This window comes from Sorghum bicolor, chromosome 2 (assembly GCF_000003195.3).
Source record: "Sorghum bicolor cultivar BTx623 chromosome 2, Sorghum_bicolor_NCBIv3, whole genome shotgun sequence".
Taxonomy (NCBI): Eukaryota; Viridiplantae; Streptophyta; class Magnoliopsida; order Poales; family Poaceae; genus Sorghum; species Sorghum bicolor.
The window spans coordinates 58,932,648-59,055,686 of record NC_012871.2 but is presented as its reverse complement, the minus strand read 5'-3'; the positions used below and the strand labels follow the sequence as shown (position 1 = coordinate 59,055,686).

The following is a 123,039-nucleotide window of genomic DNA, read 5'->3' as shown; positions in this document are numbered from 1 at the left end:
CCTGAACATCGGATTCAATCAATCCGAATGGACAATGCTGCTGAGTTCTCATCCCGTGCTTTCAATGATTATTGCATGGCATTGGGAATTCAGGTTTAGCACTTTGTACCTTACGTCCATACTCAAAATGGTTTGGCTGAATCGTTGATTAAAAGAATCAAACTTATTGCACGACCATTGCTAATGAATTGCAAATTGCCTACGTCATGTTGGGGTCATGCAATCCTGCACGTTGCAGACCTAATCCAACTACGACCAACTGCATATCACGAAACCTCTCCAATGCAATTAGTATGTGGAAATCCTCCGAGTATTTCCCATTTGCGTAAATTTGGGTGCGCTGTATACGTACCCATCTCACCACCTCAACGAACATCAATGGGCCCTCATAGGAAATTGGGTATCTATATTGGATACTCATCTCCGTCAATTATTAAGTATTTAGAGCCTCTTACAGGGGATTTATTTACTGCCTGGTTCGCTGATAGTATTTTTAATGAGGATCTTTCCCGGCATTAGGGGGAGAATTGTACCAAAAAGAATGCCAGGAAATAGATTGGGATGCTAAAGGCATCTCATTTACTGATCCACATACTATAGAAACTGAACAACAAGTTCAAAGAATCATTGATTTGAAAAATATTGCAAACAATCTGCCAGACGCTTTCATTGATCATAAAGGTGTCACAAAGTCTCTACATCCTGCAAGGAATGTGCCTGAACAAGTGGAGGTACCTAATAAAACCACTCAACCCCAATTTGGTAAAAAGAGGGGGAGAAGCACTTCTAAGAAACAGGATCTAATTATTGACAAGCAAAGACACCCAAAGGACACATATTGTCCATCAACTAACTCAGTTATGCGCATAAACACTGAGGCTGAAACAGCTGAAAACCCTCGATCCATCATCTTGGGAAATCATGATGAACCTTTAAGGGTAGACGAAATTTCTATAAATTTCGCTGAGACTGGAGAGTCTTACAATCGTAAGTCCATAATTGTCGACATTTATTTCTCTGAAGAAATTGCAAATATCATCCAAACTGATACAGATCCCAAGTCCATGGCTGAGTGCAAGAAGCGCTCAGATTGGGATAATTAGAAGATAGCAATTCAAACAGAGATTGCCTCGCTTTATAAAAGGAAAGTGTTTTCGGCTGTCATGCCAACACCCCCTGGTATCTTCCCTGTGGGATACAAATAGGTTTTTGTCCGCAAAAGGAACAAAAACAACGAAGTAGTGAGATATAAATCAAGGCTAGTGGCACAAGGTTTTACGCAAAGACCTGGCGTTGATTTCAACGAAACTTACTCTCCAGTAATAAGCGGAATAACATTCCGATACTTAATAGCATTGGCAGTACAAAATCGTCTATCTATGCAGTTGATGGACGTCGTGACCGCATATTTATATGGGTCATTAGATTCGGATATATACATGAAGGTTCCAGATGGAATCAATATACCGAACCCGAAGGCAAATCGCAATATGTATTGCGTAAAGTTGCAGAAGTCATTATATGGCTTAAAGCAGTCAGACCGAATGTGGTACAATCGGTTAAGTGAATTCCTTAAGCAAAAGGGATACACAAATAATGATGATTGTCCTTGTGTCTTCATTAAGAAGTCATCAACTGGATTCTGTATTATATCAGTTTATGTTGATGACCTCAATATTATCGGCAATGGATCCGATATTGATGAAGCATGTCATCATTTAAAGACGGAGTTTGAGATGAAGGATTTGGGTCAAACCAAATTTTGCTTGGGTTTACAACTTGAGCACTTACCTTTTGGTATATTCATATACCAATCTACCTATGTCCAAAAGATATTGAAAAAATTCAATATGGACAAGTCATATCCAACAAAAACATCGATGGTAGTAAGGTCCTTAGATGTGGAAAAGGATCCATTTAGACCTCGGGAAGAGAATGAAGAGATATTGGGACCACATTTCCCATATCTCAGTGCCATAGGAGCACTAATGTATCTTGCTAACAATACCCGGTCGGATATTGCATTTGCAGTAAATCTGCTGGCAAGACATAGTGCTGCACCTACCAAACGCCATTGGGTAGGAGTCAAAACGGTATTTAGATACCTTAATGGCACAAAAGATCTTGGATTATTCTATAGCAGAAATCAAGATCCAATTTTGTTAGGATATACAGACGCTGGTTATCTATCAGATCCACATCATGGTAGATCCCAGACGGGCTTTGTTTTCTTACAAGGTGGTACAACAATATCTTGGAAGTCTTCAAAGCAGACACTAACGTCCACCTCTACCAATCACTCTGAAATAATTGCTTTATATGAAGCATCACGCGAATGCGTATGGCTTCGCAGAGTAATTCACCACATAACGCAATCATGTGGTATTGGTACAGCTGAGACACCGACGATTATCTTTGAAGATAATTCGGCTTGTGTTACTCAGATGGAGTCAGGATATATTAAGAGTAATATGACTAAGCATATTATTCCCAAATTATTCTACCCTTATGAGCTCCAAAAGAATGGAGAAATAGAGATCTTGCAAACGAAATCTTGTGATAATCTAGCAGATATTTTCACAAAATCTCTACCATACTCCACATTCAAGAAATGTGTTGATGGAATTGGTATGAGAAAGCTTAAAGATTTGCAAAGATCAGGGGGAGAATCTCTCTAAAAGATATTCTACTTCATCATTATATTATACTCTTTTTCCTTTATATGAGTTTTACTATATTAAGAGCTTTCTCACATAAAGTTTTTAATGAGGTAATAGTAACACAAGGTGATTGTCATATTATCTATTTTTCCTCATCGAGGTTTTTCAAGGATAAGATTTGACATTTTGATCTCTGATCAAATTGTTTTAGACTAAGTCTTTAGGTTACCTAAAGGGTCTATTAACATTGATTTCATATATATCATGGGATTTCTCCTTATTTTTCCCACTGGGTTTTAGGGAGTTTTACCTGGTATATCCATATACTTTGGATTTTTCCCACAGGGTTTTTCTAAAGCTTCAAGACATTTACTGATGAACAAGAAACGGTGCCCACAAGAAGATTAATTGATCAAGGGGGAGTGTTAGGATTAATTAGAATAATTAATTAGATGATCAATTAGTATATTCCTGTCATTAGGCACATGCTAATGACCGAATTGTCGCGACATCGTTTTAGGCCCCGTAGGCGCCAAGGCATCGTTTTGTGTCACTGACACAAATAACTGCCTCTTGTATATATATGTAAAATTACTGTTCACTGATATACAATCATTATCATCCATCACTTTTTACATCAAACATATCCAACTAATCGTTGGGCTCTTGCACACCACGAGCTAGGTCAGATCTGTCGCAGTCAATCAATCATGCTCTTTCTATGAACATGTTTGTATCAAATCAAATGGGAATAAGAAACAATGATCATATGGAAAATCAAATGTTCCACTCCTTACAAAGCAACTATTCAAAATAGATTTAATCAAATATTTTCAAAAAAGTAAATAACAAGAATTTACTAGAGATATACTAATATAGAAGAGACAACATATATAACCAACGACAAGACCTCCATAACAACAAAACTCCCACATAAAGGTAAACACCGGCTAGACAACCACTACAACAATGCACAACCGAAAAAACCACAACAACACCAGCAAAACAAAACATGGCCTGCATGCCACAACCAGAAAGAAGGGGTGTGGGGTTTCCTCTAAGGGATGTCTCTAGGGAGGGAACCAACATTTGCAGATATCGACAATGCCAATCAAAAATCTAGGACAAGGTTTTTCAACCTAGAACCTAAAGGGAGAGGGGACTTTACAACAATATCCCCAACAAGGAACATGGCGTCAAGACTTCACCATTGTTGGCCTTAGCAGGGATCTTAGACTATCCACAACACATCGATGCTGATTTTTTTTGCAACTGCCACCTCATAACAATGCCCTGTACTATTGTATCATCACAACATCGGCATCAATGCTTGTCAGAACAGCATAGTGAAGAGCTACGTGCGACAGAAGTGCAGGTGAGGACCAACGGTCGGATAAAAATGTTGTTTAATTTGCCAAGCACCGGGGAAGGAACATGCCTTAGTGCTAGTTTTTTTAACTCAGCATCGCCCATAATGGTATGACTCCATTCTGAAATAAGAGAGAGAGTTTCAACATTGACTTTTTCAATGTTGTGGATAGTCTTTGGAGAGCCTTTGTTTGATAGTCCATCCAACCCTACTCACACAACCCTACCAAACAAAGGGGCACACCTGCCACACCACAACAAACCACCACTAATGGGAGACGTTGCCATAGAGACTAAGCCACATGCAGGCATGACTTGTCACCAATACATCGACCCACAAGAATCATCACCAACCCATTATAAACCGGCCAATGTGGCCTCCACAACCTCTTGATGTAAATGGAACAAAGTTGTTGATGTTGTCGCTGCAACAAGCCAACTGTCGAGCTTTCTAGCAGTGGCCACATGGATCCTTCACCTGAGCTATCGTCCAATAAGAACCGCCTTCTACTAGCCTAGCTCTACACTAGCGAGATGGTGAAAGGTTCTAATATGGCAAGAGGAGGGGTGAATAGCCTATTTAAAAATTCTATAAAGTACAAGAGTAACAAATTAGTATGACAAGAGATGTAATATAAGTTTGCTCTAGCTCTATAAGGGTTGCAAGCCACCTATCTAATAATTCTAGTTGCTATGATCTCTAGTCAAGCAAAAACTATGTCACTACAAGCTCTCGCAGCTAGCTACACTAAAGAGCTCAACTTGGTGAAAGAACTAAACTAGCACAAGCAAGACAAACTCTCAAACTAATTACACTAAAGAGCTTATTACAACTAGTTTGCGGGAATATAAATAGAGAGGATGTGATCTTGATACTGCCGTGTAGTGGATGAAACCAATCACCAAGATATGAACCAATCAATCACCGAGAGAATGTCAATCAATCACAATTGAGACACATAATTTTTCTCCCAAGATTCACGGCTTGTTGAACGCTAGTCCCTATTGTGTCGACTAACACTTGGTGGTTTGGTGGCTAAGAGGTGTTACATGAACCTTGTCCTCACGTAGGACACTGTAAGAACCTACCCACAAGTAAGGTAGTTCAATGACATGAGCAATCCACTAGAGTTGCATTTGGCCCTCCGCTGGGGAAGGCACAAGAACCCCTCACAACCACCAAGAGTAACAAGAACACTGCAGCCACAACGATCTCCAAGTGCCACTAGATGCAATCACTCATACAAATACACTTAGAATCACTCCCAATCTCTCAAAGATAATGAATCTATAAAGGATATTAGTAGGATATATTTGCTTAGACTCACAAGGATATCAAGTATGTCAAAGTGCCAAGAGAATGAGCCCCAAGTCGACCAAACACTATTTATAAGCCCCCAAAGAAATAGAGTCGTTGGCTCTTTGTTCTCACAGAACTTGGGGTGACCGGACGCTCTGGTCTAATCGACCAGACGTAGACCCTAGCGTCCGGTGCTCGGATGTGTTGCCACGTGTCCTCTGCCCTTGAACCTCACACCAGACGCTCTTCACAAGATGACCGAACGCTGGATCCCTAGGGTCTGGTCACTACTCAGAGAGGTTCCAAAATGTGTTTTCACCACCGGATGCATTCGGTGCTTAGTGACCGGACTCGCGCTAGCGTCTGGTCCTCAAGAGCGCTACACCTAGCCTTGCGTTAGCGTACATCAGCACTGACCGGACTCACCTGCCACATGTCTGATCTGCAGCTCTAGCAATCCCAGAAAGTGATTGGATGCGTAGGTCCCTGCGTCCGGTACTAAACCCTGAGAGCAAAGCCTCTATGCTTACCAGACAGAACTGTCCGGACATAGCCACTGCGTCCGGTGCTTCTGGCACCAACATTCACTGAGTGTTTCTCCAATGACTTTCTCAACTCTTCTCTACCTCTCAAACTTCATCTTCTTTGCAAATATACTAACACCACCAAGTGTACCACCTTGTGCATGTGTGTTAGCATATTTTCATAAACATTTTCAAGGGTCATGTTATCACACTAGGTTCTAAATGCATGCACATAAATATAACACCTAGTGGCACTCGATAGACTGCTTATTAGCCAAAGATTTCCCCTCTTTATAGTATGACTCTTGATCCTAAATGTGATCACATCTTCTATGGTGTCTTGATCACCAAAACCAAAACCCTAAGAAATATCTTTGCCTTGATCTTCATAGGGTTTTGTTTTCTCTTTCTTCTTTCCAAGTTGAGCACTTGATCATCTTGTGGTCACCACCACCATCACCATGATCCTCTAGCTCCACCACTTGGCATGGGACTTATCATTTCATGTCTACACACTTAGCATAATGATTAGTTTCTAAGTTTCATCAATTATCAAAACCAAACTAGGGCTTCAAATGGTCATCGTAGGCATGCATGGACACCCATCATCATTTTAGTCCTCCTGAATTGTAGCCAAACTAGTAGTCATCAGCCTATTACGGATCACCATCCATCCACTTGTCAAATAGGTCACCACCAAAACCAACTACAAACAACAAAGTTGATAGAAAACATATCATTGACCATTGAAACTAATGATGGTAATCAAATTAGGACAAATTTTCCAACACGTAACAAAATTAAATGGACCGCTTTGCTCGAGAATAAGGATGACACTTTCATTATCTAATCTCTTTAAGCAAAGAAATTCATAATGACCAAATCAATGTTAGGTTGTATAGGCTATGTAGTGGCAAACTGAGAATGTACCACAAAGGTAGACCAATATATATTTGAGAGTTTTCATGAATAATTGATTTAATCCAATCTAGTAAAACCATCAAAAGCAATGTGTATCTTTATACCAATTGATGGTAATCAAAGAATTATTAATTTGATTTCAGAGTACTTTTTTAAAATAAAATTTTGGGCAAATAAGTCTTCCCTATCCCATCTCATCCTAAGACAGTGAGGGGCTCTAAACTAAAACGATCAAATGAAACTGATTTTTTCTAACCAATCTGCCCTCACACTTCTCTCCAAATAAAGCGACATATAATTCTATAGGAAAATATAGAAACTCCATCTTATACATAATTGTGAGATTTTCTTTGCTACAGTCTAGTCATAAGGAATCATGATGCGCCTGTTTAAGGTAATTTTTTTAATGCTGTATTGATTTCTTAAAAGCGCTTAAAATACTTGTCACTTTGTGCTTTACTTGTGAGAAAATACGAATTACTCCTAAATGATTGTGTAGTTATAGTAAGTTTTACCCTAATATCAAGCCACAAGTGGTTTCTTTGTCACGATCCGTCGGCTTTGCCTTTCGTTTGGGAGTAAGTTTCCCCATCCGCAATTAGGTTTGGTCCTTCAATCCATCTGTCAATTTGTTTCCGGCCTCTGGGCTATGACGATGATATTCAGTTTTGCTTTTGCTCCTCCGCCAACGAGTTCAGTCCATACAGGAATTTCTTTTTCTTTGCTTCTTCCAATTGGGAGTTCTTGTGCTTTCTTGATCTTTGAACCGCTGACCCTTGCCGAATAAAAAAAAAGTTTCCACCACTAAATTGTTGATGTAGTTAAGATTAAAAATAAAAGCTATCTGATTAAAACTTATACCGATCGATGGTCCAACTAATCAAACAGTTGGAGAGTATTAAAATTAAGTTATGATGTATCTACGAGTACATATTTTTGTACTTTACAATAAGAGAATATAATCATATTTTAATTCGATAAAACATTGCCGTACTATTGTTAATATTAATTTAGATTACAGATGTTTTTTTGACCCAAAAGACCGTGGGGGAGTTCCCATGGTAGATTACAGATGTTAGGGTCATTATATGAAATAAATTATAGTTTTTAAATTTTATATAAATGATAAAACATAAGTAGTGACATTCCCATTATTGTTTGTCATCAATAGCTGGTCACTTTTTTTTTCTTCCGTTGCAATGCATGGACATGTTTGATTGTAATGTCTTAAGTAACATAAGCACAGCTTGGAATCATAAAACGATTTGTAGTAGGTTAAATAGATATGTTAACTTTTGTACCCAAAATTCCTTAGCAACTTGGAAGTGAAACACCAAGGCCTTGTTTAGTTCCCAGAAAATTTTGCAAAATTTTTCAGATTCCCCGTCACATCGAATCTTTAGACGCATGTATGGAGTATTAAATATAAACGAAAATAAAAACTAATTGCATAGTTTGGTCGGAATTGATGAGATGAATCTTTTGAGCTTAGTTAGTCCATGATTGGACAATATTTGTCACAAACAAACGAAAATGATACAGTACCTGTTTTGCAAAATTTTTTGGAACTAAACAAGGCCCAAGATTAGGGGAAAAGGTTATGTGCATTACGAGTATTGATGACTAGACCCTGCATCGCTGACTTTATGGCGACCTAAAGGAGGCATGAGTGAACTGCATAGTATCCTTTTCCAAATCCGCACGGATGCACCATAAAAAGAAGCGAATCTCACATCCCACACGCATTTGATGAGGGGGCAATTCATTATTGCGTGACAAGAATCTTCTCTGCTATAAGAAACGGCAAATCATATAATTAATAATAAAATGATCCTCGTTCCTAATGGAAGGTGCCGACACAATCACTCGGCTAGAAAAGGCAACTAATGACGCGATGCTGAAATATCCAGCCTTATATATTAGTAGTAACACCCAGTTATCATTGGAAGTTTTATGGTGTACGTATATAGAAAATTAAGTTCCTTCCACATCTCAAACAAAAATAATCTTCCTTCCATATCTTGGCACCTGAGGTGGATCCCATCGAGACCAATCGTCGTTCGATGGCCACGGAATATAGAAGTCGTCGATGCGCTCCTACCATAATATGCACCGTTCTTTCCCCCTGTGGGCAGAGCACGTCGGTGCGCGGCCGCCGTCCTTTCCACCTGTGGGCTGAGCGCGGCGGAGACGCTCAGCCGCGCACCACCGTCGTCGACGCCGAGTCCATTTCCCTTTCTTGTGCCGTGCAAAGCCACCAAAGTGAACAAGGAAAGCATAAAAAAAAAGAAGAAGAACGCGGGGGGGGGGGGGGGGGGGGGGTTTGGAAAGGGAAGGCGACGCACACGCACGCAGCGACGGGTCGTTTGGGGTTTGGACGGCGCACCGCACCGGCGTGTTCGGGTCAGTCGGCCGGTCAGAGGTTGTTATTTGGCCCAGTCAGCCTCCACCACTTCAACCTAACCCCCCGCGCGACACCTGGTCGCACGCGAAGCAGACGCCCCACCCGCCCCGCCCCGCCCGGGCCTTGGCGTACACGCGCCCGCCGTCCCTCCCGCCGCCGCCCGGAGTCCGGAGGACACCGGCAAGGGCCTCGCCGGCGTCCTGATCGCGAGTCTGCGCTCGGACGGGGCGGGTTCGGCGTGCGCGCACGCCTTTCCGTCTGTGTGTGTGTAGCGGCTCGGCTCGGCGGCCCGGCGCGTCACGTCAATGTGTAGGTGCGCGACCCCTGTAGGCTGTAGCGCGACGCGGTCTCTCTTTTGAAGCCCGGCCCCTGCCGCCTGCCCCGCCCTCGCCGTCGGAGCCCCCATCGAGATCGAGCCAGTCGCTCTCGATCCCCCCGGCCCCTGCTGCTGCCCTCTATCTTTCCTCCACCTCCTCCCCTCCTCTCGTCTCCACTGCCTGCCCCGCTCCATACGGCTGGTGACGCGTTGTTTTCTTCGCCCCTCTTCTTCCGCGGGTGCGGTGTAGAAAGCCAGCCAGCCAGCGAGCGGCGCGCGGTAGTAGGCAAAGGGTCGATCGGTAGCTCGTCCCGTCCCGTCCCGTTGCCCCGCCGCTACGTACCTCGCGGGTACGTGGCTTCCTTCCATGAGGTGTCTGCTGCCTTTGGATGGTGGATTAGCCTAGCCGCCGGGCGTCTCGTTGGGCGTTATGGTCGCGGGTCCAGCCATGGACGCCGGAGGTGGAGGAGGAGGAGGCGGCGGCGGCCGTGCGGGAGTGAGCGCACCCGCCGCGGCGAACGGCTCGTATGGACTCGTCCGCACCGTGGTGGGGTACTCGACGTCGCCGCTCTTCTTCTGGTTCCTCACCGTCTTGCTCGTCGCCGTCATCCACATCGTCTCCGGCTCGTCCAAGCCCTCCTCCAGCTCCAGGTAAAACCCAAAACTTTCTTGAATTCTGATCGATCGTGTCCATCGGCGTGTTCCTTGGCACGACGGGTTTGTTGATGGGCTTTTGTCTCTCTTGCAGGGCCGACGAGGAAAGGGAGAGGGAGAGGGAGAGGAAGGAGAGGGAGAAGGCGCGCCGCGACAGGGAGAGGGAGGCGTCGGGCAGGGGAGATGACCGGGTTCTGGAGATGATGCGTAGTTTCAGCTTCATGCAGGCGACCGAGGAGGATTACATGGAGGGTATGACCGCGTACGACTACAACTACAACGGCGTTGACGCCGGCGGCACCGCGCACGGGCCTGTTGCCCCCGAGCCGTTTGCGCCGTCGCCGGCGTCGACGGCGGCGAGCCTCAGCTTCAAGTTTCAGCACCAGATGCATGAAATTCCAACGGAGCCGGCGGCTGTGGTTTCGAGAGAATTCACGGCAGCGAGAGAAGAGACGGCGGCTGTGGTTTCGAGAGAATTCACAGCAGACAGAGAAGAGGATGAACGAGAACGAGAGGAAGAGAAGGAATCACTGGCTCCGTTGCAATCGGCAGACAAACAAGAACACCAACACGAAGCAGAGGAAACAGAGTTCGTGGTGGAAGAGGAGGTAGAAGAGCAGAGCAGAGAGGTTGTGCAGGAGGAGGCAGCGCCACCGAAGATCGTCGCGACCACGCACAACTATCAGTTCTTGACGGAGCGCGACTTCCGGGGGTTCGTCAGGGAGCCGGAGGCCATGACGGTGCGCGTGCAGGAGTCTTTCGTGCCGCCGTCGCCGCCTCCGTCGCACCACCAGCCCGAGGAGCGACAGGTTGTCGACGTCGTCTCCTCCCGCAGCGGCCGGTTCCTCACGGAGAGGGACTTCCGGCCGGCGGATGAGCCCGACGTGTGCGAGAGCGTGGCGTCGTCCGGGAAGAGGGCGCCGTCGCTGAAGCCGAAGCCTGCGAGCTCCATGTCCGTCGCGTCCATGGGCGGCGGCGGCGCCGTCGCCGCCAGGACGAGCTTCGCGTCGGAGTTCTCCGGTTTCGGCGACTCCGACTCCGAGTCCAGCGCCAGCGACGGCTACTCGGTGAAGGATCTCGTCGTCGACTCCGACAGCGACTGGTTCCTCTCGGAGAAGGACTTCCCGACGTCTGCGCGCGACTCCGGCAACCTCAAAAGTTACAAGGCCAAGGTGCTCAAGGCCATCGAAGCCCTGGAGGCGGCGTCCAAGCTGGAGCCGTCTTACCAGGACTCAGCGACGACGACTGTGTCGCCGGGCTCGGTCCAGCAGGGCTCACCAGACACCATTCCCGATGGTTCTCCCAAGTTCCCTGAGGACATGTGGTCTCGCAGCCCTTCGCCGGACGTCGAGTACAAAGAGGACGAGGAGAAGGTAACAAGAGAAGCTGAAGCACAGTATGACGAGGACATCGAACGGAGAAGCACGGCGGAAGAGGAGGCGGGCATCGACATGAGCGACGATGACGAGCACTCATCGGGCGGCGAGAAGGTAGAATCTGGACCAGCCTATGATCTGGCTCCTGTTGCTGACGACTGTATGGACCATTCGGAGAAGGAAATCATCACTGTACATGATCACTCAGGAGGTGAAGCTGCTTCTGATGCTCAAAGAAGTCCAAAGGCAGTCTCTGAGAGAGAATTAGCTGTCGTGCCATCAGATCAAGATGCTGGCCCAGTCAAGAGAAGTCCGGAGCCATCGGAGCAGGAATTTATTGGTATGGTTGATCATTCACTTGAGCACAGTTCTGACGACCGGAAGGAAACTGCCAGCGAAAGCGATCAGTCATATGAAATAGTATTTGATGACAAAAGGAGGCCGGAGCCTCCAGAGACTGGATTCGTTGGTACGAGAGATCACTCACATGAGCTTATTTCTGATGTTTGGAAAGAGATTGTCAGTAGAAACGATCAGCCACGCCTAGCGGCTCATGCTGATGAGGAAGGCCTGGATACAACTGATCGTTCAAACGGTCTTGTTTCTTATCAGAAGAAAGTGACTTTCAGTACTACAAATGATCAGGCATATGCTGCATTTTCTGATGAGAAGAGCGTCCCAGAGACTCCAGAGCAAGAATTCAGTCTAACCGACCGTCGAAATGGAGTAGTTCCTGACGCCAAGAACATTTCAGAGACCAAAGAAGATGAGGAACAAGACAGTGCAAATGATGATTTGGACAATGCAGCTCGACAGGCCTACATTTCAGTCACGGGGAAGGCAAAGGTATATGACGAAGATGGGGAGGATCCGGAAGCGAAGTGGAAGGATTTGACAGACGAGGAGGAAGACGAGCTGGAGTCACTGTGGGAGCACCAAGACCTGATAGAGCAGCTGAAGCTTGAGCTGAAAAAGGTCCGGTCGATCGGGCTGCCGACGATCCTTGAGGAGTCGGAGACACCGAAGGCTCCAATGGAGGACCTCAAGCCTTGGAGGATCGATGCTAAGTTCCTCCGTGAAGACCCGATGGACGAGCTGAACAAGTTCTACAAGAGTTACAGGGAGAGGATGAGGAAGTTTGACATTTTGTGCTACCAGAAGATGTATGCAATAGGTATGCTTAATTTCTTCAGACGTAAGCTTATGTACCTTTGTTTATCTCTGATTCCAGCAATGTTGGGCACTTATTTAGTTGGGTGCAATCGGAAAGCTTTCTAATTTACCCATTTAACTCTGAGTTTTTTTTTGAAACATTTAACTCAGAGTTAGAATCAAGAACTGCATTAAAAAAAAGTTAAGGTAAAGGATTGTTAAGGTAGACTTACTCTGAAACAATGTGCATTTCTTTATGATAGTTAAATTAGGCTGGAAGTCTAAAATACTAGTCAAGTTTCATTCTGCTAAGAATTCTTGATTAACCGAGCAATTATTTTCTTGAATTATACATGCATGCATCGAGAAAAGAGAGCTTTTATCTAGTCATCTAACCTGTAAGCCTTGTTAAGTACTCCCTCTGTCACAAATTTTCAGGCACATAATTTTGTTTCTTGGTACGCACATAAAAGTCATGTATATATATAAAAAAACAAATGACATATAATTTTGGCTGCAGATTTCCTACAGCTCAGAGGCCCCCAGCAGTCCAGCAACTCTCTAAAGTCCCTGTCGCCAACGGTGGCGTCCATCCTGTCACACAATTTCCGGTCATCTCGTCGGAGATCTCCCGAGGACCCATCGGAGCGGTTCCTCAAGGAGCTCCGCTATGATCTGGAGACGGTGTACGTCGGGCAGATGTGCCTGTCATGGGAGTTCCTCCGGTGGCAGTACGAGCAGGCCCGTGACCTCCCGGAGTCGGACTCTTACCACAGCCACCAGTACAACGTGGTGGCCGGAGAGTTCCAGCAGTTCCAGGTCGTGGTGCAGAGGTTCGTCGAGGACGAATCGTTCAAAGGCCCTAGGCTGCCGAACTACATCAACAACCGATGCGTTCTTCGCAATCTCTTGCAAGTGCCCGTGATTAAAGGTTAGGATCATTTCAGACTTCAGTCAGAGCTGAGATTAGTTTAGCTAGTAGTTCATGTTTGTCCTGCACTTTCAATGAACACACAAACATTGACCCTGATGCATACATTTTGGGTTATACAGAGGACAGCTTGAAGGACAGGATGGAGGATCAGCGCAAGGGGAACTACGTGATAACCAGTGAGGAGCTGGAGGACATCATGGAAGAGGCGATGCACATCATGTGGGAGTTCATCAAGGCTGACAGAGTCGAGGCGACGACGACGACATCGGTGCTCAAGGGCTTGTCGAGCACCCACGTCGAGCTCCAGGACCCCATGGATCATGATCTCATGGCGCACATCCATTCCACCTTACAGAAGGTAAGGTTGCAACAGAGTGCAGGGCTGCAGGCAAAATATATATGATTTGCTACAGTTGCTAGCAGTAAGTGTAGGAGTGCTAGTCGTGTGACGATGTGCGTGAAATCGTTTGCAGAAAGAGAAGAGGCTCAAGGACCTCCTCAGGACGGGCAACTGCATCGTGAAGAAGTTTAAGAAGCCCAAGGAGGACAGATCGAACCAGAACCTCTTCTTCTCGCAGGTGGACATGAAACTGGTGGCGCGGGTGCTGAGGATGCCGAGGATCACCAGCGAGCAGCTGCAGTGGTGCAAGGCGAAGCTCGACAAGATCATACTGGTAGATCATAGGAAGATCCACAGGGAGGCTTCATTTTTGTTGTTTCCCTGTTGAGAGAGTACATATATATGTTTTCTTCTTTTCTTTTGTTCTTCTCTTTTGCTCGATAAAAAAATATATCTTCACCATGTAATCATTCCACGGGTGTAGGAATTTTTTTAACCTTTTGGTAATTCAGTTTCTTATATACGTAGGTTCATAGTTATAATTCATAGTTATAATTGTAACTTTAGAAACAGGCCACAGTTTACAGTGTCCATGGCGCTTCCATGATACCTTCATTACGTAGAAATTACAGTCATCGCAATATACATACTCCATTTCCTCTTTAGTAGAAGGAACCGTCTTTTACCACTGGTCCATCCCAACTGTGCTGCAAGGCTGCAAGACAGTTTTTAACTGCACTGCCATTCCTGGACCTGGATGAGCAGTTCGTATGCCCTTTCTGTTCGCCACATGAGTCATATAATGACCACCTCACATTAGCTAGCTGATCTAACAACCCAAGTACTTGCTGCAAACACTGTACAGTACTGTACCCGGGAACAGGAGCACACATATCATCTCATAACTGAAAGCTGACGAAACTAAATCAAGCCTTTCACTCGAACCTTCTACAATAATAAGCATAGGTTGTCTGACTCGCACAAAATAGACAAAAGACTTACTTCAAGGCTCACTTTTTAGCTAGGTGGACGTTTCTAGCTTCTAATCCTGCTAATGAGCAAATCACCTTAGGCCTTGTTTGGATGTAGTCGTATTCACATCAATCCACATGTGTTGAGATGGATTGGAGTGGAACTTGAACTAAATTCCACTCCAATCCACACCAACACACATGGATTGAAGTAAATACGACAACATCCAAACAAGGCCTTAATGTGCTCCAACTCTTGGCATGGATCCAACTGCCCAGCTAAGTGCGGTGCTTGTTGTACAATATATGGATTGTACCTTCATTGCAGCCTCCTACTGCTGATTTAATAAATTTATTATTTGACAAAAAAAAAGTAGGCTGAGTAGGCTCAACAGTAGACACTAAGAGTGTGTTTGGTTGACCTCTAAATTTGGCTTTTTGCTTGAATGAGCCAGGTTTAGACTGTTTGGTTGTCTCACCAGCCCCTAGAGCCAGGCTTCATCTAGCGTGTCGTACAGCCAGGGCCAGGGCCAAGTAGAAACACCACGTTAGTGTTTCTTCTGAAGCCAGGTTTCGGCTGGCTCCGCGATTTATTCTCGTCACCTCCTAGTCTTCACTCTCGTTCACTTCCGTTGCTAGTCCTCTCCGCCAGTGGTGTTCCCCTGCTCGTCCTCCCCACCGGTGGTGGTCCCCTACTTGTCCTCGCAGGTGCTCCTCCATCCGATAGTGTGACGGGATACGAAGGCTCAAGCAACGGCAGTTCCGCACGCACCAGCAACTGGGCGAGCTCCACACCCTTGCCGGGCCCCATGCTCAAGCTCATCGGCAATTGAGTTCCTCTCACCGCCTCCTTGTCATTCCCCATCCTCCTCCCCCACCGGCGCTCCTTTCTCTGCCCACCGGTGGTCCTCCTCCCCGTTGATTCCAAGAGCTCATAAATCCATGGATGGAGCTCGCTCGCGCCGTGGCTTGGTCCAGTGAGAGCCTGGGCGTGCGCCATGCTCACTCTGCACGTCATGGTAGTCGTTGTCCCGACCTGCCTACCGTGGTGTCCCCCATGACTGTTCGCTCTGCTTGTCATGTCGCCCTGCTCGTTCTGCCCGCCGCGGCTTTATTCTGTCCGTTCGTGTTGCGCTTGACGAGGCATGCGGGGTCGTCGTGCTTGACCACGTCGTGACGTGGTGGAGCATGGTGATGGGCAGGAGACCGACATAGGCATCGGGGGAGGGGGTTGAGGAGGTGCGGTGATGGACGGGAGCCCGACCTGGCGTCGGTGACGGTATTGAGGAGGTGCAAATGGGAGGCCTCGTCGGTGGTGACTAGCCAGCCGTGGTGGTATTCAATGAAATGTGTGAGAGCCGGTAACCATACAAGAATAGAGAGAAGGTAATTCTATGCAAAATAAGGTAGACAACCAAACACACCCAATGCTAGTCAGGCCAGTACAATGCACACAACCAAACAACTATGAATTGGCCTAGTTAGAGCAGGCTAAAGTTAGTCTTGTTTAGTTTTGCTAGCCAACCTTATATAGATAACAAACCAAACACACCTTAAGACTGTCCACAATGTGTGCTTTTGTTGGTGAGCACTAGTGCTCACCATTGTGGCAAGCAGTGCTGAGTTTATTTTTTGATGAGCCATGGTTTCTCTATTCACCGGTGCTTAAATGGATAAAAAATAATTTTCAACCGGCCGTTGGTCTTAGATGAATAAAATATTATTGTTCCAGGTGGCCATTGGTCCCGACCGTGGCTTGCTTGCTAGTTGTTGTCGCCGTTGCCGTTCAACAAGAACACACCAGTGTATATCCAAAAGCAAAAGTTCAAACAACTCTAGGGGTGATGAGAGTAGCCTCATTGCTTCATATTCTCTGACGTTTAGAACCCATTCATCAGAGTTAACCCCTGCTCAGCATGAAGAAGACAGAGTGAGCAACACAAATGACGATGAAAAATAAGGAGGCCGTAAGCTTTGGTGTGAAGAGGAGAACCTACGCCTAGTAAGTGTCTCGCTCAATAATTCTAATGATCCAATTGATGGAAATGGAAAGCCTCGAGATCATTTTTGGAAGGAAAATGCAACTGAATATAACAAGACTGCTCCCAAGCAGAAAGAAGAATAGCAAATCAATGCATAGAACACTAGCACAAGAATATGTCTCTCATTAACGAGTTGTGGGGTGCCAAGAAAGAGATTAGTTTATGGAGCATGCACCTAAGGCTAAGCTTTGACTAGCTATGGGTCACAACCAAGCAGCGTGGATCTCATTGGGAGCTAAGCAGCGGGGCATGCCCGAGCACATGGGCTCCATCAGTCTCTCTTTGCGGTGCAGCTGGTCGCCGGTGGCGCGAGTGATGCGGCCCTCGTGATGTGCCTTGCGGCGGCGGCCTCAGCGTCGCTAGATGTGCTCCCATGGTGTGCTTGGTCGCGACCCTTGCGGCGTGCCTAGAGGGGGGCATGAGCCCCCACACCATGGCTCGAGGCGCCCCCGTCGCACGACTGAGATGCTCGTGAACCTTTTTGCCGAGAAGTGGTGACCAGATCCACCAAGAAGAAGTGCTCTAGATTCATAATTTTGAGGAAGGCCTTGATTTGGGGATAGAAAGATCAATTTGTGTTTGTGCAGACTGATTTAGTGGAGACGGAGAGATCGGTTTGGGTAGATTGGACAGAGACGAAACGAGAAATATCGCTCGCGTCTGAAACAAACGAGAAGGAAGGGGAAGGGGTATGTGGTCTGGGTCCACACATAGGATAGCCTCGGTGTTGATGTTGTAGGAAAAGCTAGAGTTGAGGTATCAGTATAGCTCGCATGCTGAAATTTTTTTGAGCGGTCTTAGGGTGGCAACCTTAACAGACGTGCACGCGGCGGCGGCGTCATCGAGATACACATTGCTAGCGTTCAGGTGTTTGATAATGATCACATGTTGACACATTCTTTTAACAAACTTTGGTAAATGTGTGGCTAACAATTTGTTAGTGGCACCTTAGTTATGGTTTGGTAAAGAAATGGATCAATGACAGGTGTTTATAACCATGACCATTGGCTTGGTGTTTATAACTTTGATGACTAGCTGCAAACTGCCCACATCTTCAGCAACAGCACGACGCACCCGAGAATCGCAAAGTAATGGTGCAGTGCACACGAAACACGCCATAGCATCAAATTATCTTAAGTTGCGTTGTGTGTTTCTGGACATCTGGAAGCAAAGAAGCAGCTCACTCGTTATGGCCGAACAGTTTGTAGTTGTAGCTATTACCAAAAAAAAAAAAAACTCCCTAAACATTTCTTTGTAGCCAGCTCCCAAGGGTGGGAAGCAGCCAGAGGGGGTTTGAACACCCGTACCGCACCTGGCCTTCAGGAAGGCCACGCCAAGGTGGCACTTAAAAAAAAACACAGAAAGTTGATTTGAGAAAGTTTCTATGCTTTTAATACGAAGTGTAGTTTTGTTTCCTCAAAAAAATACGAAGTGTAGTTTTTGAAGCTTTTGCCTTTTGATGAAGCAAATCAGACAAGTATTTTTGATCATATCATATATACTTGATTATATTTAGATCGACATGGTTTAGTACAACCGTGGGTATAAGTTGCATTAAACTAAACAAGCCCGTATGAATACGAGTGTCACTTGACCATGTTAGTGTCTCTTTCTGTCACATGAATAAACAAGAGGATGTAATTTTCACTTTTCAAGGAGTCAAACGATTTGAAATTTAATCAAAGTTATATAAAAAGTACCAACATCAATAATAGAAAATAAGTACCACTTCGTAGTAAATCTAGTTAGAGATATATAAATATCAATACTATTTACTATAAATTTGGTCAAAATTAAATTAGTTTGACTACCATAAATTTTATAGTTGTATTTTTTGGACAGAGAATAATATATAACAAGAGTATCTAGGCCTTGTTTAGTTCCCAAAAAATTCTGCAAAATTTTTCAGATTCCCCGTCACATCGAATCATTAGATGTATGCATGGAGTATTAAATATAGATGAAAATAAAAACTAATTGTACAGTTTGGTCGAAAATTGACGAGACGAATCTTTTGAGCCTAGTTAGTCCATGATTGGACAATATTTGTCAAATACAAACGAAAGTGCTACAATGTCGATTTCCCAAAAAAATTTGGAACTAAACAAGGCCCTACTTGTGTGAGAGTAGTTTGTGTGATGTCTCACTCAGCCTTCTCCATAGTTGGGTTGATGAGTTGATCAACATCAACCAATTATAATAAGAGCATCCCTTAACTGATAGGGCAGAGAGATGCACCGTGGAAGATCAAGCTGGAGAAGGTGGCCCGTAGAGCCTAGTTACTTCGGTCCGGCCCATTATCTCATCAAACAGATCCCAGCCGTCCGATTTAGGTCAGCCCTCGCGACACATCCATTTATACCCCCTTGCCGCCGCCACGCCCTCGCTTCTCGTTCTCCTAGCCTCTCTGCTCCAGCCTCCCATTAGGGTTTATCCACCGGCGGCGCGCGCGACGGCGGCAAGATGGTGCAGCGTCTGACCTACCGCAAGCGGCACAGCTATGCCACAAAGTCCAACCAGACGCGGGTCGTCAAGACCCCTGGTCCGGATCTCCTCCCTCCTCTTCCCATCATTTTCTCTTTTGTTTTCACTCCATTTTTGGTGGTTCCATTGATATCAGCTTTTGGTGTTTTTCTGATGTGTTAGATTGGTTTGTGGCTTGTGGTCGCAGGTGGTAAGCTCGTGTACCAGTACACCAAGAAGAGAGCCAGCGGGCCCAAGTGCCCCGTGACCGGGAAGAAGATCCAGGGGGTGAGTTGCCACTTTTCTTCTCAGCAATCAGCATAACACGATTGTTCGGTTAGTCTTGCGGCCTTGGTAGGGCGATTTGTGTTGGGAGTAGTTACGGTTGTGGGGAAATCGGGGTGTTGAAGTTGGTGGGTAATGTGTTCATAAAATGTAGTGGAGTTAGTTGTTCATCTCGATCTTTATGTCACCTTAGAATGTTTAGCATGAAGTTCATAGAATGGAATCTCTGTATTTTGTTGTGTAATGGAGCATTTCAGTTGGAATGGATTGGTGGCTCACTAGTCACTATATCCGGTCGAAATTTGCTGAAAGCTAGGGTGTGTTCGCTGCAGCTAAAGCAGTGGCTGCAAGCCTCCTCAGTGGTGCAATGTAGCAGCTGTTTGCTGCAGCCGAACAGGCCCTTATTCTATTATTATTGTCAGATGTCCAGCAACAATTTCACATTGTTTTGATAATATTATTTATTTTCTCATTATGATCATACATTCGTACTAGTTTGTACAGTGGTGATTCTTATACAGCAAACCTTCTAGGTAAGTATTTCATATGTGGACTTGGTAGTTTGTACAATGGTAATTTGAATGTTGATTTCTGTATTTAGGCCTTGTTTAGTTCCGAAAAATTTTGGGAAATCGACACTGTAGCACTTTCGTTTGTATTTGATAAATATTATCCAATTATGGACTAACTAGGCTCAAAAGATTCGTCTCGTCAATTTCGACTAAACTGTGCAATTAGTTTTTATTTTCGTTTATATTTAATACTCCATGCATGTGTCTAAAAATTCGATGTGACGGAGAATGTGAAAAATTTTGCAAAATTTTCAGAGAACTAAACAAGGCCTTATCTTATTGGTTGTAATGTGAGATCATACAACTGAAACGTTTGAGGATGCAATATTGGTAGTTTTTCTTGAGTTCAGTTAGTCAAATTATGCACCTCTGGTAAGGTTGGTGACTTGGCATTGTCGTTCTAGTTCCAAATGGAAAAATATGCACTGCAGCAGAAAACAATCAATGTTGACTTTTGTTGCATTAGCATGAAATTTCCTCTTAGGATAATGTTGACTGATTCATATTTTGTTAGAATTTTATATTGTGAATCCCTTAGGGCCCGTTCGTTTCATCCGGATTGGATGCCCTGGAATTATTCCAGGTGGATTGATAGGTTTATTTCTACTAATATAGATTAGCTGGAACAATTCCCACCCTCAAACCCTGTCAAACGAACAAGGCCTTAATGTGTTTCATCATAGGATGTTTTGATGCTATGCTTGATTTGATTCTGGAGAATGTGTTTTCATGTTCTACGATTTGCCTTAATATTTCTGTGTGTTGGCAGTCCATCTTTATTGCTCACACTGTGATGGTTTCCATTTTCAGATTCCCCATCTTAGGCCTGCTGAGTACAAAAGGTCCAGGTTGTCTAGGAACCGCAGAACTGTGAACCGCCCATATGGTGGAGTGCTCTCTGGAACTGCAGTTAGAGAAAGGTTAGCAAATAGTTTTAGTATATTTGGATTTGAGAACCGTAAAGTTGCAAACCTCCTAACTTGTCTATGTAACCCCACGTGCTTGCAGGATCATCCGTGCTTTCCTGGTTGAAGAGCAGAAGATTGTCAAGAAGGTGTTGAAATTACAGAAGACCAAAGACAAAACTTCCTCAAAGTAACTCTGAAACAGAAGTGAACCACTCTTCTGTAAACAAGGGAAGATATTTTTGTCGATGGTGATGATCAATGAAGTAGTCTCTTCTAGCTGTGTTCTAGTATGTCTTGAGCCGACAACTGTTTCTAGGGTACCTTGAAATCTGTCTACCATTGTGGTGTCAAAGATTATGAGATGACATATGATCCCCATGTTGCTTTTGTTCACTTCGCTAAAACTGCAAGTCTGAGTTCATATGAGTTGGGCTTCAGTTGGTATTTATTTCCTGCTTGTTGCAAATAGCTGTTATTCCAATTTGTCTGTGGGATAAGTTTGCAATACTATCGTCCACCTGTCTCAGACGGTGATTGCTAGTCCTTATTCCTTTGTCTTGGCAGTCTCCAGAATACGTTTCATGGTAGGGAGTTTGCGGAGTCAAGTCAACACATGTAGGCACTGTTTAGGACTACTTTATAAACTTGGGCCTTGCTTAGTTCAACCCAAAAATCAAAATCTTTTCAAGATTATCTATCACATCGAATCTTGCGGTACATATATGAAATATTAAATATAGACGAAAACAAAAAATAATTGTACAGTTTATAAGTAAATCATGAGATAAATTTTTTAAGTCTAGTTAGTCTATGATTGGATAATAATTATTAAATAAAAATAAAAGTGCTACAGTATTCTGAACCAAAAAAATTAGGAACAGAACAATACCTTCATTGTGGAATATTTTTACAAAAAAACTTGGAGTTTGTGGAGTATTTTTTTTAAGGTGCTTTCATCACTCTACTATTTTTTCTAAAATAGAGTGTAGAATTGAAACTGTTTGGTTAAAAATTATGCAGTGTTGGTGAAAAATATAAAGAGAACTAGTCCCAATTCCCAAACATCCCTACATGTCAGTATACATCAAGAAGCCAGGTTGTGTGTGTGTGTGTTTGCGAGAGAAAGAGTGCATTCATTCATCAACAGTGTAATTACATTCTAGGCCTTGTTTAGTTTCTGGGCGAAATTTTTTCCGGGACTGTAGCACTTTCGTTTGTTTGTGGTAATTATTGTCCAATTATGGACTAACTAGGCTCAAAAGATTCGTCTCGTAAATTTCGACCAAACTGTGCAATTAGTTTTTATTTTTGTTTATATTTAATACTTCATGCATGTGTCTAAAGATTTGATGTAACGGAGAATTTTAAAAAGTTTTTGGATTTTGGGTGGAAGTAAACAAGGCTAGTTTCAGAAGCTCAAAAAGGAAATTTTTTTTCTCCAGACCGCATAAGGCCACTCACAATGCAGACTCTATCATAGAGTCTAAAGTTATTTATTACCTCGAACAATGTGGACTTGGAGTCTAAATAAGACTTGGAGTCTTATTTTTTCTACCTCTTTCTTCAATAAATATGCTGTCACATCAGCAAAATACCATAAATAATATGTAATTAAATGTCTTGGACTTTGTGATAGAGTCTTGCATTGTGAGTGCTCTAATTAAGCTAATTCATGAGCTACTCTCACTCCTCTAATTTTACTAAGCCCTCGTTTAGTTCTAAAATTTTTTCAAGATTTCCATAATAAAATAGATGACCGTAATAAAATCATTACCAATATAATTTCCAATCCCACATTTGTTAAAAAAACCAACCTATATCAGTGTCTCACCAAACCAAAAAATCATGTTTAGCAGGCTAGCAGCACCTCTTCGTACACGTTTCCACTGTCAGGTTGCTATGGGCTATTTGGTTCGCTCGGCACCGCCTGGAGCGTCCGATTTTAGACGACCGCGAGCTGCGGCTGTGATCGATGCACGCACAACCTGGCCGCCTCGATGCGTCCTCCGCCCCTGCTTCCCGCGCCCACCACCTGCTCGACGTAATGCCGCGCCGCCCCGCCGCGGACCGCATCGCGCACCTCCCCGCCGCGCTCGCAGGCTTCGTCCGTGCGCGCGCTGCGGGGTCTGCCTCCGCGTGGTGCCGATTCTCTTACGGCAACGCGCTGGCCGCCTGTGCCGCCGCCTCCGCGCCGTTGGCCTTCGCGGAGCAGCTCTATTGCGCAGCCTGGAAGGATGGGCTCTCGCGGGACGCCTACATCTGCAGCACCGTGGTGGACCTGCTCGCCAAGAACGGCCGCCTGGGCGACGCGCTGCGGGCGTTCGAGGACGGGGATCGCGGAAGCGTGGTCTGCTGGAACACGGCTATCTCCGGGGCGGCGCGCAACGGTGAACACGCGCTCGGAGTCGAGATGTTCCGCGACATGGTGAGGGGTTCCTCCTGCGAGCCCAACTCGTTCACGTATTCTGGGGCGTTCAGCGCGTGCGCGGCTGGTGCAGAGTTGGGGGTTGGGAGGGCAGTGCATGGGATGGTGCTCCGGCGTGATCCCGAGTACGATGTCTTCGTTGGGACATCCATCGTTAACATGTATGTGAAATGTGGTCAGATGGGTGCTGCCATGAATGAGTTCTGGAGGATGCCAATCCGGAATGTGGTTTCCTGGACAACTGCAATTGCTGGTTTCGTGCAAGAGGAGGACCCAGTAAGTGCTATGCTGCTGCTTACGGAAATGTTGCGGAGTGGTGTGGCAATTAACAAGTACACAGCTACGAGCATATTGCTCGCCTGCTCTCAGATGTCCATGATACGGGAGGCTAACCAGGTGCACGGCATGATTATGAAGACTGAGCTGTACTTGGATCATGTTGTCAAGGAGGCTTTGATTTCGACATATGCAAATGTTGGGGCTGTTCAGCTCTGTGAGAAGGTGTTTCAAGAAGTTGGCACAGTTAGCAACAGAAGCATCTGGTCGGCTTTCATATCTGGGGTTAGCAGGCATAGCCTACAAAGATCAATTCAGCTGTTAAGGAGGATGTTATGTCAGGGCCTAAGACCGAATGACAAATGCCACGCTTCTGTTTTCAGTTCTGTTGACTCATCTGAGCTTGGCAGACAGCTGCATTCATTGGTCATAAGAGATGGGTTTATTCATGCTGTTCTTGTGGCAAGTGCACTCTCAACCATGTACTCCAGATGTAATGATTTGAAGGATAGCTACAAGGTTTTTGAAGAGATGCAGGAACGGGATGAAGTGTCATGGACATCAATGGTTGCTGGTTTTGCTACACATGGCCATTCAGCTGAGGCATTCCAGGTGTTAAGGAATATGATTGATGAAGGTTTTACACCAGATGATGTGTCGTTAAGTGCCATTCTTTCAGCCTGCAATGTACCAGAGTGTTTGCTCAAAGGGAAGGAAGTTCATGGACATGTCCTTCGTGCCTATGGAGGAACCACGTCCATTAACCATTGCCTTGTTTCCATGTATTCCAAATGTAAAGATGTACAAACAGCTCGAAGACTTTTTGATGCAACTCCATGCAAAGACCAGATCATGTTATCTTCAATGATATCTGGATATGCTACAAATGGTTATAGTGAGGAGGCAATCTCATTGTTTCAGCTTATGTTGGCTGCTGGTTTTCATATAGACAGGTTTTTATGCTCATCTATTATTAGCATCTGTGCTGACATGGCAAGACTATTCTATGGTAAACTGTTACATGGGTATGCAGCCAAAGTAGGCATACTGTCTGATCTATCTGTGAGCAGTTCACTTGTGAAGTTATATTCCAAAAGTGGCAACCTGGATGATTCTCGTAAAGTTTTTGATGAAATAGATGTTCCGGATTTAGTTACATGGACCGCGATAGTTGATGGATACGCTCAGCATGGAAGCAGTCAGGATGCTTTGGCGATGTTTGATTTGATGATTAGATGTGGGGTAAAACCAGACACTGTCATACTTGTGAGTGTTTTGTCTGCTTGTGGCCGAAATGGTTTGGTTGAAGAAGGCTTCAAACATTTTAATTCAATGAGAACTGTGTACGGGGTTGAGCCAGTGTTGCACCACTACTGCTGTATGGTTGATTTACTTGGTAGATCTGGGAGGCTTGTAGAGGCAAAAAGTTTTATTGAGAGTATGCCTGTGAAACCTGATTCAATGGTGTGGAGCACACTGCTTGCTGCTTGCAGAGTTCATGATGATGTTGTACTTGGACGTTTTGTAGAAAATAAGATCCGTGAAGAAAGTTGTGATTCGGGGTGTTTTGCTACTATGTCAAACATTCGAGCAAATTCTGGAGACTGGGAAGGTGTAATGGAAATAAGAAAATCAGTTAAGGATGTGAAGAAAGAACCTGGATGGAGTTTGTTGGAAGAATAATATGCTTCAATAGATATCTAGAAAAAGGGTGAATACTACACAGAACTTTGAAACATGTGCGATGCGTTGGCACAAATTGGCTATAGAAACTCACCAAAACATATTGCAGCGTATGTAACTATGTACCGAAAAAACTTCATATCTCTGAAAGATTTTTTGAAAAACTTCTGTGATCTGCTTTGCTTTCTAATTAGTGAATGTATTCCAGATGAGTATATTTGAGGGACCAACTCATGTAGGATTGTTTGGCCGATCACTTTGTTATGACCTTATGGACCATTCCATGAATTTTTAGGTATATTTGCTGGTCTACATATTTTGTTGTGACAGGTAATGATTTGGTCACACGACACTGTATTTTCCAAATCCAGAGCAACTAGGTTTATACCATACAATGCCCCATACCTAACACTCAACAATATACTATCTGACTTAAAACCTTAGCTATGATCTTAGAGAAACTAGAAAAGTGCATCAGCTTGTCCTGGTATATATAAGAATGGATATTAGTGATACTATATAAAACTGTTGAGCCACTTCCACTGTTAACTGTACTTTGCACTGGTAATTTTACTGAATCTTAGGCATCTTAAATAATTATCAAGTCATTTCTCTCTACATGAAGTTGACAGTTATCAAAAGTTCCCACTGATGATAGATCATCTTTTGCAGAATTCGTTCTTGTAGAGAATTAAGGGAACACCTCACCCAATTAGGGAGGGTGACTTTCATATATATAGTCAAGTATAACTTGGAGTACAAGTAACATGGTATACATGTGTTAGACTATACATATCTCTAATAGTTCTTTACTAATTTATTCATTGTTTCCTTAATATGGAATTTCCATATTTGACATGAGGTAACACTTCTAATTCTCAGTGAAATTATAAGGTATTCGTAATACTGAAAAACTGAATATATATACTTTTTACTGAGCTGTTCTCTCTGATAGATTTGCTGCTAACGTGGGTACAGTTCATGCGTTATAAAGCTAACTGAAAATGTTTAGCAGGGGTCTCTTCCTGTTATATATCTAACTACTATGCACAATTTTTCAGTACAGCTGCTATTGGACATTCTATGGGAGGTGGGGGGCCAATGGAAAGAATCACATGGCGTATTAGTTGTCTAATCACCTTTTTTTATTTAATTCCACTCATTGCTGGAACTGTATCCATCACCAGGTTTTATTCCAATACCTCCATTTGTGTCTATAGCGTGATGAACCAGGTACCTTTTTATTGACGGTTCAAGATGTTCAAACAAACACTGGCAGATTCGGTTGATAAACTCAAGCGAACAAGACAACTTCAGTCATAGTGTTCCAGGGCCATGCTCAGTAGCAGCAATTTGGCGTCTGATGGCAAATGACCTGACTGCTACGGTTGTCTTTCTCTGACAGAGCTAAAGACAGACCGTGGTTGAAGGTTATTACTTTATTGGACGAAGTGCCATCTTGTATTCTTGTGAACTGTTGGGCTTTTGCTACTATGCTCCCTGCAGACACTGTTGACTACAAATCAATTTCCTGAACAAGATGAGCTTTCCAAACCAAAATGGTAAGGTTGTATGGACTGCAAAGAAGATAACAGGCTCTGTTTCTGCAATGGATGGACGATGCCACAAGTGATACAACATTCTTTGTGCCACAGGACTAGGCTTTTAAGTATCCTGCAAATAGATACATGTAAGTTTTTTCTGACTTTTTTTTTGGCTATAACTGTATGCTCTGAGTACTTACAGGCTGAGAAATACGAGCGTTGTATGCTTACAGGTTGTTTGTGTCAGCTGATAAAAAGTTATGGATCTCATCCTTGGAATTTGGAAGGTTCATTGTTCAATGCCTGTGGAAACACTGGTGCGGTGCAATATCAATCTTTGCGTAATGTTTTTTTTTTTCTGAAAGGATGGCAAAAGCTTTGCCGCAAATTTATTAGAAGAATAAAAGTGAAAAAACAAACAAACACGACTTGGCCAAGTGGCCATCCACTTACAACTCACAGCATACAGCCGTTTGAGCTTCCAAGAGGAGCACAAACTGAAAAAAAACTGTAAAAAAAAAAAGAAGTACAACATGAAAAAACCACTATCAGAAGCGGTGTGAAGACATGGCTAAAGCGTATTGTTCTATAGCTTTTTATATTTTATGAGGAAAATTCTCCAGTTGCGTTCGTTCCAGATATTCCACCAGAAATAGATGATCAGACCGTCAAACTCCCTCCATCTTCTTTTTTCAATCTTGAGTCTTGATCTTCTTCACCATTTATATATATGGTGAGCCCTCAACTACTGATCATTGAGAAAATTCCCCAACTCAGAAGCACATTCCACACATGTTTGTGAAAGGGCAATTGGTGCAAAGATGGTTAATCGTTTCATTGGCCTTGTTACACAATTTGCAGATAGCGTCATGTTGCCATCCTTTCTTCTGGAGGTATTATGCAGCAAGAATCTTGCTATGAAACAGAGTCCATATAAAGAATCGAGAGGAAATTCCCTATGAGCCACTGTAAAAGATCGTGATCCCCTATGAGCCACCGAAAAAGTTCAATAGACTTCAGCACCACTGTTCCAAAAATTTTTTTACCCTCCATGCCACTGCAGTGGCTCACAAGGAATCACGATCTTTTACAGTGGCTCACAAGGAATTCTCTCAAGAATCGTCACTTAGGCCCAGCCTTTGCCTTCCAGATTGGAGTAATCTTGAGTCTACTTACATCACCTATGGATCCATGTCAATCTTGAATGCTGTCTAGCTCTTGTTTTTCGGATGCATGCAAGGCCAATAGATTTCTCTTTCAAATACCGCCTGAAGGATAGCTCCTCATCATTTAGCAGGCGAATCTCCTGTTCCTTGTCCAATAACAGGAGGGTCACTTGAACCAGTCTCTGAAGATCAATGTTACCAATTGAATTGTATTACCATATCTTGATGGCTTTAGCAGTGCGCAGCAACTTGACATGCAAATAAGGATGGCGTCTTGAGTGTTAAATGGAGGTGGCAGGCTTTGCAACCACCTCCCGAAATCTGAACCCCCAACAGAAATCATACTCAACATCACCCTGCATGAATAAGGGGGCAGTGATCTGATCCAAGGAAAGTCAATGCTTGAAAAATCATTTTTTTTTGGAAAATAGTAAACCACTCCGTTGTCCTGAAAAAAAAATGATGAATTCGTGTCATTGTGGGCACCACTTGCTCATTGCTGAAACTTGCGCCCTTGCTGAGGTAGCTCTTGTAGATCGTCTAAAGCTCTGTTAAATCTTGTAATCATTTGCATTTTTATCCTTCCATTGTTCTTATCAGTTGCGTTGCAAATTAAGTTGAAATCCCCCACCAAAAGCCAGGTCTCCTTTGCCTGTTGTTTAAGTTCTGATTTCAGAAATAAACTCAATTTTCTCCATGTCGGACTGAGGAGCAGAAACATTTGTCAGTGACCAAACAATATTTTCCGAGCACATCTTTATGTTAACTGAAATCGTTCCTAGTATATCTTTATGTCAGTGACCAAACATTTTTCTTAATGGTTCTAAGTACATTGTTGTATGTCTGGTATTGAATCGAAGACGCCAGATAAGGAAAAGTGAGGATGTGTGCATCCATCATTTGATGATTTCCTGCTTCATGTTTGGTTCGCATTTCATATGCAAAACATCTTTGTTTTGACTATCATACCATAAGACGTAACAGAACTCATGTCATAGAATAATGCTCTGTACATTTTCCTTTTGTAGATTTTAGGAATATTTCTTTTGTATACTTGAAAACTCTATGATCAGATGTAATGATGCAGAGATGTGTGGACTTTTTTTCTTCTTTCATTAGTAGTTTGCTATTTTGTAACACAACGCTAGTAAACATGAGAGCATTGTCACAATGGCTAGATGCGTTAGGTTTCGTGTCATGATATGGTCACCAGAAGCCAGCTTGTGTTGTTCGAACTTCCCTTCATCACACTCCAATGCATCTTTGTTGCTCAAACTTCTTTTATTTTGCTGTAGCTCTATTTCGTTTCTTTTATTTTGCTAGTACTGCTTGTAATAAATGTATTTGCTAGCCTAGAAAGAAGCATCCTGCTTTAACATCATTTGTGGGGCCAGTGGTGCCATATAGAAGTTATCTCCTTTGTGCTTTAGACATAATGATCCACGCAAATCATCGTGTTAGCTCTAATCTAATGCTAGTAATAGTATTATCCCTTGGCAGCCTAGGCACGCATCCTTAGGGTAGTCCTAATGCTAAAAACTATACGTTTCTATACCTTCCACTGGATAGTTTCTACACAATAATTTTCTATCTAATTATATTTATTCTCTCTTCATTCTGAACCAATCATACCACTTTATGTCTTGGATCTCCTATAGACATGGTTTCTAACTTAGACACGGTTTCTATGATTTTTGCTCTCTCTCTTTAATAACTACCTTGCTATATCAACAAAATGTTTAGGTGGCACTACAATTAATAAGTGAACAGTAAGATGTTTTTCTTGAGTTTATCTGTCGAATCTACCAACCATTCAACAATATTTTTATTTCACAATAAATAAGTGAACAGTACTTTCAGCCATGATTTATCAGCCAAAACGAACAAAGCTGCATTGGGAGTGCCCTTGATCCTTTGCTTCACTGCCACGCTAGCTAATGGTCTGCCTGCTACTGTCCATGACTCACTTTTTTGGAACTGAAACTTGTATCACTCTCTGTGTGTTCCCTCTATACCCATAAAGTAAGTCGTTGTGGATAAAATTTAGGTCAAACATTGGAAATATAAATCACGAATGACTTTTAAATTATTGAGTTTGAAAATATAAAAACTATATGAATAGATTTGTCTTGAAAAATACTTTCATAAAAATATATCTATACCACTTTTTGATAAATATTTTATAAAAACAAAGAGTCAAAGTTAGACTTTGGAGACCGTGCCGTTGTCCGAAACGACTTTTTTTTTATGGATATATTGAGAGTATATATAATTTCACATTGTGAACTGTGCCAAAGCCGAGAGATAATATAGTCATCAATGCTTCAAAAGCAGAAATATTATATTTCATGTCTTTTATTTTGCTAATACTTGTTGTAATAATCGTATTACTAGGCTAGAAAGATAGATACAAGATATGAGACACAAGCATCCTGCTTTATTAACATCATATTCACTGCCTTTTTATTTTCTTTGTCATCTCTCTTTCCTTTTCCATAAGGAACATGCTCCTTGTTAAAACTACACGAACACGAACAACTTTGCATGCCCTATCTTCTTTGAACCTTGACTTTAGTCTTTGGCATTCGGAGAGATGTATCATTTGCGTGTCAATGTAACCTGAGAATATCGTCCCTTCGTTCTCCTATAAAAAGAGAGTGCTGCATGCAATGGGCAAGGGCCATTAACGTTCTCTTACCAGCCATATGTTCTGCTCTGCCACTACTCACCAGCCGGCTCTAGCTTGTTCTATAATTTCCGTGCTAATTAAATCTCCACATATGTTCTTTTGTACCTACAATTAAGCCTTCCGATCAGCAAATTGAGACAAAAGTCATACAATTTATGCTGCTTCCATCCTGTAAGTCTCTTCTTTGGCTTATCGTTTTTTCATCTAAGCAATTGAAGATAAAAGAAATTTATTGCCGTTCTTTCGCCTACAATTGTTTCCCCTCATCTTTGTACATTGCAACTGTTCTTTTAAGCCCATTTTCCTTATTGATCTTACAATGCATTGATCATCCTTGCAACAACTTCATTTAGTATGTTGGTTCTTATAAAAAGGTTAGCTGTTTGCCTTTTTCTCAAATGACAAATTGACATACCCTAAAAACAATCATATTATCCCATTTTCAGGCCCAGCAAGTCCACCTGGTCATTTCTTGTCATCCACGTAACATCAGAAAATTTTACCACCAGGTAGCCAGGTACTACTGCCATTCTTTCTTAGTATTTGCTTATTGAGTTAGCGCTAAGCACTCTGAACCGCTCATCTCTTTTTCCCATGATCATATAGGGCGTATGTGCTTGTGGAGCAGAGTTTGTGAGAGAACATATATTGGGCCACCTTCAGTTCAAGCAACAAGGTATTAGTACCAAACTATATATGCGCTTAGCTTGTGAATCACACGAAGTTACACCTGGAAATTTTACCAAAAATAACAAGCAAAATAGGCCAAGCAATGCAAGGAGGTAAAAAAAAAAATCTGTAGTTGTTGACTTGTGGTTCCATTACTTTTAACTAAACTCATCATAGACGAATGGCATTGACACAATTATGCATGTAATGCGTGCAGTTTCACCTTTGAGATGATTTTTTGTCAAGAAGTTAGCTAGTGTATAGTAGTATTAAATCAATCACTTGGGTCCTGCCATAATATGTCCCTCTTGGAGCTTGTCCCCGACTGCTCGTCAGGCCAAGATGGACATATATACGAAATTTGTGCCATAATAACAGGATGATTTTGTCTATGCTCACAAGGTACCTGTGTACAACACAAGTAATAAGCACCACTTAGCATGCCGTACAGTAATATATACGTAGCCAGTATATTTGTCTTCATTGTGGAACTAAAAAAATACATGTGTTTCTTTTCTATTCAGATGTTCCATTACTTAAACAAAACCACACAGCACTTCTTCTGTGTGCATATGTAGATATGACAAAAAATGGCTTTCAATAATTGCACAAATACCCAAAACACAACCTAAACTATATGGAATGCAATTTATGAAATGTTAAACTACTTTGTTCCCCCTTCGTGCAAACAACTATGTTATTTCTACATTTATGGCTAGTTCAATAAATCTCTTTGTGAACTACTTTGTTCCCCCTTCGTGCAAACAACTATGTTATTTCTACATATTTATGGCTAGTTCAATAAATCACTTTGATCACTCACAGGTTCTGTGTGCATCTTGAGAATTTGTGGCAACTAGTAAACCTAAGTCATGGCAGCATCATTTCCATTGGACAGATCCACATTGGATAAATGGCGTGATCATCTACAAGATATCAACTTCTGGTATACTATTTTAAACATCTGAATTCTAATTTAAGTTTATGCTTATAGGGAGTGTTGGTTGTAGTTTTTCTATCTGTAATAACTCTTGCCCCACCCCACCCCCCCACAAACACACAACAACACCCTCTCATGGTATATCCCAATATTCATGCTAGGAAGCATAACAAGGGAAAAAATTATATGTTAGCTCTTTCTTATCTCGAGATTTAGAACCTTTCATGATATCATTACAATTGAAATACTAGCTAGGCCTCTCGTCTACTTTAGAGTGTGACAGAAGAGGCAAGCCTGTTGTTTCTGTCTGGTAGTGTGTGTCCATGATTTTTATTTCTATTTGGTAAGAAAAAGATGATACTATGCTAACACAAACATGATCATGTAGCAAAAATGCTGAGATGAAATGTATCTCTGACAAATATGGATGTCGAATATTTGAATGTTATGCTTTCATAAGTAGTGAAAAGTAGCAGGCATGTACTTGCAATCCATCATGTTAGCAGAAAAAAATATATTATTTCCATGATCTTTTTCCATAGTCAGTACTAACCATGATTTTCACATGGACATATACTTGAATTCTTAAAACTGTTACTACATGAAAAAAATGTAAATAATGGTGGATGCTACTGATGACAAATTAGAAGTGACATGTGTTGATCTATTTTATTAATAACACACTATGATGACAAGTCAAAAGTAATGCGTGTTGACCTATCATTAATGATGCACTTAGGGCCTGTTTGGTAGATTATTATCGCAGTTGTTGCTGCAATTTCCTCTCTGTGGCTACTGTAGTAGCTGCCACAGTGAACCCAAACATAGTGATGGATGGCAATTGTGATCCGTCACTGGAGTGCATCACCTATGCCATGAGGAGGCCCATAACCTATCACAAGTGACCATCGCAAGTAACTTTGTCTTTTCCATCTGCTTTGACTTAAGTCAGTGGCAAAGAGCCAAAGACCTATGATTTTGAACTAGAGTAGTCCTAGTTAATATACTCTAATATAACTTCGTTATTAATCCAACACATAATACGAGTATACAAGTACATAACTTACTAACAAATGAGGTATATATATACAAATATAAATAACCAAGAGCACTATATATATAATAGGGCACATAATATCTTAAATTATTCAACAAAATATGTTCAAAATTTCATAAATTACTATAAAAATAATAGTTCTAGGACATGCCCTTGCATAAATAGAAAACCACGGTACTAGCCTAATCTCATAGCATTGAAGTGCCAACTGTGTCATCCTCATTTACATTAGAGAAAATATCACACATATTGTTTCTTAACTTATTTTTCACTAGACTCGTCGCGGAGAATACTTGAACAAAAGAAAATTAATCCTATCCAATGCCATGGCTGTAATTCTTAGCCCTATCAAATCTACCATACAATAAATATGTACCAAGCATGGAGTATAAACCAGACACCAAACTCACCAAGCGGGTCATATTAGGCTAGCAACACAGTGACACAGCCTAGCAAAAGCGTCATGGGTGGGCGAAGGCCAGGCCGTGCGTGGTTGCCCTTACTAGGGGTAAATTTATGCTTGTTTATTGGGGTCTTGTAGACCCGATAAAATATAAAAAAGCTTGGTAATCAAGTTTAAAAATCCATGTAATGTAATTAAGTTGACCTGGTGACCCCGATAGTGTTCTTAGCTAGATTCACCCCTAGCCCTCACGAAAGAACTGGGGAGTCAAGGATGAATCCGTTGCAGACTATGTGTTAGCTCTAGTTGTGTGGGCTACTACTAGGCATGCTATAGTAGATTAATTTGCACCTTTGTATGCTAATTAGTAAAAAAATATGGATTCAAATTTGGGGTAGTCCTGGACTTACCTGGACAGCCCCTTAGTTCCGCCCAAAACCCAAATGGCTGCTTCTGGTTTTTATAGGTTACACCCTTTACCCATCATTTTTGACCTAACCAACCTATCAGCTCTTCCTATTTCCTAGATGCATCCTGGAGTAGAGCTAGATTTTGGTAGCAATCATCTCCTTTTCAAATGACAATACAACAATGCATCAACATTGGAGAACACACATTTCACATTGGCATCAACAAACACACATGTAGTCATTTTTTTTCTCAAATCACGCAAGAGGACTCTGCGTCATTTCATTAAGGTAGAAAAAAACAAGTACATGGGTCTCGGAGACCCAACCCGAGTACCAGGAGACACCCACACACCCACACACTAGGAGATCAGCACATCAACACACCACAGACTAAGTAAAAGACGACCAACAACTCCTAGGACCTAAACTTAAGAGGGGAGCAACCTGGATAAAAGCTCGGAGAGCTTGGAGGCCCCAGCCATGCACCAAAGACCGCCCTCTGTGCACACAACACTGATAACCTCCTGAACACTCGGCCTTAAGTTCTGGAAGACACAATCATTACAATGCTTCTAGACCTCCAAAGCTACAAAGACTATCAAAGTGTTCAACCCCTTTTTGATTTCCTTTGGAGCTGCTGCAATCGATTTCCTCCACCATCCCGAGAAACGCCTCACAGTTGGATAAGGCGCCAGAAACAGCAGGACAAGCTTCTGGAAAATCAAGGTCCACACTTGGCAAGTGAATACACAACCAAACAGTAAGTGATGTATGGTTTCCTCAGCCTGATCCAAAAGGGACAAGCATCTGGATGAGGAAGGCCTCTTTTAGCCAACCTATCAGCTGTCCAGACTATGTGGAAAACCAGCCAAATAAAGAATTTACAGTGCGGGGGTGCCCAAGTTTTCCACATCTTTCGCCATGGTCCAAACTTGATGGTTCCCACGAAGAAGGCTCCATACGCAGATTTGCTGCTGTGAGAATAATACCCAGGATGAGACCAGGATGAGACATACAGCAGCAAATATGACCCGCTTATAATACCTCCAAAGGTACCAAGACTATCAAAGTGTAACGGTCCAGCACATCCAGCTGCAAGAGTAAACCATCCACAATATCCCAAATATGTAGGTATTTAATCAGAACTTCTATTGTGCGAGCTCCTTTAATGTCACCAACCCATCTTCCATTCTGGATTGCCTAAGCCACTGTCTGTCGCTTGGCTGTTCGTTTTGTCACTGCTTTGACCAAATTAAAAATGGTCGCATTAGATACTTATCAAAATATCTATATATAAATTATACTTGACTGTGTGAAATGAGATATATCTTACATAGTTGATACCTTCAATAGTGTAGCCGAGCTAGTCTTTCATATATAGATTAGGGCATGAATTATTGCACCCTCTCTTGCTTCATATGGACAATCTTATGCTTTACCGTTAACAACACATGATGTTGTAGCTAGTTGATTACCCTTGAATGAAAAATATACATTATCCTACCAATTGTCTTTTGCAGTTTGTTCATTAGAGGTCATAATAGCAGGAGAGCCCAAAATACTCTATGACTTGAGCTAAAATTGTATAAAAGCCAATTGCCACAAAGGTGGTATTACAAGAAAAGACTCTTGGAAGTTAAAACAAAGACAACAATATCTTGAAAAACAACAAGCACCCTAGATATCTCCCATATCGGCCTGCTGATATTTCCTAATAAATTATTACAACAAGATTCATTTAGTCGGTTAACATACATACCTATCTATGCCTTGTCCATCAAGTAGATGAGCAACCCCTAAGTAGAATTTGCTTTTAGCCAGTCACCCCAGACCACCACCGCCTAGGGGTCGATTTTGGGTTCCTTGCTAATACTCATTGGCTGCGTACTTGTCCTCTAATATAGGGCGAGTCAAAAGTTATGACTTAGGGAGCAATGACTAAAAGCCGTCACTTACAAACTAGTCATGAGTGATGGGTTATATTAAGAGCCATCACCATTGAGTTGTCTTGGAAGACCCCATCACTCATGAGTGATCCAAAAGTAGCATGTCACGATATCAACTATCACTACAATCATTAGTGACGTTTGACGCAACTATCCATCAATGGTGGTGGACCTCAGGTTATAGCAAGACCCATCATCACTATGTCAATATGTCAGAAGTACTCATCAGGCATCACGTTTATGTTGTATGTAATTTCACATTGTACATTATTATTACTACTATAGAGTCCACTGGTCTGTAAACATGCAGAAAAGGTGGTTTTACATGAGTATACAACATCCATATTGATTCTTGTACTAATTTATTTATTTAAGAAGTGTGAGAAATAATAGAAATTTCTTTTCTACTCCCTCCATTCCAAATATGACCCGCTTATAATTTAGTCAAACTTAGGATAGTTTGACTCTCCAAGATTCTTGGAATGATTTATAATTTGGGATGAAGGGAGTAGCTAATAAGAAATATAAACCGGAGGACTAGACGTATGTGAGGAAGGGGAAAACAGAGTATATGATCATCATAACTAATTATTATTCAACAACCACGAGCTGAGATGCATGTAAAGTGCACGTAAAAGCTTTTTTTTATAAGGAGTGCACGTAAAAGTTATTCAAAGGACTAATTAAATGAATATTCCCATTTTTTCTATTTGTCAGGCGGAAAGGGTATCTCAACAGCGATGCATATTATAGCTTGCGGAAAAAACTGGTTGCCTATAAGCACGTGCACGTGCAGTGGAATGTCGGAGTCGGACCCACAGCATGTTTTACACAGGCTATATCAAGCATCATTAGGGAGGAAAAGATGAGGTTGGATGGTCCCTTTGATCACGTAATAGAGGTGGACATGGAGCAAGCATCATGGTCATGGACAAGCCTCAACATTTATGACAGACTGGCCTTCAAAGTGGCAGAGCAGCTCGGTCTGCTTGCTCTCAACCAAGAATACAACAGGCTCAAGGAAGAGGATGATGAGCTGCGGTACTATACGTATGGCATAGAGCATGGCACAGACGCACTACGGGACCTATCAAGGTCACTAGCTTCTCAAATCAACCAAAAGTTGTTGGGGAAGAGATACATACTTGCAGTTCAGAACCTAAATTGGCCCATCAAGATTGATGCTTTAACACAGATGGTAGGCCTCCCCCCTGCTACGTGGGGGCCCTCTTTTTGGCTCGTATCTACTACCTCCGAATTCGTCTATGACCAAAGCAGTTCATCAGATCATGAGTGTGTTGTCCAATCCTTAAGTGGAGATGATATATTGATGCTTACTTTATACTCACTGCATCAAGCGGCTAAGCACATATATGATGTGATCGGCGACAAAGACGAGCAGCAATGGCACCTTGTGGCTCTCTGGTGCTTTCACTATGCCGCCATGCTGCTTGTTCCCTTCTCCGATGACATCACCGACTCCATCTTCAATAGTGAGGTCGTCCCCGCCTTGCCCTCTGATAATAATGAGATCGCCATCTCCTCATCATCCTTGTATGATGAGGACGTCCCGTCCTCGCTCACTGGGCTTGAGCTCTTCCTTCGTGTTGCCAACAGGGTGGAGGGCATCAACCCACGCATCGCCTACCTCTGTAAGTCAGTCTATATATGTCCCAACTCACTTTCAGTACTATACAAAAATATTTTCTATTGACATTTAAATCCTCCAAACTTATTTTCATGATAAAAAAGAATCAACCGCCCTGTTGCCTTGCAGCAATGGCAGCTAGAATTGGCTGCCACTATTGCACTAAGCCAGAGGAGCCCATGGTCAACGATCACCTCTAAAAATGAGTTCCTAGTGGTGGTGCTATCGTATAAGAGGTTGTCTTAAACAACCGCCACTAGAAATATCCATTTCTAGAGTCAGTCTTTGTTTTTATAGCCAGTTGTCTTAAGTGGTTACTATACATAGCCATGCAGCCCGCAACCTGGTGGCCCGGCCCGAGGGATTAGGCCGTGCCTGGGCCGCCACCCAGGCACGCGGCATGGCACAGGCACGGCCCGTTCCAACGGTTGGCCCGGTAGCGGCCCGGTGAAAATGAACCGTTGGTGTAGTTATGACTTCTATATGTGTGCTGTTAATTGTTATATTGGTGAAAATAATAAACAATTGGTAAAAATGATGAAATGTTTCACCATTTAGTGAAAATATTGATGAAAGTGAGCTATTGTCGGCTTAATGGGCCATGAGCCGGCATGACACAATAATCGGCTCACAGGCTGTGCCTTGGGCCGAAGGCTAGGCACGAAGCCCATAGAGGCATAGCCCGCTAGGCACAACGGCCCGCAACAGTCCGACGACCTATGACATGGCACAACCCGTTGGACATATATAGTGGTTACCACTAAAAATCTATTCTAGAGGCTGCACATATAAATTGGTACTCCCTCCGTTTCAAATTATAAGTCATTCCAAGAATCTTGGAGAGTCAAAGCATTTTCAAGTTTGACCAAAAATATAGAGAGAAATATAAAGTTTTATGTCATAAAATAGGTACACTATGAAAATATAACTAACAAAGAATCTAACGATACTTGGTTGATACCAAAAATATTATTATTTTGCTATATAAATTTGGTCAAACTTGAAAAACTTTGACTCTCCAAGATTTTTGGAATGACTTATAATTTGGGACGGAGGGAGTAGCTTTTTCATATAACATGGGGTGAAGATTAGAGTTTATATGAAAACTGTAGAGCTTAAAGAGATTCACTTCTTTTTTTTGTTTAAGATCATTTAGTCTTTTTTATCTTTTTAATCAAGTTATAAGTTTGGCAGTGAAGTTTTATAGAAAGGTATATAATATTGTCATGCATATATCCATCAGTAGTAAATATCATGAAATGTTTGCAACTTTTTTTTATATACATGATCAGAATATACACAGGTATCTTTTACCTATATATCACATAATGGTGTATGTTCCAAACATGTATAAAGAAAGAGCCTACATACATTCTATATATTTTTTTTCTAGAGATGGGGATATACACGATTTATCCCTTTGTTCACAAGATAAAAAGGGATTTTTTTCCTTAAGATTTTCAGAAGCAGTCGTTTAAGCCAATTGTTTCCAAAAAAGTTTTCTACGTGTGCGCAGTTGGTTTATAATGGGCCGTCTCTAAAAAATATTGTAGGAAAAGGTTTAAAACCAGTTGTTCTCATATTTTCTGTTAAAGAACAACTATGTGATGGGCACCAATAACCATGGGGTTGCTTCATGAGTTGATTCTATGCTCATTTTGTTTTCTCTATTTTTTCATTCACGTTTTTTTTTAAAAAAAATTCTATAGCTGGTTAGTTAAAGCGACCCCTCTTAAGAATCGATTTTGATAGGTGGCCAGACCCAGTAAGGGAAACCAACGCGAATGGAGCATTTTCACTTACGAACAAAGATAGAACATTGCCTGTTGAACCTAGAATATTGTCTCTACTTAATAAAAAAATATTTTATCTTAATAAGATAAATATTCATTAATAAAATTTAATCTAGATATATCCATGTGTGATCTTGTTTTGAAGGATTTGTTATAAGAAATTTAATGGTACAATTGGAATTTAATTTATATCTCTGGTTTAGGAGTTATGACTTTTTTAATTCGCTAAAACAATTTTGCATGTATAGGTGAGTGGGGCCTAGGTTGATGGGATAGCGTGTCATCCCGCAGTAAAAAAAGGCCACCAAAGAGATGGGAGTTGTGGACGGGTCCTCTCCATAATTTTTAGTTGTAGAGATAAATATTCATTAATAAAATTTTATCTAAATATATCCATGTGTGATCTTGTTTTGAAGGATTTGTTATAAGAAATTTAATGGTGCAATCAGAATTTAATTTATATCTTTAGTTTAAGAGATATGACTTTTTTAATTCGCTAAAACAATTTTGCATTCATAGGTGAGCGGGCCTGGGTTATGGGTTAATGGGATAGCCTATCTGGCATAGTAAAAGGGAAGGAAGTTATGACTTTACCATGGGTGTGGTAGATGGGTCCTCTCCATAATTTTTAGTCGTAGAGATCGATGGTCGCTTGAAAGTTTGCCATTCGGCTGTAGAATCTAATTAGCCGCCTCTAAAATGCATTTTCAATGGCGTTTTGCCACTTCCTTTTCTTCACTCCTCCCCATGTAGTTGACTGATTATTTCTTCACGCATGCATATGCATATGCTTGATACTTTGATACTACATCAGGCCGCCTCTATGCCTTCGACAAGGCTCGTCGCCTTGACCCAAGATCTACCGGGCGAGGTGTTCATCAGTTCAAAACCGTACTCCGACAGAGGCTCGAGAAGGAGAATGAAGCCACACTAAAGCATAGGATCAAACAGAGTGACTACAGTGAACTAACTTTGTTCTGGCAGAAATACGTGGAGAAGTCCAAGCAAGCAATACAGCATTGTGGTGCCCTTGTAGAGGACCTGTAAGTCACTGGTTTCCCTTCCCTCTTGCTGCCCTTACAAAATTGCGCTTATTCTTTTACTTCCAAGCTTCCTCTCTCTCTCCTCCTGTCCTAACACGCATTACTTTCCCTCATTTCTCAGGAGTCGCTTAAATAAAGAGTATGAAACTACTACTGTGCTGTCTGAGGTCCTATCTCGTTTTCGGCAGCAGCCTTCTGGTGGTAAACTGCGAAAAGATGATATTATCTCACATAAGCATGACCTTATCTGTCAGTGGGCCGCCCAAGGCATTCTGCCTACCATCAACAGAAGTGTCCAAGAAACAACATTTGAGGTGACAAATAGCTACCACAGAAAAATAAAATTCAATGAAGACAATGTATATCAAGTTGGAAATGCCATCCTTGAGGCTTTTCTGGAGTACTCATTGCTTCAGCTGCCTTTTCCTTATGAAGCTAAAGCTGACGATCCCACTAAGAGTGCTGCACACTTCTTAGCTTATCAGGGCCTCATCGCAGAGCAGCTCACTATAGGTGAAATTTGGGTTGATCAGCATTCTAGGTTGGAGCACATGCAGTGGATCTCGCATATGGATGACCAAGGATGGCAGATTAGTAGAGAATGGTTGAGCCACGGACACAGACCCAGGGGCCCAACCACACTCGTTGTAAGGCGTTGCTCACCAAGTTTTTTTGCAAAGCTTGGTCAATTGTTGCCCAAGCTCCCTTATCTTCATGTTCTTGATCTCTCATATACTCAAGTAGAATCACTCCCTCCTTCAATCTGCTATCTCCAAAAACTCCAATTGCTTCTACTCAAGGGATGCCATAAACTCGCAAATCCATTCAGCTTCCCAATTACTCTCCCTGGAAAAAATATCACCAACAAGGTTAACTTGCTCAATCTAGATCTCTCCTACTCAAATGTAGAAACTTTTGATAGTGACTTCTTCCAGAACATGCCTAGTCTACAGGAGCTCTTGCTTGTCGGTTGCTCCGACCTTGTGGAGTTGCCGCCCTCAATTGTTGGGTTGTCTAGTCTAACAACACTTAAGATCACAAGGACTCGGATAAAGTCTTTCCATTACTGGGAGATATTTAACAAGATGAAGAAGCTCCTATCACTTGAGCTAATTAACGGTATTGGTGGATGGGAGTTCGGAACTGAGGAAGAGCTAAAACTGGAAGGACATCCTACCCTGAGATCGTTCTCGTTGGTAGCCGCACCCTATATAAGGAGATTGTCCTTCAATGGATGTAGAAAGCTGGAGTCTGTGGACACTCTCGAGGAGCTTGATGCTTTAGAGGAGCTTGATCTTTCTGCTACAGGTATCAAGGAGCTTCCAGCCCACATCCCTAATCTACCCCGGCTCCGACAGTTGCTTCTCATAGGTGTTCCTGCTCTTAGACGCTTTCCTTGGCATGCTCTGAAACGACTCCCAGATATTGTCTGCTTGGATCAGAGCTTGGAGGGAAATGGAGTTCATTGCAGTCCACAAGTTGCTCAGATGGTGAGCACCAGCAATTCCAGATTGTTTTATAGCTTCTTCAGTCACAGTGCATATTTAGTAAGGAGTGGACACTTTTTGAAGTCTTTCTACATTCAAGTGAAATCATTTAAGGCCAGATTTATGAAGACCAATGACGAAGATGACATGGTGACCAGCAACATGCTTCAGGTATCGGAATCAACCTATGCTGATGTAAACCATCAGTATCTTACAGGGGGAGTCTCTATGCTGGTGTCAATGGATGACATGCTTCCCTTCCGGGTGACCGAGCGTCATGTGGAGATCTCAGCAGTGGATCGGTATCCTGCTGGTCTAACCCATCTTCTAGAGGTCACCAAGTCGGTATGTATGATGAATGATACCCATGTCACCAGCCTCAGCGGTCATCTGAGTAATTTCAATGATCTAGAGGAATGCAAGCTCAGGCGGTGCCACCGCATGGTTCATGTATTTGAGGTGGCGACATGTCTAGGGAACAATCTGAAGAATGCATGTGTCTCCTATCTCAAAAGTCTCACCCATTTCTACAGACCACCATATGGCCGTGGTGCTACTAAGTTCCGTGCACTCAAGCACATCCGTCTGGAGCACTGCCCAAGGTTGGAGGGCTTCATGCCATGTGACTGTGAGCTGCCAAGCCTCGTGACACTCGACATCCTCTTCTGCTACAACCTGAAGGCAATATTTTACAACAATGGCCATCATTCTTCTCCTCGTCACTACCAGTTCCCTTGCCTCCAAAAGATACGCCTCCAGGAGTTGCCACTGCTGGAGCATCTCTACGTCAACGACGCCATCCTCACCGCGCCCAAGTGGGAGGAGTTCCAGGTCCGTGGGTGCTGGAGCTTGCATCGTCTGCCTCGCCTCCACCAACAACCAAACAAGACCGTGAAGGTGAGTGGGGAGCAGGCCTGGTGGGCAAAGCTACACTGGGACGACGACCAAGGTGACAACACTCCCCACCACCGCAGCTTATACGAGCCCAGCCTGCCTCCGGCGTTCACTTTCGTCCGTGAGCACTTTGTCATCAAAAGCTACCTCAGATGAAGACGTCCACGTTATTCTCGGTACATGGTGAAGATATCAAGAGACAAGAGCTACTCTAGGACAGAGGTGATTGCAGCATATATATGTAGTGCTTGTTTTCAGTATATCTAGCAGCCTTGCATGTCCTGTGTGAAACTGCTTGTCTAATAGATTTGTTTATATATAGTGGAGTGTATATATGAGCTTTGTCTGCCATCATAATTTGCAAGCACCTCTATGTCCCTCATTGCTTTATTATTGTAATATAGTATGTGTAATGTACCTGTGCTTCTGATGTCATATACGTTGTTATTTGATTAAATATGACTCCTGTGTGGAATATTATTAATCTGGATTTCTAATTTACCAGTTCATATCGGCCGAGTGTGAAGCTAATACATACAATTAGTTTCTTGTATTATTTTTTCATCAAATATTTAATTTTATGTGATTCATGGGCTCATCGCCTTCTAATCTGCTGCGAAGTATGCACGAATGGCATTTAATACTGGCATTGTGGATCGAGTTTCTTTTAAATCCAGAAACGAGACAAGAAGTGGTCTAAATAGTTTAAGGTTAAAAATTTTACTAGCCGTACACTAATAGATACTCAAAGAACACAATTGATGATATCAATTCAAAGTGCTCAAGCAAAACATATACCATTTTAGATAGAAAAAGTTGTATATAAGAATGCAATGTTTTAATTCCTCACAAAACAAAATAGCATTACGAATTGAGACAAATGAACACAATACGCACCATTCATTCCTCATGCTCTCGCGAGGCAAATTTATCATATGATTTCTTAAGCCTTGAAAACGCTTTAGATTTTTTTTTCATCTTCAAGCGATGCAGACATCCCACACAATATTTCATATCGGAAGCTCCTATGCCCCCTACAATATGAAATATTTCAAACTGAAACGCATTTATTAGGCACTGTTCGCATCTCAAATTGAAATGCATTCATTGGGAACTAGTCACAATGACATTGAATATCTGAAAACTGAAACTCAACAATCTCACCTGTCCTGTGCTGTGCACGGTGCACTTGCAGCAGGAGTCTGGGCCTGGGGACGGGGAGGAACGGGGCTGGGCGGCCAGCCCCGCCGACGCACCGTGGCTCAGCAGACGCTGCTCGCCGGCTCCTGCTGGGCGCGGGCGTGGAGAGCCAGTCCAAAGAGGACGGTGTGAGGCCACGAGGGGCGCCTCCGGGCTGCGGCTAAGCTCCAGCCTCCGCCGCCGACGATGCGCCGTGGCTCTGCTGCCGCTGCTCCTGCTGGCCGCGCCGCCGCGGTCGTAGAGACCCGGAGCGGAGGTGAAGACCCAGCGAGGCCACGAGGGGCTCCGCTCCGGCCCCCGGACCTCCTCAGTCCTCTTCGTGCCTCCATGGCGGGCCGGGGTCGCCGGTCGCGACGCCGCCACCGGGCCACTCAGGCTGAGGTGCTTTGTTGTTTTGGGCCGGAGGGGGCTGATGGGCTGGCATAAGGATTTGTTTCAAATGTAAAGTTTTTTCCTTTTCTATTATTCTAATAAAACTTGCGGCAAAGTTTTTATCGTCCTTTAGAAAAAAAAAATAAAAAAAAAGAGCCGCGCCGGGGATGCCCCAGACCCAAATCTGCCCTGACCGTAGATGTTCACTAATTGGCATAATTAATGATATATATGTCCTAAATAGCAAACTTATCATCTGCTCAAAAAAAGTAGCATACTTATCTGTGTATTGTAAAGGACATGCAGCTTGTGGTTTGGTTATCTAGATGATTTGTGGATTAGGATTAAGATTGATTTAGCGATGACGTCATGCATTCCAATTTGTTTGGAAATCAATTTTTGTATTGTGCTTGGAACGTGCTGATCTAACTCATATCGGTACATGACAGGTTAAAATATTTATCATTGATCATGTCGTGTGTTCTAATTTATTTTAGAATCAGATGCTGTACCATGCATGAACACTTAACTCGTATAGTTGAGAGAGAGAGTGTGTGTGACCATGGAAACACTTTGTGTTCTAATTCATTTTGAAACAGGACTCATCATACTTGGACATGCATTCTACTCCACGTGAGAGATTGAGTTCATTGAGATCTCTACCAAACCGTTGTGTGTGATGAAAGATGTGAAATCTTTCGTCCTTAATATTAAGGATAGAAGATAGATAAAATTTTGGTACACGATCAAGTACGACCCTTAAGTCCACTTGGACCCGTCTCCAAAAATAAATTGACGGAGGCAAGTATTTTAAGGCAACCGCCTCCGAAAATATATTATTTCTAGAGTCGGTTTTCTTATTACGCTCGCCTCTATAAATCTATTTTCGAGTAAATAAAAAATGTCCGCGTCCGTTAATCGTAGGTATTAATCGAGGCGGTTGAATTTTGTGACCGCCTCCGTTAATAAAAGAGCACCGCATTGTAAAATTATTTGTGTAGTAGTGAGTGCCATATAGCTGAGTTTATCTGCTAAATCTGTCAGTCATTCAATAATGTTTTTCTCTCACAGTAAATCAGCGAACAGTACTTTCAATCATGGCTTATCAACCAAGCGAATAGAGCGAGTTGTGTAGGTCTAAACTTATTGTATCCATGGGCAGCGCCAGGGGTATGCCCCTGTATTCCATGGAATACCCATGATTTTTGTGACAAACACAAATATATGTATATATACACACATGTATAATCAGCATATATGTTAGTTTGTTGAATGTTGCAAATATGTAGCCCATAAGAGCAACTCCAATAGTCTGGCTAAAATTAATTGTCAAATTCTATTGTTTAGCTATTTTGTCAAATAAAAAATTCTAAAAAAAAAGAAGAGATCTAAAACAATCGTCTTTGCTTTTTGCTATACAAATTCTGAAATAAGCTATATATAGCTATATAGCTTATTAGTTATATAGCGTCCGTAATAAGCTATATATAGCCACCGAAAATCAAGAGAAAGCCAACTTCCTATTTTATAAAATTAGATAGCATACTAGTTGGAGTCTACTTTTTGCTATACAAATTCTGAAATAGCATAAATAACAAGAATAATTAAACTCTTGAAGTTGCTCTAAGCCTAGTAGAACAACTAGTAGCGGTAGCCCATGAACTCATAAAGAAACCCCATCGACGGCATTCCTCTAGCGGCGGCGGCGGTCAGTGGTCTTTGTAGGCTTTCTCATATACGGCTCCCCTTCAACGCCTTTCTCATATACTGTCTTTCTCATATACGGCTTGAAACAACAACAAGGTGAACACAAATATCTCACATTTTTTTTTATTCTTCAAAGTAAGAATTGAAGGTTTCATTTTCTTCTTTTTTTGTTGCGTTCTGATTTTTTTATAAAATGTTGCATTGTGTTCTTGTAACATAGATAAAGAATTTATATATACAAATATTTTATTTAGCATATATTTTAAGAAAATTATATGTACTACTTGAGTTGTGCACCAAGATCAATTTTGTATTGATTTTATCCTCTATTACTATTGCACATATACATTGAAAATTTTTTATACGTGGAATACCCAGCTGTGAAATTTTGGCTCCGCCACTTATTGTATCCCTAGGTAATTGTACATAGTATTTATACTTCCAGTATACTTTTAACGGCACCTCCAATTAATAGTAAGCATTACATATTGACTCTTAGATGTCACCCCTTTTTATATATATGTCCCACATGTAAGATGTTCTTTATTCATATATTTTTTACTATTAAGATAGAGCTGGAGTTATATGTCCTGATATTAGGACGACGCGCAAAGAGCTTAGCTTAAATTCTTTACTGGAGTACTAATGTCTTTTCTTTTTGTTCCCGACGTCCCATTTTAGAATTACTGGAGATTTATGATTTGTCCAAGACCGTAATGTTGAACACAAGTACACTACCATTAATCAGCAAGATAAGGTATTTGCTAAACATCGAGTCCCATGGCACGCAAATAGAAGGCTTCACGGGACCGGACAGCGTAGTCGCATGAAGTTGCATGAGGTGTGCCATTAAGTAACCTGTGCGAAGCACAACGATAAGTAACCAAACCTATAGACTGCTCAGTGCTCAATCGTAGTTTTGTCGGTGCTGCACAAATGATTTTTATAGTCGTCTCGAGTTTTTCTTTCTTAGAGATGGTGCTCTTAGGCCAGTCTCAATGTATCGGTTACCTGCCGTTTCTTTCGGCTCTTCTTCTTAATAAAAAACACGTGAAGTCGTGATCTCGAAAAAAAAATGTATAGTTTCATGTCACAGTTACCAAGACTATAAACTAGGTAACCGAGCCACAAGAGTTTTATGGGGATGAAACTCCTCTCTCATCTGATAAAACTCCTTCATTTAATGACCCTGCCAAGTCAGCAATTTTGCTTATGTGGCACCCTATTTAATGTGCATGACACTCTCATGAAACATGCATTGAGACTGTCCTTAGAAAAACGTCTGTAATAGACTCAAAATTAGACGTTCTATACATATATTTCAATTGTTTTGGCTAGAGGAACACAATGATGAAGTTCATTAATGCATTCAAAACCTATTAGACTGGTTTTTCCAAAAAAAAAAGGTTGTCAATTACATGTAGCTTGGTTGAAATTTTAGCAGCCCCACAATTTTGTAAACTCATTTATTATCTCTTAATACAAAGACATGCAAATCTTTTGAGTGATCGAGAAAGAAGCTTATTTAGACCATTTAAGTTCTTGAGGCTCCAAATAGATGATCTAAAGTACTCTATAAAATTTAGTCCACCTCACAAAAAAGACATCAGTTCATTAGAAAGCATAAATAAGCTAGAGTGGTCTAAAATTTAGTCCTTAATTTTAGCCAACTAAAATTTAGATCATGAGATCCAATCAGGGCCTAATTATGTACTGTTTAGTGGTGGAATTAGCATGCTTGGCATGAAGGACGTACCTTTAATTCTCAGCGAAATTATAGGGTAATTCATAATTACTAAACAGCTGAATATATTATTACCAAGCTATTCTTCACTCTGATAGCTTTGCTGTTAACATGGGTATACTCTGTGAGATATGAAGCTAATTGAAAATGTACGATAGGTATTCTTCTACTAAGGTAGCTCTTACTGTACATCTAACTATGCATAATATTTTTCAGTAGAGTTGCTATTGGACATTTCTGCGGGATGTGGGGAACAAGGGAGAGAATCACATGGCATGTTGCTTGTCCAATCATCTGGTGAACCTACCCCTAAATTAAATGGGAATTTTATTTTTCTTGGGATTCCACACTCATTGCCTGAACTGTATCCATTACCAGATTTTCTTGTATATGTGTCACCATCACTATTTCCAATACCTCCACTCGAGTCTGTAGCCCAATCAACAATATATCCATTAGATGGTTCAAGCAGTCCAAACTCTGTGTTTGGTATAGCTTCATTCATACTGTTGAGTATTCCAGGGGCCATGCTTAGAAGCACTGATGTGGCATCTGATGATTTCTGCTGAGATTGTATTTCTAATGGCAAGATGACTGAACTACTATGTATGTCTTTTTTTGAAACATAACTACTATGGATGTCTTTCTCTGATGGTAGAGATAGGCTACGGTTGAAAGTTATGACTTTACATGGAGAGCCGTCCTGGGAATTGTTAAGATTCTCCTGCAGACACTGTTGGCTGTTGAATCGATTTGCTGAGCAAGTGGAGCTTTCCAATGCAAAATGGGAAGCTTGTATGGACTGCAAAGCAGATAACAGCTCTGGTTCTGTTGTTGTAATTGATTGAGGACCCCAGGAGTGAGATAGCACTCTTTGTGCCACAGAATTAGGCTTTTTAAATATCCTGCAAATAGCCCATGCATCCTGTTTGATGAAAGTAAAGTATGAGAAAAATGCAGCACATATATTTATTTTCTGAACTTCTGTGCTAGAACTGAATGCTCTGAGTAAAATGCTTACGTTGGCTGGAATATTTTTGTCTTTTGGTGTTTTAGGACGTGAGGGGTCATTAAGTGAAGGAAGCCTGTACTCATGCATCATCCAGTCAGTCTTGATTCCTCTCGCTGCTCTCCCTTTGTAAAAGACTAGGGACTTCTTCAGGCCTATGCACTTGGTCCCTTCAGAAGAGTAAACTGGCCTATCTGTTCCTGTTGCTTTCCAGAATCCAGCTCCTGTGACTCTATTTGGTCTAGCACTATTCCGATATTTCCGGTCCCTTGGGCAGTAAAAGTACCATTCCTTCTCCCCGGTGCTCGCAAGCTCTACGCAAGAAGAAGATGATAAATGATTTTTTTTTATGAAAGATGATAAATGATTAGTAAAGGTGAATATAGCAAGGCATGACGTAAAATGGTGCAGAAAGCCAAGTAAAGCATATATCTTAGTCTGATGGGAAGGCACTAATCTACTAGCTAGGTGATCATTAGTTTGAAAACAAGTAGCTTATGCTCTAGCAAACAACTGTAGAATGAAACCGCTACTATGTTCATAGACATTGAACTCTAGTCATTGAAGTTCATAGCCCTTCAGTGACAGGGAGAACGATAGGTACAGAGTACAGAGATGGAGTCGCTTACTTGGGAGATCCCATGGATCATACTTGTAGATGTCCAGCTGCCTAATGAGCTCAATGGACACAGGTTTTTGCTGAATCTTTCTCTTGAGATAAAAGCTTATGAGCTCTTCATCTGTAGGATGGAACCGGAAACCTGGAAGAAGAACCTCATCAGACTTGTCCATATCAGCTCTCTCATCCATGGTTGAGGTTGGTGAAGCCTGATCCTGATTGCCTGTTCTTCTGCTACTTATGTGGAGGTAGAATGGTTTTTAGAACTGAAGTTGCTCAGGTAAGACAAACAGTCAAAGCTATCTCTCTGAACTGAAACCAGTACCACAGTAAATTACTATGTACTCACTTCTGAAGCTTTGTTTCTTGAACAAACATGTCACGGCTCTTATATAGCACATCTTTACGACGAACTGTGTCTCGTTAGATGAACGTTCCCAAAGACCTCATCCTACACGTCTTGTACTTATTCCGGGTCATAAACGTCAGAAGCGGGTAGTTAACGTAAGAGTAATGTCTAATCTGTGCATTAGAAAAGTAATCGCAGCTGCTAAAACACGACTCACAGATGGGTGGAGTGCCTCCTTGCATTAAAGAAGTCATATATTCCTTGTCTCATTGAATCTATTTGACTTTTTTAATCAGGGATTATATATTGTATCAATGAAGACAATCTTAGCAGCATATAGGGACTATTAGTCCCTTCCGATTCACACAAAGGATTATGATCTTAGGTAGGTATCTAGGACACATGAGCAGTCACAAAAACTTGTCTTACAGCAGTAGTTGTGTTGAGAAACCATACACAAACTGAACAATTTTTAGGAAACAACTGAGTGTCTTTTAGCTTTTCCCAGTTTTATGCACTGCAATCTGGACACTTCCTAATACACCATGCTATGCACTCACAAATAGGGATGCAGGTGGATAGCCAATGCCCAATGGCTAGTCATGCGTCACTTTTTTCATGCTTGAAAAAACAGAATTAGTTCTCGTTCCATTTTTCATGCTTGAAAAAACAGAATTAGTTCTGCAAAAAATATTTAAAGTCTTAGTAGATTCACTTTTTTCTGCAAAAATGTACTGCCAGGACATGTTTCTCCATTCTCTGGATTAGAAAATCTCATTGCTATTCGCCACGGCTCCTGGGTTATATATATTCCTATTCCTATACATCGTGCCCCATTTCCCACTTGTCTAATTTGGTTCTCACTATGTGGATGCTTCATTTTGTGGACAGACATTTTTGCTGTTAACTTAATCGATTGGAGCACTGTCGATGTGACAGAATGGATTTGGATGTTCTAGCTAGTTTATTGAGAATTGTGGACTCTTCTTTTATAGTTCATAATAAGAGCACATTCTTAGTTAAAGTCTTTTTAATGGCTAAGAATTTAAATCTCGCTTTTCGAGGTAAGATCAGTGTAGGTATAAAATTATGTGTTTGCCACCCCTTCATCGTTCTCTCTGCAGGTAGAAATTGAAAAATAATCAATACATTCTAGAATGTTCTTCACATGAATAGATAAAGTAGGAGGCTTTACATGTATGCCATTATAAAAGTTGTTAATTACTTACAAGCCATTAAAAAAGTTGAGCTCTCACAAGTGTCACTGCTCCAACCTCTTTTACCCTTCATACCATTTCCGTCAGATTTGGCTCTAACGGTGTCAAACCGCGAGTGTGAAAAGTCAAAAGTACCCTCAAGGCTAAATATGTAATTAATTTTTTTGAGCATCTTAATAACCTCAAATGAAAAAACTTAGAACTACAAAGTTGTAGACCTCGACAATATCTATAATTTTTGTATAAAAATTATTTTCATTGAATTTCATACAAAAATATATGATTTGATATGATTAATATGTCTTAGAAAAAAATACTTTTTTATACAAAATCAAATAAAAATATTTTTTATACAAATATTGTAGATCTCAACAAGATCTACGACTTTCTAGTTTTGAGTTTTTTTATTTGAGATCGTTAAGATGCTCAAAAAAATTAATTGGATATTTAGACATGAGGGTATTTTTGACTTTTCATACCTGCAGTTTAATACCGTTAGAGTCAAATCTGACGGAAGTGGCGTAGAGAGTAAAAGAGTTCAGAACAATTGCACCTGTGAGAGCTCAAATTTTTTAATGGCTTGTAGGTAATTACCAACTTTTATAATGGTATATACATGTAAAAGCCTCATAAAGTAGTGATATTTTAATGGGTGAGTCCTATTAGAAAAGAATGGGTGAGTCCTATTAGAAAAGTTTGTCTCATATCTACACTTTCATTCTTTCTGAGATAAGATTTGAATTGCAGGATTACATTCCTTTTTGAGACGGTGGAAGTACATTTCATGAGTCAGGTCCCGTTTGCTGGAGGACGTACAGGAGATTCTAGAATCCCAGATTATCTAGGCTGAAGGGGATTCTGAGATTTTAGAACTTTGAGTGGTAAGGTTTTGAGAATCCGCTATATTATCTCCCCCGTTTGGCTGAGTTAGGGATTTTTTTTTATCAGAATCCCAGAATCTTTACCCGATTCAAACGGGACCTCAGTCCTACATGAACCTAGTAGAACCGTCCCCTATCATTTTTCTTTCAACAGTGGTTCTTCGAAGTTAGCATGCCTTTTATTTTGTCCATAAGTTTCTCGGCTTCATATATCTGATGAAATGTGTGTCTTACATCTCATTTACATGGTGACCTTGGTAATAACTCAGATACATTCACAAGAAACTACATGTGCACAACTCTTTATTTCAGTGGACACAAAATTTTCACGCTGTCAGCAAATAAAACCTATTGTACAAAGGAAATAAGGTCCTGACAAGTAGAGTGACCCCAAGGATTTATCTGAACGGTTACTTATCTAGTCCACCAGACAAGGGAGCAGGCTTCATACTTCCCTATCATTTATTTGCCCATTTACACATATACTGACCTTGCATTGCACAATTCACGGCAATTGCAGATCCTACATGCATCTTGTCATGACTGTTACAGGATGGAAATGGACTGGCCAGAAAGCGACGCCTAACTTCATTTGTTCCTTGAATGAAATTACTAGATAGGACAACCAAAACCATACTGCAGATCAATCATGTATCAAGAAGAGAACAATTAACAATCAACGGATCTTGATGTCGTTTTTGCGGCCCCCTCCATTCACACAGATGATCCAAGGAAAAAAGAGCGAAAAAAAATCCTCAGTTCCACCATGTTCATTAGCCATGCTAGGGACCTTTGTAAGAAACTAATCAGACCTATATTGAGGTTGGAGGTAGTAGACGCTTGAGCCCTGTCCCCATGTTAGGCAGCACTTCGCATTGGCTCTCTTATATAGGAATAAAAAACCACTACTCTTAGCAGAACTGATCCGCTCTTGGGGATTAGTGGAGTATACTTATATATTATATACTATAATTCCTGGACGTTTCCGTCTGTCGATCAAATTGTGGTAAAAAAAATGACTGTAGATTTCCATACTTAGGACCTAGGATTACAGCAAAGCAGAGAAATATATTTATCGATTTTTATTTTATTTTATTGTTTCCTAATGGTATTGTCTACACTACAGAAAGCCAGATATGCGAGGATCAACGGTTCCGTCACACATACTTGTACACATATATATATAACATGACGTCAGTTGTCATTACACCTTTCTTTAATAAACAATATCAGCAAAATTTAATTGAGTACTCCAGTTGTAAGAAACACTCTCAAAAAGGACAGCTGTTCTTACATTAAGGCCAATCTGCCATCTTATAGTATAAACAGTTTTACAGACTAGTGATGCCTCGTAACACTTCTGGAAACGCAACCATCAGCTAACTTGAAGACTCATATTTCTTTTTCACGTGGTTTTGCTGGCATCAGGTGTGCAAGAGCACATACCCGATAGATCTACTTCATATCATATTATGCACAAAATGTCTGGTTTGTTCAAACCTTCACGATGCTCCCAAGAGCTCCTTGAGATCATATCCTTGCAGCTAAAACAGTCGAAAAATCACTGTGAATTGCTTACCTCTTACTACTCAAAACAGAAAATAGCTGTTCATACTCTTGTGCAATTCTATGCAAGTTAGACAACTTATAATTTCGAGAATTTTCACCAGGAAAGTAACCGGTAGTGGTAGCCACAGAGACTGACAAGACCTACCTGAAGAAAGGTTAGCAGAAGTATTACTCCTGAGTTCCAAAATGCATGTATTGTGATCGGAGTTAGAAGATTGCGGGTCTGAGCATATGAAAAACCCAATGCAACACCTGCATAATACTCAACAAGGTTACTGAATGACGATGGCATGCCAAACACTGATACAAATAGAATAGCAACTCCAGTAATTACAACCGGTTGTATATGCAAATGTTGTATTGTAACTGTCTGGCTGTAACCCCTTGGCTACAATTTGCAGCCATGACTGGCATATCTCAGTATCTGTGCAGCAAATTTTAACTCCTTCAAAAAACAGGTCATATATATGACATGCGCACAGATGATGGCATGGCAAAAACTTATATGACCAAATTAGCAATTCATGTAATTGACAATGTATTGGATATGACCATGGTTGTGATTCTGTATGGTTTTGTGGATGTCAGGTTTAACTGCATTTAGGCATTGTGCCTGCCTGTGGTATTTTTGCCCACAATTTGCAGCTGTGACTGTCATATATTTGAGGAAGCTTTTAACTTCTTCCTTCCAAATTGGCTTACCAACTAAGGGCAGTCCCAATGCTAGAAACCACAGATAGTTTCTATGTCTATTAATTTATGTAGACACTATACATAGAAACTATGTTACCAATGGATAGTTTCTGCAGAGTAATCTTTTGTCCAATCATGTCTTCTTTCTCCCTCATCTACCTATCACATCTCTTCATGGTTCCCGTGTAGGTATAGTTTCTTATCAAAATCATTTCCTCCTCTGTCCTCATTAAATCGCTTTCCACATCATCAAAATGTTTAAGTGGCAGAGTAATTAATGCACATGGAAATTATGATGGTTTCTGCATTGCGGTGCATTAGGGCACCATTAACAAAAATTGAATTCATATAGTTTTCTATTTAGTTATATCTGAATAGACTGTAGAGAATTACCAAGTATAAACAGCTGTGGAAATTGTCCAGGAGTCAGATGAGCAAGGGCAAATACAGCAGCACTCACAAGTACACAAAATGGAGTAGGAAACCTGTACCAAGAGGTAACTGGTGAATACAGAAACATGTGAACTTGTAATGCACCAAGTTTGTACATGCAAGGAAGAGAAAAGAAAGTGCTAGGGCAGTATACTTGGATTTTACCACTTAGTCAAGGACACCATTAGAAATCCTCGAAACAGAGTCTCCTCGAGAAGTGGTGCTAGAACTCCAGTGATTCCCACCAAAAAGGCAGTGCTAGCAACAGAAAACAAACAAGATCAAGTTTGGGTTGCCTGGTAACAGGCATCAATCCACTAAAACACAAAAGCAGGACACATGATACCTGGTAGTGGATGAGCCAATCAGGGGCAACAAAAGGACTAGTGAATCAGTCTGAGTCAATGAAAGGAACATTTTCGTGAATACATAATAATGAATCACAATGCCTCAAAAAAATTGAATTACAAGAAGAGCTGAACGTTTCACATACACTAAGAAGTCAAACAAAATATGAAAAAATGTGCATGATTCAACACATAACTTATTTTTGTTCCAAATAAATCAAATGACAAAGAGTTTGGAATGGAACTGAGGTGGCAAATAAAGTGTGAGAAATAATAACCAACAAATGACAGTGCACCAGAAAGGTCTAGTTGCTAAAGCAAATATTTGTCTGACCTCTCTCTCTGGAGTTTCACCATTCAGATAAGTCATAGCAGCTCCGGCTAAAGCAATAGAAATTATTGCTCCAAAGAGGCCAACTCCAGCCCACAAAAGCCATCCATTCTGCAGCTTGAATGGTTCTTTAATATCTGAAAGTTCAACAACATTCTTGTATAAATATAATTGTATTATTTGATAAAGATGTTATAAAAGCAACTATTCGTCAGGTATTGAACTTTGAGAAGCATGACCCATGAAAAGAGAATAAATGTAGACTGTTAATTACAATTTAGAAAGTAATTCATGTTCTATAAAAATGTCACACTATACTTTCCGCCTGACAAAATAGCTTCCATGATAAAAAATGGTTCTCTACTGGCATGAAAACAACTTTATTCAGTAACCAAGGTAACAAAGACTTGACTCCAGACCATAACGAAACATATCATCTGGGAATGGTCGAAAAGTGTTGGTGATGCTAAATATAACGCCAAGGACTACTACTGTCACGCTCCTGCACAGAACAGTACAAAAGCAAAATGTAAATCTTTTGGCTTGGAAGATAATCAGCTTTCCATCAAGGGAATTGAAAGGTCTTGTGCACATAAGCATAAAAAATATGTATCATACAGTTGCCCAAAAAAGAGTATTTCTGCCTTCTCATCTATAGTTGCCTCCACAGCTTTAAATCCCAGGTATTGCAAAGCCGATTGCTCAACCAATCCTGTCAGAACAAAGCTGTCTAAAGAACACTCAGGATGCTTCATTCAATACATCTGTACAGTAAAATCAAACTTGCAAACCTAACTGTATACAACATAAAATTCAAATACCTGGTGCCTAAAGGTTACGGCTTACCTTACTCCACAGCCTACCATGCTGAGCACAACGGTTTGCCACTCCCATGGCACATCCCATCGGCGAAGGATCGCCCACTTGTCTGAACTCTGCTTAGGCCCAGACAATGTCACAAGCTCCACACCAGTCACCACAGAAACAGGATGAAAGTCGGAACAGCCCAAATGCATCTAAACTCCAGAAAATTGTCCAAGATTCAACTACACACATTGCTCTTATAGTATTATATGGATTCCTGAACGCTTACTCTGGTGCACCCATATACACAATATATATTCCCAGCTAGTTCCGGAAGCTAAATTCTGCACTTAACATTCTGCATCCCTAATTCCCTACTTTGTTATTTACTACCGGAGCATGTAACTGTTGTGTTCATATCAGGAGGCTATAAAGATTAAAGAAATGGAACGTTTGAGCAGCACCTTATCTGATGGCGGGGGCGTCTTGTTATTGGCATTGTAGGAGAAACACGCGAAGCCTCCGCCCCTCCTCCACCGGCCGGTCACCGGCCGCCGCTGCAACCGCTGCTCAGGCCTTGCTTCTACGCGGACAGTTGGAAATGGCTTCCTTTGCCTCGAGAGGAGGACGGGTCTGCACGGGAGCGGCCGGAGGAGGATAAGTGAGAGCGGCGGCGGCGATAGTGAGGAAGACGCCATCGGAAACATGCCTTCTACACTCTCTGCTCTGCGAATGCTCAGACTGAAGAGAAGCCGCGTACGGCGTACCACGGTGAAGTCTGTCTCGCGGCTCGCGGGGATAAGATGAGGAGTCTTTCGAAAATCACGCACACTACAAGGTGAAAAATAGAAGATGTAAATGTAGAAGTACTATTCGTGAAATATCCTATAGATCGAGGGTCCGAATAGCAAAAAAGAAGTTAACCCTTCTTGTCCGGCCCTTTTGTTGGCGGCGTCGGCGGCGGCGATGGCGACGTCGGCGAGCACGTCCGGCGAGTGGCTGAAGGGCGCCTTGCAGGAACTTCGGGAGCGTAAGGGCAGCTCGCTGGAGTTCGACTCAGATCTCATCTCGGGCCTCGTCTCCTTCTGCGAGCTCGCGCCTCCCTCCGACGCCACCAGCTATCTCGAGGTTCGTTCGCCAGTGTCCATCCATTTGGATGGTGTGTATATTGCGCGATTACTACTCTGGCGTGGCGATTCTGATCGGAGTTTGTCTAGAGTGCTCGTACGGTCGTACGTGGCTCAACGGCCTGATCGGATCGCCGGCTAGTATGTCGTTCTCGGATTAGGGTTTGCTTGATTTGAGCTCGCTGAAGAAAAAAGTATAGAGTTAAATAGCATGATCGCCAGTTTATTGTGATTGTCTAGGATGTTTGCTGCGCTGCATCCCTCCCAGACTGCTGTGCTGATGGGGTTTGGGTTTGTATGGAGAGGGTGATTGGTTGATCTAAAGTGCCTCAACTTCATGTTACTAGGAGTCTTAGGAATTTTCTATAATGGATACAAAATTCAAGTGCATCAACGGATTGTTCCGTCATGAGTGAAATTTATATCCTAATGCAGAATTGTAAGCGTCATTGGGTGTCATGTAGTGTCCTCTTTCCAGGGCATAGCAAGATGTTGATCATGGTCTGTTACTCAATGTTTATTTTGGTAAAAACTATCTGGTTCCTTTAAGGCTTGATATGAAGGTAGATTACTATTTCCACTGCCATTTTTGCATTGCCTTCTCATGCTGATGCAAAATCATGTGCTGTTTGTCACTTCTCTGATTGACACGTGCGTATTATTGTTCTCTCAAAATCAACATGTTTCTGAGTGTAATATGCTATATGTCTCTTTATGTTCATCTCGAAGTTGAAATGGTGAACTACACATGCTCAGCCCAAATACCCATGAGGCCATGTTAATTGAACTAGTGTGCCCTTAGCATCTTTTTTCTTTCTTTCTTTCTTGTTTATCTTTTTCTCGAAACTACGTTCCTCAGTTGGCCAGTTTGAATTACTTCATTAGTACCGCTGCAGCTCAGTCTCTCCTTCCATTAATTCTTTTGTTTTGTTGTATGTGTTTTGTACCACTTGTTTTCGAGCCACATCATTATACATCATATTTACATGAACCACAAATGTTGAGACTACTGTAGCTTAGTTGACATAAACATTTATCATGGTTTGCACTCTCTAATGGTGCAGAATTTTATTGGAAAAGAAGCTGCTCAGGACATCATTCAAGAGTACTTGCGGAGGAGGGGTCACATTGGTTCTTCAAATGGAACCGAGAGCTTTCAATCATCTAACCTTCAGCCTTATGTTAAGCCATCAGCTGATGCAGCAGCTACACAAACAAAGAAACAAACACGCACACAAAAAGATTCAGCATCTTCTTCTAGTCAGAGTTCCAAGAGTCAATCAGCTGCAGAATCACAACTTCCTTCCAGGAGAGGTTCAAAAAAGAAAGGAGCAAAGGTCATTTCCCTCGGTGAGGCAGCAAAAGGTTCTATTGTCTTCAAGCAGGGGAAACCTTGTTCATGCCAAGCACGGCAACATAACCTTGTTAGCAACTGCTTATCATGTGGTAAAATTGTGTGTGAACAAGAGGGCGAGGGACCCTGTAGTTTCTGTGGTGCACTTGTCTTGAAGGAAGGTAGCACTTATGCTGGTTTAAGTGATGTCGGGCTACCTCTTTCAGAAGCAGAAGCTGCAGCTGAAGCTTATGCAAAGAGGCTGGTTGACTATGATAGAAATGCTGCAGCAAGGACTAAAGTTTATGATGATCAAAGTGACTATTATGAAATGGAAGGAAACAGTTGGCTTTCTTCAAAGGTAAGCCACATTTGATTCTTTGTACTTCATAGTTCTATTTCATCCATGTTCATTAATGTTTGATTCTTTGTACTTGATAGTTCTATTTCATCCATGCTCATTAATGTTTGATTCTTTGTACTTGATACCTCATTTGATCATACATGCTCATATTTTAACACTGCTCTACTCATTGATGTTTGATTCTTTGTTATGTCTGTGCTAAGCCTTAACGCCTATGGACATTTCATACCAAGAGCTTGATATATTATGTGCAAAGTACATCTAATCCTTGATATGAGAATTTCTTTTATTATAAGATTTGTTATGGCAGCTTCTAGTTAGTTTTAATGATTTCCACAGAGTTTGTTTCCGTAGTGAACTCATACCTGTTCTCCCTAAAACAACGTAAGAACATGTAACTTGAAGGACAAGGCAAGAAGTTATTGTGTGGCTGTTTTGAGATATGAACGTGTCCCATTTGAGATATGTTCAAAAGTGCTAACTGTAGCTACCTATTTTCACACTCCAGGAGAGGTCAGTCCTAAAGCAGCAGCAAGAGGAAGCTGAGGAAGCAGCTCAAAGCCAAAAGGGGAAAGTGATTGTTACATTTGATTTGGTGGGCCGTAAGGTAACTAGTTGTTCCTGCTGGACAGCAGAACTTTGCAACCTCTGTTTTCTCCAAACCTTCTTCCAACCTCACCTGAAAATATCTGTGCTTAGTTGAATTTTTGTCTAGAAGCTCTGGCAGAACATTTGGATGTAGACATAATTTTGCAAATGTTTTTTTTTCAGGTGATTTTGAACAAGGATGGAACTACTGAGCTGGAAACGGAGCATCCGATCATGCGACCGCCCGAAGAGAAGGATCAGAGCCACCGCATACAACCGAACCCCACAATCAGAGAGCAACCGGTGTTTGTCGAAACAGGTCCAGTTAAGCCAAAAACCGACCGAGCAAAACAGAGCAAGAGACTTGCCAAGAATGGTCTGTGCCTGGAGGTAACCGGACGGCTGCAGCATGATGACAAGGACATTGAGAGCATTCTGAGTGGCAAGGTGAAGAAGGGTGATCACCTGGCTTACAGTTCCTTCGGTCAGGCACGTGAAGGGGATGACGTTGAATGCTCCCCGGATTTTGACTGAGCCTTTACTTGAGAAAAATCATGGTGAGGTAAAGAAAAAACCATGAAACAGGTAGAGTTGCTATGTTCCCCATCCAACTACGTATGCAATGGTACCTTAACGGACCTAATTTCCTGCAAAATGCAAATGTGAGAATGGCACATCGTGTCCATGCTTTCAGTTCAACTTTCTTTCCATAGTACTTGATGCAGAAGTCGCAATAACTATATCGAGGAAGAAGACAACTCATTGGCTACAGATCGAATGCAAGTTTTCGGCCTCTTTCTACACGAACACGATGTGGCCTACGTCTTGTCTCGTTTCTCACATCACCTTCAAGCTCTCTGCCTGGTTTCTTCCATGACGCCCCGAACTTCGTCAGCAATAGCCAACGGCCTGCCGCCGTGCTCACTCGCCATCACCCATCACCATCACCCTCTAGGGATCAAGCGGAGGGAATTTGTATTTTATAGCGCGCGCGACATGCCGTTTTCCCTTGCTACATTCTTCTCCCGATCCACCATGTTCTGCTCTCCTTAGTAGGAATGAAAATAATATGGATATTCTCCGATCGTATTCGAGACCGATCGTATTCGAGACCGAATTTATTTAGAGAGGTTCAGATATCCAATACCATATTCGTATCCGAATACTTAAATTGTATATTTATAATGTCGACATCCAATCGTATCTTATCCGACATAGTTGACATTATCCGTATTCGAATCCGAATTCAACCAGAAATATAAAAACAAATATGATACCGTTCGCATTCGATCCATTTTCATCCCTACTCCTTAGATGGGCAGCTATTGCTGAATTTCAAACACCACCTCAAACAGACTATCAAATTTTGACAATTCGGGCTATCATAATTCATTTTTTTGACAATTGTGTAGATCATACAACCGAGATGTCTCTGTTACGATATATATACACACACACCCCGTTACTCCCTGGCCGACATGCAAAATGCACTAGCCAACTCGCAGAACACGCATCTTCACACTCAAGTACATTGATGACATGAAACTTGGGCAGAAATTATCTGGTTCTGCACTAGACGGCAGCCATAAAGAAATCCTTGGGGAACCTATCGAAATAAGCGATCTGTGGCCTGCTGCCGCAGCCAGCCACAACATAGATAGATATAATTATGGTTGCGGTGGTTCATGCTGTGGTGTGGCAGGGGAGTCCGGTGCGATGGTGAAGTGCACTCCCCTTCCTTGCCCCGACTGCAGGATGAATGCCACCTCCGTTGCAGCAAGAGCAGCTGCCTCCTGGACAGACACAAAATGCAATTAGGGATTTACAGAAGGCCCTAGAGCTGCACTAGATGCAGCAAATAGCCAAATAACGGTAACAAGGAAGCACAAAAGGGGATGCAGATTTTCATTCTAAACTGAATTTTCAAAATAATTCGGTCGCACAGGTCACAACCAACTGTCAGTGTCGACTTTCAACCATGTTTAAGCAATTATAATCAGTAAGTTGTAAAGACTGATTAGGTTGCAATAGCTTAGTTCCTGATCTTGATTTTCATGGCGTGCATGACAAGTCAAATTCAAAATGGTAAAGTATTAAATACGTCAACTCAATTTCAATGTATTTGGAGTATGGCACGCAATATGTTAGGTGTTTGTTCCTGAAACCTTCAAAAGATAAGAAAAGAAAAATGCAGATATTCACTTTAGAAATTTTTAACTGACCTGTCTCTGTCTGCGGCGCTGCAAGATACTAATTGCCCAAGCCATAATGTAGAAAGGAAGGAGGAAACCAGCAGCACGCAGTAGAAAAAGCTGTCAATTGCAAACCATCAAAATACCTAGTGTTAATATACAATGCCAACAATATATTTTCAAGATGGTTATTTCACTTACTGAAAACATCGCTGAAGTGTCGTCGTCATCTTCATCAGTTAGAGTCAGTGCGTGTCTCAACAATAAGAGAGCCATTAACTGAACATAAAAAAAAAGGATGTTACACACAAGAAAACCCTGTTGTTTTAAGCGGCGACAATGTAAATACGTAGTTACTCACAACAAGAGCAGCAGAACGGCAGAAGGCAGCAGTGCTGGCATTTGTGGCAGAATAATCATCATATTCAGCTTCCATGATGTGGTTTTGTGCCACTGCAAGTATCCTAGGATCACGCAAGTCAAATGCGGTACCAGTAATGGTCCACCCACCACTAGGAACCATGAAGAAAAGAGAGGTTAGATGAAAATTTATTACATAAGTAGAACAACTTCAGAATAAAAAGGGCATTATGCTCTACCTTATATCAATGGTAGTTTCATCAGGATGAGCTCTGGGAGGTGCAGTGTACCCATGTTCATAAGGCTGCAGATAGTATTTTTCAACACAATTTAGTATTAAATGTCATTCGTGAAAATGGCATAACAATTCTTTGTTCACAACTTAAATCACCTCATGACATATCTCACATATTACATCTCCTTTCTCATTGCACCATCGTTGCACACAAACCCGATGAGCATACTGCATAGAAAAAACTAAAAACAGGTTAGCGGATATAGAAAACGATCTTAAAAGTAATCGCATAAAAAAATCATGATACATTTATTTAACATATTTTCGTCTGACATAAATCAGGGAAGCATGACAAAAACAATCAAGTCAAAATTTAAACCTACTCAGCAAGATATAAGAAAGGTACACCAAATTTATTAGGTGGTTCATAGATCAAATTATCCTGATAACTTCAAATCCTGTCTATCCCACACGGCCACACATCATAAATTAGCTTTATCCCATCAAGTACTGCCACAACTCAAGATAAGGTACTATGATAACAGGGAAATTATGTTTAGGTTTTATACTAAATGTTTTGGTACTTTTAGGTTGAGTCTTAAATGCTAATAACATATTATCAAACTGACTGACCTTGTCTTCCATAACAAGTTTTTATTCCATGGCTAGTGGCTACATGCAAAGTGCAATGTTGGCAAATGCTGTCTGGATGGAAAGATTCTGGTATCTTGATACGTTGAAATGGCGCACATTTCACTGAGGAACAGGCAAACTATTACCAGTTGATAAAATTATGAAATTGTGCTTATACTCCTGGACCCATTTTGTGCTGATACTGAACAGGCATGTGGGGGATGGTCGCTCGTCCGGTGTGGCAACCGCGGGGCGCACATGCCTAGGGTTTCCCCCGCAGCTGGTGACGTCTGCAGCTCCGGCAGTTGATCCAACGCTGAAACCTTCCCCCATGCTTGTCACCTTCCACTTCCCCCAGTCCACCAATTACATCTCCCTTGTCCCTGCATCTCCTCTGATCCCCACCCAGCTGAATCAGACACCACCGGTGCCCAAGAGATCCACACCAGTCACCTCCCTCCACCTGGGGACAAGCTGCTGCTCCCCCTCGTCGGTCGCCTGCTTCACCACCACTGTTGGTCTCCCCCATCGGTCGATGCCCACACCATCCATGAAGATGAGAGTGTGCAGGTAGGTGAGGTGGCCACTGGTTCCATGCTGCCGATCACCACCATGGAGACAACTCCCCCAACGCTTGTCAGCTCGCTGGTCACCTCTCATTCCACCATTGCAGGGACCACTATCAGACCTCTCCCATCAGTTGTCGCCCTCAATACTATGCCTGTGAGTGTGTGCAGGGAGGTGAGGTTGCCTCCTCGAGGAATAGGTTATCACGTTCTAATTCTAATTCAGTGCCGTCACAGTCACACTCTCTTCCTCGCTGATCATTGCATCAACAAGTGTATCTAGGTCCTCGGTTGAGGGGATGTCAAAAGTTGCTCCTCCCTGAACCACCCCCTATCACTTGATTCTCCATCTTCAGTTCCTTTGGATGATGCTGATGCGCCTTCACTTCTGTCTGTCCATGAGGCACCCGGACATTTACATGAGGAATTTGCCATTCCGCGCTACAAGAAAATGGAGTGCAAGGATGCTCTATCCCAGGCTTTGGTCGACTGCTGGCTCTTGTCCATCATTGTCACCGGCACAGGTGCACCGAATCGTCATCCAGTTTGAGGCTCCAACATGTGTGGCAACCTCGGTGCCAGATTCATTGTCTCACCTTGAATCCATTGATGGCCGGGGCTTGGATTCAATGGTTGAGTTTCGCATGGCAAATGGGTGAAAATCAATGATCCTGGAAGCATCTATATGTAGCACCTTCGTTGGTAGCCCAGGATAACGACTGTGACGCCAAATACGTTGGGATCTGAATCCCTTCAAGGTTTGAGTCTTGTTGTTTTTGTTTGTTGCCTTGCAGGCATCTTTTAATTGTTGCTTTGGTCATGTATGGTTGTTGTTTTGGTCGTAAGGTTGTTCTTTCCAGTCATTGTGGTCATGTGAGGTTACTGTACTTGGCTATTTTGGCCTTTTCTTGTATCTTAAAGGCTTAAAGCAATGACATGCAGGTCTTCTGCATGTTCGAGAAAAAAATACACTGCTGACAAAATATCTTGATCTAATCTCATGATATTGCATGTGATGTGCTTTGGTTCTTGGTACAGCGTCCACTATATAAGATTAGTGTTCAATTTAATTTGTTGAATCTGGGATATAATCATATAATCAATGGACAATGTCCTTGTTTGGGACCGTGGCGTGGCAACCGTGGCCTCCACCCTGTAGCATGGAAAACACGAGTGCTAGTTCAATATCGCAGTCTGTTTGTCTTGCGCGGTGGAAAGAATCATCGGTACCGCAAGGCGTTTGGCAGAATTTTCTTGATTCTGACTGCAGATCCGATTTTAATTGGAAACAAACACACCCAATAATTGTCAATGTTGAGCAGCACTGCCATGTCTTAAATGTTCAATGTGCAAAATGAATTAAGGAGAGAAAGAGAAGACACCGAACAACGTATAAGGCCTTGTTTAGTTCCGAAAAGTGAAAAAATTTCGGTACTGTAGCACTTTCGTTTGTTTGTAACAAATATTATCCAATTATGGACTAACTAGGATCAAAAGATTTGTCTCGTGATTTACAGCTAAACTGTGTAATTAGTTTTTGTTTTCGTCTATATTTAATGTTTAATGCATGTGTCACAAGATTCGATGTGACGCGGAATCTTGAAAACTTTTTGGTTTTCAGGGTGAACTAAACAAGGCCTAAGAGTATAATACCTCATGACTCCCATCACTTAATAATAGCATTGAGGACATAATGTACAGTATAGCTAAGCGACTAATTGGGTATAGCTCTGAGTTAGGGGGAGATTAATGCCAGTAATTCTGTAAGCAGTAGAATGGTGTATGGTATATAGGACAGAAGGAGAAACACTTGATACTTTAGATAATAACTAGATATTGAGTATAATTATCTATCGATAATATCTGAATAAGAAGAATGGAGTAACACGAACCTTTAGACTGCCAGTGCAAGCACATGGGCTCTCTAGATTTTTTATACTATCTTCCTCCTGACAAATGCGACACTCCACCACTTGCAGAAGAGGTTCCTCTTCAGAAACCATGCTTTCTCCCATTGCTACAATGGCATGAGCCTTGGAGGGTAGACGTGCAATGGTTTCCCCAGATGATTTATTCTTGACTGCTCCCATGACCTCATTAGGCTCAGGAATGCTTAGGTCATCAATATTGAGCATTAGATGTTCCTTCATTGTTGCAAATAACTAATAAACCTTACAGCAAAGAATTCTTGTAGAAATGCTATTAGATCAGCAGAGAGTTCATAATCTAGTAGCTAGACCAGGCTTAGCAACCGGCTGAAAAAAAAAAGGACAGGTCAGCTGATGCCACTATTAACTAGAAAGACATAGACACCCGCTTGGCACAGTCCAGCTCCGAGGTCCACCTTAAATCTGGAGTTTGGAATCAAGAACCTTGAGACACTTTTTTCTGTCCAGAATAGAAAGAAAGCAACTCAGGTGTACACCTAGCTCCAGATTCACAAATTTCTTGGAGCTATGAATACCCAACTCCAAGAAATCTTGGAGCTGGAACACTGCCAAACAGGGTCATAGAACAACTGAAGCAGAAGAAGAAACTTGTCTAACCTTGTGAAACGAGGCACCAGAATCCCTGATGAAAGAGGAAAGAGGCACCAATGCTCTGAGCTCCACGTTTCTGCCCAATATATTATATATCATCACAAAACTTCAGAATTTTGTTTCTTCAACATTGAAGGCATGTGAATGCTAAAACATCCTAGATGAGACAAATCCAATGGATATGAATAAATAATTTGTTCTGCAAACAGTAATGTTCCTCCCAATTCCCATGAAACAATTTCACTTCTCTTTTGCAAATGAAATGACTACCTCAATCTGGACATTTCCAGCAATAAGTTTGTTTTCTCAGAGAATATAAATCTAGCATTCTGAGATGCCCCTCACAATTGCATCCACAATGATAATAAACAGAAGGATCAGATACTTCGATACTGAATTTTATCCAAAACGCACATTCGTAAATTTGATCATCTGCCTGTCCTAATCTCGGCACGATTAAATTCCCACCACAAGCTACCAACAGGAAAAAACTAAATAATCTAGAAGTGCAAAGCAAGCAACATGGCTGCCTCTAAATCGAAGTTATCAGGCACAATACACGTACTTGGGGTCAGATCCGAAACCAGATAGCTTAGGTTAGGGTCTCCGTTTCGCACAGCGGAATGGAATCGAAGGGGCGGGCATACCTGGTGGGTGCTCGTCGCCGGCGAAGGGCCCGACGAAGACCTGGTGAAGGGCGGCGCCGCTCGCCCAGTTGTGGCCGCCAGGAAAGGAAGGCCACGAGACAGACGGGGGCGTGAATGGGAGAAGGTAAAAGGAGGGGCGAACGCAACAGGCGGCGACGCGCTCGGAAAGTCGGGAGCTTATGGTTTTTTCTTTCCTTTTTTATAAAAAAAGAAAAAGAATCTATTTTTATTTAATTTTGAAAATATGATAGTTTGTTTTTTGTTTTGTTTATGCCTTTAAATTATTATGATATCTATATCTATATCTATATTTACATATATATATATATATATATATATATATATATATATATATATATATATATATATATATATATATATATATATATATATATATATATATATATATATATATATATATATATATATATATATATATATATATATATATATATCTATATCTATATCTATATCTATATCTATTTAGGCTTTGTAGAGTTCACCCAAAAACCAAAAACTTTTCAAGATTCTCCGTCATATCGTGCATGAATGATTAAATATAGACGAAAACAAAAACTATTATGCAGTTTGCCTGTAAATCGTGAAATGAATCTTTTGAGTCTAGTTAATTCATAATTGAACAATAATTATCAAATAAAAACGAAAGTGCTACGGTACCTCGAACCAAAAAAAATTGGAAACTAAACCAAGCCTTATTGTTAGATTATTTGAAAACAACAAATGAAATTATCTTTGACAATAAAGTATGCAATCTTAGGAAATAAAAGTGTATTTATCTATATTATATATATAGGGAAATTCCTTTGTACACGTACGTGTAGTTACTCTCATCTTCATAAACTACATTGTGTATGTATTCATACTTGTTTATCAGTTTGAGTATGTTTATATACTCATATTAAGATACTCAGGATCTTACCACGCGAAAATTTTTCAAAAAAAAATTTATTTTAGATATATTACTAAAATGCCACTACTATATTATATACAATAAGTATAACCATATACTCTATGTATGTATGCATACTTAACATACATATCACTCTAGATGGTCTAGTATGATCATATACTTTGTCTATATACATTTCGTCCGGTCATATACACCTTAAATCTAGAGATACATAGATGAGAGTAACTACACGCGCGTGTAAAAGAAACGTGTCCATATATATATATATATTGTTGGATTATTATTTTAAAAACAACAAACAAAATTATCTTTGACAACAAATATGCAACCTTAGGAAATGGAAGTGTACCTTTAAGGAAGAACTTAGTCTAAAAGTAGTTCTAGACTTATGGTGACTGAGGAGTTAGTGGTCACCACAACACGAGTATAAAAATAATTCATCAAGTATATTACAACTTATTTGTCGGGTACCATAAACCGGAATACCTTAATTAAAAAGGAAAAAGCGGCAAAAGAAGACCTCAGGATCAACGACGACCACTTCCCCTCGGTTAAGCAGGAATGTCCGGACTAGTAAGCTAAAACGCGACTCGCCCGAGCCCTGGCCTCGAGCGCCACTAGCGACTCGCCCATGCCCTGGCCTCGAGCGCAATCTATGACTCGCCCGAGCCCTGGCCTCGAGCGTAAGTAGCGACTCGCTCGTGCCCTGGCCTCGAGCGCATTCTACAACTCGCCCGAGCCCTGGCCTCGAGCGCAATCTACGACTCGCCCGACCCCTGGCCTCGGTACGATGCTTCCCACACACGATGACCGTACCGCTGATATGACACGGGCCGTACTTCCTCTCATGCTGTGGCAGGGGATGACGTCCACTATTCCAACAACTTCTGTCCCTGTAACACCATACCCGTGTCACTGTGGGTACAACTCGACGGAGGAAGGGATGGGAGACATTAACTCATACCATTGTTGCCATACTCAGGTAGTCGCTATTCCTCAACGAAGGACAGAGCACAGGGCCTCAGAAGAGATCGCCACAACCCAAAACAGGGTTCGACGACATGATCAATAGGAATGACCACGCCGATGCCATTACCTTAAGGACATAATGACCAGTGTCTACAGTCCCAACGCCGTAATTCTTCAGCACATCAGGAGTAAAAAGTAAGACTTACACATGTAAAACCCCACCTCTCCTTGTGGTTATAAAAGGGGAGGCAGGGCACCCAGTAGGGGGACACGGCGAGACAATCCCCAATCCAGGTTGAACACCATCAACACACTCACACAAACACTCTCTAAGCTGAAACCTGGGACATCTTCCCACTCTCGCAGCTAAGTTGTACACCCCTACTACAAGCACTTTTAGGTGCAAGATAATACAGGTCTCGACCCCCTCACTGGACGTAGGGCAGCGTTAGCCCGAACCAGTATAAATCTCCTGTGTTCTTCTTGCATCACTATCTGGGTTAAGGGACACGCAAACTTGTTACTTGTTAGTGCCTGGACCACGTGTCCAAACACCGACATTATTTTTACGTTGGTTATTTCTTTAGGCTCTTTCTAGATCCTAGGAGACCCGATGCGTCCTCAACCCTAGCGGACCAAGTGTCGACGAAAGCTGGTCGGCAGTCTACCTTGGGGTATGCCCACGGTAGTTATTTATCGGCAGACGGTGTGCAAACTACGAACTCGATGGTGACGCAAGACACGGACAAGCTTTTTATCCAGGTTCGGCCGCCGAGTTGGCGTAATACCTACGTCCTGCGTCTGATTGTATTGGATTGAGAGATAAATGTCCCCTAGGGGGGTCCCTTGCCCCTCCTTATATAGTCCGGAGGGCAGGGTTACAGATCTGGAAACTAATCCTAGTCGGTTACAATTGCCATAGATAGTTCGATATCAATTCCTATTCTACCCGACTAGAATCCTGCTTGATCTCCACGTCTTGTTTCCTTGCGCGAAACTCCGAGCTGTCAGATCAAGCCTTTGAATTTGTCTCGTAATGGGTCAAGCCTCCTGGCCCAAGTCTGGCCGTAAGGGTATAGGGGTTTATACCCCCACAGCTAGTCCCCGAGCACCATGTATTGTGAAGTAACACGCCATCTTGAGCTTCTTCGACCAATAAAACTTGACGTCTTCAATCAACATGAAAATTGCCCAGACAGTTGCAACGGTATTTTGACCAAATCTGAATATATTTGATCAACATCATCATCGAAGAAGCCAATTGTTCGAAGAATGCATGGTGCTCTTGAGAAAAAATATTTCTTTTCCGGTGAAGTGTGCCCACTTTACTTTTCCGAAAAGTACAGATCTTCAAAAAAGCAAGCATGTTCACCGCAAGGTGAAGTGTGCCCACTTAGTCCCCGAGCCTGGCAGTAGGTGACGTAGGCACGTGGTGCCAGGGTCAAAAGAAAAATCCTCAAAGTAATTTTGAATCTGAGATGCATCGCCAGATGCATCGTACCGATGTAGTCCCCGAGCTTGCTGGAAGGTGAAGTATGAACCTTGTAGCAAGGTCTAAAAAATTAAAATTGTCCAGTCCCCGAGCGTCTCATGTCCATTTACTATCGGATAGACTTATCAATTTGACGAGCTGGTCAACCAGTCCCTGAGTGTACAATGCTCGGAGATCGGTACAGCCCACAGATTCCCGAACTAACAGACTGGACGACCAGTCCCCGAGCATCAATTGACCGGTGGTCGGTGCAGTCCCTGAATTCCCGAACCAACGGACTTAGCGGCCAGTCCCCGAGCATCAAGTGCTCGGTGGTCGGTGCATTTCTTGAATTTCCGAATTGATAGACTGGGCGACCAGTCCCCGAGTATAAAGTGCTCGGTGGTCGGTGCATTTCTTGAATTTCCGAATTGATAGACTAGGCGACCAGTCCCCGAGTATAAAGTGCTCGGTGGTCGGTGCAGTCCTTGAGTTGTTGACCTTTCTTCCAATTTTTGTCTGTTTTATTTTGAAAAAGTCTTACCACGTAATTAATTGACGTGACGAGACCTCCTGACGTAATGTCAGATGGTTGCGTGAAAAGTTGCGCCTGGCAACTGTGCAGCCGCCCTTTGCGGGGTTTGAGAAAAAGAAACCATCAATTTGTACGAAAACGCCGCCGCATTAATTGCCGATAATCCTTGAAAACCGAAGCGCCGCGTCCGCCATTGGGCCCGCCCACTTCCCAAGAATGCGGGAAGTGGGAGGGGTGGAGTTGTGGTTTATAAAATCCCGACAGTTACCCCTGCATTGCTCATCCTACCATTGCCTTTAAGCCTTCTGCTCTTTGCCTTCTACAATCACCTGCACCCTCCTAGCTCGAAACCACTCCCGCACCTCCAATGGCAAAGAGCGACTCCAAGAAGAGGGCCGAGCTGATGGCCAAGGAATGGAAGAAATCCCGCAGCACTGCAAAGTCCCTCAGTGACCTCGTCGATATGGGGCTACTGCACAGCCCAGAGCTTGGCGGCTGGAGGGCGCCAGAGGGGGAGAGCTACCCCGACCCCCGCGCCGGTGAGATCGTAGTGTTCGAGGATTTTCTTAAGAGGGGTTTTGGGGTTCCTGTCCATCCTTTTCTTCAGGGTCTTCTCTTGTACTATGAGATCGGGATTTGCAATCTGCACCCGAACTCAATCCTTCTCATCTCCACCTTCATTCATCTGTGCGAGGCCTATGTTGGCATAGAGCCGCACTTCGATCTTTTTCGCTATCTTTTCTGTTTAAGAAAGAAGGGAGCAGTTGGAGGCTCCAAGATTGCAGGTGGAGTATACCTCAATCTTCGTGACGGGATGAAGAACCGTTATCTGAGCTGTCCCTGGAACACTTCCCTAACCGAATGGTACAGGAAGTGGTTCTACGTCAGGGAAGAACCGGGCAGCTCCACGTTCTGCGACGTGGGGTACATCCCCGAGAAGAGGGTCAGTTGGACCGACCGCCCAGAGTTCACCGGCCAGGTAGCAGATCTGATGAAGCTGATCGACTGGTCGCGCTTGGACGGGCTAGCGGTGGTCGGCAACTTCATTTGTCGTCGGGTGAGGCCCTGCCAGAAGAGGGTGCACTCGGCGTACGAGTATGCTGGAAGCCAAGACCCGACCAGGATGACACCTGAGATCTTGGAGAAGGCGGAGGTGCAGCAGTTGTTGAACGAGTTGTTCAACTTTGCTGACGGGAGCTTCATCCGAGGTAGTGATCGGGTGCAAGCTTTCAAGCTGGGACGACCAGCTCCTAAGGTATCGCTACTTCCTGATTGTGCCTCCTTAGCGTTCGTTATTGTCAGCTGCTGACTTGTCTGTGTTAATTTTGCAGATCGGAGATGTTGACCGTGCACAGTGTATGTGTCACTGGCGCCTGGGATGGAGAATCCCGCAGGGGAGGATCCGCCGGAGGAGGACGCTGCTCGGTGTGCTCGGTACACCAGCAGTGAAGAGGAGCAAGCCCGTCCCGCCCCGACCACCGAGGACAGGGTGACTGGGAAGAGGCCATTGGCAGCAGATCCTTCACCTGCGCCGACGCTGCCGGCAGAGAGCAGCCAGGTGCCAAAGCGCCGTCGGCTCGTCCGGATCACCGACGACGTTGATGAGGAGGAGGAGGCCGCACCGTCGCTGGTCCGAAGGCCTCATAGCCGTTCGGACAATGCGCCGGCCACCACTGATCGGGTGGCCAGCGATCCTCCTGCACCACGCGTCGCAGAAACGGGGGCACCAGCGCCGAACGGCAGGGCCAGGAGGAGGTTCACCGCAACCCACCGTCGATCAGACCTGTAAGTGTTCAACTTACGTATTTTGGCGTTTTTTTTACTGTCGTTGAAAATGTCGCTTCGTTGCTTAGCGCGGCATCGTACGTCAACCCCGACCAAGTCGCGGAGCAGAAGACGGCCGAGCCTGCTGCCGCCGTTGAGGACGCCGCGCCACAGGCCACAAAGCAGCCTGCGGCGGCGGCCGCTGCTACAGGCGCTGACGGACAAACCGCCCCGGCGAGTGCCGCGGCGAGCACTCCGCTGAGGGATGAGGAGGCGACAAGGACCCCTCCCCCGATTACTGTTGCGGAGGAGGAAGGCAGAGTCCCGACTCCTCCAGCCGAAGAAACGAGGGTCCCGACACCGCCCCGAGCAGGGGCCTCTTCGCCCGTAGGTTCCCCTGGCCTAGACCAGGGACCCGTGATGCCCTCGACCGCAGCCGGGGGCAGTGCGGCACACGAGGAGCCCCAGGAGGCCTCTGACGACGACGTGGAGGAGGTCCAGGGTCGTCCCCGTGATGGTCGCCAGCACGTCTATGTGTGGCGCCAACGCGGGGACCACTTTATTGGACACGAGGAGCTTGCGGAGACGGAGGAGGCCGCGAGGGTGGAACGCGCGACTAAGCGTCTCGTGGACGAGGTTAAGGTAGGTGGTCCTGTGTGCTGCTCGACAACTATGTGCAGTGTTCCTATGTTCGACATATACTCTTTCTTGCAGGGCGCAATGAAAACGGCGAAGTACCGGAAGAGGTGCTTCAACCAAATAGAAGGCATTGTGGCCGAGAACAAGGCCCTGGCCGCGGAGGTGGACCGGCTTCGGTCAGAAGTTGGAGAGAAGGTGGCCGAGATGAGCGCTCAGGAAGAGCACCGTCTCGAGCTTACCCGATGCTTGGCCGACCAGTATCGGCAGCGAGAAGGTCAGTCTCATACTCCGAGGCAGCTATTTGTAGCCGCGTTGGTTGACTTTGCTGACCAGAGGATTATTCATGTAGGCTTGGAGGAGGAGGTGGCGCGCCTTCGGCAGGAGAAGGAGCAGCTCGGTCAAGAGCTTGCCGGAGCGCTGGAAACCGGGCGCCGAGCAGGCGAGGAGCTAGGCCAGAGGAACTGGGAGTTGTCTGGTAAGTAGCCGTGCCGCCACCCTTTTATATAGCTGCTCAACGTTCTTTTCATTATGCTGACCTATTTCTTGATTTGCAGTGCTCAAGGTGAATACCAAGAAGCACTTAGACGAGCTGGTCAAAGATCGGGACTCCTGGAAGACTAATTGTATTAGGCTTTGGAAAGGTGTATCCCCGGTCCAGAAAGCCAGCCTCGCGCGCCAAAACTGACGCCTGTCGAAAAGGCGCAACGGGCCTAAGATTGGCTCCAGCAGTTCGTGAAGGACGCCGGGGAGTTCGCTGGCGCGCATATTCTTAGCATGGTGCACGCCCACTACCCCCTGGTCGACTTGTCCAGGCTGGAGAAGGGGTATCCCAAGGAGGTCGGCCCGCAGGAGGCGGACGAGCTTCGGGCCGGTCTGCTGGACTTGTCGTCGACGGTGATCGGCGACATTAATCTATGCGGGACGGCCACTCCCCCCGACCAGCCGGGTTCAGACAGGTCGGCCAGGGAGTTGTCGGGGGCGTCTGTTGCTGGAGATGGGCGGTCGACGCCTGCGGTCTCGACCAGCCAGGCGCCGGTGGCCCCGACCCCTTCGTCCGGGCAGCAAGGCCAGGCGGGTGATCAGCCCGAGCAGTAGGCCCGTAGGGTAGTCTGTAGGAGTAGACTAGTGACCGCCCGTCGGGGTATTTATTGTAAACTTTGTATGTAAAGTTTGTAATAAAGTTTGCTTTTGTCATGACTGTTATTTTGAGCGCTGTAAAGTTATCTGAGTGACGTGTCACTGTGTTTGATTCATAGTCGCTAGGAGTTTCCGTCGCAGAGGACATTGTTGCTCTTCGCCGAAAGCTCTGCGTGTAAACAAAGTATAGCCAAAAAGAAAAACTTTTATTATTGCCAACTATAAGAGACTTACAAGCAAAAGTTACTAGAACTTATGGATAAAATCGGCGCAGTTTGTCTATGTGCCAAGAGTTAGGCACGCGTGTTCCGTCTGGATATGCCAATCTGTAGGATGTGGGTCGTGTGACTTCGGCGACCACAAAGGGTCCTTCCCAGGGAGTGGATAGCTTGTGTATTCCTTCCTGGCTTGTTTTCCATCAGAGTACCAGATCGCCGACCACGAAAGAACGGTCCTTGACGTTCCTGTTGTGGTACCGTCTGATTGCTGCAAGATACTTTGCTGTTCGGAGACATGAATTTAGACGCTTTTCCTCCATGCAGTTAATTTCGAGCTCCCTGGCGTTGTCGGCTATTAACTGGTTGAAGTTTTCAATTCTAGGAGAACCGAAGGTTATATCAGACGGCAGAACTGCCTCGGTGCCGTAAACCATGAAGTAGGGTGACACTCCCGTGTCGCGACTAGTCTGAGTTCGGAGACCCCAGACCACAGGCGGTAACTCTTTCATCCATCGACCAGGTGCTCTGTCGTTCTCGGTGTATAACCTTTTCTTTAGGGCGTCAATGATCATTCCGTTCGCACGCTCAACCTGGCCATTTGCCCGTGGGTGAGCTACTGACACGTATTTTATGACTATGCCTCTATCATCGCAGAAGTCCCAAAATGTGGTGCCAGTGAACTAAGTACCCAGGTCAGTGATTATACTGTTTGGGATCCCGAATCTGTGTATGATTTGATTGAGGAACTCCACGGCCTTCTCGGAGGTTGCTTTGACCAGTGGCATGTATTCAATCCACTTTGAGAACTTGTCGATTAATACGAAAACGAACTTGAAGTTGCCAGGGGCCGGTTTAAATGGCCCGATCATGTCGAGCCCCCAGCAGGCGAAAGGCCAGGACGACGGGATAGTTTGAATCTCATGAGCAGGTACGTGGGTCGTTTTAGCGAAGAACTGACATCCCTCACAGTGTCGGACCAGTTTTTCTACGTCGTCGACCGCGGTTGGCCAATAAAAACCTGCTCGGAAAGCTTTCCCGACCAGTGTTCTGGAGGCAGCATGGTTGCCGCAGGATCCGGCATGTATGTCGTCTAGGAGCTTGATGCCATCATCCTGGGATATGCATTTGAGCAGCACTTCAGAACTTGCATTTTTTCGCATAAGTTTGCCGTCCACCAGTATGTAATTCTTTGATCGTCGAATGAGGCGCTCGTTCTCTGTTTTATCCTGAAAGCCTGACCCGTCCGATATATATCTGATGAACGGGGTGCGCCAATCACGGCTACTGGTTGTCGGAGTAACGTCGTCTATGAGCATTGCCTCAATAGGTTGCTTTTCGGCCGGGTCTTTGCCCACGCTTGGCTCATGGATGTCCTGGACAAAAACACCTCGCGGGATCTGGGCCCGAGATGACCCTAACTTTGACAACGCATCTGCTGCCTGGTTCTTGTCCCGGACCACGTGGATGTACTCTATGCCATAGAAGTTGGTTTCCCACTTCCAAATTTCTTTGCAGTAGAGATCCATCTTCTCGTGGGTTGCGTCCCATTCCTTGTTGAGCTGGTTGATAACTAAAGCGGAGTCGCCATAGACATAAAGGCATTTGACTCCCAACTCAACGGCTAATCGTATGCCGTGAAGGCATGCTTCGTACTCGGCGACGTTGTTTCATGCCAGAAAAAGGATCCTAAGGACGTAATGCAGTTTGTCCTTGTTGGGCGACACGAAAAGTATCCCAGCGCCGGCGCCGTTGATGTTCAAGGACCCGTCGAAGAACATCGACCAGTGGTCGGAGACATCGGGAACGGGAGGCTCATTGAGATCCGTCCACTCTGCGATGAAATCGACCAGGGCCTGAGACTTGACTGTGGTGCGACTCTAGAACTCCAGGGAGAATGGGCATAATTCCATTGCCCATTTTACAATTCTACCATTGGCGTCTTTATTGCGCAGGATATCCCCAAGAGGGAAACTGGTGGTTACCAAGACTCGATGGCCGTCGAAGTAATGATTTAGCTTTCTCGACGTTATTAGAATGGCGTATATGAGCTTCTGTATTTGCAGATATCTGACCTTGGACTCGTTTAGGACTTCGCTTATGAAGTAAACGGGTCTCTGGACCTTGTAGACGTGACCTGGCTCGTCTCGCTCGACCACTATTGCCGTCGAAACAACCCTATCGGTTGCAGCAATGTAAAGGAGTAGGTCTTCATTGGGCAGAGGCGCTGTAAGAACAGGCGGTGAAGTGAGAAAAGTCTTAAGCTGGGTGAACGCAGCGTCAGCCTCTTCTGTCCAGGAGAATTTTTCTGACGCCTTCAAGAGTTTAAAGAAAGGGAGGCCTTTTTCTCCTAGTCTTGAGATGAAGCGGCTGAGGGCGGCCATACATCCGGTGAGCTTCTGAATATCCTTAACATTCTTAAGTGGTCGCATGTCAAGTACTGCTTTTACTTTTGAAGGATTTGGCCGTATGCCGTCGCGGCTGACGACGTTGCCGAGTAGTAGACCAGAAGGGACACCGAAGATGCACTTTTTGGGGTTAAGCTTCCACTTGTACCTGTTTAGCGCCTTAAAGGTTCGGTCTAAGTTGTCGATTAGGGTGCTTGCATCCCTTGTTTTAACGACGACGTCATCTACATAGGCCTCGACGAGGTCATCACGAATCTCATCGTGGAGGCATTGCTGGATGGCCCTTTGATAGGTGGCTCTGGCATTTTTGAGTCCGAATGACATGGTCATGTAGCAGTATGCGCCGAAAGGAGTAATGAAAGACGTTTTGATCTGGTCGTCTTCCTTTAGCGAGATCTGGTGATAACCAGAGTAGCAGTCTAGAAAGGAGAGGAGTTCGCATCCGGCCGTTGAGTCGACCACCTCGTCGATGCGAGGGAGACCAAAAGGATCTTTAGGACAGTGTTTATTGAGATCAGTGTAATCAACGCACATTCTCCATTCATTATTCTTTTTGCGTACAAGAACCGGATTGGCAAGCCAATCGGGATGATACACTTCTTTTATAAATCCGGCTGCTAGAAGCCGTGTTATTTGTGTCCTAATAGCCTCCTTTTTGTCACGAGCGAACCGTCGCAGCTTTTGCTTGATGGGTCTTGCGGTCTTCGAGACGTTTAAGGAGTGCTCGATCAGGTTTCGTGGGACGCCAGGCATGTCTGCGGGTTTCCATGCGAAAACGCTCACGTTGTCCCTTAGAAACCTGACGAGCGCGTCTTCCTATTTGGGGTCCAGATTGGCCCCGATGAGGGCCGTCTTCTCGGGGCTGCTGTCGACCAGTTGTACTTCTTTATACTCCTTGGATTTTGAATTCTTCCTGGCGGTCTCCTGCTCGGGTAGTCGGAGCTGGTCGGGAGGTAGCTGTGCGGCTTGGGTTGCTGTTTCTGCCATGCGTATTGAGAGATCAATTGCTTCGGTGATCTTGAAGCTCTCCTCTTCGCAAGTATATGCAGTGTAGACATTGCCTCTGACGGTTAGGACACCCTTCTCCGTAGGCATTTTGAGGACTAGGTATGAGTAATGCGGGACTGCCATGAACTTTGTCAGCGATGGTCGGCCCAGTATAGCGTGGTAGGTCCCATCGAAGTCGGCGACCACAAAGTTGACGAACTCTGTTCGAAAGTGGTCGGGCGTGCCGAATTGGACAGGCAATGTTATCTATCCGAGGGGCACTGAACTCTGACCTGGCAAGACTCCCCAGAATTGAGCATCGTAGGGTTTTAATTGTGCCGAAGATATCTTGAGAGCGGGCAGGCTGTTGCGGAAGAGGATGTCAATGGAGCTTCCTCCGTCCACGAGCACGCGCTCGAATCTGATGCTGTTGATGCAAGGGTCCAAGATTAGAGGGAAACGACCTGGCTCCGGGATAGCAGCCCACTGATCCTTCCTGCTGAAGGAGATTTCCCTGTGCGACCAGGGAGGAAATTTTGGATCGGCGATCAGGCCATCAGTGCTGTCTATGTGGAGGCAGGCTCTCTTTAAGAGCTTTCTTTCTCGTTTAGACTCGATGGAGACCTTGCCTCCGAAGATGGAATGGACCACGTCAGTAGGACTGACATACTGGTGTCGTGGGTCCCTATCCTGGTCTTCGTCCTCGTCTTCGTGATCGCGCCCGTCTTGTTTCCCGTTTTTCTTGGAGGGATCGTCTTGAGCAGCCCGCCACGTATAGATGCTTTTGATGACGCAGCATTCTTCCATGATGTGGTTGGATTTTGGATGCAGTTGGCATGGTCCCTTCAACGTCTTGTTGTAGTCTTCCTGGTAATCCCGCCGTTCGTTGGGGCGCTTGACCGTATTCACCTCGTGGTCGTGATCGCGAGGGCGCTTGCCTCTGAAATCGTCGCGATTGTCGCGGCGCCTGTCCCAGCCTTCTCTGTGGTCCCGGTTGTCGGGGCGGCGATGGTTCCTGTTGTCGAAGCGGCCGCTACTGTCGTCACGCCGAGAAGGCTGGTCGGGACCTGTGGTGTCATCTCGGATGAGTTTTTCTGCGTCATCGGCGTCGGCATAATTTTTGGCCGTGGCGAGGAGCTCTATCATCGTTGTTGGCCTTTTGCGCAGTAGCTTGTTCCTCAGTGCTTCGTGGAAGCGCAGCCCCTTGATGAAAGCAGATACAGCCTCGTCGTGGGAAATCTTCAGGATCTTAAGGCGCATATCTGAGAATCGTCGGATGTAGTCGCGCAGAGGCTCGTTTTGTCTATCCCTTATCCTTTCGAGGTCGTACTTGTTCCCAGGCTGCTCGCAGGTGGCGATGAAGTTGTCGATGAAGGCTTGGCGTAGTTCTTTCCAGGAGTCGAAAGAGTCCTCGGGCAGGCCTAGGAGCCACTGGTGACCAGCCTGGTCGAGGACTACTGGAAAGTAGTTGGCCATGACGTGCTCATCTCCTGCTGCTGATCGGACTGCGATCTCGTAAAGGGTGATCCAGTTCTCTGGGTTTTCCTTGCCGTCATATTTTTTGAGTTTCTCAAGCTTGAAATTTCGCGGCCACACGACCTGGCGGAGGTGTGAAGAGAACTGCTTCAGGCCCGGGGGGCCGTGCGTTGCATCGTACTCAATACAACACAAGTTTTCGTGAACTGCTCTCTCCGTGGTGCGCCTATTGATACGGTCCCGGGCGTCTTTGGGAGGGATGTTGTATCGAAGATCCCTGTACTGATTTACTTCTTGACCATGCCTACGATTCTACTCGCTGTGACCGCCAGCATCCCGACCGCCGTCGTCACGCCGTGAATCTTTTCGATGATTGTCGGGGGAACGGCTGCGGTGGTGCCTGCTAGGCTGCGGTGAGGTCCGGTTGCGGTGAGTCTGGTCGGAGGTGGCCTCCGTGTAGGAGACGGCTTGGACTCTTTTGAGCAGAGTGGTTGTCTGTCCCATCGCGGCGATCAGATGTGCTCGAACGCTGGTTCGGACGCCCTGGAACTCGGGAGTATCAGGGAGCCGATCTAAATTGGCCATGGCGACAGCCACATTGGCGCTTGGCGTTTTATAAACTGGCTGATCCCCGACCATGTCGAAAGCGTCACTGAGATTATGCGGCGGGATTTGACGTTCCTCGTCCGCGCGTCGTCGGGCGCGATCGGCGTTACGCTGCTCGCGGAGCTGCCTCTGCTCGTCTGTTTCTCCATCAACGATCGGCTCGTCGGCGCTGACATTGAAAACAATGTCTCCTCGCCAGGGTGGGAAGACCGGGAAACGAGAGAAGCCCGGAGGATGTGAAGGCAAATCCAGGTCGTAGTCCTCGTCTTCGGAGTTTATGACCTCGGTGGAGACGGAACCAGTGCTCGAATTTGTGCTGGAAGCCTGGCCGTCCCGTAGTTCTCGGATCGTCACCATGTTGACGTAGTGACGAGCTGGTCGACCGTTCCATTTTGGCAGCCAACCCGCCTTGTTGAAAAGGGATTGGATGTGCCGTGAGTAGAGAGAGGCCGAGTTGTTCAGACCACAAGGATAATCTTCCTCCGGGTTAGCCTCGAGCTTGACGGATCGTCCTGAGGGAGTTGAGGTTATCGTCAGAGACGTTCCCAGCCGTTCGTGTGTAACGACACGAGTTGGCCGGTGGGAGTTGAAAAAATCTGTTAGAGCGGCTTGATCAGGGTGGCGCAAGATCCCATCTACTAGTTGGGAAGCTTCAAGTAGCTTGGAATCAGCGCGATCAAGTGCTTAGAGAAGATCCGAGCAGTTGATCTTCTTCCCCTTGTAGCGTGGGAGTAGTGGTCGGGCGCTCGGTGCCGTCATCGGAGTGGTCGGAGCCGACGTCATCCCAGATTGGTCTGGGTTCCTTCCGAAACCGTGGTCGTGAGACCACCGCCGCGCGTCGTCCACGTGATCTGGCCGACGGTGAACGTGAGGCCTTCAGGCACGGCCGCAGAAGCTGGAACTATGACCATCTTGTTCGCTAGAGAAGTTGTACGCACACCCCCTACCTGGCGCGCCACTGTCGACGAAAGCTGGTCGGCAGTCTACCTTGAGGTATGCCCACGGTAGTAATTTATCAGCAGACGGTGCGCAAACTACGAACTCGATGGTGACGCAAGACACGGACAAGCTTTTTATCCAGGTTCAGCTGCCGAGTTGGCGTAATACCTACGTCCTGCGTCTGATTGTATTGGATTGAGAGATAAATGTCCCCTAGGGGGGTCCCTTGCCCCTCCTTATATAGTCCGGAGGGCAGGGTTACAGATCTAGAAACTAATCCTAGTCGGTTACAATTGCCATAGATAGTTCGATATCAATTCCTATTCTACCCGACTAGAATCCTGCTTGATCTCCACGTCTTGTTTCCTTGCGCGAAACTCCGAGCTGTCAGATCAAGCCTTTGAATTTGTCTCGTAATGGGCCAAGCCTCCTGGCCCAAGTCTGGCCGTAAGGGTATAGGGGTTTATACCCCCACACCTAGCGGGCCCTTTCGCCCCACCCACCCCTTTTAGCATGTCTTCTCCCTCCCCTTTCCCTCCTCTTTTTCCCCAGCGACCTAACTCCACAAAGCCAGGACGGCTCGCGCCCTGCCTCCTCCTACACTCGCCACCAGCACCCTTTGCCACAGTGATGCTTTAAATTTTAGTGATGCTCATGATGTTGCTGCCACTCTCCATCATGTTCACCCTACTGCTCGGCTCCAACTTTGTGACCAAGTCACGGCCACCAACAGTGTCCCTTTGCTCAGCCTCACTCAAAGCCTGGTCAACAATATCGACACGGTCCACCAAACTACTATGCCTGGTATTCAAAGTCAACAATGTGTTGGGCCAATCTAGGTTACTAATGGACACAGGGTACGGTGAAGGGTCGAGATGGTGGAATTAAATCTATCGGCCTAGCCAAGACTACACCCCTCTATCTAAGTTCTCTAACACCTTGTAAAAGATCCTAAACAAGAAAGCAAGGTGCTACCTTAGCAAGAGCTCAGCTAACCAATTCTAGATGCAAGGTCACACAAACCTATGCAACTATTACTTTGCAAACCGGGGGAGCTCCTACACAAACTACTGAGGCAAAGTGCACAAAGCCTAAGCTCACTAGCAAGCTCTATAACAAGGCAACTAATGCCAAATTAGAGAGCGCAACTTACTTAGCTACACAAACTAAGCAATGTGACTAACAAGGTTACACAAACCGAATTAGCCACCCAAGGGAACTACTTCTAGCTACACAAGCAAGAAGGTAACTAGCAAGATACACAAGCTTAACTAATTACAAAAGCAACTACACAAGCACAAGTATATAAAGAAAGTAAATACAAGCTCGTGTATAGCGAATGCAAACCACCGAGAAGAGTAGACAATGTTGACACGGTGATTTTTACCGAGGTTCACTTGGTTGCCACCAAGCTACGTCCTCGTTGTGGCGATACACCCACTTGATGGATCACGAGCTAATTGGCATTCCAAAGCCAAACCCTTAGCGGGTGCCGCACATCCACTCTCAAGATGGAGATCCTCCAAGCCACAAGCAATCCACTAGAGTTGCTCTTCGCGATCCCCACGGGGTGAGCACCGTACCCCTCACAATCTCTTCTCCGGAGCACCACACAATCTCCTTGCGTGCTTCGATGGAGTCACAAGCCACCAAGCCGTCTAGGAGGTGCCAACCTCCAAGAGTAACAAGCACCACCGACTTCCAACACGAACACCTAGTGCCACTCGATGCAATCTCTCGATGCAACGCACTAGAATCACTCACTCGCTATTGATTCGCACTCTTCCAAGCACAAGTGAGTTATAGGCTTTCCTAGCACTCCCAAGCATGGACACTAAGAGCAACTCAAGCAGTAGCCCTAAAAACTAGGCCCCTACTTTTAATTTGGGTGCTCCCCCTACTTCTTGGGGCTCAATTTTTTTGCTTCAACTCCAACAGTAGCACCCAAATTTGGGCCCCCAAACCTATTCCAGAGAGAATGACAGAAGGGACCCACTCGTCAGTGTCTTTTTATTCTTCCTCTTTCTTCTTCATTTGGACATGGACACAATTAGAGCATTGAGCCGGTTACCGTAGGGTGTCATGCACATGCAAGGGTAGAGAGAGAGAGAGCATGCGCTGGAGCTAGGACACGCGATGGAGGATGGGGGCTGCCCTGTTGGGCCAACAGGAATGGGGTCCGGGGGAGAAATATGGGTGCCCAGCCAAATATGGGGTCTGGAGTAGGGGCCCTGCTAGAGTAATGTTTTTAGACTGGGCACCCATATTTAGCCATTGGGGCTTGAGTAGGGGCCCTGCTGGAGTTGCTCTTACGTCCCAAGAGTGCTCAGCACCAGCCAAGGCCGGCCACCACTTCTATTTATAGCCCCAAGGGCTAAACTAGTCGTTGCCCCATCACTAGGCAAAACACGAGGGCACCGGACGCTCACAGGGAGCCACCGGACGCTCAACCCCCAGCATCCGGTGCTCAGGCGTGAGCCACGTGTCACTAGCCGTTTGAACTCGACCATTGCCGCCAACAGCTAATGCACACGTGCGCCTGCACAGCACCACCGGACGCTCTACTGCGTAACACCAGACGCGTCCGGTGCACACCGGACCCATGCGCATAGAGCTCCGAAAACTCGTAGGGTCACCGGACGCGAGCCAAACCGCGTGCACACCGGACGCTGAGCACCGGACTCACTCTGGTGCGTCTGGTACACTCTGCACACCTGCGCCACAGACTGACACCACACCGGACGCTCTGGACCAGCGTCCGGTGTGCCAACACCAGCGTCTGGTACACTCCCGCAACTTCTCCAAATTTCCCACCGGTGCAATAGAAAATATACACTTAATTTTCTCAAAAGCGCCGAATCCCGCCTCACAAGCTCGGCGGGAGGGAGAGAGGAACCCAAACCCCTCTCTAACCTAGGAACTCCACTTCCTTTGTAAATGTGCCAACACTACCAAGTGTACACCACCATGTGCAAGTGTGTTAGCATTTTCACAATCATTTTCCCAAAGGAGTTAGCCTCTCAAACTTGTCGCGCCACTCGATCCTAACACGTATGCAAAGTTAGATCGCTCAAGTGGCTCTAGATGACCAATATGCAAACAAGTTTGCCCCTCTTGATAGTACGGACATCTATCCTAAATCCGGTCATAAACTTCTCTACACACCTATGACCGGTGAAATGGAAATGCCCCTAGGTTATACCTTTGCCTTGCGCTTTCCATTTCATCTCCTCCAATGTTGATGCAACACATGCACCAACCAATCACCAAATGATATGATCCACTTCATATCATCACGTGACCGTATTGGTTCATCGATCTTGACCTCACTTGCTCTTCTCCGTTGCCTTGGTCCATCAGCGCCAAGTCTTGCTCAAGCTTTACCATCACACGTGGTCCCTCGCTTCAAAGCCTCTGACTTGCCCTTCAATCTTGCAACCGGTCCATCGAGCCAAGCCTCATCTTGATCTTCTCCACCTTGGTCACATGACTCCATGTCATGTCTCATATGCAATGAGCTCCTTCATCATCACATAATCACCTGTTGACTAATCTCCTGTGTATCTCACAAAAACACTATTAGTCAACCTAAGTTGTCACTCAATTACCAAAACCAAACAAGGACCTTTCAACGGTCGACTGACCAAGCCATGAACATTTCCTTTCCTCTTCGTGAAGCTTCTAGGGCTTTGGCGCTAGCCCACAAGGCGCCACGGGCACCATGAGTCTGCTTGCATGGAACTGGCCCAAGGGTCAGGCGAGAGCCTTAGCAGTCCTAAGATGTTGCATCTCGCCCATTTGATCAAATCAACCAATGCGCAGGTTATCTTTGTGTCTGAAACTCATAACTCTAGATTTTCCAAAAATTATTTACTTAATTGCTTTAACATTAACAATGTGCACATTGTTCCCGCCTGTGGGCAATCTGGTGGTTTGTGGCTCCTATCCAGCCTTGATGTTGAGTTAGATGTAGCAGAGTCTAGTCACCACTTCTTCTTTTCTCTATGACATCACAAGCAACTTCTGAAGAAGTTTGGTTTAGTCTGTATGTATGGCGATCCCCACCATCTCCAAACTACTACCATCTGGGGGCAAGTTCAAAACTTTGTTGTACAATATCTGACCTTGCCTTTTATCTATATGGGGGATCTTAATAATATTATGCATGTAAGCGAGAAACTTGGCCCTAGGCCTCCTAATGATCGTATAATCTCAAATTTCTATTGTTTGGTCAAAAACTATGGTTTTTTATCTTGGCTATAACAGACCAACGTATACTTGGAAGAATAAAAGATTCAACATGGTTCCCACTTATGAACGTTTAGATAGGTTTCTAGCTAACTCTAAATGGTGTGATGTTTTTCCTAATACTATGGTTTATAACCTTCCTGTGATGAAAAGTGATCATGCTCCTGTTCTTGCTATCCTTGATGCTATGCCTTGCAAACGTAATAAGCCTTTTAGATTTGAGAATTGGTGGCTTCTTAAAGATGATTATGATAGAATTGCACATCAAAGTTGGAACAAATCTTCTCAGAGGCCTTTTCACTTAAAAGCCTTTTTCCTTGGCAAAGATCTCCAAAGATGGTGTCGCAGCAAGCCCAAAACCTCTGGCCATTTCAAATCCATTGAAGATCAAATCCTTCACATTCAGTTGTGTCCTCCCAATAGGTAGAACATCGGGCTTCAAAAAGACCTTGAAATTTAGCATCATACCATTATGGCCAAGGAGGAGGCCTATCACAGACAAATGCTACAAGAAGAATTGGGCAATCAAGGGTGACAAGAACACAAGCTTTTTCCACCAAGCCATTATCAAGAGAGCTAGAAGAAACACTATTACCCACCTCCAGAATCCTGATGGTTCTTTTTCTACTACACACGAACAACTTGCTCACACTGCAAATGAATATTTTACTTCTATTTTCAGAACTCTCATCTCCAATAATGTAGGAAATGAAATGTAGGAATGGACAAGTGAGGCAGGACAAAACAATGAAGAAGTTGAAGATTTGTTTACAAATTCTATCCTAGATATGCACGAACTCCATAACATTGTGAAGAACATGAGAAGTAATGCAGCCCCTAGACCTGATGGGCTCAATGCTGCCTTCTACAAATTGGCTTAGCCATGGATAGGTAAAGATGTTTCAATGGTAATCACCTCGTTTTTCCAAACTGCTTCGATGATGCCTGAGATTAATAACACTCACATTGCTCTTATTCCTGGTCAAGGCTCTGATCACTCCTAAAGATTTTAGACCTATTAGTCTTTGTTTGTCATTTACAAGATCATAGAAAAATCTTTGGCTAATAGAATCAAACATCGTCTGCCTCATATTATCCATCCTTCACAAGCTGCTTTTACTCAAGGTAGGCACATTGCATCCAGTGTCATCATTGCCCAAGAAATTATTCATAGCTTTTACAAAAGGCTTTTTTCCTTAAGCTTGACTTAGCTAAAGCTTTTGATAGAATAGAATGGCACTTTATTGTTAATGCTATCAAAAGACTTGGTTTTCATGGTTGTTTCATTGATCTCATTTATAATTACAGTTCTACTACAAGTCTTTCTGTGCTCATAAATGGTGAACCCAGCCCAACTTTTTATCCTCAACGTGGTGTTAGACAGGGCTGCCCTCTCTCACCTTACCTGTTTATAGTAGTTATCAATGAGCTTTCTATGTGTTTGCAGCACCATTCAAGTAGTCAAAATATTGAAGGTATAACTCTTGGACCTAATTGCCCTCGCATTCACTCTTTGCTTTTTGCTAATGATCTAATTATTTGTGGGCAAGCTACTATTGAGGAAGCTACCGGAATTAATACCATTCTTCAACGCTTTTGTAATGCCTGTGGTCAAACACCCAACATTGCCAAATCCTCCATCACCTTCAGTAATTATACTGACAATCAAAGCAAGATGGCAGTTAAATCTAGTTTCCATATTTCCAATCTTGCTCGTAATGCCATTGTAATACCCGATTTTAAGGACAAAATCAAATATGCACTATATATGAGTTTTAGAAGTCAAATCTCACATATAGCTACAAATAAGGGGTAATATCAAAAGACAATGCATAAATATATAGCGTACTTAGTATAAAAGAAATAACCTTAGGCAGCAAACAGCGGATAGACAACTCCAACTTCGGGTATTAACTTCACTCTACAGGATCCAACTGACTGGTTGATCACAAGCCCAAAACTTCTCCTGAGGTGTGGGAGAAATTGCAAGAGTGAGCACATATCATACTCAACAAGTATAACCAAGGGTTCATGAGGCTCAATAAGCTGACACTGGTTTGACTGCATTTAGCTTTTATATGTAGATAGCATATTTAATCATTGGATAGCAAATATCAAGGTAGCATAAATAATCCCATAACCACATGATCAATTGTATACAAGAATTATGAATTAACACATATAACAACATAATAAACCATCCTTTATTATCATTAATCATGTTCATCAGTGTCCATCTATTCCGTCAGTTTTCCGGGCCGCCCGTATCCGTGGTCACGGCTAGTATACTAGATTTAACACTCTGCAGAGGTTGTACATCTTTACCCATGAGTCGTGATTTACCCTTTCGCCCGAGGTTACAAGTCTCTTAACCCCCTTCCTAGGGAGGTCGACAGGGTTCACTATGAAGCCTTTCAAAGGTTTCGTCTAACAAGTTAGGGCCATTAGATTCACTCGGCAGGCAGATATAGAGCGCCCCTTCCATGGCACATAACCCACAGCCTATACACATGGACAAAGGCCACATTATACCCAACGTGTCTAGCCATTCTTACGCTATTTAAGGTAACCGCTAACAAGCTAGAAAAAGGTCCTCATACTGAGCTAAAACCAGAGCCATATAGCCCTCATGGTTGTACGAGTTGTCCCAGCTTTTGCCAAGGGATAAGTCCTTATGGAGGGTCAAGATCAATCTAGCAAAAGCTAGAGTTCTTTCCACCCTTTATGTTCAAGTTGCTAGAAAGCTTATTTTATTGTTTATTGTATATCCAAATATTCATGTTACAAGATCATGGATTAGAATTCAAGCACTAGCAAGAACTACCCAAATGCATATCCAAATAGGTAACCACGAATTCAGGATAACAATCATCTATGAATTTGCTAAGGTCATCAAGGTGGACACATGCATATGATAAATATTGTATTAATTGTGTATAGGTAACAAGGATGATCCCAGGTTATACTTGTCTTGATCAAAGCTCTCCTGAGCCTGCTGGTCTTTAAAGGCTTGGTCTTGATCACCAACGCCGTCTATACTCGATCATCAATCAACAACACGCAATCCAATGTAGACAATCATACACGAAGCAAATAAGCTATTATTAGAACAATACACCAAACAGTAGTAAAACAAATATAAAAGTTTATCAAAATATTCTACGCAGCGCTACGATCACATAAACGTAAAGTTCACGAAAATCGGAATTAAAACGTAGAAGATATGAATTTTCCAAGATTTCCTATAGAGAAATAATTAATTAAATGCTAATGCAGAATTAAAAAGTTTCAAAACAGTAAACTAATACTTCTAGCATGTAGAGCTCGTGAATACAAATCTAACAAAATTTGAATGGATGAAAACAGAGTTAAAATGAGCATTTTATGACCAAAATACTCCCAATGGCAAAACTGTAATTACTGGAAAACGTATTTTGAAACTCAGCCGTCTAGAGTACGCTTTCAAAACTGAGAAACGCAAACCGCCAACAATGCCAGGGACCGCGGGCTGGATTCTCCAAAAATTCAGGGTCTCTTTAAGAAAATATGCAGCGAAAGGGTATCTTCTGTTGATGGCCCTTGATCTTCAATCCAACGGTCCATGATCCACACCGGGGCGCCAGGCGGTGGACCGACTGCCGGAGTTGGCCTCCAGCGCGGCGGCGCCATGGACGGAGGGCCAGAGCTCGCCGGAGCTCCTCGTTTGCACGTTTTAGGGCACCTCAGAGCAAACTAAAAACACCGGGAGATCGAGGAGAAGGAGGCGAACCCACCTAGGCTCTTAGCTCGCGCCGAGAAGGAGCAGGGAGGTCGCGCCGCGTTGGGGAGGTAGAGAGAGAGTCGGCGAGATCCAAAACCGACCAAACACGAAGCTAGGGCTCGGTTGGGGTGACTTGGATGCGAAAAGGGAACTGCGGGATTGATTTGGGATCTTTATAGGGGCATGGCACGCGAGTTGGCAAGAGATCCCGAAGAAACCGGGATCGGATTGCTCCTGGTCGTGTCCAGTCCGCACACGGCTGGAGGAAGAAGAGGAGCAACACGCTGACCAGCGGACCCCACGCGACAGCGAGAGAAAAGAAAGGGGGAGGCCAGGCGCGCGCTGAGAAGGAGCTGGGCCGCGGGGGAAGGTGGGCCGAGCAAGGGGAGAGTTGGGCTGCGGAAAAAAATGGAAACGGGGCCGAGAGCAGGTGAGCTCCTTCCCTTTTTTTATTTCTTTTTCTAAAGCATTTTCCAAATGGAATTTGAATAAATTAAATTCAAACCAAAAAGCCAAAACCACAGAATTAAATATGCTCCAGCATGAAATGCACCAACATGTTTCTATCCCTATGTTGGATTTTATTTTCAACGAAAATTATTTATTTACTAATTTAAATGCTCACAAAAATATTTAAATAAATCCAATTAATTCCAATAATTGAAATTCAGATTGTTTTTGGGTGTTACAGCCATCTACCTTGGTCATCCTCTCATTTTCAACCATAATGATAGAACCAAGGCCTATGAGTTCATTCTCCAAAAATTCAGAGCGAAATTGACCACATCAAAGCCAATAAGCTCAATCGTGTTGGCCACCTTGTTTACATCAACTCAGTTCTAGCTTCAATCCCCATCTACTATATGTCCACATCCTTTTCTCAAAAACTTTTATTTCCAAAATCACTACTATCATCAGGAACTTTTGGTGGACTGGGGTCAAGGAAGACAACTCCACCTCATCATTTCATTTCATGTCATGGAAAGACATTTGCAGGCCAAAGAAGGAAGGTGAGCTGGGAGTGAGAGATCTACTATTGGTCAACAAAGTCTCATTGTCAATGCAACATGGAAAGTTGCAGCGGGTACGAACTCTTTTATCTTAGCCATTCTAAAAGCAAAATATTTTCATAACACAAGCTTCTGGCTAGCAAGCAACACCTCCACCCAATCTACCTTTTGGTCATCCATCCTCCAAGTTAAAGATATTCTGATCTAGAATTGCATAGTTCAAATCCATAATGTCCAATCAAACGTCTAGTCTACTCCTTGGTGTCCCATTTGGAAAGGTATCTTTAGAGTTTTAGCAACAAGAGAGATTGAGAGAGTATAGGATGGAGGTAGAAGTGGAGAAAGCTTGACCTATCGGTGTCTCCTCTCTAGTTATACCTGTGGGATCAAGTCTCCTCGCCTAAGGCTTGGTTCTAGGATCATTCAGCAATTCAACTTCTAATACTAGTAAGTTCATTGTTACTATTGTTCTTTGGTTTATGAATTTACTTTATTCGCTTCATGTAGAGAATAGAGTAATCGTTCGTAGTGTAAGCATCGTGCTTGGGCTAGGAATACTTGTAGATACTCCCTATCTAGCCAGAACCATGGTAGTAGCAGGAGAAAGTAGTCCCTTTGTTATCTTTATAGTGTCGACGAAAGCTGGTTGGCAGTGTACCTTGGGGTATACCCATGGTAGTAGATTATCGGCAGATAGGTGTGCAAGCTATGAACTTGATGGTGACGCAAGATACAGATAAGGATTTTATCCAGGTTCGGCCACTTTAACGGCGTAATACCTACGTCCTGTGTCTGATTGTATTGATATGGGTTGTGTTGAGATGAATTACCTGTCCTCTAGGGGACCTCTGCCCCTCCTTATATATCGTGAAGGGACAGAGTTACAAGTAAAGTATCCTATTTGGTACAATATCTTCTTGTAGCCTTGCGGTGCACGCCGACCAACGTCGTGCGCCGCACGTCTTCATCTTGTGGGCTGAGCCACCTCCGATGTGTGGTCCATGTCTAGCTATGAGGATATAGGGGTTTATACCCCCACAACTAGTCCCTGAGCTCCATGTATTGTGATGCGACACGTCATCTTGAGCTTCTTCAATCAGTGAGGCTTGACATCTCTGACTAGCAGGGAAAGTCGCTCGAATACTTATGACAGTAGTTCGGAAGACAGTCGACCACCATTGACACCGAAGAAGCAAGTTGTCCGAATAATGCATGGTGCTCTTGAGAAAAAAATCTTTCCTGATGAAGTGTGTCCACTTTACTTTTCTAAAAAGTATAAACTTTTAAAAAGCAAGCATATTCACCGTAAGATGAAGTGTGCCCTCTTAGTCCTCGAGCCTAGTTGTAGGTGACATAGACATGTGGTACCAAGGTCTAAAAAAGTCCTCGTAGAAATTCTGATACGGAGATGCATCGTTAGGTGCATCGTACCGATGTAGTCCCCGAGCCTGTTGGAAGGCGAAGTATGAGCCTTATAGTAATGTCTAAAAAATTAAAATTGCCCCTCAGTTATATATGAGTCCAATTCATATGTAACTGAGAAGAGCAGTCCTCAAGCTATGGTCGGAGAGTGATCGAAGTAAGCTCTAGGCACAACATAGTGAGTGATTGGCGAGTCTCCGAGCATGGTTGGAAATGTAAACATACTCGACGGTTGGAACAGTCCTTGAGCACAGTGTAGAGACTGGTCGACAAGTCTCCGAGTGTGGTTGGAAACATAAACATGCTCGGTGGTCAGTACAGTTCCCGAGTACAGCGTAGAGACTGGTCGACAAGTCCCCGAGCGTGGTTTGTTAACTGGGCCAAACTCCTAAAAATAAATATAGAGAATAGGTAATACATGATATATAAATAAACTCTAGGTAAAAATCAGCACTGAGATAAGTTTTTAGATTTTTTGTTTTATTAAAATTAGCACGAGTAGTTAATTCATCCTAGAGCTTGTACCAGCTCTGGTCTGACCAACAATCTAGAGCATGAGGTGCAGAACCTAAGCAAGCGTAGGATTGCCAGACTCGCTAGAGAGCTAGTGCCGACCACCCGAAACGTGGAGGGCGGATCTCATGCACGTGTAGGGAGGAGTCGGAGACAGTGCCGGCTCTGGAAAACTCGTGTAGGAGAAAAAACTAGTTGGCTAGCCAAATTTTTTTTGAAGGATAATAATGTTAGAAATATTATGTCAAAAATGAATAAAATATTAGGAGTGTACTTATCTTTGGATGGAACTGTGGTCGGTGATGATAAAATTGTCTGGCCCTCGAGCTTTTCAACGTGTTGTCATGACGGTGGTCACGTTTGTTGTAGCGCCGTTCTTTGCGGCGATCATTATTGTGACTTGATAGCTGGTTAGAGTAAGTAGGCCAAACAACTTGGTCAATAGCCCGAGCAGATTGATGTCGCCGATCTGTCTCCCTCTGTAGCAGGGAAGCGGCGATGCGTTATCGGCGTGGTTGAAATCATTACTGGAGTGGTCGGAGCCGTAGCCAGCGTGGTTGGAGCCGCAACCGACGTTGGTGAAGAAGTGATCAGCGCAGATCGGATCTGTACCTCCTCCATAGTCGTGGCGGTGAAGCTGTTGAAGCCGGTGGTCCACGTGATCTGCCGACGATGAACGTGAGGTCGTCGGCTATGGCCGCGAAGTCGGAGATGATGACCATCTGGCTCGTTTGGGAAACTATACGCACACCCTCTATCTGGCTCGCCACTGTCGACGAAAGCTAGTTGACAGTCTATCTTGGGGTATACCCACCCACGATAATAGATTATTGACAGACAGGTGCGCAAGCTATGAACTTGATGGTGATGCAAGACACAGACAAGGACTTTATCTAGGTTTGGCCGCTGTGAGAGCGTAATATCTACGTCATGCATCTGATTGTATTGATATGGGTTGTGTTGAGATGAATTACCTGTCCTCTAGGGGACCCCTGCCCTTTCTTATATATCATGAAGGGACAGAGTTACAAGTAAAGTATCCTATTTGGTACAATATTTTTTTGTAGCCTTACGGTGCATGCTGACCAGCGTCGTGCGCCGCACATCTTCATCTTGTGGCTTGGCTCTCCTTCTATGGCATCACTTGGTATGCCATCATTGAATTCTTCCCAATGTCTTTTTAGGAAGAAAAGGAAGTTGATGATGTTTTTCCCAAGATGCTCTTTTGAGAAGATCTAATATGCATTGATTTAGGAGCATCTTAGCTAATTGGAAGTCTAAATCATTGTAGTGGAATTTTAAAAGTTTAGGATTGATAGCTAAATTTTAGGAATGATGTGATTGTACTTTAGTTATCAAGACTTCTGTTTTTAGTTTGAATAATAAATCCTTTTCTTCTTTTGGGGAGTTCAGAAATAGCTAGAACAACTTTTTTGAGCATAATCTTTTGCTTTTAAATAAGAAAAGACTCTCGAGAAGATAAATCAAGGGATTCCTTGTAACTCTTGGTAAGACCCAAATGTTGAATAAACATGGGGCCTAGCAAACCAAGGTTAGGATTAATGATCCTATGATATATTTGAGAAGGGTTTATTATGTAGACATGAGCATAGCTTATAGATATTATGATAAGGTTTATACTTTAAGCTTTTGCACATGCCATAAAGATATGTGTGGAATTTAAATAAATATCCATAAGGATAAACACAAAAATAATGAAGAGACTGGGATAAAAATAGGAAAAGATAAAAGTATAATACAATATTAAGCTAAACTAAGTTAAAATAAGCAAATCGTTCCCCGGCAACGGTGCCAAAAATGCTTGTTGGTATAAATTAACTGCACTCCATTAAATATGTTTTAAGTAGGATTATCCACAAGCGTATAGATTTTACCTAGAGGTTTTAAATATCATATCCAAATGGAACAGTTGTGATGATGACAAAGTATATAGACTTAACCCTACAATTAGGCTAGATCATATAAAAAAAAGGAAATAGCTAATGCACTCTGGTTCTGATTCCGGTAAACTTTGTATAATATCGTCTTATCGGACAAGTAACCCGAATAGGAGAAGAAACAGAGTAATCTCCTATCAGGCACCTAAGCCTATCAGTCCTATCAACTGGAAGTGGACTACAGAGGATTCAACGTAGCTATAAAGTCATATACGTGAGCTACCACTATCCAGCTGATCAAGGGACATCCACAAGTAAACCTAGCCTAGGCACCACGCCTACGCTACGAAATACTACTTCAACCAAGTAATGACCAAGATCAAAGCACTCAATATGAGATATGAACCAAATAATGAATAAGAACAAGTTGCTTACTTAAATCGGAATGGTAAGTATAAAAGTACCTCAGAACACAGCTTCGGGCGAGGGAACTGAATCCAGAAGAATATAGCCACGAAGAATCGCCGACAGGCCAGAACTCTTCCAGAATCTCTACTCCTCTACTCAATCTCTCTAATATCTAAACAAGACTAGATCTAGAAGAACTAGTCTCTCCTAATTGCTACAACTAGATGATCTAGAACTAGATGAACTAGAACTAGATCAACTAGAGGGACCCTAACCCTAATTATGTAGAGAATATGAAGCAACGGGGTGTAGAATGCCTCTAGGGGGAGCCTTAGGCGTCATTATATAGGCCGAGGTGGAGTAGAGGGCAAGGAACTACCACGTCATCGATCCGCGTCTTCATCTTGTATGCACTGTCGGATCAAACTGACTTAAAATCAACAGAGGGATACTTTGCTTGGCTTCCAAGGAGGCGTAGGAGGAAGACTCTAGAAGGCGGCGGCCCTCGGACGAAATAGTGCGCCGACCGGCCCCAGGGTGGGGCCGGCCGGCCCCACCTTTTCTCCTCTGCGGGTCTCGTTCCTTCGGATGTCTTCTAGACCCTTCCTGAGCATGATGACAATGTTTTCTATCGCGGATAAGTTCCGTGGTAAATTATGCACTAGAATCCCCCTTTTCAGCTTTTCTAAAATTCACCCTAGAAAATACATAATATGCAAAACTCGTGGAAATTGTCAGATAAAACCCTAGACTAGTGTGTTTTCCTGTGTTACCTTGTATCTAAAGTTCTAATAAATATTGACGTTATCGACCGTCAACAACATGGGAGGCCAAAATCTTAGCGGTGCTCCTCCCTCCCCACAACACTCATTCCTTCCCATGGCATGGATCCTGCATGGTGTGGCGAGATCCGAGTGCTAGTGGGTGAGATCCGAGCATAGATCCAACACGGCGCGACGTGGATCTAAACGCGCTCTGGCGGCTATCCAGCAAGCGTTGGCAGTGGCGATGATGACTGTGGATAGGCTTGCCCGACCTATCCATGGATTTTTTTCTTTTTATTTGATTAACCGAGACAGGCAACAAAACAATTCAAAAAATACCTCCATTTACTGTGACCTGTCACCCGAGGCGATTTTGTTGTCCGCCTCGGTTAATCCAAAATGCTCGCCTCAGAAAAGATTTTCTGTAGTAGTGCATTAATCACCAAACCACCAAGGCAAAAGATGGTAACCATAAAACACCCCTACCAATCAAGAGCAGATGGATTGTCGCTCAGCAGCCGGTGCACATATCAACCTCCAAGCGAGATGAGGTACTACTCATGAAGAAGATAAGGATCATGCCGCCAGTAACAACAGTTTCATCCACGTCCAAATGAGCATACGATGCTATATTCACAGGGAACTTGATGTTGAGCCAAGCTGCAGCCCTAGACGAGTTGTTCCCAACGACCAACAACAAGGCCGGTACGAAAACCAACATTCTCTTCTCAGATGCCGAAGTAGGATCGCCAAGCCAGCAGCGGAGGCGCCTAGGTTCGTAGGTTGCAGCATTGCTCTTAGCTCGGTTGTAGAACTTTTATGTAATATCGAAGCTTGAAATTATTTACTAGGACGGTTCAACCTATGGCTATATGACCTCCTAGGGCGCTCGTCAAAAGCACATCATTTGTATTGTTAAACTCCTAAAATCTACCTATTCATCATATCATGAAGAACAAAGAAATTAAACTAGGTAGACAAATCTCTTGTACACTATGTGAGGTTTGGTTACTTATTATTGTGCTTCACACATGTTACTTTTAATGGCACACCTTAGGCAACTTCATCACACTAGGCTGTACAGGTTCTCAAGCCTTCTTGTTGTGGATGCTTTCATTGGAAAGCAGTAAACCTAGAAGAAGAACAAAATCTTTTGCGTATTTGAGAGAAAAATAGACTCCTTCCTTTGAGCAAGGAGAGAGGAGTGAGCTTTCTTCAACTTCTCATGAGTTCTGATTAGAGCCTCATGAGTAGCCAAATGCTCATCAAGGATTTGCTCAAGAGCTTTGTGCCTTTTGCACAACTCCTTGAATTCTTTCCTCTTCTTGTTCATGGGAGAATATTAGGCCTCTTGCAATACCTATATGAGTTCCTCCTTGGAGGGCTCCTCATCCCCACTATCACTCCCATTCTTGCTCTCATCATATTGTACCTTTGGACCCTTGCTCATGAAGTATAATGAGGGAGTATCAAAGATGGAGGCTTCTTATTAATGGTGATGCCAACAAGTGACACGGTTACCCTAGGACTTTGAGTTATATTTGGCAGTTTAGGGTAGAGTTAGAATAGGGATCTATAACCTGGCCTCCTCATAAATATGAGAGGAGGGGTTGCTATTGTAACCATGATGACACAGCGGCAGGTTTTTGGGAGGGCGATGACATGTTTGTCGGGGCCCTAGAGCGACTAGTGTTGGTGGTACTAGGAGGAGCGTCTATAGTCATCCCCAAGGATGTAGGCTTCAGCCGAACCTCGTTAATAAATATCGTGCCTTTGGTGTCATCTATGATCTTGAATATTTGTCTCAGTACATTCAATTGATGCTTTCGCACATAAAGATTAGTCAACTAGTCGCTGTGAGGGCTAATTTCCAATAGGCAAGACTATGAAGGCTCTTGGAAGCATCCTAAAGGCCCACAACAAAGGTCTCGGAAGACCAACGTCTAAGGGAGCATTGTGATGCCTCGTGAGGAGCCTTTGAGGGATCATCCACGAAGGCTATGGTGAGAACCTTTGGGCAACTGTTGCAAAGGTTCCAGGAAGCATTTGGAAAGATGATTTTGGGAGAGCCCAACATTCCTAATTAAGAGAAGATGATTTAAGAAGCTCAACAGGCCAACTTGGGTTGCCGAGGACCCATTAGACAAGGTGGATTGCCTCCTTAAGCCCTTGTGGGTGCAACTATAAAATCCCTAGGAATATTTTAGCATATTATGTAGTAGGTAAAGAGCATTTTTGTACTACAAAATGTGTAACCGTAACCTACAAAATATGTGTAACTGTAACCTATAAAAAAAAGGTCTCGAAAAGAAAGATTTTATTGGCCAAACACTAATTTCCTTGACGCATAGGTAATCATGTTTGTTGCCCCTAAGGTTCAAGCCTTCGGGTCTAGTCCTGGATGCTAAAATTGCTGAGACCAAAGCCAAAATCTAGTGCGGATCGAAAGTCTGTTCTCTAGTAGTGATAATTCTTTTTAAGCTCAATCTTTTAAAGAAACTTACATATCACACGGTGTAACCACATGGCCATTTGTAGTAGTAATTGTAACAATAATTAACCATACGAAACATATCATTTAATTTGTTTGTTCTTCGTGACATGATTCTAGTATAGCTAGGAGAAGAAACATTGCAATGCTGGCTCTCCGAGGTTTGTGAGCATCATGCCTTCAGCCAAGAGCACGACATCCATCAAAGTGATCCTCGTTCACCTCCAGCCCGGTGGTTTGTGGTGGTTGTTGGGCCCCGGGGGAGAGTAGTCCTGTGTCTCGAAGGCCATCCTTGCGGTGACCATGGATTCATCATCCTCTTGCACAAACCTCTCCATTTTTATCTGAAAGAGATGATGCGGCATGAAAATTGATCAAATACGTGTTCTTTAAAGTGAAATAAGTTGAAACATCCCAATTAAAAGAATTTGATCCACAGAGCAGATAAACTTTGTATGGCTTTATTTTCACAATGGGAATCCTATATAAACTCTACGAAGTCTTCCAGTGGCGAGATTTCTGCTTTAGGCCCCGTTCCTTTTTACAGGAATGATTCCTGGCCGCATAATCCATTCATAAATTTATACAAACCAGGAATTATTCCACGCCGTTTCTGGCCTATTCCGACGTAAACGAACAAAAGGCCTTAATTTCTTCTAAAACGTGAAGATGCTGTAACCGGCGAAGATGGGTCAAGATGGTAGCATTTGCTTAAAAAAAGGCCAATAATGATACCTTTGGCTCTAGAGTGCTGCTTTCAACCGATGGTATCTGATCATCCTCTTGCATGGACATCCTTTGCACTCCTACAAGCCACAGCAACAAATGGTCAGATCACTGATGATCACATGCCGTCACAGGAAAGCTAAGACACAAAAGGAAAGAATCAAGCAGAGAGGCAAACTGAGAGATATGAACTCACTTGAGAGAGGTACAGCACTGGAGGGAACCAAGAAATATAATGCCAACAAGGTGGTCAGAAGACACAGAGCCGGTGCCCTCTCCATTGCACGGGTCTAGCTAGTCGACAGTGCAGTATTATGATCTCTCAAGCTCTCAATGGAATTTCTTCGGTTGCCATCATGAGTTGGTAAATGGCAATGCCTTGGACCCCTTTTTATATATGGCACATGTCATGCAACCTAGATCATTCGTTAAGGGACCAAAGTCAAAAAGGCTATGGAATTCACAAAGTCCAATCGATGTTTAGTGGAATTGGACACTGGCCAACTTTTTGTTTTGCTGACTTTCTCCCCTTCCACTAGTAGGCGTTGAAGTGCTCCTATTAGTTCACATCTCATCTTTCTAGCATGCAATTATCATGATGCTTTGTTGAGTGACGAGAGCCAAAGTGCCCTTCTATTAAAAGAAGACTAGTGAGACTAATTAAGACGGTACTCCATCCATTTCAAAATATAAAGAGGCATGACTTGGTATGGTTTTCGGACGTACTTCGATCTACATGGTTTTCAGAATAGAACCTTCATATTTAACTAGCAATTCAACACTTGTTATTCTTGGCTATTCAGTTTGCAAGGACGAGTGCCCTAGAGTGGTGTTTGTCGTGTTCCACAAGATAGCGATCTTACACTGGAGTTGGTGTGTTGGTTGCTAATGTGCAACGTCCTTGGACAGCTGGAGTATAGGATCATATTGTGAATGTCATCTCTATCTACCAATGGAGATATCATATTCATCTCCACCGAAAAGATTAAGCCACCCCTACTCCCATCATGTCAATATCACTTTTTGTCTAACAAAAAATATGTACTGTAGGGTAATCGTTGGTTGAAAATTATGAAGTTTGAATCTTAAAAAAATGTGAAATATGGAAATAGAGGGAACAAGAAATCCAAGTTGCATGACAAAGAAATGGACGTACCACATGTACTTTCAAACGTAGATTTATTTGTTTCTGATGATGTCTATCTCTATCACTAATCCAAAACACAAACAAGAGCTAATAACTCATGAGATATCATACAGGAAAAGAAAAGGCACAGTATAGTGCCCGTGGCACGCCACGGTTTCATTCTAGGGTGTAATTAAAAAGAATAAAACAATAATATTTTTCAATAGTTTATGTCATATTCAATTCTGGAAAATGCTAATGTATAACAAGGTACAATAAAATCATATATTGTATATTTCAGCTAATTTATTTGTTGAAGTAGAATTTGGAGTTCTTTAAGGATATTATCTGCACATTTATTTGTGCTTCTCTTCAAAATATTCACTATCAATTTAATCCTCAGGGAACGTGACCTTTGTGAATGATAGATAGTAAATTAACTTATTAATTTTCTATATAGGCTATAAGATATACATATAAATTATATAAGCTTATAGTGTTGATAAACATTAGTCTCTCACCGTTCCATAACTTGTTCTCGATAAACGTCAGTCTTACAATGTGAATAAATTCACTATGAATTCTCTCCGGCGGCTTGTTCTCCATGGATGCTTGTGTCGTTCGCAAAAAAAATGGATGCTTATGTGCGGCTTGCTGCCGCTGCACTAAGTGATCCACCGTGGTCGAATAGGAAGCCAAGGAAACAAGAAAGAAAAAGGTACATAAACAAACAAGTATTTATAGAGGGAAGATTTATAGAGGGAAGAAGAAAAGGAATTAATGCCAGTCTCAGTGGGGATTTTACCAGGATGTCATGCACATTTATTAGAGTGTCATGTCAGTAAAACTGCACTTTTTACATGAAACTAAGAGGAGAGAAGGAAGTAGTTTCACCATGGTGAAACCCCACGGACATTGTTTTCCACGTGGTGAAACGGGATGAAATCCCCACTGAGGGCTAAATCGTTTCACCACCTTGCATGTGATCCAATCATTTTGCAGTAATTAAATGATTTGCCCAGCCTAGGAAACGTCAAGGTGAAACTCATGCATTGTAGAGTTTGTTTCATTATTCGTTTCATTGATGCTCTGTTAGCGGATTTGTTTTGAAAACAGCGTATTTAAACGGGCCACTGAGACTGGTCTAATGGAAAGGAGACGTCAATTTACAAGATGATTGATTTGCCTTGCATGCGATGGAGCATGGGCACATGCAGGTAATTCATTTTGGTTGCTATGTTCTTATTAATGATGAATTGTGGACGCAAGTTTTTTAGAAAACAAAGCGCTACCATTGCGTCTTCATATATTTGTTTGTATTTTTCCGTTTATTTTTAAACACGAAAACATATACGATGTGTATTTTATCCTATGCAGCCTGCATTTGTACACCCAATGACCCAATTCAGTTATTCAGTCTATCAGTTTTTCATTCACTCATTCATTCAGTTTATCGGTCATTGCAAGAGATGATCAATAGGCAAGAGGAAAAATAAAACTTGAATTGACTCATTCATTCAGTCTGTCAGTCTGCAAGAGATGTTCCGATCTGCACTGCAAGAGATGAACAGGGGGAGCACTGGAGGTATGCGACAGTGGTAAATCGCATGTGGGCCTTGTTTAGTTCCAAAAAATATTACAAAAAGTTTTATATTCTCCGTCATATCGAATCTTGCGACACATGCATGAAGCATTAAATATAGATAAAAATAATAACTAAGTGCACAGTTTACCTGTAATTTACAAAACGAATCTTTTGAGCCTAGTTAGTCTATGATTAGACAATATTTGTCAAATACAAACGAAAGTGCTACTATTTCTATTTTGTAAAAAATTTTGGAAGTAAACAAGGCTCTGATCAATCTGCACCGGCGATCTTGTCTTGTCCCCAATGTTCAGTGAAGGGCAATATTGGAGGCGTCCGCTCTGCGACGATGGCCTGTAGTGTGGGCACGAACGCGACAGTGACGATGCACTGGTGGCAATACGCGACTGCGGCCGATCCTGGTGAGCAATCAATGTACAACACGTCCGCTCGCCGGCGATGCTGGGGCATTCGTCGACGACACTAGCGCCACGCCGAACCGCACGCCTGCCGACGCATATGCAACGAGGAGGACAGTGACTGCTGCGTGCAAGCACGACGACAGAGGCGAGCGTCGGGATTAGCGGCGCGAGGCGTAACGGCCGGAGCGGTCAAGCACGTGATTAGCAGCGCAGCGGCAGGTCTCTTTGAGTTTTTGTTTGGGGTGGGCAGGAGAGGCTGAGGAGGTTGACACAAGCAATTTTGGTCTTTTGAGTGAGTATGGAGAGAAAATGCTTAGATTAAATCTAGATAGTCTATTTTGAAGACGTGTTTTTGAGTATACTTTTTTGGATGGATGAAGAGAGGGCTTCTATGCGGACAACATGTTTTGGTGTGAAATTAGGAAAGAAAAACTCGGTGCATTATTAGGGTAGATAGATTTATTATATCTTTTAGATAATGGAGGCGATTTCCAGCTTGGGACACGTATATACACACATGCATCCAACAGAATCTGAAGCATAACAGGTGAATCTTGCATGCACGACTCCACTACCACTGCACTGCACCAAAAGCACGTATGTACATGCAAATTCTTTTCTTATTTACTGTATTTGTAAGTCACCACTCACCACCATCGCACTAGCTTACTGCCAGAATGTCTGGGGGCAAAAATTCAAAGCAATTAACTCGCCCACGAAGAGTTGTGATGCTTGCCATGAAAGAGATGGCAATTTTTCGAGAAACAAATAATTAATTCAGGTCTAGATCGAGAACTATCCATTTTTAGACTGATGGCGGTCGCTGTCACAGAAAATTGGGCGGCACTTTGATTATTATTATGCAAATAAAACGCTCGGCAATGCATGCATAGAAAGATATTTTCGCTTGGCAACGTGTGGATCATTCATAGTGGGGCATGCACGAAGATGGGAACTAGTGGCTGGAATTTCTTGTTTTAGCGGCAGTGGGATGGGAGACGTCCCCAGGCAAACCTCTGCGAAGTGGAGGATCCTCTTGGTTCATCTCAAGTCTACACATAGAATAGACGGCATAGTTTGTGCTCTTGTTGAGTAGGGTACGTCGTCCGTGGGTGTGTAGGAGCAGAACAAATGTGGACCATATGGTATGGAACGATGGCCCCTTTTCAATGCTCGCAAGACGAGGACAATACACGTATTACTTGGTGAAAAACACATTTTCAAACACATAAGACTAGTCTCAATGAAGTTCTATTAAAGTTTTATAAACATTAAATATATTGATGTGACACTATATTAATAAAGAGAAAAATGATAAGAGTTTTATAAAAACACAGAGAGTTTCATGAAAACTGAATCATGAAACTCCTACACTGAAGAGTAGCCACCAGAGCAAATATGACAGCTTCCTCACTATAGTAACTCTTTCGTATATGTTACTTTTACAAGAACTAATTTTCCACTCTATAATCTCTCTGACTCGATCCCATATGAAAGAAATGGATTTGAGTGCAACTATAGATGGTTATGCAGCTCGTGACCCATTGGCCTGCATGGCCAAAAATCTGGTATTTTGCATGCTCGAGCCTAGGCTACGACACAGTTAGAGCAACTCCAGCTCAACATGCAAATTGAGCTCCTTTTTCTTCATTTGCATATGCTGGCCTGCATACAATAGGGGCCCAAAATGACACCAACTCTAGCCCAACACCCTATCCGCTCCAGCCCAACACCCTATCCACTCCAACTCGCTCGCTCGCGCACCAGCAACGTCGTTCGCTCGCACGCTGCCGTCACTGCCAGTAGCTGCACTGCGCCGCCGTCGCTGCTAGTAGCCCCGCCCGCGCGTCGCCGTCGCTGCGAGTAGTCACACTGCTCAGGAGCGTGAGGAAGCGGAGGCGGCGCCTGCGCACGCGAAGGAGCCCAAGCTCCCGTTCGGGGCCGCGTCGAGGACGGCGCGCCGCCGTCACCGCCGCGCCGCGTACAGCGTACAGCTCAACGGTGACCTCACCGGCGCGCTGCCGCCTCCGGAAAATCCTCCTGATGATGTGCTGCCGTCCATAGGCGACACCATACAGGTGTTGCTGGAGATGTGGAACCTCTGGGTGAAACGCAGAGCCTCCGAGCAGGGTTCGCCGGCTAGGGGAGGTGCGATGCAGGGCGGCCGCAAGGAGATGGAAGTGGCGCTAGGGTTCGCCGGCCAGGGGAGGTGGGAGATGGAAGCGGGAGGGTTGCGGCGAGCGCTAGGGTTGCGGCGAGCGCGGATCACGACGGCCTATGGCCTGCGGACTGCTCGTGAGGTGGGAGATAGAGGCTGGTGGACTGCGGCCTACTGCTCGCTCGGCCTGCTGCTCGCTCGGCCTGCGGACTGCTACGGCCTGCTGCTCGACGCGCTTGGAGAGGAGGGGGCGCTCGCATGGAGGGCGAGGAGGAGGCGGTGGGAGGGCGGCGCGGTGGCGTCAGGGGAGAGGGGGAGGATAGGAAGGTCCTGTTCTTGGGAGACTGAAACTAAAATTTGGAAGTGCTCAATGAGACCCTAAGTAGGAGGCCCATTGAAGCTCCTAAAATTTAGAATGAGAGTCTATTTAGGGACTCCATTGAAGTTGCTCTTAGTAATGGTATCAGGCTGGCATCCTAGGCACGATGGGCGGCACGTCATGACTCACGACCTGCTTTCTCTCTATGCTCGACATAGGAACGGCTTGCTCTTCGTGGCCGCTGCGAGTCAGGGTAGCGGAGAGGACCTGATGTTCGCTGGGGCTCATCAAGGTTGCCACGGTTGGGGCTGGTGCTTGCCGCGGGGAAGAAAGACGAGCCCACGTTTCATGTTTACTCTTATTTGTTAAAAAAAAGTATGGAGAACGAACGTTGCCCCAGCGGCCTTGTAGCTGTAGCGTGTGGTTGCTTAATGCTTAGCAGGCTGCAGCCTTTTTCTCGTTTTCTAGGCCCATAGCCCCACCCGTACGTGATGACGTCTTGGCCTGGCCTGCTAGCGGCCGCACAATGGGATCACAGGAATTGGTAGTCCGATCCGATCCACGCGTCGTCTCGACCGGGCGCAGCTGCGCGAGACGCCGCCGGGCAGCATGCTTGCGGGGCTCCTTGCCGTCCATAACATCGCAAGGGCGACTTGAGAGAGAGCCCGGGGAGGACCTCAGGCGCACGGCGCTTGCGGTGGCGCCTTGCCGGCGAAACGACAGGGCTCAGAGTCGATCAATATTCAGTCCTAATATCAGGTCAGTCTCTCTTTTCTTTTCTTCTGTCCGTAGAAAATACTTTAATTGCTAATATTAACAAGCCATCCCTATTCCCTCACGCAGCGAGATCAAGGATTCTACCAACATCAAAAAAACGATTTTCGGGTTGTTAAAAAGGAACAAGAGACTTCCACCTTGCCACTAGTTAGAAGGAAAAAGAAGACTACACCCGTTTCCTTGCTCTCATCGCAGCCAAGGAGGCCACGCTGCGTACCTTCTCCCGCCAACCATCACCGATCGATAGATCCGGTCCTCCTTGACCTCCTCCACCCCATTCTCCCATAGCAGACGATGCTCCGCTTCTCTGTGGCGCGGCTCGCGTTGAGCCATCTCTGGCCAGTCTCGTGGCCCTTCTGGTTGGCGGCGCTACTAGGCACGCGGCTGCCCCAACTGGTGTCCAGGCCGCTGCGGCCGGCCTCAATCTCACCCCTCCTAGATCTTGCCCAATTTGCTTTTGATTTGACTAAAACATGTATTAGAGGCGAACGATGACGCCTGACACGTGGAAATCGAGCCCAGCTGACAACTATCGTTTCGGATACTACCGAGTAGATAATGACATTATAGTTTTTTTAATGTAGAGGTAGCACCTGAATAAAATGTTACACCCTAGGTACATGCTGAATGGAAGCAAGATATTTTTGTCATGTGCCACGTATATTGTAGACGTTGATGGGTTATTTATCCACTTTTTTTTTACATGTTTTTTAATCAAAATCCCGAACGTGCAGGGAAGTGGTGAAGCTGCAGCCCGATTATAGGAGTCGGTTACTGATTTGTTTGTTCATGAGTACTAGTATTGAAGGAGTCTTTGTGCGGTGGAGCTCATCTGGGGACTCATCATACGGATACGGTAAGTAGTCCTATCTTTCTACTTGAGCTGGTGTCCCATCTTATGGTTTTCTTGTTCTTTTCGTTTCGTCACTAAAGTGTCTATTTGTATATATCATTTCTAATCAGGAGAGATTGAAAGGACGGCTCCCGTTTGGAGCGCAGACATTTCGCCGTCGCAGCGAGCGGCAGTAAAAGTGGTATGGCTAAACTCCCTCGGTTATAGGTTGAGTACAAACATCAGTACCTTTATGTGATTCGTGAACGTATTTTGGTGATTTGGTCGATACTCAATGGCTATGAGACTGCTGGATTTTGAGGATGTGATTTTGTCACTTCCCAAGACTGTCACACTAAACTCTTGTCTATTGTACTTTAGAGATGTAACAAAATCTCTCTAAAAAGGTGGCAGCTTAGTGATGATACCATCAACCACAAATTTGAAGGGTAACACATGAAAACTGTTCAATTTAGTTTAGTGCATGTATCTCATGAGCTTATTTCACTACATGTATAGCTCGCTACTAGCGTTAGAAACACTAAACTGAGGATCAAGTGCTTCTCACAATTCTTTGTTTGTCGTGCACATGATATAGTTATCCTCATACTTGCTATGAAGAGCACTTCACGACACATCAAAACAGGTTATCGGTAGCCTCAAACTTTTGCTCCTCCTCATCAGGAGTAAGCTTTTCGGACTTCCCCTATGTGATGTAATAACAATTCATAGCAGTTAACCATAGGACCATCTTTGCACGCCATCTCTATAGTTTGATCAATCAAAATCATCGAGCTTTAATGCAACAGCAAAACCACTAACAGAAAATTACCAAACATTAGGTTTTTAAATTGTTAGAAATTTAGGCAATTTCATGTTATATTTAATTCAAAAGTTTGGTAGTAAATTTATGACAACAAATATATGTATGTGTATACTACCAGTGGCAACTATAAACATACTGATCATGGCATAAAATAAATTAAGTATCACGATTTCGGATAGGAAATTACTCTCCACGGAGGGACTCATGCTGAAAACATTGGAGGCTGAGGCTCCATTCTCCGTGTTCACCATGTTGAGTTGCTCGATGTCGGAGAATGCGGTCAAGGCAAGAAGGTGTTTGCAGTGCAGCTCTTCAACTCAGGTAGGCACCACCAGGAAGAAGATGATTTGGTACGGTCCATGAAGACTTGTGCGCATGATGGAGATGATGCGGCGAGGTTGACAAAGACGAGCAGTCATTGTGACACTTCCAAAAAACCTAATCACCCACACACACTCGGGCAGGTGGCACAGATGGGATAGAGGTTTCGGAGGCCTACTATCCCATCTGTCTGCGGAAAGGTTGGGATAGAGAAGGTTTGGAGGTGGCTTTGATAGAGAGAAGGTGGCGGCAGCGATATGTCGAGTCGAAGAGTGTATGTCCTTCACAGAAGGAGTTAGACTCATACTGCAGGGGCTTGTTCCCTCTCTCCTAAGGCTCTGTGCACGCAGAGGATGGGATGGGGAAGGTTTGGAGGTGGCTCGACAGAAAGAAGGTGGTGATGGTGATATGTCGAGTTTGAAAGTGTATGTTCTTCGCGGGAGGAGTCAGGCTCATATACCGCAAGGGCTCGTTGAGAGGAGAGGCGCATACTACCCTGCTACACGGACACCCGTGGCTTATGGAGGAAAAGACCGCGCCTCACCACTCGCAGGATCCTTATTGTGTATGCATGCAGTTCCACGAGTTATGAGAGAGGACTCGGCCTCACCGTGTGCTCGATGACTTGCAAAACATGCGGTTGGGAAACAACTTTTTAAGAAAAAACTTCAGCCAAACTTTATTGATCATATAAGGAGTTATATCGTTTACAAGCAAATGTAGTGTAGATGAAGGGGGATCATTTACCCAAACTTGAGACTCTTCTGTACTAAAGCTTGCTTGGCTAATTCATGGGCTACTGAATTACAAGATCGCTTACAGTGACTAATAGATATCTCGCCAAATTCTTAGATTTTTGTCCTCTAGTGCATATGCAAATGAAATTTTTATTTTTATATGATTTTTTGCAAAACGATTTTAAATCTCAATTTTTTGTGACAATGCATATCTATAGATGCACTATTGATGTGCATAATTTAATTTTTTTTTTTAAACTCCTAAATATAATTTTTGTGACAATGCACATCTATAGGTGCACTATTGGTTTTCACTGAATAAAAGCTGTTGAACCCTGAAAAAAAGAAAGATAAACATGGCGCGGCACAATGTCCATACCTTGGGCCTTGGCGTTCGGTTAACGGGCCGTCAAGGCAGAGAGGGAGCAGAGGTGGGCAGGCGGCCCCCAGGTGGCAGCCGCAGAGGTGGCGGTGTGGCACGTGAAATTCGGCGGGCGAAGGTGACCCGGCTGGCGTACGCAACGCAAGCGACCCGGCAGTTTCGAATCCTCCGAAAGCCTCATTTAAAGCCCACGGCACCACTCTCCGTCCTCCTCGATGCTCCCACCCCACCCCCCGCCGCCGCCCTCTGTTCTTCGCCTTCCCCCCTCCCCGTCTCTCCTGGCCCCAACCGCAATGGCCAAGCGGAGGTTTCTTCTCGCTCTCCTCCTGGTCACGGCCCTCCTCGCGCTCTCCCTTTCGCAAGGTAAGCTCCACTCGGCCGCCGCCCGGCCAGGCTAGCGCTGCGTGCTCTTCCAATTCCTATCGTATCGTCGTAGTCATGTCGATGGATTGGATCATGGATGGGGATGACGTTTTTGTGGTCTGGGTGATGGAGCGCATGCAGGGCTGGTGGAAGCGCGGAAGGTGCAGGTGCTGCGTGCGCTGCGGCACAACGACGAGCGGCGCGCGGCGCCCCTCGGCGGCCGCCTGCTGCCGGAGGAGATGGCGTACACGACCATGGACTACGGGCCCCCCACGGCCAACACCAACACCCACGGCGGCATGGTCCCGACGCCTGCAGACCCCTCCTCGCCGCCGACGCACTGATCGGATCATCGGCCCCACCGGCGACGACTGTCTTGTTGCGCGTATATATACTACTGTTATTTGGGATTGGAAGAGAAAAGGGCGAAGCCAGAAGGGGAGGGGATCGGATCGGATCGGAAGAAGCTGTTCTTCTCCCTTGACGCGCGTGTTGCGTTGTGTTGTATTCTTGTGGTGTTTGCTGTAGCTGTAGCTGTTGTTGCTTTTGCTTGGTTGATTGAAGTTGGAACTGTTAGTGGGTCCATAGTATTATGTTTGGTGAGATGTCAGCTCTGATCAGAGTGAACTGAACTCCTCGTTGAATCTTGTTTGTTTTGTACGGTGAATTGTACGTACGTCCGTTGAATTTTGTCTGAATTTTGTCCCCTCTGTACATATGCATGCATGTCACCATGTGAACTGAAAGCTATTTTTTAAAGGGCTGAACCTGAACTGAAAGCAAACTGAATGATCAGTTGGGTGCATGGTATAGCTAGTGTCAATGCTGACTTGGGAAATAATATATATCATGTCGGTGGACGTACTATAGTGGTTTTTCTATGGGCGTCCCGCCGTGTCCCTGTGTGTGAAGACCGAAGAAACACACCAGCTAACACAGGCAGGAATTAATCACTGGCAATTAGGCGAGTGTGTAGCATCATTTTAGCTTGGGTAAGCAAGGAGGACTAATCATTCGTGCATCTTCCTTGGAGCAAGCGAACAAAGCGATTGAGATGACTGATTGAGTCAGAGCCACCCTTGCAACATGCACAGCGCCTAACTCCGATCTCCGGGCAGATATAAATAATGAGTGTCAACCAAAATACTCGTACATGTGGCGTGTGACCATACATAATGCATCCCCAAGACTCGAAAAAGATGCCTTTCAGATTTCATAGGTTATAATACATGCTCTCTCACCGCCCGAAATGACAAATGTATTTTATTTGGAAATAGATTTTGTAAACACTCCTCTTACATTTCGCTGTTACAGTATTTGCCAAAGAATCAATAATATCATCTCAGGAACACTTCAAATACACCTCTGTTGATACAAGCTTTATGTCCTAAATTTGTATGTAGTACTAGTTTGAATAACTATTGATCAAAGTTTGTAAAAAAAAATCCTACATGAAATAGAATTGTTATTCAGCGATGGAGGGAGTATATACCTTGTATACGAGCCTGTTCTAACTGATGTGAACAAAACAAAGCATCCTTGGATCGAGCTTTGATTTGTTCATCTTTTCCTTACAAACAGGCCGGAGTAACGTATAACGGCACGTACCGCATCGTTTACTTCCCTAGTACAGGACCCGGACAGTGCAGCACGTACCACCGGCCGGGTCAACTCCTCGGGTTCTACTGGGAACGTGAATGGTCAAGTAGATCAGTCATCAGTGGCGATCGTACGGTACGAGCCAAAAAAGGCCGCGGCCCGCTCATCCGTTTCCACGCACGTCGCGGCATCATCTGAACTGGTTGCATTGCATGCTGCATGCATGACAGATGTTGACTCCCGCTGAAATTTCCGTCAGCACGACATCGGTGTGAGCGACCTGTCTTGCCTGCTGCCGCGAGCCCAATGGTAATCAGCTAGTCTAGACAGAATTTTATTGGCTATAAATATATTTTTAATGATAATTTACAAATAGCTATAGATATAAAAATAATAAAAAAAAATATTTTTATTGGCTATTAAGGAGAGAAAGATCAAATAGCTAGTGACTTTCAAATAATTAATCTATTACAATCTCCTAGAAATATCTCTCACATAACTCTCCACTATATGTTGTTTATTTTTTTTCTTATTTATATGTCTTATTTAGCTAGCTATTTACAAATTATTATTGATAGCCAATAAAATTCTTTTTAAACTAGATATTTAAGAATTATTAGAGACACCCTTGCCTAGTAGGAGTACGTAGCTAGCTAGCTGATGCTCCAGTGATAACGAACACGGGACAGCGCACGCAAGGCGGTTTTTTTTTTTTTTTGCCTTTAAGGGCATATGCCCTCACTCTCCCACCCATTGGATTCGCATTGAGAAGTGTGCAAACACACATCTCAAAGCAGATTCGCACTGAGATGTGTGTTTGTACACTTCTCAAAGCGAATCCAATGGGTGGGAGAGTGAGGGCATATGCCCTTGAGGGCAAAATTAACTTGACCACAGCGCACGTATATTCTCTTTCGAAGGATCGGTTGGAACATGCATGTATGCCAACCTCGTGGATCGACGGTTCATCACCTTTACTTTGCTTTTGCTTCGCGTTTCGCTCCATCATACTTATCAAGTTATCATATTCGTTCGCACATGCGTGTTGGGCACTCTTGATGATGCTGATGCGGCATGGGGAGGGGAGGAGGAGGAAATATATAAAGGTCAGACGATCAAGAGGTCAATGCTAAGAGAAATCTAGCAGCATGCCAGCATCCATCCAACCTTTGAACCTTATCTTTCTTGCGAAGCTCGCTTCCTTCCGTCCTCAAGACACGCTGCTCACTCCATTTCTTTCAGTAAGACGTACGTAGGTTCATTCCAAATTGCACAGTGATATATACATGCCGACCGAGCATCAGCTTGCCTCAGTACAGTACAAGAGTTGACGCAACAGGTAGGTTGGATGAGCGGGATGGAACCCTGAAGGCGGTTTTTTTTATCGTTGAGGGTATGTGTTTTTATCATACATAAACTGCTGGATTTATATTGAGAAGCATATGTACACATATTTTAATACAAATTTACATTGAGAAACATGTACATACAAATCTCAATGCAAATAATCCATGTGCTACTTTTTCCATGGAGCCCCTGCATCTGCATGAGCTGAGGTCCATCAGGGGGCCGAGGTCGATGCTGTGTGAATGAAGTCAGTCACATGCATCCGAACAAAAGAGGGTTGGCAAGCCTTGGACTTTGCGACGGCTGAGCTGTAGGTGATCAGTTTGGATTTGGACGCGTCGCCAAACCAGAACAGAAACGGGAGAGATCGAAAGCACCCTCTCTTTCCCCACACATTCGTCGCTTCCTTTTGCATGCATACTCCTATGTTTGGTACATGTGCACAAACACATGGTCGCTTGGTGGCGCAGATACATACATATAGATGCTTCACAGCCCGGAGAGGCCAGAGCTCGTGGGAGTCATCTGGTCAAAACTTGGTTGTGTGCACGGGCGACAGATTTTGACTCATTCACTGTTACTAGTATAACTAATCTATTGTAGTCAATTTTTTGATGCCACTGTCTGAAAGAGACTCTCCGTGCATGGGAGACATCCAGATGACCAGCCCTGCAGATGATGACCAACTAATTAGTAGTGCGCGTCTTGTCACCACGTCGTCAATTAACTAAACTACTGCAAGCGCAATTGCGTACGTACACGAGCCTGTTTGGTACACCTCACAACAGCTTTATGAGCTGTTGTGAGCTGTTTTTTTTTGCCAAACACTATTTCCAAAACAGCTTCATGGGTGAAACTATTTTTCCTCTCCTCTCACAAAGACATAAGTTGGAGATTAAGCTAGAAAAAAGTAGCTTATTGCAGCTTCTCCCTCATTTCTCTCTCAACTATGCATGAAGTAGTTGGTGAAGCTATTTTGCCAAACACTTTCTCCAAACACAGCTCAGCTTCATCTAGAAAGTCACTCATGAAGCTGTTTTCTAAAAAAAACAGCTTTACTAGTGAAATTGAGCCACTACCAAAATGGTGGAGTTCTCATAGTGTTTTTAGTTAGTAATAAAACACTACCACTAGTAAGACACTAGAGAATCCTCACTAGGAGGCATTTAGTAGGGAAAGTTTATACTAAATTTTAAATGCTAAAACACTAGGAGAACCCCATATTACTAGGAGAAATTGAAAAATCTGGTTGTGCCAAACAAGCTCTTAGTTAAGGTCGTGGAGTGTCTCGGTAACTCGTAGGAGTATATGCGAGTATATCCTAGCTTGCCTAGCTAGGTTGTGCAGAGTCAGCTGGAACGGCAGACGGATGCACCCGCGACGCGAGAGCAACTTTTTTTTTGGTGTTGATTGGCGTAGGTGGTGTAACAATCTCAGGAGCGAGAGGACGACGACCGCGCCCGGCAATGGCATGCTCATATATATATATATATATATATATATATATATATATATATATATATATATATATATATATATATATATATATATGCATGCGTCGTCTGGTGGACGTGTGATCCAGAGACCAGAGCACAAGAACTTACCGGACCGGACGACGTCCCCTTCCGCGCTCCCGGCCGCGTGCTGCACTGCACCCACCGTTTGACATCTCGCGGGAGTCCACGGGTTCGGCATGTTTGTGTCGTCGACATCGCAAACGACGCAGAGTTCTCGCAACGGGACGACCATGGGGATGGGGATGGGGATGGGGTCCAGCTAGCCGGCCGGCGATGGATAGGGATAGCGATAGGCATAGGCCGCCGCAGTACGGGTGGACGTGGACCGAACCGAACCAGTTGCCCAGTTGGCTCCAAACTCTGTGCGCAGCGCTGCTCTGCCGCGTCGGCCGAGGAGGAGGAGGAGGGATCAGCTCAACTCGCTGCTCGGAGCGCGCGTGTTGTCTTTCTCTATTCGCTTGTGCGACTGATGGTGATATTAGGCCTTGTTTAGTTCCTAAAAGAAAAAAATTCGTGACATTGTAGCACTTTCGTTTCTTTATGGTAATTATTGTCCAACTATGGACTAACTAGGCTCAAAAGATTCGTCTCGTCAATTCCGACCAAACTTTGTAATTAGTTTTTATTTTCGTCTATATTTAATACTCTATGCATGTGTCTAAAGATTTGATACGATGTGAATCTTGAAATTTTTTGGGTTTTTAGGTGAAAGTAAACAAGGCCTTAATTTATTATGAGAGAAAAATATTATTGAAGTAGTTGTTGATTCTAACTGATAAATTTAAACAAACAGGTTAAAACATTATTGGCTGAAAGTATTGTTTATTAGTTTATTATGAGAGAAAAACATTATTACCTAGTAGAAAAAGTATACAAATAAACGGGGTGGTTCTTTTATTGTTTGATTCTTGAAGCGTTTCGACTGCCTACAGGGCGGTTCTTTTCCTCAGTCCATGTTGTAGTACAGCTACACTGATTCATTTGCTGACTCGTTGATTTACGAGAGCCTGTATGTAACTTGATCGTGTCTCAATTCCGAGGACTGGAGTTGCTCTTATACAGGGCATCTTCAATGATTCTCAAATAGCTAATTTAAGAAGAATTTTATTGGCTATCAATGACATTTTGTAAATAGCTATCGAGATGAGAAATATAAATAAGAAAAAAAAAATAAACACTATAGTAGAGAGTTATGTGAGAGAGATATTTCTAGGTGATCGTGATAGATTAGCTATTTGGAAGTCGCTAGCTATTTGAGAGTCGCTAGTTATTTAATCTCTCTCCTTGATAGGCAATGGTAATGTTACTTTTTTATTATTTCTGTACCTCATCTAGCTAGCTATTTGGAAATTGTCATTAAAGACGTCCTCATAGCTAATAAAATCCCTTCTAAACTAGCTATTCGATTCTATAACTAAGTTATACATTATTCAATGAGTATGAAAATTTTACTGCAGTTCAAACATACAATAATTTGGCCATCATAAAATTTTACTACAGTTGGACCATAGAAATTGCAGTTATAAATTATTCCAATTAATTACAGAAAAGAATAGATCAAAATCTACAGCAAAAACTTTATACTAAAGCATACTATATTATATGTTCACTGTGTAGATCCACTCATGTGGAGTCTAACAAAATTAGATTTTTTATTTTTTTTATCTTTTGTGATTTACTATAATTTTTCAAATATTCAGCTAAAATAAATAAAAAAGAAAAAGACAAAATCGCCTTTAAAACCACCTATAATCGGGCCAAGGAGATAAAACGCATGGTTTTAAAACTTGAAGGAGATAATTTTCTTGATTTTGGAGTTTAAGGATAAGGAGAAAAAGTAGATTTTCACAAAATTTAAGAGAGGAAAAATGGGCTTTTTTCTTTCAGAAAATCTCAGGCAGAAGTAGTAGAACCAACAGGAGCACAACTTAGTAGGCTGGCACATCATGGTAGGCCCATTACTTCAAGGCCCATGACTACAGGCCATCTCACATACTAAGATTCAGGTACCAATCGTCAATCCGGGTGATTTTTTTTGTGTGTGTGTGTGTTTGTGTATCAGAAACGATGTGAGGGAGGGTTAAATAGCAAGAAAAGCCTAGAAATCATATGATAGATCAGTGTCGAGTAGACCTGAACATCTAGACTCTAAACTATTTTTAGGCTAAAAATAAAGAGATTTTCATAGTAATTTTGGGTCACACCCCGGGCTGCAGCCCCGTACTCCCGGGTGCAGATCCGCGTATCATATCTCCTTACTACGATTCTTGCAACAAAAGAGACCCAATCAGCGTGGCCACGTCGCCTGCTCTTCTCGGCCGTCGGATAGGGCACGCGGACGGTCCAGATCGTGCTCACATCGACCTTTTCACAAAAAAGCCCTCAAACTTCAGTCGAATCAACCCGCAGTCCATGCCTCCTCTGATGTTGTTTTATAGAAAAACCCTCAAACTTTACAAAAATCAACTATAACACCCCGAAATTTCTATTTCGGGTTGTTATTAGAAAATACTAAATAAAATGAATGGTTTTAATATATGGATAAAATTTGCCAACAATAGTTTAGATTTTTATATATTTTTATCAGAGAAAAATGGTGTTTTTCAAATGTTTTGGAATTAATTAGACAAGCTTTGGTTGATGTGATGCTTGTCTATTACTTGAGTTTATTATTTTTATGTGTGCTAAGATTTTAAAAATACGTTTAGACGTCGTTCAATCTTTCCCGAGATTTTTTTTGAATTTTTTTGAGACTTTTCCCCATTTTTCTAAAATAAAAATATAATTTTTGGATGCTCTAAAATTCTTTTTCATAGACACCAAAAACTTTATTTCGATTGATCAACTCTCAATATATCTCTAAAAGTTTTCCTTTAATTTTTAGAATTTTGGAAATATTTTTCAGGGATTTAAAATGATTTCAGCCTTTTTCTAGAATTATTTTGGAACTGAAAATGATTTTAGCTTTTTCTGGAATTATTTTTGAATTGAAAAACGAATTTTATAAATCCCGAAATTAAGAAATTCTGAAACTTTTCCAAACCCTAGACCTATATATATGCCGGTGTTCGTCTCGTCACGCTGATTGCAGATCTAAAAACGCCATCCCAAGCTGCCATCCGTAGCTCCCTCCATCTCTCGCCGAAGTTCGCAAAAGATAGGTTTCCGGCGAACTCTCCGGTGAGTTTTTCCGGCAAAACCATGACGTCCCGGCGTTAGCCATCACCACCAAGAGGTAGCCCTTGTTATTCTCTTCACCGTAGTATGTCTTTTTGGGCGAATCTATTATCGTTTGACTAGTTCTCATCTTCCAGTTTCATCTCCGGCGAGAAACCTCCATTGCTGGCGAGGTTGACCTTGTTTTGCCTGCATTCTTCGTTGCTTAGGGCCCTTCCCTGGCCTGTACTGGTCCCACGACATTGGCCAGCGGCGCCCTGGCCAGCGTGACGCCGTGGCCTCGGTTGGCGCCGCCAGCGCACCGGCCGTGTGCTCGCTCGAGCAGGGCGAGGCCTCGTGCCTTCCCCCACTTGCTACGGCTCGAGCAGGTCCCAGCCGTGACCCGTGGGCTCCTCCGCGCTGCAGCTGCACGCCGCGCACCAGGCGGCCAAGGTCCGACCGAGCCCTTCCTTCCCACGCAAGCACGAGCAGGATGTTGTCCTGGTTTCGTCCGTACAAAATCTCAAGGTAGAAGATGAAAGTAATTACAAGTTTACCACTGCTCTTTAATCCTTTCTCATTTAATCATATTAATTCCGATTCGAGTCGTTCTAGTTGTGTTAGATTTATGACATCGCGCTTTACACGCTAGTGCAGATGTTTATCATATATCTCATTTCTGAATTTATTTGTTTACATATAATTGGTTTGGTATTTATTTAATAAATTTCTAATTAAAAATGATCTAGAGTTATAATTCGGTTCTCGTTGCATCAGATTGTGCCGACCGAAACAACATAAGTAGCGCTGGTGTTTAACAAGTCCCACATCTTTAAAATTTACAAGTTAAATATTAATTTTATTAATATTTATTGAGTGTCCTTTTTAATTAATTAAAAGTAATTTAGGTTTATCTATGATCTTTTATGGATAATAAAATATTAACTTGATTAACACCAACTTTAACGTATCTTTATTAATTATAATTTATTTAGTTAAACTTGACACATATAATTAATTTGGTTAATATTTAACTATTGTTCTTTTGAATTAAAAGCAATAAAGGTTTATATACCGGTCTTTCATAAATTAATTATAATATGATTAATGTCAACATTAATATCTTTTCAATAATGACCTCGTTAGATCAACTTCAATGCATATAATGATTCGATTAGTCGCTCTCACATGTTCTATATTTTTGAAAACTATAAATATTTATATGGCTTAAATGGTATATAATTGTTTATAATTAGAATATGACTAAAGTTTAACCTCAAGTCTTGTTAGGTACCATAAAAAGGGACACCCAAATCAGAGCAATAAAAAACGCAAAAAAACATACTAACCACAATCACCGGGGTACAAGCTCCAGTTCATTCAACTCGGACGCGACGCGAGCTCCGACTCGCCCGACCCCTCAGGGCCTCGGACGCGAGCTCCGACTCGCCCGACCCCTCAGGGCCTCGGACGCGAGCTCCGACTCGCCCGACCCCTCAGGGTCTCGGACACAAGTTCCGACTCGCCCGACCCCTTCCGGGATCGGGCGCCGGATCCCGCTCCACCAGGTCAACGAGACTTCCACCATACGGCGCCCGTACACGCGAAGTGACAAGCGCGATGACTCCCATACCGTAGCAGGGCAGGGTGCCGACTGTTCCAACCACCCTGGGCACTGCAGCCTCACCTCTTTCACTGTGTGACCTCACCTCTTTCACTGTGTGACCTTACCTCTTTCACTGTGGCGTACTGCCGCATAGTAGAAAGGGAATGGGAGAGGTTAATCAGCACCACTATTTGAGGTCTTTTCCCACTATTGACAGGATGTACAGCAGTGCTGGCGATCCGACCCCCGCGACCCCTACAGGGCTCGGTAACCCTCTACAGGAACAGCCATGCTGTCAACCATCCCTCAAGGACGAGATGGACCAGCTTCAACAGGGTCGGGACTGTGGTTTCACCATTCAATAAAAAGAAATCTACTCATGTAAATACCTGTCTTCCCTTGAGGCTATAAAAGGGGAGCCAGGGTTCACAACTAAGGACCAGTTCAGAAGGAACACACACACTACCGTCATACTCTTCCACAGAGCAGCGATCACCACTCTGTCCACCACTAAGCCGAGACCTGGAACTTAGCCCTCTCTCGCAACCAGCTTGTACCCCCTACTACAAGCCCTTTGGGTGCAAGGTTATACAGAATCCACAGCCACACTGGACGTAGGGCGTTCTTGGCCCGAACCAGTATAAACCCTCTGTGTCTCACTTGCATCACCATCCAAACTTGGGTACTCACGCAGATTTATACTTGTTAGTGCCTAGACCGCGAGTCTAGACGCCGACAGTTGGCGCGCCAGGTAGGGGCCTTCTGCGTGACATTCACCTGTCCCTACTGGGAAGGTTTGGATGGCAGACGGATTTCACCCACTCCGCCGCGGCACCATCATGATGTTCGGGAGTTTGGAGTTCATGTCCCTCGGATCCGGCTACGACATGGTCCTCCTCCCTCCACGTAGTGATGTTGAGCTCAGTCCCGAGCCGATCCCGCCACAGTCGCTGCGTGGGAACCGTTCGAGACACCGTGCGGGGGGCACCCGGCGGGGGCGTCAAAGATCAAGGATCTCCGACCCTACCACTGAGGCCAGGTTCCGTCCGGCCCTCCCCCCGCATATCCCTCACCAGGTCGCCCGCTCCTCCGGCCCGACAGGCGCGAGAGGTAGGGCTCGCGGGGCATTAAGCTCCGCTCCCAAGACCAATAGAGGATCATCGCGGCCACCCGTCCCACCCCGTTCGATGGGGAAGGTACGGCCCGCGCCCGTCCCCCGTAAGGGGGACAAAGGGGCCTCAACATCCTTTCCTCCTCCACCCATGGGTAAAGGAGAAACAACGGCGCCTCCCAAGTTACCTTTCGGGCTCAGGAACGCCGCCGCCTCCTACGCCTCCTCCGTGAACACTTCGTTAAGTGCGTACGCGGAACTTCCAGGGCACCACTTGAGGTCTACACTGGACCTCGTCTCCACACTGCCCGTTTCGTCATACCTAGAGGATCCTACCTCAGGCGACGACGAGTGGGCCGGCGCTGACTTTTCCGGGCATGGCGACCCGGAGACCTTCAGGCGCTTCTTGGAAGCCAGCAACTACTGTCTCGGCTACTCCGACTCTGATGACGGAAGCTACGACCCGTCACGAGAATGCTTCAACCTGGAAGTCGGAGGCACGCCGCATAACGCTCAGGGGGACGCAGGGCCCTCTAGGCAAGAGAATGCAACTCCGCCTCCCAACCCAACTCCCGGAACCGATCTTGGAGCCCGTGGGGTAGAATCAGCCCCTGCTGGAGGGCACCGTCCTGACCTCGAACAACTCGATGAGCTGGAGGCCAGGCTCGAAGAAGAACGCACACGCCTCCGCCAACTCCGTGAGGCCCTGGTCCGAGACCCGTCAGGCCGCGGAAACGGGGGCGAAGCTAGACGCCGCGCCCGTGACGTCAACCGTCGCATTGTCGAGGACCAAGGGGGAGACGCCCCGGTCTTCAGCACGGCTAGCCAGAATGTGATGGCCGCTGCACTCTTCCTCAGGACGATGCCCGAGCCGTCGACTCCAGAGGGAAGGAGAGTGCGCCAGGGGCTGCGTGGCCTCCTGGAGCAGGCTGTGGTACAGAACGCGGAGAGTTCTGCCTCACAATCCCACAGCACGAGACGTCGTGAGGACCGACCCCCTCCTAACAAGGCACCAACGATACAGGGTCCGCCGCCCCCTAACCCACAAGGGGGCAACAGGGCTCCGTCAGTACACGAGCGCGTCGGAGCCGACGCGGACGTACGGGCCACCCTCGAGGCCAGGCGACGTGACAGGGACGAGGCCGAGTCCCGACGCTACCGACCGCGCCGAGGCGGAAGGTACGACCCCGATCACGACCGCAGCACGTCTCCAGAGCCTCCAGGTCCCCGCGTCTTCAGCGAGGCCATACGCCGGGCCAAGTTCCCAGCACGATTCCGACAGCCCGCCAACCTCGCCAAGTACTCAGGGGAAACCAACCCTGAGCTCTGGCTGGCAGATTACCGCCTAGCGTGCCAGCTAGGTGGAGCGGACGACGACCTGCTCATCATCTGCACCCTCCCGCTGCATCTAGCCGATCCACGACTAGGGCATGGCTCGAGCACCTCCCTGAGCACATGATCCACGACTGGGCCGACCTGGTCAGGATCTTTGTTGGGAACTTCCAGGGCACATACGTGCGCCCTGGGAACTCCTGGGACCTCAGGAGCTGCCGGCAGAAGCCCGATGAGTCCCTCCGAGACTTCATCAGGCGATTCTCCAAACAATGCACTGAGCTCCCAAACATCACGGACTCTGATGTTATCGGAGCCTTTATTTCCAGCACCACTTGCAAAGAGCTTGTGCACGAGCTTGGACGCAAGACCCCCACGAGCACTAGCCAGCTACTTGACATCGCCACCAACTTTGCCTCAGGCGAAGAGGCAGTTGGCGCCATTTTCTCCGACAGCACGGCCAAGGGGAAACAGAAGGCCGAGGCCACCGAGACCTCGGGATCACGCGACCCCAAGAAGAAGAAGAAGAAGAAGGGACGCAAGGGGAGACAGGGACAGCCGGACGACAACTTAGTCGCTGCCGCCGATCGTAAGAACCCCAAGCGGGCTCCCGCTGGCCCCGGTCTCTTTGACGAGATGTTGAAGAAACCATGCCCCTATCACAGAGGACCAACCAAGCACACCCTTGAGGAGTGCACAGTCCTACGTCGGTATTACACCGACCTCATCTCCAAGGAGGGCATCGAAGAACCCCCCAAGGACGACGACCCTCAAGGGGAGGGTTTTCCCAAAATCAAGAACTGTCTCTTGATCTTTGGGGGACGTGCGGCTCGCCTCACTGCGAGTCAGAGGAAGCGAGAACTCCGAGAGGTTTGCGCAGTCACCACGGCCACGCCCTCGTACCTTAAGTGGTCCGAGAGCGCGATCACGTTCGACCGATAGGATCACCCGGATCGGATCCCCAACCCCGGGAGTTATCCTCTGATCGTTGATCCAATCATCGCAGAAACCCGTCTCACCAACGTCCTGATGGACGGAGGCAGCGGCCTCAACATCCTTTATGCCGAGACTCTGGCCCTCATGGGGATCAGTAAGTCCCGGCTGAGGAACGACACAGCACCATTCCATGGAGTGGTGCCGGGGCATCGTGCCCATCCTCTCGGACAGATCGATCTGTCCGTTTGCTTCGGAACCCCTGACAACTTCAGGCGGGAGGTTCTCACTTTCGATGTGGTCGGGTTCCCAGGGACCTACCACGCAATCCTGGGACGACCATGCTACGCCAAGTTCATGGCCATCCCCAACTACACCTATCTCAAGCTCAAGATGCCGGGACCAAAGGGCATCATCACCGTCAGCACGACCAGTCAACACGCTTATCAGTGCGACGTCGAGTGCATTGAGCAAGCCGAGGCTTTGGCTGAGTCTCTGGCCATCCTTACCGGCCTCGACGACTGCGACCAGGACGTACCCGACCCCAAGCGTCACACCGGGAGCTTCGAGCCAACGGAGGAAACCAAGCTAGTCTTCCTCGACCCTGGAACCTCTAGGGGCAAGGCGTTGAAGATTAGCTCCAGCCTCGACCCCAAATAGGAAGTGGTGCTCGTCGACTTTCTCCACGCAAACGCCGACGTATTTGCGTGGAGTCCCTCAGACATGCCTGGAATACCGAGGGAAGTCGCCGAGCACTCCTTGGACATCCGAGCCGGCTCTAAGCCCGTGAAGCAACGCCTGCGCCGATTCGACGAGAAGAAGCGTCGGGCCATCGGGGAGGAGATCCACAAGCTACTGGCGGCCAGATTCATCAAGGAGATATTCCATCCCGAGTGGTTAGCCAACCCCGTGCTAGTAAAAAAGAAAAATGGGAAGTGGAGGATGTGTGTAGACTATACTAGTTTAAATAAAGCATGTCCAAAGAATCCCTTTCCATTACCTCGTATTGATCAGATAGTTGACTCTACCGCGGGATGTGAAATTTTGTCTTTTCTTGATGCTTATTCCGGCTACCACCAAATCAAGATGAAAGAGTCCGACCAGCTCGCGACTTCTTTCATCACCCCTTTTGGAATGTATTGCTACGTAACCATGCCTTTTGGCCTCAAGAACGCGGGGGCTACATATCAACGATGTATGCTCCAGGTTTTTGGGAACCTTATAGGCAAAATAGTAGAGGCTTACGTAGACGACATTGTCGTCAAGTCCAGGAAAGCGAGTGGCCTGGTTGCCGACCTGGAAGAAACATTCCAATGCCTTAGGGCAAAGGGGATCGGACTCAACCCCGAAAAATGCGTTTTCAGGGTCCCCCGAGGCATGCTCCTCGGGTTCATTGTGTCTGAACGAGGAATCGAGGCCAATCCGGAAAAGGTCTCCGCCATCGCAAAACGTTCCAAGAAGACGCGCTCGACCAGCTGGACGAAGCAAGGGATGTAGCCCTCCTACACTCTGCCAAGTACCAGCAGGCCCTCCGCCGATACCACGCGCGACGAATCCAAGGCCGAGCTTTTCAAGTCGGCGACTTGGTGCTAAGGCTCAGACAGAGCAACAAGGGTCGTCACAAGTTCACACCCCTCTGGGAAGGACCCTTCGTCATCGCCGAAGTTCTCCGACCCGGCACCTACAAGCTCGCCAATGAAGCTGGGGAGGTCTTCAAAAACGCGTGGAACATAGAACAGCTACGTCGCTTCTACCCTTAGAACTTTGTAAAAATTTCTTCGTTTGTTCATCACCTTGGAGGAATAAATGAAAGTTTAAGTTATATGGCCCTTTTTTCTTATCAGGGAGCCTCGGACCTGCCCAGCAGAGTCCGAGCCTCCCTCGGGGGCTACATGGGGGGGGAACCCCCCAACTCCAAATCTTTTTCCTTTTCTTTCACGCAAGTTAAAAGAACCCCAACCCTAGGTCTTCCTCCTCTCTCCTAAAAAGACTTAGGAAACCGAAAATCCATCCCCTAAATCTTAAGGCATGAGCCCGAAGTAAGACCTGCGCTTACGAGCAAAGACCGCCTCTACTCACCTTAGATTCGGGGGACAGATTCGGACTTCCAAGAGCTACTAAGGAAAAAGGAAAAGGATTTAGGCTCGGGGA

At 44.2% G+C, this 123,039-nt stretch overlaps 11 protein-coding genes across 14 annotated transcripts; 6 read left to right on the top strand and 5 right to left on the bottom strand.

Moving 5' to 3' along the window:
• LOC8060245 lies at positions 9,554–14,614 on the top strand. Its single transcript, XM_021453206.1, has 5 exons — positions 9,554–10,144; positions 10,242–12,697; positions 13,196–13,606; positions 13,729–13,967; positions 14,083–14,614. Exons 1-5 carry the CDS (start codon positions 9,924–9,926, stop codon positions 14,335–14,337), a joined length of 3,582 nt encoding a protein of 1,193 aa, XP_021308881.1. The 5' UTR covers positions 9,554–9,923; the 3' UTR covers positions 14,338–14,614.
• On the top strand, positions 19,305–21,671 carry LOC8060244 (60S ribosomal protein L34). Its single transcript, XM_002462331.2, has 4 exons — positions 19,305–19,504; positions 19,634–19,713; positions 21,093–21,202; positions 21,291–21,671. Exons 1-4 carry the CDS (start codon positions 19,426–19,428, stop codon positions 21,379–21,381), a joined length of 360 nt encoding a protein of 119 aa, XP_002462376.1. The 5' UTR covers positions 19,305–19,425; the 3' UTR covers positions 21,382–21,671.
• Positions 23,031–25,862, top strand: LOC8060243 (pentatricopeptide repeat-containing protein At1g74600, chloroplastic). The gene is made up of 2 exons (XM_021452210.1): positions 23,031–25,684; positions 25,783–25,862. Exon 1 carries the CDS (start codon positions 23,163–23,165, stop codon positions 25,572–25,574), a length of 2,412 nt encoding a protein of 803 aa, XP_021307885.1. The 5' UTR covers positions 23,031–23,162; the 3' UTR covers positions 25,575–25,684; positions 25,783–25,862.
• On the top strand, positions 30,882–43,419 carry LOC8070621. Its single transcript, XM_021453536.1, has 8 exons — positions 30,882–31,144; positions 31,420–31,490; positions 31,580–31,649; positions 32,468–32,588; positions 37,116–38,050; positions 40,654–40,882; positions 41,004–41,395; positions 41,792–43,419. The coding sequence occupies exons 4-8, from the start codon at positions 32,515–32,517 to the stop codon at positions 43,417–43,419; spliced, it is 3,258 nt and encodes a 1,085-aa protein (XP_021309211.1). The 5' UTR covers positions 30,882–31,144; positions 31,420–31,490; positions 31,580–31,649; positions 32,468–32,514.
• Positions 41,224–45,279, bottom strand: LOC110432741. The gene is made up of 3 exons (XM_021453535.1): positions 45,253–45,279; positions 44,428–44,880; positions 41,224–44,319 (listed from the first exon to the last, which is right to left on the bottom strand). The coding sequence occupies exons 1-3, from the start codon at positions 45,277–45,279 to the stop codon at positions 44,164–44,166; spliced, it is 636 nt and encodes a 211-aa protein (XP_021309210.1). The 3' UTR covers positions 41,224–44,163.
• LOC8070620 (protein FEZ) lies at positions 48,470–50,250 on the bottom strand. Its single transcript, XM_021452316.1, has 3 exons — positions 49,925–50,250; positions 49,308–49,609; positions 48,470–49,211 (listed from the first exon to the last, which is right to left on the bottom strand). Exons 1-3 carry the CDS (start codon positions 50,103–50,105, stop codon positions 48,483–48,485), a joined length of 1,212 nt encoding a protein of 403 aa, XP_021307991.1. The 5' UTR covers positions 50,106–50,250; the 3' UTR covers positions 48,470–48,482.
• LOC8060242 lies at positions 53,499–57,319 on the bottom strand. Its single transcript, XM_021452312.1, has 10 exons — positions 57,002–57,319; positions 56,580–56,668; positions 56,352–56,459; positions 56,153–56,235; positions 55,737–55,870; positions 55,402–55,451; positions 55,221–55,313; positions 55,017–55,108; positions 54,076–54,182; positions 53,499–53,905 (listed from the first exon to the last, which is right to left on the bottom strand). The coding sequence occupies exons 1-10, from the start codon at positions 57,242–57,244 to the stop codon at positions 53,864–53,866; spliced, it is 1,041 nt and encodes a 346-aa protein (XP_021307987.1). The 5' UTR covers positions 57,245–57,319; the 3' UTR covers positions 53,499–53,863.
• On the top strand, positions 57,428–60,752 carry LOC8070619 (activating signal cointegrator 1). The gene is made up of 4 exons (XM_002462328.2): positions 57,428–57,665; positions 58,729–59,358; positions 59,870–59,968; positions 60,133–60,752. The coding sequence occupies exons 1-4, from the start codon at positions 57,504–57,506 to the stop codon at positions 60,481–60,483; spliced, it is 1,242 nt and encodes a 413-aa protein (XP_002462373.1). The 5' UTR covers positions 57,428–57,503; the 3' UTR covers positions 60,484–60,752.
• LOC110432262 lies at positions 61,314–67,291 on the bottom strand. 3 transcript variants are annotated; one of them, XM_021452314.1, is made up of 10 exons: positions 67,123–67,281; positions 66,482–66,551; positions 66,280–66,323; positions 65,828–66,190; positions 62,893–62,964; positions 62,741–62,805; positions 62,503–62,653; positions 62,343–62,420; positions 62,172–62,261; positions 61,314–61,742 (listed from the first exon to the last, which is right to left on the bottom strand). In XM_021452314.1, the coding sequence occupies exons 4-10, from the start codon at positions 66,083–66,085 to the stop codon at positions 61,617–61,619; spliced, it is 840 nt and encodes a 279-aa protein (XP_021307989.1). In that variant the 5' UTR covers positions 66,086–66,190; positions 66,280–66,323; positions 66,482–66,551; positions 67,123–67,281; the 3' UTR covers positions 61,314–61,616. The 3 variants fall into 3 exon arrangements, with proteins under 3 accessions (XP_021307989.1, XP_021307988.1, XP_021307990.1); XM_021452313.1 differs by lacking the exon at positions 66,280–66,323 and having other exon boundaries at positions 67,123–67,291; XM_021452315.1 differs by having other exon boundaries at positions 65,828–66,323.
• Positions 97,676–98,816, bottom strand: LOC8060241. Its single transcript, XM_002460160.2, has 3 exons — positions 98,636–98,816; positions 98,449–98,519; positions 97,676–98,057 (listed from the first exon to the last, which is right to left on the bottom strand). The coding sequence occupies exons 1-3, from the start codon at positions 98,718–98,720 to the stop codon at positions 97,932–97,934; spliced, it is 282 nt and encodes a 93-aa protein (XP_002460205.1). The 5' UTR covers positions 98,721–98,816; the 3' UTR covers positions 97,676–97,931.
• On the top strand, positions 105,793–109,001 carry LOC110432418 (atherin-like). 2 transcript variants are annotated; one of them, XM_021452806.1, is made up of 3 exons: positions 105,793–105,860; positions 107,839–108,287; positions 108,429–109,001. In XM_021452806.1, the coding sequence occupies exons 2-3, from the start codon at positions 107,899–107,901 to the stop codon at positions 108,769–108,771; spliced, it is 732 nt and encodes a 243-aa protein (XP_021308481.1). In that variant the 5' UTR covers positions 105,793–105,860; positions 107,839–107,898; the 3' UTR covers positions 108,772–109,001. The 2 variants fall into 2 exon arrangements, with proteins under 2 accessions (XP_021308481.1, XP_021308482.1); XM_021452807.1 differs by lacking the exon at positions 105,793–105,860 and having other exon boundaries at positions 108,128–108,287.

Bases quoted from the DNA above. Each gene is read 5' to 3' on its own strand.
- LOC8060245 (XM_021453206.1), top strand. From the start codon at position 9,924: ATGGTCGCGGGTCCAGCCATGGACGCCGGAGGTGGAGGAGGAGGAGGC. The intron at 10,145-10,241 runs GTAAAACCCAAA...TCTCTCTTGCAG, and splicing joins AAGCCCTCCTCCAGCTCCAG to GGCCGACGAGGAAAGGGAGA. The intron at 12,698-13,195 runs GTATGCTTAATT...TTTTGGCTGCAG, and splicing joins CCAGAAGATGTATGCAATAG to ATTTCCTACAGCTCAGAGGC.
- LOC8060244 (XM_002462331.2), top strand. From the start codon at position 19,426: ATGGTGCAGCGTCTGACCTACCGCAAGCGGCACAGCTATGCCACAAAG. The intron at 19,714-21,092 runs GTGAGTTGCCAC...TTCCATTTTCAG, and splicing joins CCGGGAAGAAGATCCAGGGG to ATTCCCCATCTTAGGCCTGC. The intron at 21,203-21,290 runs GTTAGCAAATAG...ACGTGCTTGCAG, and splicing joins GGAACTGCAGTTAGAGAAAG to GATCATCCGTGCTTTCCTGG.
- LOC8060243 (XM_021452210.1), top strand. From the start codon at position 23,163: ATGCACGCACAACCTGGCCGCCTCGATGCGTCCTCCGCCCCTGCTTCC.
- LOC8070621 (XM_021453536.1), top strand. From the start codon at position 32,515: ATGGCAGCATCATTTCCATTGGACAGATCCACATTGGATAAATGGCGT. The intron at 32,589-37,115 runs GTATACTATTTT...TCTATTTGTCAG, and splicing joins CTACAAGATATCAACTTCTG to GCGGAAAGGGTATCTCAACA. The intron at 38,051-40,653 runs GTAAGTCAGTCT...ATACTACATCAG, and splicing joins CCCACGCATCGCCTACCTCT to GCCGCCTCTATGCCTTCGAC.
- LOC110432741 (XM_021453535.1), bottom strand. From the start codon at position 45,279: ATGTACCGATATGAGTTAGATCAGCAC. The intron at 44,881-45,252 runs GTTCCAAGCACA...TCCTTATGCCAG, and splicing joins GATATGAGTTAGATCAGCAC to CCCATCAGCCCCCTCCGGCC. The intron at 44,320-44,427 runs GTGAGATTGTTG...AATGCGTTTCAG, and splicing joins CCGTGCACAGCACAGGACAG to TTTGAAATATTTCATATTGT.
- LOC8070620 (XM_021452316.1), bottom strand. From the start codon at position 50,105: ATGGATGAGAGAGCTGATATGGACAAGTCTGATGAGGTTCTTCTTCCA. The intron at 49,610-49,924 runs GTAAGCGACTCC...CTTCTTGCGTAG, and splicing joins TGATCCATGGGATCTCCCAA to AGCTTGCGAGCACCGGGGAG. The intron at 49,212-49,307 runs GTAAGCATTTTA...TTCATCAAACAG, and splicing joins ACAAAAATATTCCAGCCAAC to GATGCATGGGCTATTTGCAG.
- LOC8060242 (XM_021452312.1), bottom strand. From the start codon at position 57,244: ATGTTTCCGATGGCGTCTTCCTCACTATCGCCGCCGCCGCTCTCACTT. The intron at 56,236-56,351 runs GTATGATACATA...TGTTCTGTGCAG, and splicing joins ATACTCTTTTTTGGGCAACT to GAGCGTGACAGTAGTAGTCC. The intron at 54,183-55,016 runs GTAATTCTCTAC...AGTATTATGCAG, and splicing joins TCCACAGCTGTTTATACTTG to GTGTTGCATTGGGTTTTTCA.
- LOC8070619 (XM_002462328.2), top strand. From the start codon at position 57,504: ATGGCGACGTCGGCGAGCACGTCCGGCGAGTGGCTGAAGGGCGCCTTG. The intron at 57,666-58,728 runs GTTCGTTCGCCA...CTAATGGTGCAG, and splicing joins ACGCCACCAGCTATCTCGAG to AATTTTATTGGAAAAGAAGC. The intron at 59,969-60,132 runs GTAACTAGTTGT...TTTTTTTTTCAG, and splicing joins TTGATTTGGTGGGCCGTAAG to GTGATTTTGAACAAGGATGG.
- LOC110432262 (XM_021452313.1), bottom strand. From the start codon at position 66,085: ATGAAGGAACATCTAATGCTCAATATTGATGACCTAAGCATTCCTGAG. The intron at 62,806-62,892 runs GTGATTTAAGTT...TACTATCTGCAG, and splicing joins TATGTGAGATATGTCATGAG to CCTTATGAACATGGGTACAC. The intron at 62,421-62,502 runs GTGAGTAACTAC...TTTTATGTTCAG, and splicing joins GCCGTTCTGCTGCTCTTGTT to TTAATGGCTCTCTTATTGTT.
- LOC8060241 (XM_002460160.2), bottom strand. From the start codon at position 98,720: ATGGAGAGGGCACCGGCTCTGTGTCTTCTGACCACCTTGTTGGCATTA. The intron at 98,520-98,635 runs GTGAGTTCATAT...TGTGGCTTGTAG, and splicing joins CAGTGCTGTACCTCTCTCAA to GAGTGCAAAGGATGTCCATG. The intron at 98,058-98,448 runs GTATCATTATTG...CATCTCTTTCAG, and splicing joins GCAGCACTCTAGAGCCAAAG to ATAAAAATGGAGAGGTTTGT.
- LOC110432418 (XM_021452806.1), top strand. From the start codon at position 107,899: ATGGCGCGGCACAATGTCCATACCTTGGGCCTTGGCGTTCGGTTAACG. The intron at 108,288-108,428 runs GTAAGCTCCACT...GAGCGCATGCAG, and splicing joins CGCGCTCTCCCTTTCGCAAG to GGCTGGTGGAAGCGCGGAAG.